We start from the raw sequence: 144,179 nt of genomic DNA on the forward strand, positions 1-144,179 counted from the left end.
TTGATAGACTCGAATTTATTTAAATGATTAAGCATGAAAACACATTTCATTTCAGTCTTTCTTTTTTAACACCAATGATATACCAATCTCATTTTTAGTACATTTTTTGCTTTTTAGGTATATCTCAAGATTTTAATGGTGCTCACAATTTGCAATGAACTCATGAGATACAAGTTTGAGTGACTTTAGATTTTCTCACTCAAATTCTACAGTGATCTATCTTAAGAATACTCAAATGATGCTATCCATAGATCACATATATAGGCATAGTGATATATATCATTTTGGATCTCATGCCTCTCATTAAGTGGATTTTTATAATCATATCATTTAAAGATTCCACTTAAGTTTGATGTTCACAAGTATTTTTATTTTTCAAGTTCAATAATTCTTGTGAACTACTCAAGGTCATATGAATGCTATATTGCACAAGCATCATACACGCTCCATAGTGACCATGTGCTTCAATGTGCACACTTTGAGATTGTACTTAGATTTTTATTTTTCTACTGCACCTAGGTTTGTTGTGAAGGGTGTCAAGATGATTAAAGGTTTTTATCACTTCACATATACCAATGACTTCATTCTCACTTGTTTGAGTGTTTTGAGTTTAATTTAGGATTTTTTTCAACAAGTGGTTCTCTCATATGATTTGCATGTCATGGATGAATTGCCAAGCTTATGGACATGCTACATATGACTTAGTTCAATCAAGATACATCATAATTTCTTCATTTGAACTAAGTTCCATTTGCAACTTCCCTTAACAATTGTGACACTCTAGGTTTAAGAGGAAGTTGTAATCCAAGGATGTTTAATAGCCTTTCCTCAATGAGAGACACCTTAGACTAATGAACTCATTCTTGTGAATTTCTTATGGTTTGAACTAAAAGTTTAGAAATTCATCAAGTTTCACGTTTAGAACCATTTTTATTTATTTTTCTCATTTTAAGTTCGAGTTTCAAAGATGTCTAAGCCTAGAATCCTATCTTGAACTAATAGGGTAAATCCTATGGGTCAATGGTGGTACTAAGTGCATGAATAAGTTTCCAGGGGATACCTAACACTTAGACCATACTATATGATCATACCATTATGAGAGTGTGTACTCTATTAGCATCATAACATGAGTCTATAGATATCAATGTAATCTATCATGTTATTAATGGTATGAAGACTACTTTATAGATACATGATATATCAAGATAGGTGTAGGTGTAACAATAATACTCTTTCAAAAGAGATATGATCTTTAAGCACAATTACATATATAGATACAAGGGAATCAACCAAGAGTAGGCACATGGTATCTATACAAACAAATTTTCAAATGATTTTCAATTTTAGTACAAGAATAATCTAGAATAATTGTAATCTTGGTTTCTTTATAGACTATAGCTAGTAAATGATGTGATCATTAAGTTCAAGAATGTAGATATATTCTATTGAAAGCATATAATCATGAGTATCTACATTTTAAGGATGAGAATATATGCCAATTAAGCTCATGATATCTAGATACAAGAATTAATGCAATGAGATGTGATATCTAGATGAAAAGCATATGATATAACAATTAAGACAACCCATTCTATTAACATATTCAATGAATAGTTTGAGTAGGGGACTTTGGAACCTAAATTACTTTGGTTTCATTCAAGTTTATTTTAGGGAGTGTGTCTTTTCTTTTCCAGACAAACTTGTTTGACCTTACAAACCTAAACTTGCATTTAGATTTGTAGTGTCCAACTCTACCACAATAGTAGCATGCATGGTCATAGGTAGAGGAATGACATGAACTACAAGAGTGATTGTGATTATATATAGTCTTGTTTTCTTCTTGTAGCTTGATATTTTATAGCCTAATCTTTTCTTTTTCCGACTTCATCTCTTTTAGTTTATCTTCTAGATATTCAATTTCTTGTGATGAGTTAGTTCTTAGTTCTTCTTCATTTTCTTTCAAATATTTATATTTTTCATTAAGCTCATGGTTTGTACTTAATAGACCTTTGTTTATCTCAAGCAATTCAAACTCTTTTGCCTTGAGTTCTTCTAAATTTTCTTCTAAGGTCTTGATTTTGCATATCATGGAATTAACAGACTTTTTAATCAACAAGTTCTTTTTGTTTCTTTCCATCAACCCCTTGTTAAGCTCTAAATATTTAGTTTTGAGTTGCTCACTTTCTTGTTCATCAATTCTAGTTATTAGTGACACAACTTTGCAAGTGTTGTGGTTGTTATAATGTTCTTTAAGTTTATTCCAAACTTCCTTAGCACTTTTGCATGATGATACAACATTATATACACTAGTGCTTAAGGCACAACACAATGTAATTAGAGCATTTGCATGCAAAATAAATTGTTTGGTGTCTTTTTCAGTAAATTTTCTAGTGTTAAGGAAAATGACTCCCTTTTCTATGGTTTGCCACACACCAAACTCTAGACTTTTAATATAGGTCATCATACGGATCGACCATGATCCATAATCTGAACCATCAAACATGGGAAGTCTAGAACCCATTAGTTGCCTTGGATCTTTTCTCTTGAAGGTTTTCAATGAAAACCTATGTAAGAGCCTTTAGCTTTGATACCAATTGAAATCTCAATAGGCAACACAAGAGGGGGTGAATTGGGTTATTAAAACTTTTGTCCTAATTAAGTGTAATGTTAAAACCAATTTTAACAATTAGCAATTATGAGTTTGATTAGGATTTTGAAAAGCATTACAAGTTTAAATCGAACCCCTGTTCAAATAATTATAAACATAAAGAAAGGTTAGATATTACCAATTACCACAAGAAGAAGAATGAAGAAGATAGGAGACGACGAGATCATGTATAGTGGTTCGGTCATAAACGGACCTACTCCACTGCCTATGTACTTGGTCTTTCCTTGGGATTTTCTTTCACTATTTGAGATTCTGCACGCCGAATCTACTAGCTTTTACAATCAACTCCTTCAAGGGAACAAACCCCATTTTTACAAACCGCCTCCAAGAAGCAATCCCCTCTTCGCAATACCTTCTCTAAGGAAATCACACCTTCTCGCAAACTGCCTCCAAGAAAATCATACATCTTCGCAAACCGCCTCCAAGATAATGATTCATCTTCGCAAAACGCGTCCAGGGTAGTAATCCTTCTTCGCAAACCTCCTCAAAGGAAAAAGCTCTTCTTCACGAGTACAACGAATAATGGAAGAAGTTTAAGCTCTCTCAAGCCTCTAAATAGGCAAATAATACAATGAATAGCTCACCAATCACTCCAAATGGTAACAAATAAAAGTCCTAAGGAGTGCCTCTTGTTGAAAGTAAAAACACAAATCAAAGCATAGAAGAGGATTTTTGAAACAACCTTGGATTTTCAAGTTTAAGCTCTAAAGGATGTGAAATGATCTTGCAAAAGGTTGCCTAGTTGGTCTAGGATAGGGTTTAAATAGCCTATTTGAAAATATGACCGTTTGGGGGTAAAATCGTAATAATTTGGTTGAAAAAGTCAACATGTGCAAGCCCTAACGGCTCTTTTGCCAGACCGGCGCGGTCAACTGGGCTACGGCGGTCAGCCACTCCTATCGGGCAAACCTTTTTAAATTTCAAATTTTTATCATCGCGTTCAACCGGCCCATGGCGGTCGCCCGGCGAGAGCTACCTGGACCATTTTATTTTTGGCCAGGTTCCTATCCGCGGTCGCCCGGCCCTATGGCGGTCGGCCGACCCGACTATGTTTGACTGTTTCTGAATTTTCAAAAACACAGCGCGGTCACCTGGGAAGACCCGGTCGACTGGCCCGCTATGTTTCAGCAAGTGCTGGATTTTCAGCCACCTTGTCGCGGTCGCCCGGGGAACCCCGGTCGACCGGTCCTGTTTGAAAATCATTTTTAACTTATAAAAATCCAAGGTCTTGGGCCATGGTGTTTAGGCTTTTGTCCAAGGTTTTCAAACACCTTTTGGGGAGTGTGGATGGTTTCTAAAGATATCAAATTTGTTTTACGAAACCATTTTTGAAAACCTTTTGAAAGCGCAAATACATTTTACAAGAGGACTCCAAATACAATCTAAAAAGATAAAACCTTGAGTTTTCTTGGATTGCTTAGCTCCTCTGCACTTTCTTGGACATCTCTGACTTGAGAGTGAACTCTTGAACATTCTTCGGTGCTTGTGACTTCCTCCATTCCTTGAGCATGTTGAGTGGTCCATGAGGTGTCACCAATGCTTGTTCAACTCCAAGCTTCTACTGGCACATTGCTAGGCATGCTTGTAGGATCTTCAACTTGATCTCTTTGACTTGAACATCTTCTAATGATGATGTCTCCCATGTGTGTACAAGCTCTTTGGTTCCTTTGTGCATGTTGATCCGCAAGCCATGTGTTGAGTTGTGTTGTATAATGGTGATATGACATGTCAAGTTCCTGTCTAAAACACAACACTCAAAGACAACACATTAGTCCATAAAGACTAATCAATTTAGGTTTGCTAGCATCAAAACAAGAAGGTAAGGATGGGAAGCCGGAAAAGATGACGGATGCCGAGTAGGAAGATGTTGAGTCAAAGGCGGTCAGCACGATTCTGCTATGTCTGGCAGACAGCGTTATGTTTAACATTATAAAAGAAGAAGATGCGCTTAAATTATGGGAGAAGTTGGAAAAGCTTTACATGTCAAAAAGCTTGGCCCGTCACCCAACAGATAAAGTATATTACATAGTCCGTTTTAGGGATTGGCGCCTCCCTCGTACGGACATTGGCCCAACAACGGTTGAGTCGTTACGTTCGTTCAGGGATTCACTCTTCACTTCACTTCACTCGCCAACTGAAGGAACACAACAACCGATCAGCGGATGGGTTCAGTGTACTGTTCTAAATAAAGAATAGAAAATCATTCCTTTCATCATGCCATGCAACTAATTGATAGGCAGACTGTAGCGAAGGAGAGGAAAGAACTGAGTTCTATAGGCACTCAGGATCTGAAAGAGTAGATTCAAGAGAGGAAGCAACTAGAGCTCGTTTAGCTGAAGGTGCAGGAAAGGAAGCTACTTTACCTAGTTTACTAGGTGCAGGATATCAATCGATATCTAATATCTAAAATCACATATACATATGTTTCTTCCATAGCATAAACCATTCGTATCTTATATTGAATTGGATTATAGAATCATTCTTCGAAACATACACAGGGATTGAATTATAGCCATTACATATACCCAGCTCAACCTTCCTAACCAACTTTTTTTCTGAATCTTATTTGTTTGTAAACTCTTCTCTTCCTTTTCTTTATCATTATTGCGCATTCATATAAACGGACGGTTGAAGCGTAATGATCATATGTCTGTAATGCATTGTATGTCCCATAATAGGTCCCATTCTTCTACCCGTTCCCGGGAGTCGATGACTATTCATAGCTATTACCTTGACACCAAAGAAGAGTTCCCGGTTGTATCTGAAGCGGCAATTGCACTGGCTAAAGATGCAGAAAGGCAGGGATCTTCTTAAACACATTACGGTGTTCAACGGGCTTGTAGATCAGCTCCATAAGGTTGATAAAAAGTTGAAGGAAGAAGACAATGCCCTATTACTTCTTACTTCACTTCCTGATTCATATGACAACTTAGAGACGACTTTATTGTATGGTAAGGATACAATAAAGTTGGACGAAGTCACTGTGTCGCTCTTATCGAATGAGATGCGGAAGAAACCTATTCTTGGTGGAAGTGAAGAGCATGGGTTGGTTGTTCATGGTGGGAATCAAAGAGAAAGGTCGTCTGACAGGGGATTGGGAAAAGGCAGGTCAAATTCTAAGGTCTGTGAAAAGGATTTGCAACGTTACCATTGCAAGGAATATGGCCACATTAAGTGGGATTGTCCAAAGCGAGCTGACCATGCGGACAATGGTGCTACAAATACGGCAGTGGCTATAACGAATGAGTAGGTGAAGAGTTTGGAGACGTTCTCACAGTCTCAACAGGTAATCACAGTTCTCCTCATTTTGAGTATATTTTAGATTTAGGACTCTATATTCATATATGCTCCAGAAGAGAATATTGTGATACGTTCCAGAAGACAAGGGCGGGTGTAGTGTCCTTGGGTGACGGGTCTACTTGTGACGTCACAAGAGTTTGAACGGTGAAGATAAAAAATGTTTGGAGTGGTCCGTACTTTGGGTGGTATGGCATATGTCCCAAAGATACGGAAGAATCTAGTATCTCTTGGCCAGTTGGACTCCAAGGGTTGCAGGTTTTCAGCTGCAGGTGGAGCCATGAAAATCACACGTGGTTGTATGGTTCTGATGAAAGGAGATGAGTGTGGCGGATTATATCGTCTGGTCGGGGACACGGTGACTAGTGTTCCTAAGATCTCGATGGCTAGTTGGAAACAAGGTAACTGTGTGTGCACGCGTATGGTTGCTTTTGCAATTGGTGCAGAGACAAGTTTCCAGGTTGTAGACGATTATGAGAAGATGATAGTACATGCATTGGGGAGGATGGATCAAGATCCCTCTCCAAGGTTGACTAGGTGAGTCAACAGGTTGGCAGCTACACATGTGCATTGGCCGTGTTGATCGAATAGGGAGGTGTCAAAACCAAGGTGATTCGAGGGTGTGTAGCTGGTATTTTAGAAGGCCAATGGTGGTTTGCGGCAATAGCGGACCGGTAGCGACATCAACAGAAAATCTTCAGGTGGCAGAGAAATAAGTCAAGGTGGAGATTGTTGGGAAAGTTGCCTTATTTCCCACCACCGTTGCTTGGGTGGGAAGGCAAGGCAAAATAGAAAGTGTATTCTTTTAGGTTCTCTAAAAACCTATAGGATATATAGAAAGAAAATAAAAATGAGTGGCTCTCGTGGGAGTGTGTGTGGCTACAAAATTAAGAGAGGGAAAGAAGAGAGAGAGAGAGAGAGAGAGAGAGAGAGAGAGAGAGGGTTTTTCTCTTTGGGTTTCTTCTTGGGTTCCTCTTGGGGTTTCTTCTTGAGCTTTCTTTTGGGTTTTTCTCAAGTTATCTCTTTGGTACGATTTTGGGTTTGAGAAGCAAGGAAACTGTTGTGGGTTTTGGGTTAAATCCATTGTAATCCTTGTATATTGTTTTCCTTGTAGTGGAAGATTGTGTTTCTCGCCCGTGGAGTAGGCTTGGCCGAACCACGTAAAATCTTGGTGTTCATCTTGTAACTTGTTTGTTACTTTTACTTTTCCGTTTAAATCTGTGCACGATTGAATTGTTTTGCCCGGCAGATTTTCTCAACACAAAGATTGAGAAACCTTGCCAAACATGCCCTCAATAGACTAAGAAGAAAAGGGAATAATAACAGTATTTTACGTCAAGGTCCTATGTGGGGCCTGCCTAGGTATGGAACTAAGTGGGACCCAACCTGGTATGGGACAAATTTCAAGGGCTTAGCCTGTGTATGGGACAAGTTTAAAGGGCCTAACCTAACACACTATCAGCTTTGGAGCTTTTGGCATATTGGTTTAGTAACTAACATTTGGTAACCATCATAAATCAGTTTCTAGCTGTTTTTGTAGGTATGGAGACAAGAAAAAGCTAGAAAAGCTCATTCGAGCGCCATGGCCTGGAAAGCCCGTTTGTGTGTGTGTGTGTGTGTGTGTGTGTGTGTGTGAGAGAGAGAGAGAGAGAGAGAGAGAGTGGATGATGGGATTCCACAGAGCGACTCAGAGTCACTCCACAGATTCTCATCAATCCGTTTAGACCCGGATATTTTGCCGAGAATGAGAAGTGTTGCCGAACGCACACAAGCTGCCACCATGTCACATGTTAGAGTAACAGAAGGGGCGGCTTGTGGAGAGAACTACCTAGAAAGGGCTACCTATAGCCATTGTGAAAGCCCTAAGACTGAAGTCACCATAGAGCGGGCAGCCACAGAAGGGACATGTGGAAAAGGCTGAAAAAATTAAAAAGCTTAAGCCATCACAGAGTGGGCCATCAAAGACGGCGGATGCAGAAGCATGGTGGTGATAGTGTCCTAAGTGAGGGCCTGCCTAGGTATAAGACTAGGTGCGACCCAACCTGGCATGGAACGGGTTTAAAGAGCCTAGCAAAATGCATTCCATCAGAGCTTTTGGCGTATTGGTAGGTACCTAGCATTTTAAGAAAAAGTAAACGAGCTCAACAAGCGAGATAATCTCATCTTGATGAATGAAAATGATCACGAAAGTGCACACGTGGGACATGTGCTTGGTGATTGGGACTGTTGATCTGATTGTCTAATCACATGGCCACCCAATGAACTCAGGTCGTACATCGAACCGAGATCTCACATGCAAGATCAAGCGACAATGGCTCGATCGAAGATGTTTTTCACATGTCCATACATATATTAAGAAGACAGATTTCATGAAATTGGGAATTTTATCTACTATCCCAGCTTTCTCTTCACTGAGAATGCTAGAAAATAGTACAAATTGGCTGTTTAAATAGCATCCCTGTGTTCATACACACATATCCATTTCCTCTGCATTTTTGTTATCTAGGCTTTCACAAGAAAGAGAAGTTTGTTACTCTATATAAGACTACAGAACCGATGCTCACTTGACTGCTCCAGACCAGCAAAAGGGGGCATGGTGTCTCAGGATTACAATGGAAGAGAAAATTCACGTAGGTATTTTGAATCCACTCCAGACTCGCGCACGAGTGCAATCCGCCCTGTTCGTGCCACCTGTAGGGAGAGGAGCATTCATTCAAGAGAACACAAATCAGAAAGAAAAAAAAAACTATAATAGAAACATCAAGGTAATTCAAAGCTCAGAGAAAAATGCTAAAAAGAAAGTCACTTTTAAGCTCCTTCCTAGAAGACAGTTATTGGTCCTCACTTCGGAATCGTATGCATGATCAGATTGGCAAACATAAGTCACACAAAATGTCGTTGAGAACACCTTGATCGGATGTTCCTAGGCCCTTGATCCATTAAGCCCCATTTAGGGTTCTACCAGAAATGTTAAACTTCTGGTTTTTTTTTTTTTTGTAGTCCTATATGTTTGAGAGACTCAGACAGAGACAGAATGACACTGTTTGAAGCTTCTTGATATCAGTAGAACTCGACTGAGTCAACTGGTTTTGCCAGGCATTGATACCGAGTTCATACTACAATGTTTTAGAAAATTGGTGAGTTGGTGATTAACCCAGACTACTCAAATCAGAAAGTAAAAAAAAACCAAGTTTAATTCAGGCCCAAATCTGAAGTTTTGAACACTTAAAAAGGGACAACTCGTTTGCTCAAAGCCCCATTGGAAATAAGAAGTTTTGAGTTTCAAGATATACCTCGCAGATACCATAGGGCTCTAATAACCTCTGCAGGGCAACCATCTTGTCCAAATCCCCCGTTAGCTGAAATGAGTTAGAGCAGCCCAAAAGTCAGCACCAATAGTAGAAACGAAACATGGGGCCAAATAACTTAGCTACCAAAAGCAGCACGAAGCAAGAGTTGCTGGTGGAGTAGAAAACTCCACAACAAACAGTAGATTTTTTTAGCGAAGAATTCATTTAAAAGATCAATTATATAAAGCCACAAAACAAACAGAAGATTTTATTTTAGCGAAGAATCCATTCAATAAAATCAATTATTAGAGAGCTTAATAATAGGGCACGAAGAACTTGCTAATAGCCAAAACAAACCTGGAAACTTGCACTATATCTGTTAGACAACCCAACTGGTTGTCTTAAAACATGAGAAAAAATGAACATCTAATTCAAGGATTCCATTAGTAACATGATGAATCTCCATATGTCCGGACTATGCTTTATGACCGAAATTAACCGCGTTTAATGAATTAATCTCCATCCAGCAAAAGATTCACTCCACGGTCGCTACAGAATATGCAAAAGACGCATACACAGTGCCTGAGCCTCGGCCTCATTTGAGTCTTTGATACAAATCATCTTCATATAATATGAATAATATAAGTTATTCAATGTGTGTTGGAATCACAAAGTAGAGCTAACACCCTAACTAGAATATGCATGCAATCATAGGTAAGAATATAATAAGATGCCAGAGGGAGAATCAATCAAACTGATTTTCAATAAATTAGCATTCACAATGAGGATCATTCTAGCTATATTAGAAGGTGATTAACTTCGGGTACTTCATAGATTGGTTCAAAGTCAAACAGTCACTATTCTAGAATATCACAACAGAGTACACTATTCCAAAAATAGTTAACAAATTCCACAGAATAAACCGCCCTTCCCCTTTTGAAGACCAAAGATGTGTGGACTTTCAGTAAATGAGAGAGAGAGAGAGAGAGAGAGAGAGAGATTTTATTTGGGGGATTGGGGAGTGAAAGTGTTAGTCAGTCAACCCGTTCCACCTCAAACTTAGGAAATTAATTTTAATTAGCCCCCTAAAACTGGTGATGGTTGTTCTAGAGAAAACAGTATTTATGCCATTTTTTTAATGGTGGCCATTTATTTTATTTACTGTACATAAAATATAGACCCAGACCCAAAACTTGGAGAAGTTATAAACGTACTGATTGTGATCTGTGCACCAACATCCAAAATCTCGGGTACCAATTTGTATTCGAGAAAAAAATCAGAGACATCAATGATTTACTTTGGGGAGCCCATCACTGGTCCAACAATTTATCCATGGATTCAGAGCATAAGAAGAAAAAAAGAGAACCCGAACATTTATTTTACCGTTTCAACTTTCAACTCAAATTTCTCTTTTGACTTCCATTTGATTAGTGAGATAAGGGTGTTTTCGTGCTTTAAAAACCTCTTCCCTGCTAATAACCCATCTACAAGGCCACAACCTTTATCATCCATCCAACCCCCACACCTACCCCCTTACAAGTCTATTCTTCCTCGTCTCTTCTCATTCTTGGTTCCTACGAACCTTCATCCTAATCCTAACCCACCTATACTTAACGTTCATTCATTTTAATAGGTGTACATCGAATCAGTCATCATTTTGGCCTATATCAAACGCATCCAAAACCAATTAGCAGGAAAGTTTCTGTTTACTACTCCATAGCTGTACACCATATAAAGACACTAGTGTTAGGCTGTTAGCTCATTTTTCTCGAACTATTCATATGTAATGATATTTCAATATACATTGCATATAAAAAATGGAAAATCTCTTTTGTGAAATGCCCATAGTAACATCTCAATATGGGCGAATATTTTGATCATCTAATCGAAGACGGATGGTAAAGGAAAGTAGGCCCGCTTGCTGACTCTTTAGGGAATTAAGATCTAGCATGTGACCTTCCCATGACCAACATTCTTTGATCAGAGCTTTTTATTGATACTGGAAAGTCAAACTCAGAAATTAGAAGGCTATATTCTGAGTTGAGCAGTGAGTTTTTGAAAATTACTACGGATTGAGCAATTGTAACCTAAATCTCCAAATTAAGAGACTTAGTTACAGGCTAGTATTCCTTATTATTTTGCAAACTTAGGTGTTTAGTATAAAATTTCTAAAACACATTCACCTCAAGCGTGATCGTATGATCAGACACATCAACGGCTTTAGCACGAAAAATGCTGGCGATGTCGAGCACATCCCTTCGAGCAGTAGTATTGACGGCAACCTTTATCATCATCAGTTCGCGCTCTGCAAATGGCAAATGTGTGAAATCTTGAACCTGACAAAGCCCCCACTCTCTTTTGTTAGCTCTTTGAGAACTATGGAATGCATGATACAATCACTTGAATGATTGAATCCCCTACTATTTACCTCGTGAAGATCAATGAGCTTATACAGTTGCTGAACCAACTTGCCAATAGATTCATCAGTCCCAGGAACGACAGTTGTAATGCGAGAGATCCCGTCCTTTTCAGATGGACCCACAGCTAGACTCTGATGGGAAGAAATGAATGTAACCATCACATGAGAAAGACAAGAAATGAGAAATAAAAAGAACAGAAAACAGTGATTTGAGACAAACATATCACCTGAATGTTATAACCTCTACAAGAAAAAACACCCGTAACTATATTGAGAACTCCCGGAGAGTCACTTACGAGAATAGACAATGTGTGAGATCGAAAACCACTGGGCTGAAGCAACATGGATCAGGTATTAGAGTTGGTTCAATATGACGAAAACAAATGAAAGTTAAAACTTAAAACCCATGATAACACATCAAAGAAGACTTGAACCCAGACCTTGGCGCCAACCACCACGACTGGTCTTCACCACTAAGTTATAATTTTGTTGGGTAATAGTAACAGTTTTGAGACCTTTGGAATATACGACCCAATCAATCAAGATTGTCATTAACAGATGAATTCAGTTTTTGAACACCATATTCGAGAACTTGAAAATTTTGATCAAGTGCTCAAAATACTCACAAGTACTGTGCTCAAAATACTCACAAGTACTTGCATATACTCAATTGAGTCCTCAAAACTCAAAAGATCAGGCTAAAGTATAAAGCATTTCAAACTTCAAAAACTAAAATTTCAACTGAAAATCTCAATGAATGCTCAAATCACTCAACTGAGCACTCAAAAAGTCACTAAAAATGGCTATCACTAGGTATTTTATACTGAAAAGACTCAACAAGTACCAAAAAAGAACTCAACTTTGGTGATAGGTGGAATATGTCCTTACATTTTCATCATCCAGGACTCCCCAATGAGCATCAAGCACTTGATTCGCCCAAAAGCCAATGTCAGGCTCCACAGGATAAACATCACCCTTCATGTAACAATCAAATTGTAAGGAAACTCTATGAAGTACGTCATATAAGCAGAAATGAAAATAATTGAGAAACATAAAACAAAATAAAAAACAGTAAATCTCTCTCTCTCTCTCTCTCTCTCTCTCTCTCTCTCTCTCTCTCTCTCTCAATATATATATATATATATATATATGAGGAAATGGTTTGTGAGCAGCTACTCAGATAAGCTTATCTGAGCAGAGCTCGCAAACCATAGTGGGGCCACATTTTGAGGGGATCCAAAGCATTCATTTGGAAGGCCCTTCCATGGAAAGGGTGTGTACCAAAAATCAGATCAATAGGATCATCCTAACCCAATCAAAGGTGGAGGGAAAAATGACAGACACTCTGTGTCCATGTTTCTGCCCACTTTTCCCTCCACAAATGGCAGGGTTAGGATGGTCCTATAGGGCTGATTTTTGGTACACACCCTATCCATGGAAGGGCCTTCCAAATGAATGCTTTGGATCCCTCCCCCCTCTGAGCAGCTGCTCACAAACCATTTCCTCTCTCTCTCTCTCTCTCTCTCTCTCTCTCTCTCTCTCTCTCTCTCTATATATATATATATATATATATATATATATATATATATATAGAGAGAGAGAGAGAGAGAGAATAGAGTTCCTAAGGTGTCACCTCATATAGCTTATATGAGGTGGCGCTCACAAAACATAAAGGGCCCACATTTTTGGAGTGATCCAAACCACTCATTTGAAAGGCCATTCGATGGATATGATGCCTACAAAAAATCAGGTCTATAAGGAAATCCTAACCCTTTCATTTATGGAGGTTAAAAATGGGCAGATTTATGGAGGTTTATACAGTTCTTTGTCGGCCTGTGCATCGCACGGGTTTTTTTACTAGTATATTTCCTTATAGACCTGATTTTTTGTAGGCATCATATCCATCGAATGGCCTTTCAAATGAGTGGTTTGGATCACCCCAAAAATGTGGGCCCTTTATGTTTTGTGAGCGCCACCTCATATAAGCTATATGAGGTGACACCTTAGGAACTCTATTCTCATATATATATATATATATACTAGTAAAAAAACCCGTGCGATGCACAGGCCGACAAAGAACTGTACGAACCACATCATAGGTTGATCCAAACCGTCCATGTGATGGAACACAACAGAAATAGGTTGTGCCTGTAAAATCATTTCCATAGGCTCATCCTAGCCCTCCAATCTATAGAGGTTTCCATAATATGTTGTTCCTCTTAAGGTGCCCGGAATTCGTCAATATTTTGAAAGGCGTCCTGAATCCGTAGGATTATGTAATATGTTCACAAAAATTCATAGTATTATGTAACATATGTACCCAATCCGTAATTTTGCAAAGAAAAAACGTCACTATGTTGACTTTGTCCACTTTTTTTATTACAAAAGCATAAAGGAGCGGCGTAGGATTGAAAATATGTGGGTTGAATGGGTGCCTTTGTTAAAAAAGTCAAAAAAAGTGATGTATAATTCTATTAGAATTTTGCGAGAAATTCAAATAATTCTCTCCTTTTCTCTTCTGCTATATATATATATATATATATATATATATATATATATATATAGAGAGAGAGAGAGAGAGAGAGAGAAAAGAGTAGGTACTCCCTGGAGTAGATAACTTATCTACTCCCTAGCTTAAAATAATAGGTGGGGCCACATTGTTTGGATGATCCAAAGCATTCATTTGATGGGCCCTCACATAGATAAGGTGTGCCCAAACAATCAGCTCGATATGATTATCCTAACCCTATGAACTGTGGAGGCAAAAAATGGACAGATTTGTGCAGGTTTATACACGTCCATTTTTGCCTCCACAATTCATAGGGTTAGGATGATCCTATCGAGCTTATTTTTTGGGCACAGCCTATCTATGTGAGGGCCCATCAAATGAATGCTTTCGATCACCCAAACAATGTGGACCCAACTGTTATTTTAAGCTAGGGAGTAGATAAGTTATCTACTCTAGGGAGTACCTACTCTTTTCTCATATATATATATATATATATATATATATATATATATATATATATATATATATATATATAGAGAGAGAGAGAGAACACTTCCTGCACTCGAGCGCAGATAGCTTATCTTTGCTCGAGTGCAGAAAATAAGGGTGGGCCCACATTTTTTTGGGTGATCCTAAGCATTCATTTGAAAGGCCCCATCATGGATGGGGGTGTGTACCAAAAATTAGCTCCATTGGATCATCTTAGGGTGTCCATTTGGGGTTGGGAGGGGAGGGGGATGGATAGATACTGTTTGTTCACAAATCTGCCCATTTTTTCATCCAACAAATGGAAGGGCTAGGATGATCCAATGGAGCTGATTTTTGGTACACACCCCATCCATTATGGGGCCTTTCAAATGAATGCTTAGGATCACCCAAAAAAATGTGGGCCCACCGTGTTTCCTGCACTCGAGCGCAGGAAATGTTCTCTCTCATATATATATATATATATATATATATATATATATATATATATATATATAGAGAGAGAGAGAGAGAGAGGAAAATGATTGTGAGCTTGAAGCTCATATAGCTTATATGAGCTTGAGGGCCCAAACACATGGAAGGGTTATGATGATCCAATGGAGCTGATTTTTGGTACACAAAAAATGTGGGACCCATGTGTTTAGGCCCTCAAGCTCATATAAGCTATATGAGCTTCAAGCTCACAATCATTTTCCTCATATATATATATATATATATATATATATATATATATAGAGAGAGAGAGAGAGAGAGAAAGAGATCAGAAGCAGCTAACTCTCACACCCAAGGAGTGACTTTTGCCTCTCAACTTTTTGACAAAATGCCCTCATTAATCCCTCACCTGCCTCTCATGTAAAGTCTTACATTATTCCTGAAATCTGAAGTACTATTAACAGAGTTAAAGAACAGACAAAACAAAAAAGTTATTGGAAACTTGAACTAGCTTGTGTCATGGGGAAATTGATTGGTTTCTCCTTCTGTTTGCCTTAGGCAGGGACAAAGCTCCAGGACTAAATGGATTTTGTATGGCATCTGTTAGTGTTGATGGGACTGTGAAATGAGATATCCTAAACTTCTTTCAAGAATTTTATGAAGTCTTACAACTAGACAAAGGTACAGGGGCAACTTTTATAGCACTCATCCCTAAGGTGAAGGGGGCAGTAAGTATAAGAGACTTTAGACCAATTACGCAATTAGCCTAGTAGGGTGCTTATATAAAGTATTAGCCTAAGTCTTGGTGGAACGGCTAAAGAAGGTGTTACCAAAGCTCATCTCAAGTAATCAGTTAGCTTTTGTACTGAAGAATTAAATTCTCGATAGCGCACTGATAGCAAATGACGTAGTAGATTATTATTTCAAACAAGGCCAGAAAAGTATCTTAAGTAAGCTAGATATAGAGAATGCTTACGATCATGTAGAGTGGGACTGTCTTGAGTAGCTATTGAAGAGAAAGGGTTTTGTTTACCGGTTGTGCAAGTGGAGGATGAGGTGTGTCTCGTCAGCTTGGTTCTCAATATTCATAAATGGGTCACCAAAAGGTTTTTTCAAGTCTTCCAAGTGCTAGGCATGGTGATCCCCTCTCACCCTTTCTATTTGTGATAGCAGCAAAAACACTAAGTGGATTAATGGAAAAAAGGAAAAAGTAAGGGGCTAATTGAAGGCTTTAGTGTGGGAAGTGTTCCTAAAGAAGACAAAATACTTAATCTAGAGGCAATTCTTAGAAGATACGAGATTAATGCAATCCCCTCTCACCCCTTCTATTTGTGATAGCAGTGGAAACACTAAGTAGATTAATGGAAAAAAGGAAAAAGTAAGGGGCTAATTGAAGGCTTTGTGTGGGAAGTGTTCCTAAAGAAGACAAAATACTTAATCCAAAGGCAATTCTTAGAAGATCCGAGATGGTTATTGAGCTAACTTCAGCAAATCCAAAGTCTACGAGATCCATGTTCCTGAGGAGATAGTAGAGGGTTTCACAGGTCTTCTTGGTTGTTCACTGGAGGCATTTCCATCGACTTATCTAGTGCTACCACTGTGTATGGGAAGGCCGTGATACAAAGAGTGGGACCAAATAGTGAAAAGGATGGAAAGAAGATTGGATATGTGGAAACGGAACATGGTTTCTATGGGCACAATGGAGTGACATAATGGAGGATGTCCGAGGGTAAGTTTAGGCATAATGGAGTGACAGTTTGGAGGGACATCTTGAAACAAAGTTCAGGGTCTAATGAGGAGATTAGGTAGAGAGTTTACTCAGGTGACAATGTCAGATTTTGGCATGATAAGCAGTGCCAAGATAGTCCTCTTTCACTCCGTATTTGGTTCCCAGTCTGGTGCAGGTACATTTTCTTGATCCTGATAGTCTATGAGGATGATATTGTCATTACAGTAAATGGCACTGCAGGCATACATACAGAAGCTGAAGACCTTCCTTCAGAAAGAGTTTTTGTTAGGTACCTTACCGATACGCCAAAAGCTCCAGAGCTGATGGAACGCGTTAGGCAAGGCAGGGCCCACTCAGTCCCATACCTAGGCTGGGTCCCACCCAGTGCCATACCTAGGCGGGCCCCCACTTAGGACAGTAACATACCACCATACTTCCGCACCCGCCGTCCTCGGCGGCCCACTCTGTGACGGCTTTCACTCTGGCCTTTTTTCAAGGTAGCCCTTTTCACAGGTCGCCCCTTCCGTGACTCGAACACGGGACGTGGTGGCTGCTCTGATACCAAATGTTAGGTACCTTACCGATACGCCAAAAGCTCCAGAGCTGATGGAACGCGTTAGGCAAGGCCCTTTAAACCTATCCCATACCAGGCTGGGCCCCACCAAGTCCCATACCTAGGCGGGCCCCCACTTAGGACCGTAACAGTTTTGCACCAAAGACTTAGGTCGTCTCAGGTACTTTCTTTGTATTGAGGTGATATATTAGAGCAAAGAGGTTGCTTGGAAGTAAAACCTGATGACATGCCCATGAACCCTAATGTAAAGCAATATCCAGATCAGGGAGACTTATTACAAGACAATAGCAAATACAGGAGACTAATCAGAAAATTAATCTACTTGGCAATCACCCGTCCTGATATTTTCTTTGCAGTGTCAATTCATGAGTTTGCCACACACTTCTCACTGGATTGCAGTTATTCACATAATTAGGTACTTGAAGAGTGCTCGTGGGAAAGGCTATTTTTAGGAAACATAACCATGTGAAGCTGGAGGGATTCACTAATGCAGATTGGGCAGGATCTCCAACAGATAGGAGATCAACTACAGAATATCGCACCTTTGTTGGGCAGAATTTGGTGCCACAGCGAAGTAAGAAACAAGACGTGGTAGCCAGATCAAGTGAAGAAGCGGAGTATCGATCCATGGCGCACACATGGGGAGCTGACGTGGTTATGATCCCTCTTATCTGAGATGGGTATTTTCTCCTCATCTCAAGCATCCTTGTATTCTAATAATAAAGAAGTTGTCCATATTGCCTCAAATCCAGTGTTTCATGAGACGACTAATCACATTGAAGTGTACTGCCACTTCATTCTTGAGAAGATTCAAAAGGGTAAATTATGCATTGTATTTACTCATATTTACTCAATCAGAAGATCAGTTGGCCGATATGTTTACCAAACCATTAAGAAGGGCAAAGTTGAGTGATATTTGTAACAAGCTGGGAATGCATTATATATACACTCCAACTGGAGGGGGAGTGTTGAATGAGTAATACGGTTTATATATCAGGTCATTTCTATGTATAACCCTAGCAAACTGTACACCTATATAAATCATATTGGTGAGAGGGCCTGATTAACTATCTCATTTTTCTCCTCCTCCGTTCTCTCTACTCTCTTCTCTTTCTCTTCATCAAATCTTTCATCCAACAATAAGAAATCTATATAATTCTCGCCCCATTTCCTTGCTTAAAACTTTAAAGTTCTTAATCATAAACCACAACTCAGAAGAAAAATTACTGACAATGAAGAGAGGAAAGCAAAACCAGCAACAGTGTTTTAACAAAGAACAAGGGATTCAGATTCCAAACATAAGCACTAGGTTTTTGATAAGGTAGCATGGGAATTCTGAAAATGTGATAAGACAAATTATAAAAAACTGGAGTGCGCTTTTGTTAGATTGTCTGAATATAAGAAAATGCACATCTTAAGCGCATAAAAATAAAATGCTGAGCTTCATTGGTAATAGAACAGAGAAATGAATACCCCGAAAGATAGATCTGACCCACCAGTAAATGTTCTATCTGTGACCCCAACAATTGGTTCTAAAGGAATGGTGCTTTCAAGATCGGGATAAGAAGCTGCAGAAAACCTCCAAAACGGTGCTGTTGCACCCATCTTTTCGCGTCTCAAAGCAACCTGTTACCCAACAAATTCAGGAAATACAGCGCAGGGAAGAAACAATTAAACAGGTTGTCAAGGATTTAAAAGATAGGCACATGACCTTCCCAGTTCTTGCAATTTCTGTAATCCCAAACTTTCTTAGATTTCTCTGCACAGCAACAATCTTCCCAGGATCGCCAGTTACCTAAATTGGTGGCATAACAATAGACCCACTGTTTTAGGGTGGAAAAAGGGTCAAAAAAACAGAGAATTATCCCAAGATTACCCAACCCACATATTGTACAGATGAGAGTATCGGGAAAGAGAGTAACGTTCATACAAGTCACCTCAATCGTAAGTGAATGTTCTGAAATATCTACAACTCGAGCCCTGAAAATATCCACCAGTCCCATGACCTGAAATCAAAACCAAGTATCGGGTCAGTCCCTAAAACTTGGAACAAATAAGTAAAATGGCAATAAAGAGACATGGTGACAATTAGATTAGTTTTAGAGAGAAAGTGATGCCCATTTTTATGGAACAACTTAGACGCATGGCGTAGTGGCATACGAGTCAAGTTCGGAGATTCCAAACTGTGATAAAACCTACATAACTTGACGTGGACTCTTGTGCCTCTGTCCAACAAGGACAAAGTGTCGAACATAGTGATTCTTGAAAAGCTGCGTGTGTGTAAATTATTTGTTAACAGTAACAGTAAAATACATAATAATAAAAAGGGAAGTGATAAATCCTCCCCTTTTGATTACTTGGGACACCCAGGGCCAGTGTACGTGGCAATCCGCCCCATTGAATCCTTCTGATGTGAAGTACATCAGCCCCTCTGCAGTCATTGATACACTGCTGCTGGGTGTCCCAAGTAATCAAAAGGGGCATATTTATGACTTCTTTAATAAAAATAGTTTTATTACTTATTGTTAAAACTATTGGCCAAAATTCCAAATAAAGATATTGGTGGAAACAACCAGAACGAGCAGGTAGCATTAACATTTCCATTAATATTAGGCAGATTATTGCCACCCTGTCTTTTCGTCATCCCACCCATGCTCTAGTATAAGTTCTGCCTCTATAAGATGTTTCGTGAAAATGACAAAAATATCCTATGGTTGGTTTGCCTGCAAGACGAGAGAGAGAGAGAGAGAGAGGAGCATAGCAAGGTTTTAAATTTTGGTTTCGGTCACCACCGAAACCGAAACGATTCGGTTTCGGGCCAAAATTTCTGCCGAAATCATGTAAAAATATTATTATGATTTCGTTTTTTATTTTTTTTTCGACCGAAATGTCTAAAATTTCGGTGTAAATTTTGGCAATTTCAATAGAAATTTTGGCTATTTCGGTGAATATTTCATAAATTTCGGAGGGAATTATAACATTTCGGTGGACTTTTTAAAATTTCGGTGGATCTATTTAAAATTTCAGTGAAAATTTTGTAAAAAAAGCTAAAAATGAAATTTCAACCGAAATTTCGGTGACATTCCGGCGAAATTTGGGTGAAATTTCGCCGAAATCTTGTAACGAAACGACTTCATGTAAATTTCGTTTCGGTCGCGGCCGAAACGAAATGTTTCGGCCGAAATTTAAAGCCATGGAGTATAGTAGTAGTAAGAAAAAGATGAAGATTCAGGTTTTTTTTATTGCAAGTCAGGGTATTTCTGACTGCAAAGGGAGTCAAGGGGAAGGCAGCAACTCTACCATCAACAAACAATGGCGACATGGACACAGGGAAACGACTCTGGTAGGGTATGGGCCAGCCGCCACCATCCCACTTTCCCCTCCCCACTTTTGAAATCCCTTCCATAAAAGAAACCAATCCTTGTCCAGCCCAGACCGCACCCCTAACTTCTACCGGAATTTTTTAGGTTAAAATGATGACGAAACTCCAAAAGAAGAATCTGCCAAGAATTTAAAGACGCGATTGTAAGCAATGACAACATGTGAGGATTCACCTCTGTATCAAAAAATCCTTTAGAGAGGATTAGTCTCCTACGTGAAAACCACGCAGAGTTCTAAGTTATTGCAAATGAAGTCTTCTACTTTGCTTTATTTGCAAAAAGAGTCTTTTAGTTCCACAATTTGCAAATAGAGTCATCACTTTTGGGTTGATTTTGCAAATCAGGTCATACCATCAAGTTATGACCAAAATCCCAATTGTAGATTATTTTTACTCTTAAGAATACCAAAATGTTGTTGCATCTGAAAAGATGAAATTTATCTTCAAAATACCCATGATGCTCACGGATATGCTTTGATAAGGCAGGTCACACCGAGTCAACTCAAACCCATGCATCTGGTCGGGCCCACCAATTTGCCTTATGTTTTTATCGGGTGGAGCCCATGTATAGGGTAGGGTTCATAATTTTACAGCTTATGTTGTGATAGGTTGGGCTCATTTTTTATGCATAGGCCAAGAATGCTATGATTGGGTAGGTCCCACGATCTCCACCCGAGCCCATGTATAGAGTAGGGCCCGTAATTTTTGTCTTTTCATTTATAAGAATGCTAGTATATACAGAAGGAATTTTGGGCTTTTTATAAGGTAGTTTGTCTTTTAAATACAAGGACATTTTGGTCTTTTATGAGTAAAGAAATCTACCATGGGCATTTTGGTCACAAACAAATGACATGACCTGATTTGCAAAATTCATTCAAACGTTACGACTCTATTTGCAAATTGTCGAACAAGAAGACTATTTTTGCAAATAAAACAAAGTAGAAGACTTCTTTTGCAAAAACCCCTAATTTCTATTGCTTGACTTTCAAAAGTACTACAACGAGGATAAATTAACGATGCTCATTGGCATCCCTACAAACAAGGAAAAGATAACACTCCTACTGCTACATGGCATCTCTACTAACTAGGATAAGATAACATAGTTTATCCCTTATTCAAATATCTTAACCGTAACTAAGACTCCAAGAGAAATAAAACACCCAAACAAGCCATGGCCATTGAGGCCGTTACATCCCTCCCTGCTTCAAAAAAGCCTTGTCCTCAAGGCTGAAAAGCCCACGGTTGACAACTTTCTCCGGATCTTCTTTGAATATATCATAATCTGCATCTCCTTGCAGTATATAGATTTGAATGGACTTGCACTTGTGACCGGGAACAAACTTTTCATCACAATTGTGGCAAAGCCCATGGTCGCGACGTTCTTTCAACTGTGTATAACTAAGCCGCTTTATAGGTGGATTTGATATGGTTGTCGTTGGACCAGATATTTTGGGGCTAGGAGTTGCTGAACTAGGTGGTGGCTTGTCAGGTTGGAAACGAAGATAGTGTTGTGCCTTATCTTCTCGAGCTCGGGAAAGGGCAATGGCGTTAACGAGCGTCTTGGGATTGTGAACCAATACATCCGGTGCGATGTCTTCCCAAAGTCCTTGTACAAACAGCCAACTAAGGCCTCTTCTGACCATCCAACTACCATGTTGGCTAACTGCTCAAACTCACACTGGTACTCAAGGACAGTCCCTATTTGGCGAAGTTTGGCAAGAGATATGTGGAAGTTTTGGTATGTATTAGGTCTGAAACGTACACATAGAGCATCGATGATGTCCTTCCATGTAAGGTTTGGCTTTGAATGTTGGTACCATTGAAACCATTGGGAAGCTTCTCCATCAATATGAAAGGAAGAGAGGAGAACTCGTTGTTCCTACGGCGATTTTTGATATTGAAAAAATTGGTCCGTCTTATAAATCCATTCTAATGGTGCACCTCCATCATAACATGGAAAATCGATTCTGGCGATCCGAGCTTGAATCCTTCCTTCTCCCGTGCTTCCTCGGCTATAATCACCTTGAAGGGATAGAGGTTGTGAAGAACGAGCCGATGACGCACCATCAAGAACACCTGATTTCTGTTCCAAGCGTTCGACGGACTGGGATAGGGCATCTTGGCGTGTGATCACGGTGCGTAGAAGTTCCTTGATCTCCTTGATGTCCGAATCCAAACGTTCGACCTTTTCTTCCATCTTCTTCAACCCTGTAGGCTGTTTTGGCATGCCAATAGGTTGGCTCTGTTATCAGATGTGAGGATTCACCTCTGTATCAGAAAATCCTTTAGAGAGGATTAGTCTCCTAAGTGAAAACCACGTAGAGTTCTGAATTAATTTCTATTGCTTGACTTTCTAAAGAACTACAACGAGGATAAATTAAAGATGCTCATTGGGATCCCTCAAACAAGGAAAAGATAACACTCCTACTGCTACATGGCATCTCTACTAACTAGGATAAGATAACATAGCTTATCCCTTATTCAAATATCTTAACCGTAACTAAGACTCCAAGAGAAATAAAACACCCAAACAAGTCATGGCCCATTGAGGCCGTTACACAACCTAACCTCCTTCATGATTGAATTCAACTAGTCCTTGGAACTTTGCTTCAGATGACATGAGGAACCTTCACAGCACATCGAACCAAGCTTCGAGACATAATCTAAGATCAATCAGTATCTTGATTGTCTGACTATGAGGATCCAAGATTTCTCTTCGCCATCCAGCAAAGAACAGAAGAAGATTTTTCTGGTTTTGGAAAATTTTTAGGGCTTACGTAAAACCTAGGGCAGGACAGGGGGGTTTGTTTCTTCTTCTCCAAGATTTCAGGATTTTGAGAGACTTCCAAGAAACTTGACTTTACAGTCGAGCTGATCTCATCCCCTCTACTTCAGGCCTATCTGCATTTGTTGCTTAGTGGCAATCCCCATCTTTTGTTTGTTCCCCTTATTACCGATTGATAGGCGAACCTGAGTGCGATAATGCTCTATTGGATGAGTGCAATAATGCTCCGCTAGATCAAACTCGTAGTGGGCAATCCCCACTTTGGCTATCTTATCTATCCTACCTAGTAGTTCTTGCACAAAAAAAAGATCTTTCTATTATTCCTTATCAGAGAGTGGACCCTTTCCGAAAGGGGCAACTATGAAGACGAAAGCCCCATTGGCCGAGAGATTTGATTGTCACGTCGTAAGAAGAAAAAAAGAATGAATGGGAAGAAAAAATCTTTTTTTCTATTGAAAAGTGTTTGTTCATTTCTACTATTTATCATATTCATTTCTACTCTACCTTCCCGGAGTTCATTCTCTGGGGAACTCCGTTTAAATCATTTCGGTGAGGACGATTTTTAGAGCTTAGATAATACCTAGGGCAAGGCAGGGGTTTGTTTTTTCTTCTCCACTAATGCCATGGAAAAAGCAAAGTGTACTAGAAATGAGGTTACATAAATGTCATTGCATAGACAAGCGAGAGGAGGGTCCAGAAAAAATCTTTGAAACTGAATCTCTCTTTCCATCCCTTGGAAAAGCCAACTTTAAGGAAAACATAGGTAAAGTGGGTTAGAATGGGAAAAAATAAAGCAATGATATTAGCCACCTTATTATTCTTAATATTATTATTTTTAGCCTACACTTTGAATTTATTGCTGGCACATGTGTCATGCCTTACCCGACACAACACGTGCCGATACTCCTTCAACACTTTTAAGTGTCTTGCTAGGAGTATTAGAGTTAATGTGAGCGTGTGGACACGTATTTGTGTAAAAAAGGGCGGCCTAGTGCACAAGGCTCCCACCATTGCGGGGTCTGAGGAGGGCTAGATGTACATGTGGACACATATTTGTGTAATAATCAATAATTTTATGTGTATATACATGTCACCATTTCTAGATTTTTAGATGTTGCCATGTCAGACAACTCATATCCGTCTCGAAAGTCGGCACACAAATCTATATCAACAAATTATGATTATATATACTTTCTATTTTAGTCGTGTCCCTAGTTTACAAACTTTTGGGGTATGTCGTTTCCTACATTCCGTGTCATTGTCAACACACGACACTCGTGTCCATGTCCACAAATTATAGAACTATTCTATAAAATCATAGGATGTTAAAAAGCATATCTAAATGAAACAAGAAAGGCATTAAAACTGCGATTAATGTAAAGAAAGAAGAAAAAAAAAGGTAAAGTAAGGATTTCTCTTACTAGCCTTGTTTGTTCTTTACAATTAACAAATGGCCATCACACACACATCTAAAATAGCAATTTTTTAAAAGATGATGTGCTCTAGATACTGTGTAAAATATATTTTTATACATAATGTAAAAGCTGTAAGTATCAGTTGCTGACTCATAGAAGGATATAAAATATGAAATATAATCGAACTGCCAAGATTCAGCCAACAATGTTGCAGATAGTGGCAAACAGGTGTTGCTTAAGGCTAAGCTGTTTTTTTTTTTTGAATGATGAAAGATTTATTAATACAAGGGAAAGCCCCAAGGACCGAGGTGGTAGATACAAAAGAAAACCAAATTTAAGAACCTGAACAATGCAACTATAGCTAAACAATAGAGACATCAAGGTGGAAGGAAATCAAACAATTCCAATTGGGTTCTCTCCACTCCAGAACAACGCAACAGATCAGTGTCGGTGGCGCTATTGGCCGACCTCCTTACATGCTAAAAAGATGGGTCGTGACCCTCCAGACAATCTTGTATTAGCATCCGTGAACCAGCCCCCACAAATGGGGATTCCTATTATCCAATCAGCTAATCACATTCAAGGAGTCTCCTTCCACAATTAAGTGATCCAATTCATTATTTGTGAATCTAATACCCTTGCCCATCACCTCCGCCTCATTAGAATCTTTTATATCAATTGCGCGCGAGAAAGCCCACTTGGCATGGCCTAGCCCATCTCATAAGATCCCACCCACACCAGCCAGACTCGGATCAAAATTTAGCTTCAGCTTTCCAAGTTTAGGAGTAGCAGGAATCTCCTTCCTCTCCATACTCATACAAACCTCTCTCCAAAAGTGGTTCAGGGAATAGCTGAATTGATAATCTTCATGTACTTCTCAATGGAAATAAGATTCCTACAAGGTTTTCTATAATCAATAAGATCAACAAGCACACATTCAAGAAATTTCTTGTTTCTTTCCTTCAAATATTGTTCGGAGTTTCTAAACCAAAAGCGTAGAGGATTATCTCTTTTACATTTTCATTTGCTTCCATTATGATGTTTGAAATTCAAAACGTTGCAGGCAGAATGGGTTTGCACAACTTGGTCCAGAAGTGAACGAAAGCTTAATTGAGTAAGCTATGACAACGACCTGAAAATACAACCGGAATCTCTCTTTAGATCTACTTGACTTATTTTTCTAGTTAATTTCCAGAGCTACTCACTACAATTGTAATCAGAAACAGCATCCATTATGCCAAACAACGATAAGGAATTTCATCAACTCCTCTTTACATCATGCAAAGAACTTTGATTTTGCATTTAGTTACCTAAGTTTTCCAAGAGTATTAGGTTCAGCTAGGCATCTAGGTATGGAATATAAGGGGGTCAGACAAATGACTTCACCACTTTGCATGGCTAAAGCATAAACATGCAGACGTAAATCACAGAACTTTAGTTGCCAGAAACAACAGGAAGAGTGTGTCACAGAAGCAACAGAAATTTATTTATTTATTTTGAAAAGCGACATATTTTCATTGATACTATAAAGATTACAATGGGGACCAGGGGTCCCCCTAGCAATACACAGCATCAAAGAAGAACAGGCCAGGGCATACCCTGGGCCAGAAAGGTGAAAGAGAAGATATACTGCTTTCAATCCTCTCTAAAAAAGGCTTGGCCCCAACTGTACCCAAAAACCTGTCTTGCGAACTTGCTTCTTTTTTATCCATCATTTTCCTCCATAAACATTCCTCAAAAAATATGAGTTCATCCACACCCACCAAAACCATTTAATAAGAACATTTCCGGAGTTCATCCAAGAAGCTTTGGAGGAGGGAAATCGGCAAACCCATGCCATTTGCTTTCGGGTTTCTTTCCAAGAAGCCAGGGGAAGATCATGTCTCAATTTCTCCCTCCAGGAAGAAGATGGCCACCTCCCTCGTGGCTTCCCATAATCTACTCCGCCAACTCCTATCATCTGGCGAATCTCCATAGATATCATGAAAGGCGTTGGTGGATGCTAACTCTTCATCATAAACCATTCTGCTTATCTTGTCAAGAATTGATTTCAGCACCATGATTTCCATGAAGAGATTCCTCTTTCGGCCCCCTGGACAGGAAGATGATCCCTGATTCAAAGGTTCTTGATTGTCCATTTTTACTTTCCTGATGGTAAAGGAAACCCTTAAAATATGTCCTCGCCATGAGGATCCTATCCTTAACCCTCAAGACCCAAATAACTTTGGCAGATATATCTAATTATTACTATTAAGTAAGCCATCCCATCCAGGAGAGCCTGCGCATCTTCCCAAGGTGGAATATTAAGGCAAATACATCGAGAGGAGATATGACGTTTCCTTGCCCTCTCCGCCTCTAACCAGAGAAAGAAAAGAAGAAATATATTTACTCCTCGGCCCTGAATCCCTATCTTACTCCTCGGCTCTGAATCCCTATCCTACTCCAGGCCCCAGGGAAGAGGTCCAACTCGGGAATACGCAATTAATCAATCCTTCCCATTTTGGAGAAGGATTTTAGGATCTTGAGTAATCTATTCTTCTTTGATCCTGGATTCGAGGCCAAGGTGTTCTCCAAAGATTTCATCATTTCACTGTGATGAGAATGAGGTCACTTGGTCGCCGACTTTGAACCATTATAAACGCCAGAAGAAACTCGATAGTCAAACATTTTCCTAACTTTTGAGCGCTTACAAGCTGACTTGGTAATCGTGTCCAAGCAGTCTACTTTCTGCCTAGGGATAGATCTAGGCTTAGGTATCACAGGACAGTCCATCGGATTTTCGGGGCGAGCGAAATGGCCTTTCTCAAGGGCGCAACCCTGAAGATTTGAAGATTTGAAATTTGAAATTCCTGTTGGGTTCAACAGCTCGCCGGACAAAGGACCCCCGATCACCAGAGGATGTTCCCCCCGCTGACCAGAGTCCAAACCAGGGAGAGCAAAATCAGGGATTGCCTTCGAAAGCTCAATCCCAATTGTGTAGATCTGATCAGAGACTTTGAGTTTAACATAGGAGTGAAAGAAATGCCAATGGGGAGCTATGATTTTGGCCGAAACAGAACTCATGCAATTCTGATGATGACCTTCCATTTTGATTTCTACAACCTTACCAAAAAGACCTCCTAGCGCCTCCACCGTTGAAACAGCCCATGAGTGTAGAGGGATGCCGAAAAAGTGAACCCAAAAAATCTCCTCTCCCTGAATGAATTCCATTTTCCATTGTGAGAGGGAGAGCAAATGATTGTCCAGGGCCTCAGATCCCTTAGCAAGAATCTTTAAGGCTTGAGATTCAGACTCAAACATAAAGAGGACAACATCTGACACCAAAATAGAGGGGCATTGTAAGGATGGGATACCCCAGAACACTTGAGCCCAATTCCAGAGCTCCTGCAAGGATTCGTTAGGGTTCTTCTTTTTCCCTAACAAGCAAGCTCTTAATGAACCCATACGATTCTCCACTTCCTTGCCCGAGATAGATAGAGATGGAAACCCTGAATTCTTGTGACGGGATAATTTACCCGAATCGGGCCAAGTGTCATTCTCACCACTATTAGAAGCCTCCATAGAGGAACTAGAACGAGGAACCCACTGTAGGGAGGTTCTGGCTGATGACACCAGCGGCATTTCTTCCGCCACCTGAGATTAAGGTATTGACAGGAAGAGCAGAACCAGTTTTGTCTGTTGTCTAAGACAAGCCCAAGATTCCCATAGGATCTCCTCCCCCAAAACGGGCTGCCCCCCCCCCCCCCCCCCGGGTTGGAGAGGGAGACAGATTCGCTCTAGTTGTCGGACATCTTCTACAAAATTTCCTCCATCCAAAGTTATTGTAATGACAATGCAAGCATTTCCAATCTTCCAATGATCCACCGCCTACCTGTAGCCCCCTCTCATTTCGTTCTAAATTTTATATACTTTACTATATTATTTCATATTTTCAACCACCTTATTCTTTCTATGGAAATGTTGTGGACATCTCCCAAGAGAAATGGACAAAAAATTCTCAATTTTTATATGGAGTCCAGCCAGAATTTAGAAGCAACAGAAATTTAAAATAAGCTAATTTCGGACCAGAGCATTTAGGAATCATGAGATTGCAAAGAGCAGAACCAAAAGTACAATAGTTGTGCAATTATATACCACATGCCTTTCTCCAAAGAAGTGCACTAATGTGTCAGCAGCGATAATCACTTGCTGCTGAAACAACTAAGGCCCTGTTCGTTTGGGATTCTGATAACCGACGGTGATCCACCAAACCGATTATTGAACTCAAAAATAATGTAACTTCATTAATTTTGAGTCCAATAATCAGTTTAGGGGCTCACCATCGGTTGTCATAATCCAAATCGAACAGGGACTAAATCAGGTTTCCCTACTAGACATTCAGAGATAAGATTAGGTCATTACCTCCATGCGGTTGCTTGGATCCACATTGAGTTTTATAAGCATCAGTTCACGTTCTACCTGTGGTTCCTTAGAGAGATCTTCCACCTGATACATCATAGTTTTTTATGTGCCGGGCCATAAAAGAATGAGCCTAGTAAGCACCAACATTTAATGAATGTTAATGAATGTTTATGCATCAGATGTGCTGAACCGTACCTATATCCATAACACCGGGCTGCTCAGAACTTTAGATACAATCATACAAATATTATAAAAAATTGTCACTACACTATTAAATAGGCATGCAATGTCATATAGTGGGAAAAGCTAAATGCTTTTTGTGGTATATTAAAGAAACATTTTTCTGAACAGAGTAATATCAACTATCACATATACAATAGAACTCAAAGGAAAAGAAATGGTGTTGTTTTGTATTCTCCACATAAACCAGATGAAGGGTGGTTGGATACTTGGGTATCTAATTATCTTTAACTTCTTCTAAATGGTTGTTAGTTGTTACTGTTACTCATAACCATCATGCAGCATGTGTTCTCAGATTGAATGGGTAGCAATACCAAGCCAAGTACAACAAGTTGGGGGGTTATGAGCAATGGGTAGCAATACCAAGCCAAATACGACGAGTTGGGGGGTTATGAGCTAAGCCTTGGTTATGAGTTAAGCCAAATACAACGAATTATGCTTACCGTTCCTCATAATCATAATGCCATAATGCCTTTCAGGTCCTCCTAGCTATTATTCTACTGCAATAATTCCTGCTAAAACAAATGCCCATATTGTGGCAATTCCACCCATAAGGTAATGGGTTACTCCTACAGCATATCTTTGTACAATGCTCAAGGCTCTAGGCTAAGTAGCAGTGATGTGATTCAACCATGAGATACTTGATTAGTTTAGGCTTGTTTCTACTTTTGGACTTGTTTTGATTTTTGAACTTGTTTCTATTTTTGGACTTGTTGCTATTTTAAACATGAGGGCGAGCCTTGGCGCAACGGTAAGGTTGCTCCATTGTGACCTGGTGGTCACAGGTTCGAGTCACAAAGACAGCTCTCTGCAAAGCAGGGGTAAGACTGCGTACATCTAGCCCTCCCCAAACCCCACAATGGCGGGAGCCTCGTGCACTGGGCTGCCCTTTTTTGCTATTTTAAACTTGTTTACTATAATACTATCCTAGATGAGGGGCTGTCCACATCAACTAGGACCCACACCTCACTCCCCTTTTGTTCTCCATTTCCGCATGGCCCACTTGCTTGGTGAATTTACTCTTTATTGGACCATAGAAGAGGGCCCACAACTTAAACCCTTAACCCACCTAAAGCCCATCACTTAAGCCCACTTAAATGACCCTTTCATAAATTTAGTGGGGCCTACCACTTAAAACTCCCGACGAGCTCTGAAGAGGACTTTTGCAAAAATTGAGGAGCAGCCCTCTTCTCACACAATAGTAAGGTACTACCACAGTACCCCCCACCCACCCCTCTCTCTCTCTCTCTCTCTCTCTCTCTCTCTCTCTCTCTCTCTCTCTCTCTCTCTCTCTCTCTCTCATATCTTCTCTTATCCTCCTATTTCTCCCTTCTCTTTTCCTTTTCCTCCCTCTTTCTTTCTGCTCTCTTTTCTTCCTTCTTCTCTCTCTCCCTACAATGTTTCAACCTCCCTTGCAATCAGCCAGCACTTCCAGCCCTAGGCTACAAGCAACAACCTACCTTTTCCCATTTTTCCCACCACCTTCTCTCTCTCTCTCTCTCTCTCTCTCTCTCTCTCTCTCTCTCTCTCTCTCTCTCTCTCTCTCTCTCATTCATATCTTCTCTTATCCTCCTGTTTCTCCCTTCTCTTTTCCTTTTCCTCTCTCTTTCTTTCTGCTCTCTTTTCTTCCTTCTTCTCTCTCTCCCTACAATGTTTCAATCTCCCTTGCAATCAGCTAGCACTTCCAGCCTTAGGCTACAAGCAACAACCTACCTTTCCCATTTTTCCCACCTCCTTCTCCGTCCTCTCCCCCTCCCCACTTTACACCCCTTACCTGTCCCCTTGAGTTCTCCTACAACTCCGGCCAGCACAACCCTTGGCTACAGCTGATAGCCCTCTTTACTCTCCCTTGCACTCCACGGCCTTTGCAGCCCTCTTGTCTCCCACTATTTTCTCCTTCCAACTTTTTTTATTATTTCCCCTCCCATCATTGACAGCATCCAATGTTGTTGCTGTTGTCCTGGGATTTTTCCTTCTACCTTTTTTCTCTTATCGCAATTTTCACCTTGTGGCTTTCCCTGCAGCCTTCTTGCATTACCATCCACTTTCCCTACGTTTTACTCACCACCATGGTGTTAAATTTCCCCGAAATTTCCCCGAAAAGACCGAAATGTTTCCATTTGCATCCCCACCAAAACGAAATCTGCATGCTTTCCTTTTACGTCATTATTTCCCCCAAAAGTTTGACAGAGAAATGGTCAGAACAACAACAAAAAATGAAAAGATGCTATTATTTGCATTTCATTTCATTTCAATTCATTAATGTAGAGAATGATATTTGCCAGGCAACATCATTGAATTGCACGGTAGAGTAACTTCAAAAAAAATGTACGAGATGTCAGATCATAGTTACCAGGTCGGTAAACAGATACAGGAAGCGAAACGTGAAACGCATGAAAAAAATTAAAAGGGAAACGAGAAACTGGATACGGCAGAGAAACGTCTTGGGAAACACATTGAGAAACGCAAGGGAAACATTTGTGAAACGCGGGGGGAATGTTTGGAAATACGAGACGGAAACGCGAGTGAAAGATTCATGCATTTGATTGTAACAAGGAAGGTGGAAAACACCAAGAATGTGGGAAAACGCAAGGGAAACAGGAGTGAAACGTTTCCTACATGTTTCCCGAATGTTTCACGTGTGTTCTCCACGCGTTTCTTGAACGTTTTCCGCACGTTTCCCACACATTTCCGAAACGTCTCCCACGCGTTTCCAAAACATTCCTCATATTTGTAATAGGCTCTTCGCTTCCATTTCAATCATGTGTTGCCCACCTTCCTATGATGTTTTTAACATCTATGGTCAGGTCAGCATGGGACCAATAATACCTCATAACTCTATGTGGTATTGATATAGAGTTGGTTCTTTAGAGAGGAGATTGTACCTCATAACTCTATGTGGTATTAATATAGAGTTGGGGTTTTTAGAGATGAGATTGGTCATTGTACTTTCATATACTTCATTACATTGTACTTCTTTATTGACTTTACTATTCCAGACATATGCAACAACTCATGTCACTAGGTGTTCGACTTGATTAAGCAATTATGGATGGTTTTCTTGCTTGTGTGATGGTGTCTAAGTATGTATTTGTGCTTATTCTAACATTTTCTAAAGTTTAATCTTAAAATTTCATCATTTGCATATGTTTTCTTAAAAGATTAAAAAAATTCATCATTTGCATATGTTTCCTTACGTTTCCGTGACTTTACAAGATTTCGCCGGAAATTTCCATCGAAACCAAAATGCTTCCGTTCCCGTGCCAACTGAAACCGAAATTTAAAACCTTCCACCCAAATGCCTTCCCAATATGACAGGTCTACCTCAGGTAATCAGTTATATGTCATTCTTTTAATTTTGTTGTTGTTCCTTCTCAAATTGCTTCTCGGGCTCGTTCATGCACTGCCGCACATCCTATTTCTCACGTTGTTTCCTATGATTATATTTATCCTTCCTATCAAACCTTTCTCTCTACTTAGACTTCTGTTGTTGTGCCTAAATCTGTTGCAGAAGCATTAGCTCACCCAAGTTGGCGTGCCACCATGGATGCTGAGAATGATGCTCTTCAATCCAATGGCACGTGGCAATTGGTTCCACATTCGTCCGATGCTAAGACCGTTAGCTGTCAATGGATGTTCTTAGTTAAGTATTTTCCAGATGGTACAGTTGAGTGTTTGAAAGCATGCTTGGCTGTGAAGGGCTACACTTAGACATTTGGAGTGGAATATACTAAGACGTTTTCTCTATTGCGAAAATTCCATCTGCCCAGGTTCTTATCTCATTAGCTGTAAATTGGGGTTGGCCATTGTATCAATTGGATGTGAAGAATATCTTTATGCATGGTAACCTGACTTAGGAAGTCTATATGGAGCAACCTCCTGGGTATGTTGCTCAAGGGGGAGATGGGATCAATATGTTGTCTTCGTAAGGCTCTTTATGGACTGAAGTAGTCTCCTCGAGCATGGTTTGGGAGATTTAGTGAGCATGTCATACACTTTGGTATAAAGCTTTGTGTTGTTGATCACTCAGTGTTAAGTTCTAAGTCCGATGCTGGATATATTTTCTTGATAGTCTATGTGAACTATATTATTATTACTGGAAATGTACTGATAAGACAGGCATACAAAAGCTGAAAGAATTTCTTCAGACAGAGTTCTAGACCAAGAATCTAGGTCGTCTCAGGTATTTTCTAGGAGTTAAGATGGTGTATTCTCGTGATGGTCTTTTCTTGTCTCAGAGGAAGTATGTGCTGAATATATTAGAAGAGACATGATCCTTGGGAGAGAAACCAGCTGAGGTACCCATGGAACCTAATGTGAAGCTCTATCCAGATCAAGGACAGTTGTTGAAAGATCCAGGAAGGTATAGGAGATTGGTTGGAAAATTTATCTACTTTACTGTGACTTGTCCTAATATCTCCTTTGTAGTGGGAGTGGTTTGACAGTTTATGATAGGGTCACAACTCGGGTCGGGCGGGTTGGGTTTCCCATAACCCTACCCTACCCGAGAAGCTATCTCGGGTCGAGTTGGTTTTTTTTTTAAATACCAAAGAGGCAAAGATTCCTAAAGTCGACCTACCCGACATAGTTTCTAGGGTCGGGTCCGGGTTTTTCAACATTCTCATGTACGGATCATAAGTATTGTTTGATTATTGTTCTCTTTAATTTCTTTTATGTCGTATTGGCCTTCCATGTGTCTACCCTTACAAATTGTAATTTTGGGTAATAATTCTCTTTCATCACTTTTTTATTCTTCCTACACTTCCACTAGCTTGAAAATTGTAACTGTGGTTTTAGTTTAGGAGGAAAAAAAACAGTATATGGTGCATTGGATAATGGTAATAATGGTAAAACATTTTAGTTGGAAGAAGTACGATGTGTTTGATAGATTCAACTGCACAATGAAACACATCTCAATCTCTAAGATCTTCATGGCTAAAGCACATCAGCTCTCTTTTCTTTGATTATTTCATCATCGTCTGTGAAAGGCACAAAAGTTGTAGTTGCAACTCAGGTCGGGCGGGTCAGATATCTTGGATCAAGTCGGGTCGGGTTTTCTATAAAAAAAATGAGATTCAGAAACCAAGCCCATGATATTTTTTGAGTCGGCTTGTGGATTCGGGTTTTGGGTATAACCCGACCCAAGTTGCAACCCCAGTTTATGAGTTCTCCGCGTACCTCCCATTGGAGAGCAGTTCTTCAAATAGTTAAGTACTTGAAGAGTGTTCCTGGGAAAGGATTGTTCTTCAGAAAACATAACCACGTGAAGTTGAAAGGATCATTGATGTAGCCTGGGCAAATCTCCAGCTTAGAGGAGGTCAACTGCATGATATTGTACCTTTGTTGGAGGAAATTTGGTATCGTCGCGGAGTAAAAAACAAGATGTGGTGGCTAGATCTAGACTGTGCAAATATCCAGCTGAGAGGAGGTCAACTACAGGATATTGTACCTTTGTTGGAGAAATTTTGGTATCATCGCGGAGTAATAAAACAAGATGTGGTGGCTAGATCTAGTGCAGAGGCAGAGTATCGAGCAATGGCTCACACTTGTGGGGACTTGACTTGGTTGAGGTTCCTTTTGTCTAAGATTGGTATTCCTTCTTTATCTCCAGCATCCTTGTACTGTGATAATAGAGCAGCTATTCATATCGTCTCTAATCCAGTGTTTCATGAGAGGACTAAGCATATTGAATTGGATTGCCATTTCATACCTAAGAAGTTCCAAATGGGATAAACATGCATTGTCTTTACTCGATCCGGAGATCAATTGGCTGATATGTTTACCAAACCACTGAGAAAGTCCAAGTTGATTGATATTTGTAACAAGATAAGGTTGTATGACATATACACTAGCTTGAGGGGAAGGGTTAGAAGGGTTAAGTAATTATGCGCCCGTATAAGGGTATTTTAGTCTATCTCACTGTACAACCCTAGTAATATATATATATATATATATATATATATATATATATATATATATATATATATATATATTATATCATATTTTGTGAAAATTCTAATTTTGGAATCTCTCTCTCTCTCTCTCTCTCTCTCTCTCTCTCTCTCTCTCTCTCTCTCTCTCTCTCTCTCTCTCTCTCAACTTTTCTCCTTCTCCATCATCAACAAAGCTGCTGCTGGAAATTTCTGTTGAAGTGTGCTGAAATCTCAAGTTTCTTGCTGGATGTTTTGAAAATAAAGCTGAGTGTTTTCGAAGAGGAGCCTTGGGGATCAAGGAGAATAGATCTCTCCTTCCTGTAATGGATATGTGCAGCTTCTTTTCCAAGAGAATTCCACTTCCCATCCTTGCCTAATTTGATCTAATCATACCTCAATTCCTGAATTCGTGTGACATGTTCTGTATCAAGTTTAAATTTTCATGAGTTCTTTGAAGATCTGCTATTGTTCCTTCCCTGCTATAAGAGATCACCAAATCCAACAGATCCGAACAGAATTGCAACTGGAATACACAATTCCAGTTCAGATCGATGCTGACTCAAGAAGAAGCTATGTTGAATCAGATCAGATCCTTTGACCAAAACTTCAAAATTCTGTTGCAAAGACAGATCCCATCCTTTGAGCAAAGTTCAGAATCTGAACTTACTGTCGAGAGCACCTACTTGCCTTGCAGGATCGACCTGTTCCTCTAATTTCTGTTTACAAGATCTCAATTTCTAATTTCTAGTTTGACTCCAGGACAGAACTGAAAGCACCTAGCTCACGGTATCACATCTACCTATTGATCTTCCAGAAGTTCTTGAAACAAAGTATCATAAAACTCGGCGCTTTATGCGCAATTCTGCAGTCATTGTACTCTCCAGTTCCAAACTTTCAAATTAGTTATTTTTTTACTGGACTGCAATTTGAGACTACATCATTCTAGATCCTCCCTGAGAGATTTGATTCAGAATTGCCTTTGGTTATATTTGCTGCTATTCCCACTGGTGCTACATCAATTGTTGAACAACCCATCCATAAACATTACGGAATAACTTATGCATCCGACATTGGCCATCCAGGAAAAACTTATTGTTGAACAACCCACCCAACTTTCTTGGCCATCCAGGATCAACTTCTGTCACAACTAGTCTGGACTTTGGAACCTATCTGACATTGTCAAGTTGGCAAATAGGGTTGAGACTCACTTGAAAAGGCCCAATGTAAGGGTCGTCAAATATCTGGCATTCAGAGGAGTTTGTCTAGAATCCAGGGAAGAGTCCTATGATCATTTCGACCCATGACATCCATAAAATCAAGATTCAGGGAGTCCGTAAAGTTTTTTTTTTTTTGGCAATGGTCTATGACCATCAGGTTTAACACATAGCAGAGCTCATCGAGATGATTCTGACGATATATTATAAGTCCAGATCCAACGGTCCAATCAAAAGTTATGCTTGATAAAAGTTTTGACTCTTTGAAGTTTGAACTTTGAACTGCCTTCTTTTGATATTGCACATTTAGAAACTTTTCAGTGGTGTGTTCCACTTCAACTTAGGACCTGTTTGATACGATGTGTACATGAAGCCATTTTACCTTTAGTTTTACTCGATGTGTTTGTAATTTTGTATGGCCCACAAATAGAAATGGTTGAAGATGTGACCCTGTATTCAAAACCCCTCTTTTTAGAAATGGTTGAGGATGTGACCCTGTGTTCAAAACCCCTCTTTTTAGAAATAGTTGAAGATGACTCTCTGTTCAAGACCCTTCTTTGTCATTATATCGTTCCACCCATTTGCATTTGGCTTCTCAAAAAAGGTGGAGATTCGATGATATCATGCACACTTGGCATGTTGAGCTGAAACAGTAAGAGGTAGTCAACTGACATTTCCTTTGCATATGGAAACTTTTTGAACAATCATATTGCTTCCCACACATTATCACAAATTTCATATTCTTCTTCATCCAAGCATAACATGTAAAACTTACTCCATTCACAAATGTATTAATCAGGAAACTGAAACAAGAATAAAATTGTGCAAATTAAAGTAACCCAGATAAATTTTATATCATAAAATTCTAGTAAAATAAGCGAAATGTGAGATTCTGAGATGAGATCATGACCTTCAAGACATTCACAAGCTTATTGAGCTGCTCTACAACTTGTTGCAACACCCTTTCCGTCCCAGAGACAACTATGGTGAACAGAGCCTTGTCTTTGTTCAAACCAACTGCAAGAGACTCAATGTTATATCCCCTTCTGGCGAAAACACCCGCAATCCGATTTATCATACCACTTTCATCCCCAACAAACACCGAAATCGTATGGCGCCTCACCCTGGATAATAAAGTTAAATTTAAAAAAAAAAAATGGTGTGGCAAATGAAATGGCCATTACGCAAGAAATGAAGCTGAAATTAAACAGTTGTTGAACAATGAAGATGTATAACAATCTCATAAAATGATTATTTAATCAAGGAACCAAAACCCATTATAAATTAATAAAACCCAAGCTAAAAACAAAAAAAGGACAGATAGAACCAGCCATTTTAATGCTGACCCAGAAAAAGAAACCCATAACAAACGAAAAAATAAAGTATGAAAAGCTAACATAGAGAGAGAAAGGAAAATCAAAAGGAACCTAAAGCTTACGAATTCCTTGTTCTAGAGGATGCAGCCTCGTTTATAGAAAATGCATTCTCATTGCTTGCAGAAACCACCATTTTCTTAAGCTCAATAGTCCTAGATTTCAACCTCGAAGCAAAGCTCATTTTCAAAAAAAATTGGGTTCTCGAGAACCCATGTTTGAAACCCACTTCGAAGAAAGAATGAGAGATAGAATTCATGGTATTGAGTGGTATAGGGGGAGCTGAAACTGCAGCCATGGTAGAGAGAAGGGTGAGAGAAGACGTGTGTTACTGTTAGGGTTTTAAGTGGATTAAATGACTGGATTTGCCCATGACAGTTATAATTCTCTAGTAGAGCATGAAATTTTGTGGGGGTAAAATAGTCAACTAGACTCCGGGGTGGGACCTTTTTTAGCATGAAATTTTGGGGGGGCAAAATAGTTTAGTTTGGTATGCAGCCGGCAGTTCAAAAGAATTTCCAAACGTTTTACCGTTTTAGACTTAGACTGCACATGCGTTGGCTAAATGACTATTTTACGCTCGTCATCTGTATCTCATGACATTTAACAATATTCTTATAAGCAATTTGCTAGGGACCATTGCAGAAGGCATTTCGCGGATGGGCTATTGCATATGGGAGCAGCCACCCAGGCTCAGATTTTGTTATTTGAGCCTGGGTGGCTGCTCCCATTTGCAATAGCCCATCCGTGAAATACCTTTTACGGTGTTCACTAGCAAATCCCCCCTGAATTATTTTTCCTCGAATACTAGCTTGCTCAATAGTGAGGGAGGATGCGAGAAGGATAGACGCTAGAAGGACTGAGTGAGGAGAAGGTAAGAAAAGTCTGAAAAACGAGGAAACAAAAACTCCAATTGATTTTTTCTTTGCCTCCTCTCACTCTCAATACTCATTATTTAAACCCTCAAATTAAGTAGTGTAAAAATTTTAAAAATTTTGCACCAACACTCATTGGTGCGGCAGGGGCGGAGGCACATATGGCGTACCACCCCCCCCCCCCCCCCCCCCCCCCCCAATGACCAATGCAGGCAAAGTTTAAATTAGTCCAGCCCCCCAAGTGTAAATTCCTGTCTCCGCCCCTGCTGGTGCCTCTCAAGTCGCTCCTCCTCCCAACCGCTCTACGTCTCATCTCGTCTCCTCTTATCACATTGGGAACTAATTTATCATGAAAAAGATTCATGGTTGCTAAACATGGCCCAAGCTAAGTGTTGAGAGAGCTGTTTAGAGAGAGGGGGTGGGGGTGTTGACTAAAAAATAAGGAAAACAAAACTCTATTTTTCTATTTTGAGTAGAGCTTTTCTTCCCCCATGTTGTTTTTCAGCCTTTTCTTACCCTGTCTTCACTTGTGCCTTCTCCCCTTTCAACCTTGTCCCTCTCCCACCACTTGATAAAATAATATTCCACGGAAAAAACTTTCATGGAAACCAAACATGGCCTAAAATGTTTGAATAGTACGTGTTTTATGACTATTTTTTTTATGAGGTAAATAGAGAAGCTTTAAAAATGGCCTCTAATATTGGCACTACAAGGTTTTGATAATGACCTAACTCATATTACCACTTCAATGTGATTTGATAATGACCTAACTCATCTTGGCTTTAATTATTTATTAATCGGTGGAAATGATACCCCACCCTTCTTTAACGGTTTCTATGATAATGGCTCGCTGCTTGAGGAAAAATTCACCCCCTTTAACATTTTTCTTTGCCTTTAAAACTTAACGGATAACGTTGGTGTGGGGGCGGAAAATATCATTCCCCTTAATCAGCTGTCAAAATCTATTACAATTCCCAACAAGCTCTCGGCAACCAATCCAAAAAGAAACGACAAGGTGAGTTTGGCCACTTAACAAAACATTCCATGCCAACATAAGTAGCCTTAAATAGAGAAGGTATTCAATAACTTTACAGAAACCTAAATCCACTGGGTACTAGACACTTAGACAGCTATAAAGAAATTGACATGTATAAGATATTCATAGCAACAGCTAAGGAGAAATTGACATGCGTGAGCTACAAAGAAATTTTTAATTGTAAGGTATTTATGAATCTTTTTATTTAGAAACATTCAATTCATGATGGTGTCACTCTAAATCAACCATAATAGAAAAAAAAAAAATATATATATATATATATATATATATATATATATATATATATATATTATTATTATTATTATTATTTATTATTTTTTATTTTTTCCCTTGCAATCCAAACAGGGCCTAAAGGAAACTTCCCTCAAAGCACAGACGAGGGCAAAGTAGTGCAAGATTATGACAGTGTTGTCTTATCCTTGTGCTAACTGGCAGCATCGCTACTGATGAGACAAAGAATAAAGCTTGTAATGTTTGTCATATGATTGGGCATGTACGACAACAATAATACGAATACCATTTTTATTTTACCAAGGAGTTGTAAAATAGGCATTTTTTATGCAAAAATGTTGAACGCGTTTTAGAGAGCATTTTCTGCTCTATTTGGTGTTTAATGTTTTTCTTTACACTGCCTGGCAAGATATTTGTGGGCGAAATCTGACATAATCTTGCAAAAACAAAAAAAATAGGGTAGAATTAAAAGCGGGAAATGATATTTGCGCTCTAGTGTTTTGATAAACATTCGCTCACTTGTTTGTCGTGTAGTATTTAAAGGGCTTTAAGAGCTTTTTTAGAACCGTAATATCCTCTGACATCCGTTTAAATACTACACGACAAACAAGTGGAGCGCATGTTTATCAAAACACTAGAGAGCATAAATCATTTCTCTTAAAAGCAAACCACATGATGAAAAAAATTACAAGGTGATAGGACACAAATACGGCGCTACTCTCAGATCTCGCCAGGTGTCGTCCATGCACCAATAAAGCCTAACATCATGAAGAAAGGCGTTGGGAAACGGCAAGACCATACGATCACGACACGTGACGCTCTCTCGCCGTCCAGACCTCATCTTCACAAGTTATGTAAAGAATTATCCGGCAAAGCCACGCGCGCCGGCAGAGCAGGAGAACAGCCCAATCCTACAAAGGAAGGTTTTCTCTCCATAATGATGAAAAGGTCCGCGCGCCTTCCTTTAAAAAGGAGGGAAGGGAAGAAGAGAGGGATGGATGCTTTGAAAAGACATCATTTTCTCAAGCTCCCGCATAACAACCAGAAAAAGAGGCGAGGCAACAACAGAGGAGGCTAGGAACTTAATCCTACTCTCCCTGCTAGTCCCCTCAGACCCACTCATCCGCACACTCAGAAAAGAGCCCGCGCTTTGGTCCTGGTAACCCTGATCAAACCCCTTCCTCCTCTCGCTGTCCTTTATATTGATTGGTCGAAGGATCTGACTTGGGTGTCGAAGTGGTCGTCCGGGATCCACCCCGGACCCCCTGACCCCCTTTGTTTGTGATTGCAGACCCCGCGGAGGCCCTCTACCGACCGCGCGATCGCAGACCCGGATTCAGATGCCATCACAAGGATTACAACAGGATTAATCTGCAAACCCATGAATGCACAAACCTCAACCATTTTCTCTTGTCCTCTCAACCAAGGCTGTACACAAGAGCAACCAGAGAAACAACCCAAGAGAGGAAATTAAAACAAGAAACTCTCTCTCTCTCTCTCTCTCTCTCTCTCTCTCTCTCTCTCTCTCATATATATATATTCTATTGCTCAAGCCTCTTCCCTAACTGCACGCCACAAGAGAAACCCCCCCTTTTTGTTTCCACCATATTTTCCCACCACAACTGTGAAATCTAGTTGAATTAGGAAAGCTCGAGGGGTCGGAAACAAGGCAATTTCCCCATCAATCTTCTCTTTAGCTTGTTTCGTGGGTAGTTGAAGATTTTTCGTTGATGTCGCTACCGGTTCATTGTCGTCATAAACCACCATTGACATTTCAAAGTACCATCTATACAACATCGAATCATCTTGGTTCTAACTTTACCTAGCTCGATCAACACGCAAATGAACACATGTAGTTGTCAACCAGTTGACTTACACAATCAACCCTAGAGGGTAATCTTGATCCGTGCACCCGTCGTAGGAATTGTCACCTCCTCACAATCGTCCGTAACCTAGAAACTCGTCTTTGTACCAACAATGAAAGAGACCATATGCAAGGACATTACATCTGCATGTCGTTTTCCAACGTCCATTGAGGCATCAGGAACACTAGTTACCATGTCCCCAACCAGATGATATAATTCACCACACGTCTCTTCTTTCGGCAGAACCATACATGTAATTTTTATGGCTCCTTCTACTGCAGTATGCATGCAACCCCTAGAGTCCAATCCTCTAAGAGGCACTGAATTTTTTTTATCTTTGGGACATATATCACACTACTTGAAGTACGAATCACTCCATTGAACATCTTGATCTTCACCGCCTCAATATCCATGACATCACAAATAGATCCATCACCCAAGGACACTACATTTGCCCTCATCTCCTAGAACATATTAAAATAGTTTCTCCTGGAGCATACAAGAATAGAGTATTGTGAATTTAAAATCCACTCATCATGAGAAAAAGTGTCATTATTTGTGAAGATTGTGAGAACATCTCCAACCGTTTCCCTCTACTTATCCATTTCTGCAACCTCGATATTTGTAGAACCATTGTCGAACTTGTCAGCTCGCTTTGGACAATCCCATTTGATTGATGTGGTCATATTACTTGCAATGATAATATTGCACATCCTTTCCGCTAACGTTGCATCTTTGACCTGTCTTAACCTGATCACCTAATAGATGACTCTTCCTCTTTGATTTCCAGCATAAACAACTAGCTCATGCTCTTGACCCTTACCCATAAAAAGTTTATTCCACATCTTAATCTATAAGAGAGGAGTCGTGACCTCATCTAACTTCATTGTATCTTTACAATACAATAGACTTGTAACTAGGTTGTCATACGAATCCAAAAGCAAGGTAAAAAGTATAAGGGTCTTATCATCGCCCTTCACCTTTTCATAAACCTTGTGAACTTGATCCAAAAGCCTGTTGAACACAACCATGTGTTCTAGAAGATTTTCATCTTCCCGCATCTTCAGCCCATACAATTATTGCTTCGGATACAATCAGTTCACCAAGCTTTTTGACATGTAAAGCTTTTCCAAACTTATCTCATAACTTCGGCACCGATTCTTCTTCCACAATGTCATTTGCCAAACATAGTCAAATTGTACTGACCGTCTTCGACTCAATGTCGTCCCACTTGGTATCTATCGTCTTATCAGTCTTTCCATCATTTTCTTTCAACATCATTACCAGGCCATTTGGACAAGAATGTCCTTTATCCTCATTTATCATAGGGTGAAACCTGCCTTTCGGTCAAACCTATTAATATTTAACTTAATAGAACTCGACTTCACCGTCATTTCATATCTCTCCGCACTTCTCATTGTAGGGCCTCACCTCGAATGAGAATATCTCAAACAATAATTCTACCTCTGATGATCACTATAATTGTGATCAAACAACAACACCCATAATCATTGCAACCGCAACTCAATGAACGATCGCTTGAACCACATCTCTGATACCGCTTGTTAAGAAATCTGCCTGGCAAAATCTAATCTGATCATGCACAAACAAACGGAAATGTGGAAATAAAAGCATGCCACAAGATAAATATAGAGATATGGTTCAGCAAAGATGCCTACATCCCTAGGTGAGAACACGATCTTCCACTACGAGAAAATGAAATTATAATAATTACGACAGGATTAACTTGCAGAAACAATCCAAGAGAAAAACACAAAAATACAAGAGTAATCCAAGAGGAAAAAAAAGGGGGTGGAAATTCGGTTCGGTTCGGTTCTAGGTTTGGAATCCCGGAACCGAAAACCGAACCGAGAACCGACCCTCACCTTAAAACCCAATGCCTCATCGCTTGATAAAATCACTCCACCCCCTTTTAATTCACCCCTCTTTAACGTGTTGCTTTGCCTTTAAAATTTTAATTCAACCCCCAAATTTGTGCTTGATTATTCCAATTTGTGCATGTTTGTAGGTCATATATAATTTTTGCATTGCCCAAATTTGTGCAAATTTGTGCCTGATTATTCCAAATTCGTGCATGTTAGTCTTTGTAGTTCATATATAAACAGGACCGAACCGATTATAAATACGATTAGGAAAAATATCTACATTTGGTGAAGGTTGGGTAAACCCAGAACCGAACCGATTATATATGGTTTTGGTTCGGTTCGGTTCCAATCATATATGGTTCGGTTCTAGTTCCAATTTCAGGGAACCGATTATATATGGTTCGGTTCTGGGTATACCCCAAAACCGAACCGAACCATACCATGTCCACCCCTACCTAGCGGTTCACCACAAGACCTCCTCTTCATTTCTAACTTGGTTTCCCACCACAACTAAGAAACCTAGTTGAATTCAGAAAAGTGGGTGTGGTAAACAAGGCAACTTTCGCAACACTTACACATAAAATAAGGAGTTAAAGTGGTGGATTAAATAAGGAAATGGTAAATGCACCCATTTTCATTACTTGGGACCAAGGTTTTAAATTTTGGTTTCAGGGCTAATTTCGGACCTAACCGAAACTGAAATTTCAGCCAAAATCCCAAAATTTTGGCCGAAATTCAGTAAAGACAAACAAAATTTAGATTTTTTGAGATGCTAGGAAAGCTGTTACAAACCTAGATTGGTTCACAACGGATTGATCTTCTTTGAGGGAAAATCGGCCTCTTGACCCACTTCGAGGGAGGAGTCGTCCTCCTTTGTGCACAAGACACTACTGGAATAAATTTCTACATTGCCTTTTTATCATGATAATGGATGCTCTTATTGAATGAGAGCCCAGCGATTACAATGCTTGAAAATAGCTAGGGCTGCAACTCAGGTCGGGCGGGTCGGGTTTTGGAGAACCCAACCCTACCCGAGAAATATCTCGGGTCGGGTCGGGTTGGGTTTTTTTTTCGGAAAACCCACGATTCCCAAACCCGGCCCTACCCATGATAAATCTCGGGTCGGGTCGGGTCGGGTTTTTTCACGTTAACGCAATTTTTTAAGGAAAATTCTTGTTTGGCAAGGCAACTCAACTCATAGAAGTAGAAATTACACTCACATTACACTTGAATCAAACAATGATGTAATTACACTCACATTACACTTGAATCAAACAATGTTGTAATCAAACAATGTTGTAATTACAATCAAACAATGTTGTCTTTTGAATGCTCAACCCGGATCGACCCGAAGCCCATGAAACCTGAACCCAACCCAGGCTATTTTCAGGCCGGGTCGATGCGGGTCGGGTAAAACCCGGCTCGAGTTGCAGCCCTAAAAATAGGAGAATAGATAAAACTAGTAACTAACCTAGAGACATGGACTAATGAAACTCAGCCACCTAAACACAAACCCAACTGGACCTTAACGTGCCAAAGAAACACATCAGCATACGTTTTTATTAAGAGAAAATAAAGGAGGGAAATATGGTAAAGCTAACTGCCCATATCTCCCATATCTCGCTCCAAGTGGGACCAACTCAAAGCACGTAACAAAAGCCAAACCCCTTTTTTGCAAATAAAGACTGTTCCTATACTCACAACACGTGCCCAAAAGACAAGAAAGGGAAACGTATTCATGGGGCCAACTCTGTGTCCGCTACAATGACAAAAATACCCCTACTCAAGGCAAATCTTCCAAGTAATATTTAATGATCTCCAGAATCTCTCTTCCCAGCCAATAGGCGTTGGTCTGTTGAAGGAAAGTTTTGATGGTTTAAAATTTAACTCGGAGCAAAGGGTATTTTGGTAATCATCCAAAGTCTTTTTCATTTCCCATCCCGAAAGTGCTTTCCATTTAGAAATATACTTGTGATTCCTCCCCTTGACAACTAACGCAATGCCTGTCCAATTTAATGTTGACATGTGCTTTTTGGTGGTCCAATTCATTGAGATAACATTGGGTCCACCATTGCATATGAAAAACTTTTTCTGGAGATCACTAGAGTAACTTTTCCTACAACTATCCACTTCCACACTTCCAAGTGGAAGTGGACCCTATCTCCACTCGCCTGTCATAACTCACATGATTTTCGTCCCCTTCAGGCTGGGGAAGACTTGTCCTAGCCACTCATATCCCATCCATACACAGTGGAATGCAATTTTAGTAGGTAAAAAAGAATTATAAAAATGGATGCAAATTTATTTGAACTAGACATGTATGTAAATTTTCGAAAAAATACTCATGCTTTGCAATCCCATGGGCAAGTGCGAAGGGTGTAGGGAGCCGGGTCGAACTCACCCTGTAAAAGCTAGCCGTTAAGGGGAGGGTGCCCAAGTCCTTTTAAGCCCATCCACATTCATTCACATTTCCGATGTGGGATCTTTGTTTTCACATAGAACCCCCCAACAATCTTCCCCTCCACGTGAAAGCACTGCCCCGGGGGATTTTTCCATCCTCAAAGGCACATTGGGATTACCACAAACTCGGCTCTGATACCACTTGTAGGGACCGGCGTAGAACTCACCCTTAAAAGCTAGCTGTTAAGGGGAGGGTGTCCAAGTCCTTTTAAGCCCATCCACATCCATTCACATTTCCCATGTGGAATCTTTGCTTTCAAGTGGAACCCCCCAACAACGGGCCCCTTGTGAAATCGTGAGGGCTCCACTGCTTGTGAGTATGCAATGAAAGATGAGGCCTCCCCAACAACGAATTAAAACGAGTGTGTCTTGTTTTCAAGTGATCCCAAACTAGTAATGACGTTACATTAGACCCTCATTGGTTAGCAGGAAAAATATTTCTCTTGGAAAAAGTTTTCCAATTAAAATTTTTTAGCCTAAGATTTTGCGGAAATGATACAGTTTTGGCTTATTTATAGGTATATCATTATAATTTGAAGCTCCCACTAAATACATCTTCAGGTGTTGTGGTTGAAGTTACTTTTTTCATTTGTAATCAAACACTGAAAAAACAAATTTTTTTGGAAAATTTCTTCTTTTCCATAAAATTCTTGCAATACGCGGAGCACACAATTGTACACATGCTTTGATAGGGCGGGTCCCACCATCTCCACCCAAGCCCACGCATAGGTGGGTCCCACCATCTACACTGAAACCCATGAATAGTGCAGGCCCACCATTTTACCTCTCATGTTTAGATGGAGTGGGGCCCACCTTTTTAATCTGTGCGCATCATGGGTCAAGAATGCTTGTCACAATATAATCACATACATAATCCCATGAAGTGATGAAGATGATTCCACACTACCTTGCTTTGGTATTGTCACTCATCTCTTTAAACTTCTCCAGCCTGTTTTTTGACAGATTGCTATGGAAGGTTAAAGAGAGGAGTGCCAATAATTAAACAAGGTAGTGCAAATATCGTCTCCCATTTCATTCGTGGAACGTAATAGTGTCTGCCAAAGCAAGCTTATCCAGTACGTAATCTCAACGCTAAGATGTATAATCTTCTTAATAAAATTGTCCAAACATAGTTTTAAAATAATCTACCATATAATAATGAAGCCATTTTTTAATCTCAATCTCTTTCAATTTCTTTGTCATATATGTTTTTAACGGGAAATGATATACTCACCCCTTCTTTCTTCTTTTTTTACTTGGGAAAGTCCCTCGAGCGTAAAAGGGGAGTCATAACTCATAAATACACTAGAAGGGGCTATCCCAAGTGAAAAACGGGATGAATTTATGGCTTCCCTTTTAATATAGTTTATTCATTAGTAATGCTATCGAAGCACAACCTAATGAGAGCAAATTCTGATCCCATATCTTAGACATTATAATCGATTTTAGATATATAAAGAACTCAGTTATGCAGTGTCAACATTAAGCATTAGATTTTATTTTTGAATGGCGACATTAATCATTATTAAGCTCAAGTTGTCTATTTAAAAACTAATATTACAGTAATGGTGACAATTAAAATATATTTTCACTAATAAACTTTTTCACACTTATTGTGAGATCTCAATTACACTAATAAATTTATTATTAAATAATATTTAAATCAATTCTAGAAATACTTAAATAAATAAAACAAAAAGGGACTTCATATTTGCTCTATCATTTGGAAGCAAACACTCTCTTTTGATAAAAAAAAGTATTTCTTGATATTTAATAATTAAAATACCTAAGATGCCCATATGACTGTCATCTTCTTCTTCTTCCAAGCACAAAGGAGATCTTAAAGAAATAAAAGCAAAAAAAAAAAAGGCAAAAGAAGATCTGAGGAAGAAAAAAGACCATCATATTTTGTTTTTTAGACGTAAAATGGGTGTAAAATTTCTTACATCCATTTTCCACATAAATATGAGCAGACATTTTATTCTACATCGAAAGATAATAGAATCTAGAATTAGTGAGCACTATTAATGATTCGTGGAGTAAGAAATCAAAGTATAGAAAAGATGAGGTGAAGCTTTATCTAGAGAAAACATAAGGTTTGGATAGGATTAGATGTATGATAGAGACTCAAGGGTCTGTCATGTAGTCATAGCTTGAATTTGAGGCTACTATGATGTGGATGAAAATGCAAAAGAATGTTTGGTGATTTTCGTCGACGTGGAACAAGTCTCTTATTCGTTAACTTTTATTTTCGTCATTTTTTTGCATCATATTTTTGAGGCATCAAATCTTGACCCATTGGCTTGATTTTGGTCTCATTAGAAGGGTTTTTTATTACCTATCTAAAGAGCCCAAGATCATGTGATTTGGACTTGAATTGGGAAACTTATGTGCACTTTACCAATACGATATATGTCAATTTACGGAATTTCTATTTTAAGAATATTTTGTTCATGCGTTTATACATATGTTGAGGAGGAGGAGTATCTATTAACTTATTTATATAATCCTCACAAGAGCTTCCTCCTACCTGTCTAATCAATTTGGTCTGTCATCATAAAAAAGAGGGAGATTGTTAGCTCAAGGGTTCCCCATGGGTTCATTCAATCACCTTGTTTTGATAACTAACAAACGCAAATTGATCAGTCGTTTATGGACTAATTGTTTGCCTTGAGTGTTGTACTATGGACAGAAAATTCACAGGTTAATTCATGATAGCACCAACACATAATTGATGGCTTATGCTTGAAGATGGACCAAACAAAATGCAAAAGAGCTAAAGCATACTTGGATCAATCATACCTTGGAGGATCAACCAAGGAGAAGCTCAACATTAGTCATCTCAAAGCATTGAACAAACAAAGAAAGATCAATGAAGGCCAAAGCTTGTGGATCAACAACTTGCAAAGGAGCTTGAACCAAATGGTGGCATCATCCTTGGAAGGTGTCAAGCAAAGAAGCTCAACTTTGAAGATCACAAGCAAGCAAAGCACCATATTAAAGATGAATATTGGCTCAAGAGAAGTTCAAGAGAGTACTTAGAATGGTAGTATGTATCACATTTCTCTCTTGTGTTTTCTCTTGATCAAGGCACATCTTAAAACCCCTAAAAATATATTTTTCAAAGATACTAACACTCCCTTTAAGGAGTTAAATGGATAAATGAATGGCCATGGTGGTGTACCAACATGTTGAGACCCATATGGCATTCAACACAATATTGAACAAAACAGTGTTCCGAATAAACAACCTGGACCAGCAACTAAATCCTATCAAAACTTATTTAAAAAAAATTTCAAATATTTTTGAAAATATTTTTAACAAATAGCTCTCATTTTTCTCATATATATGGAGTATAAAAACGTCGAAATCCGATAAGAAACGAAGGAGATATGAATTTTTCAAGTAGGAAGCAGATTGCTAGAAATCCATTCTCGGAGCTCCGAGACATTTCTTGGAGCTCTGAGAAAACAACCAGGAACAAAAAATATATATAACAGTTGTGGCCCAACGGCTAGTTGACTTTTTTATCCAGTTTTGACTGTTTTGCCCCCCAAACGGTCATATTGAGTTGGGACTTCAAATATACCCATTCAAATAGTCTAAAACACATTATGAACATACTCCAACTCTAATAAACCCTAGAAAACACCTTTGCATCAAATTTGGGTTTTTCTCTCCTACTTCTTTTTGTGCCTTGAGTTTGAGAAATCATTTGAGAGTGAATTAGGCTATACTTTGTACATCTATTTGAGAGATTTGTAGTGAGCTCAAGTGTTGTAATCAAGCCCACAAAAGGCTATCCAAGTGTACTTCAAAGTCTCCACAACTATCACGGGTCTCCGATTCGACCCAACAAAGAAAGGTGAATCATTGTATTGAGGGTCTACTCTTCGGCCCATTAAGAAAGGTGAAAAATTGTGAGGGTCTTCGCTTCAACCCGATAAGAAAGGTGAAGCCGTTGTAAGAGGGTTCCCGATCCGACCCGTTAAGAAATGAGGATCACTTTTAGTGGATTTCCCCAAGGAGACCAAACTTGGGAAGAGTGGACATAGGGTGTCTCCCGAACCACTATAAATCTTGTGTGCACTCCCATCTTCTCTCTCCTTCTCTTATGTGGTAAGATCTTTACTTAACTTTACATTTTCATTCCGTATTAATCTTGCAAAGTAACAAGAGCATTGTTGTGTGTGGTGAATTAATTGTTAAATTGGATCAATTTGTTTTTAACTTGGAATTAAATCTTTAAATTCATATAAAGCCGATTCACCCCCCTCTTGGGTTGCTTAGTGGGATTTCACTTGGTATTAGAGATAAAGGTTCTTCTATAGATCTTTGATTATTTCAAATTTCTACAAGAGAAAAGATCTAAAATGGCAACCCCTATGAATTTTGAGAAAGGACGATCATATCTTGTTCCTCCCATCTTTGATGGAACGAATTATGGATCGTGGAAAGTCAAAATGAGGTTCTTTCTAAAATCTATAGATTATGATATAATTGACATAATTGATAAAGGCTTCACCTTACCTAAAAAATACAACAAGCTTGCTTTGAATATGTTTTCTTTAAACTCAAAAGCTATGATTGCATTGTGTTTTGGAATATCTAGTGATATTTTTGTGAAAATATCTTCATGTAAAAATGCAAAAGAAATATGAATCACTGTTGAAAATTTATATGAGAAAAATATTTGTCTTAGTGCTTCTATTGATGAAAATACTACCTTTGGACAAAACAAGATTTCTCAGAAGTCTTTTGCAAACGAGAACAATTTCAAAACTTCAATTTTCGAGTTGCAAAATCAAATTGAAAACTTGAAAATGGAAGTTGATGATTGTTTGGGCAAAAATGAAAAATTAGGTCAACTTTACCAAATTTTGATAAAAAAAAATGTTGACTTTGTTCAAAAATGTAAAATTTTGGAAAATGAAAACTTCGAGCTTATTGAATTTTTTTTTTTTTTTAAAGAAGTGGGAGAGAAAAACCCAATTTTGATGCAAAGGTGTTTTCTAGGGTTTATTAGAGTTGGAGTATGTTCATCATGTGTTTTAGACCCTTTGAATGAGTATATATGAAGTTCCAACTCAATATGACCATCTGGTGGGCAAAACAGTCAAAACTGGGTTAAAAAGTCAACTAGCCGTTGGGCCACAACAGCTATATTTTTTTTCTGGTTGTTTTCTCAGAGCTCGGAGCTTCGAGAAATGTCTCGGAGCTCCGAGACTGGATTTCCAGCAATCTGCTTCCCACTTGAAAAATTTGTATCTCCTTTGTTTCTTGTCGAATTTCGACATTTTTATACTCTACGGATATGAGAAAAATGAGAGCAATCTGTTAAAAATATTTTAAACAATTTTTGATAGGATTTAGTTGCTGGTCCAGGTTGTTTCTTCAGAACTCTGTTTTGTTCAATGTTGTGTTGAATGTCATATGGGTCTCAATATTTTGGTACACCACCATGGCCATTCACTTATCTATTTAAGTTCTTAAAGGGAGTGTTAGTCTCTTTGAAAAATATATTTTTAGGAGTTTTATGATGTGCCTTGATCAAGAGAAAATACAAGAGAGAAATGTGATACATACTACCATTCTAAGTACTCTCTTGAACTTCTCTTGAGCCAATCTTCATTTGATCTTCAATGTGGTGCTTGGCTTGCTTTGGGATCTTCAAAGTTGAGCTTCTTTGCTTGACACCTTCCAAGGATGATGCCACCATTTAAATCAAGCTCCTTTGCAAGTTGTTGATCCACAAGCTTTGGCCTTCATTGATTTTCCTTTGTTTGTTCAATGATTTGAGATGACTAATGTTGAGCTTCTCCTTGGTTGATCCTACAAGGTATGATTGATTCAAGTATGCTTTAGCTCATTTGCATTGCGTTTGGTCCATCTTCAAGCATAGGCCATCAATGATGTGTTGGTGCTATCATGGATTAACCTGTGAATTTTTTGTCCATAGCACAACACTCAAGGCAAACAATTAGTCCATAAACAACTAATCAATTTGCGTTTGTTAATCATCAAAACAAGGTGATTGAATGAACCCATGGGGAACCCTTGGGCTAACAGTTTATATTTTATAATTAGGTTACTTTAGATAGATAGACAGTTAAGATTAGTTACTTAGGTCTTAAGTTAGCTTTTAAGATTTCTTTTCTTATAAATAGATATTCTGAAAGCATTGTTATGGACTTTCTTGAATTATTGAATAAAAATTGGCCTTTAGCTTTTGAGTTCTTTGAAAACTTTTGATTATTTTCGAGTTTCGCTCTAAAAAACTCGGCTTCAATGGGAAAGAAGTAAATCTCATCTCCTTCGACATAAATCTGGTGAAAAGTGAGCCTTTGTGGCTGCTCTCTCATGCTTGCCAGCTGTGAAATGCCTTTTTGCAAAGTCCCTAGCAAATCTCATTATAATAAGGACGGCTAAAGATATTGGCACTACTATGTTATAATAATTGCACAAACTCAATTTGTCTTTTCTATTTTTAGATTGACTTTGGGAACTGTAATAACCATTGACATTTGTTTAAACAGTGAAGGGCAAGATGACTTAATGCAATTATCAAAACATGGCAGTGCCAATATCAGTAATAAAAAAGAAGGGAAATGACATTTCCAGTCTTTAATTGAATTTTCTTAAAATGAGTGCATTACCAACAAGGTTTGAAATTTCGGTCCTCACCGAAACCAAAATTTCAACGAAATCAATCGAAATCAAATTAAGTAATATTTTAGCCCGTAAAAAATTTCAGCGAAATCCCCAAAATTTCGATAAATTTGGCTAAAATTTGGGATATTATTAAATAATGAATAAATACCAGATTTTTTGGAGATATTTCTTAAATTTCGGCCCGCAATTTCAGGGAAAATGAAATTTTGGACGAAATTTCGTTACATTTTGTCTTTACCCAATTTCGGTTTCGGTCTCGAACGAAACCTGAAATTTCGGATTTCGATCGAAATTTAAAACCTTGATTACCATCCACTTCTGTTTGTTATTTAATTTTTGAGGGAAAACAAGAAGGGGGTGTCAATATGAGTGCCCATTTTTGAATGCAAGCCAAGGGCCTGAATCAGTTCGATCGGAATAAAAGGCCGATTTTGATTCCTAATTCTGGCAATCCAAACGTGGGGAAAAGCTAACTTCATCAAGAAAGGAGTGGCATTATCAAAATATGGGAATGCAGGTGTCATTTTCTTGAACTCTTTTGGCAACAACCAAGATTGTGGTGCCTTTCATTGCCAGAGTCTACCGAGTTTCTTCTGGGTGCTAATGCTTGTTTTTGTGTTGCCGATGTTAGTTTTCTTTTTTTATCTTGTTTGCTTTGTCTCCCCTATCCTTTTTGTCATAGGGTTTGCTTTCAATCCTCATGTATATATTTTTATTCTATTTATTGAATTCTGGTCGGAGTCTTGCCTAACCCCAGCTTACCCATAAAAAAAAGACATACTTACCAGTTCTTTATCGCCAACTGTCTAACATAACTAGAAGTTTGGCGTATGAAGTAGTAAATCCGCCTTTCGCCTGTTGCCGAACATTGGTCAACGAGTATAGCGTATGCAGTAGTAAATCCTCATAGGAATGGGGTGTCAATGGATCTAGACAGTCCAATGGACTGTTCGAATCCGAAGTTTAATGGACAGGAGCTAGAGACACTGCTAGGATCTATGGACATATTTGGATTCCGATCATAGGATCTGAGAAAAGGGAGATGATTTTTTCACCCCCTGTAGGATTATGCACCCCCTTTTAACAGAATTGTGGGAAGACTTTAACGCTTTTTGACGTCAAATCACGTTAAAAGGGGCGTATAATCCTAGAGGAGGTGAAAAAAAATGATCTCCTGGGAAAAAAATTACCGTTCAGATCCAGACAACTAATAAAAGCCAGCGGGACGATCCGAAATCCGATATTATTATGTTATTTTATGAAAATTCCCTTTAATTTTATAACATTCAGTATTATTTCAAGGGTTTTTTTTTTTTTTTTTTTTTTTTGTAAAATAAGCTATAACTATTTTTTGAGCAAATTCCATTTTCAATATTTTGTTATTTATCTGTCTTAAGTCTTGAGTTAATTAGCCTCTTCTTTTCCTTCTCTAACCGGACATTAAGTCTCTAATCAACTGTGTTGTCGCCGTTGCGACTCACCCTCGCCCTCTTTTCAGAATTTTAATTATGTACAACGTAAATAGGACCTAATAGGACACTCCGATGGACGGTCTGATTTGAAATGGATCGTGGCTGAGACATGGGAAGTAGGATCCGAAGAACACTCCAACTCTGATCTGACGGATAAGTGATTTGAATGGATTGTGGCTAAGACCGATCCGAAGTGGATCCGTTGACACCCCTACATAGGAATCCGCTCATAAGCGGCATGCAAGAGTTGTGTGCGGGTCCCTCTGTTATGTGCATTTCTTATGATATATGTGGGGTGGATTATGATGTAGTTTTTATTTAGTTATAACTATAATTTTTATTTAGTTATGGTTTATGGGTTTTAGGGTAGTGGGTGTTACTTGTTGCTTATGTGTCTTTTAAGTGGGAAAATGGGTAATTCATGTGTACTACCTTTGTGTTTGTATTTAATTAGTTGTATTTCAATGAAATGGGGAAAGAAAAAGAAATTTAAAGCACAAAAGAAACTTTGTTCTAGGAGAGTCATGGTTCCTCTCAATTTGAGCAATTAGGAGGTCCAGTTGCCTCGAATCAACCTCTCTCCCCCTCTTTTCTATTTTCTCATTTGTTTATTTGTGTTACGTCCGATAAGCAAGTAACAAGTGGTATCAGAGCCGTCGATCTTGCGCCATGACTGCGCCTTCGGAGTCCTGGGAATCAATACGTGAAGATTTGGAGGAAATTAAGGCATTGGTTTTGAAAATGATGGAAGGACAAAAACGATTTGCCTCCTTGAAAGAAATCAGCAAAGAGATTAAGGAAATGCGAAAAGAAGATCAAAAGTTGAATCTTGAGCAAGCTATTGTTCGTGTAGAGAAAAGTTTGAGATTTGATGGTGACGAAGATAGCTTCGTCGAATGTTTTGCCAAGAATCTTAATGATTTTTTCCGGCCTTTCAATCATTTCATTATTTCAATGCAGTGTCACGAAAGATCATATTTCTGTTTGAGTTTGATGCAGCAAACTTTGAAGGCGAGGTTAAATTGATCGTGACCATTAAGATTTGGGATTCCGATGGAATAAAGATTTTCTCCAACAAATTCAACCTTGAGGACAAGGTTGTTTTAAAGGGAAAGAAATGTTATGTGCATTTCTTATGATATATGTGGGGTGGATTATGATGTAGTTTTTATTTAGTTATAGCTGTAATTTTTATTTAGTTATGGCTTATGGGTTTTCGGGTAGTGGGTGTTGGTTATTGCTTATGTGTCTTTTAAGTGAAAAAATGGATAGTTCATGTGTAACTTACCTTTGTGTTTGTATTTAATTAGTTGTATTTTAATGAAATGGGGAAAGAAGAAGAAATTTACAGCACAAAAGAAACTTTGTTCTAGGAGAGTCATGTTTCCTATCAATTTGAGCCGCCTCGAATCAACCTCTCTCTCCCTCTTTTCTATTTTCTCTTTTGTTTATTTGCGTTACGTCTGATTAGGCACGTAACACCCTCCAACCTAGGGGATTCCATGTGCTCCTTTTTTTCTTTGATTTAAATTTCTCTTCATTTACACATAAGAAAGCTAAATGCAAGTGCGCTTGTCACACCTTTTTTAGCAGCGACCATGGATGGCTATATCTCCTCGCACGCTATAAAAAGATGCACTTTTGAATAAAGAGGTTGTTTCAACGTCAAGGGTATTTTGGTAAAATAACGAGTAGCGTGACAATGAACCGAGACAGGTCCAATGAATCTAAAGAGATTTGAACTTAATTAAACAGGAATTTGGCAGGTCGGCAGGATTCGTCGGATCTGATCCATATCCGATAAGTGTCAAAATCGTGTGGGACCTCCTTGGCTTACCTACAAACTTAATTGTAGGTAAAGCTTAATTAAGGGTTTAGGACCCACTATCATTATACTTGTAACCCGTCACGTGACTTAGATCATAGATGTTCAGAGATCTATTTTTATTTCAAGTTTTCAACTGCTGCGTTGTATTTCCCCATTATCTTCTTGGTCTTAACTCTTGACCCACTTCTTTTTTATTTAATACAATCTTGCTATTTTAAAAAATGAAAAGAATGTGTCACGTCAACTATGGACCCACATGTGGGCCGACAAATGAAATGGCCCACCAGACTATAAAACTCTTCAAGTTTAAAAAAAGAAACAAAATGCTTACAAGAAAGTCACTTTTAGGCTGCTTCCTAAAAGACATTTACTGGGCTGTAAGTCATGCCCTGCTTGATCATATCTCTTGATCTGAACCACAATCAAGCTGAGGACACCAAAAGCAATGTTCTTCATCTTCATTCCTATGCTGAGAAATTACATGGTGCACTCTAGTGCATGCACTTGCAACCCAAAAATACAGTGGGGCTCACATTATTTTGGTGACCAAACTGTTCATTTGTTGGGCCCTGGGATTGATAGGATGTGCCTATCCTTATCTTTTCCAAGGTTTAAAATGGACGGCACACTATAGAAACTTTCACAGATCGGAGGGTTAGGATGGTATTACGGAGAAGATATTTAGGGCACCCCCAATCTACATCAGGGCCCAACAGATGAATGCTTTCGATAACCCAAACAATGTGGGCCACACCACATTTTGGGCTGCAATTGCATGCGGGGCCCTCCACGCTATCAATCTTATCCCATTGCTCCCAAAAAAAATAAAATGCCTTTTACCGTTGATCCTAAAAGTCACTTTCTGCATATTCGTTATTTGGCTATTTGCCCCGTGCCAAATGTAGCAAAAATCCATGCAAAACGACCACACCTTTATCCGAAATCATTCAACCGTCATCTACAATTCTACATAACAAAAAAAAAAACAAAAAAAATTACCCCCAAATTTTCCGGACTGTTTTACTCTCCTCCGTCCGAATCGCGGGTTGAATTATTCTCCCTCCCAAACTCACCACCATTCTCTTCATTCTCATTTTCCCCCCGATATGTCGGATTTTCCACATTCAATCTCTCTCTCTCTCTCTCTACCCGGTCTCGATCGGAATGAGGGTTTCAGGAGTCTCTTTTGATCTCTCCTTACCCTAATTTCGCTCGATTCCAGGGTTTCTTAGGGTTTTTTTTCCCTTCATATCTGTATAATCGCCTCCAATTTTACTCTTAAAATGGATTCTCATTGATTTTTAATTTCACTTGAGATCTGATTTTCTTCAATGTCTATAAAAATCTGTTTTTTCTCAAAGAAAATGGCGTTCTTATAGCGATGTAGAGTTGAATGCTATTCCTTCAAAGAATTTGGCGTTGTTTAAGGTAAATTTTTGAGTTTTTCAACCTAATTTTTCGATTGTGGTAGAAAATTATATGTAAAATTAGGTTGGAATCGGAGATCGACGATGATTTATTAGAATCGAAGAAAATTTGGCGTTGTTTAAGGTAATTATTGGTGTTTTATAACTTAATTTTTCACCTGTGGAAGAATTACTTGTTTCGGCGATGAATTATGTGTGAAATTAGGTTAGAATTGGGGATTGGAGATGATTTATTTGTAAAATTAGGTTAGTTTCGGGGTTTGGTAAGAGATCCCGGTAGGAAAAATGGATATAGCTGCTCAGCTGAAGCGAGGGATCTCGCGACAGTTCTCGATGGGATCTATGAGGAGGAGTGGGAGGTTTAGTTTTGGTAGGCAGACGTCATTTGATCCGAGGCGGAATGCGTTTCGTTTCAGCTTTGGGAGGCAGTCTTCGCTTGATCCGAATCGACGGAGTCCGATCAAGGAGGAACTAACAGTGCCAGGGAATCTTGATTCGACGATGCAGCTTTTGTTTATGGCATCTAGAGGGGATGTGAAGGGGGTTGAGGATTTGCTTAAAGGGGGTATTGATGTTAATAGTATTGATTTGGATGGAAGGACTGCTTTGCATATTGCAGGTTGTGAGGGGCATGTGGATGTTGTGAAGTTGTTGCTGAGTCGGAAGGCGAATATTGATGCTCGAGATCGGTGGGGAAGCACGGTAAATTTGCTTTCATGGGTGTTTTATTTTTCAATTTGAGATTTGGTTTGGTGCTATGCATGCGATTTCATGTTCATGAAATAGCCCAGCTAGTTAAAGACTTAAAGTGAATGAATGAGTTCAAATTTTACTCATGTCCATGGAAATTCTCTTTCATTTTTTCTTTATTGTTATTGTTGTCATTGATATTACTACTACTACTACTATTATTTTCTTGAGTGAGCATTGATGAATTTATCAAAAAAAAAAAAGTTTTTATAAGCAAAAGGTAAAAGGTCTCTCAAAGGCTCTGCCCTGGTCAAAATTCATGGCTTTCATGTAGTGCAAAATCTTTAATGAATTGCAATCCATTCCAGTGTTGGCCAGTTTATCAAATCTAATCCTTGCCCAGGCACGGGAGTGTTAAATATGGCCCGCTTGATTAGAAGGAAAGATGTTTTCTGCTTCCTGAAATCTTGGAAGCATTTGCGAATTTGGGGCACTTCCAGTTCTGGGGAATGCCTTTTAATCGAAAATGATGCAATAGCATGGTTTGATTCTAGTCCATAATGCAAAACCATTGTCTTTTTGTCACCATTATCACGCCACCAGCCAGGTCCTTCATAAGTTAATGCTGCAATGCGTTCATTATTTGAGAAAATATTTCTTACCTCAGGACCTGAAGGTTCCTTTGTTACAACTTGGCCGAGGTATACATTTGCAGGTAGCACCTGGGCATGTTTTTTCTCCATTACTTGAGACTCACCTAGCTATCCAAGTATGCTATTGGGACATCAAACACGGTTGTTTCTGCCTGAAAATGTCGGAAAATGTGTAACGCACCCATTTTGAAGTGTTTAGGTCAATGAGGGATGGTTTTTAATTCGTTTTCTTTATTCCCTCCTCTGGAACAGGGTGGTCTAGTGGATGGTTTTTGTTGGATCATTTATTTGTGCTTTAATCGTTCCTTTTAGTTGGACACATTTTCCATTCCTGGGCAGGGCAAACTTGTCTTGACTACAAACAAAAAGTTCAGGTGTATTACACCATACCGTTATGATGGGCCTATGGTTAAAACATCGATAATCAGACAATGGAATGTATGCGGAATAATGCTGACCTATTTTTTTTATGTATCTTCAGCATGCTAAATATATTTGGTCCTTAGATATCGGAAACAGATTTTCCATTATATCGAATCGCTAAATTATTTGCTTCCGAACTCCGTACTGTGAATTGTAAACTTCTAGACAAATCAATGGGTTTTTTGCTTTACTTTTTCCTCCCTTCCTGATTCATGAGGTTTTGATCGAAAAATAAGAGTTCATTTTTGTTCAGAGCCTGAAATCAACACCACAGTAAAAATGTACTTTTAATCCACCACATACATGGGTTTTTTTGGCAGTCAGTACAAGTTGATGCTTCTCTAGCATCGACAAAGAGATGTAATCACTATTGTACACATGATTATATGGTTCCTTTTTTAACCTAAAGTTCTATTGGTCAATATGCTTGTCCCATGACAGGCCGCTGCTGATGCTAAATACTATGGAAATGTTGAAGTTTACAACATCTTGAAAGCTCGAGGGGCCAAAGTTCCGGTATGATTGCATCCATTTCTGATATTATAATGGAAACTTTACATAATTTTTGAAGGAAAAAACAGTTTATTGGAGTTAAGAAATCTATCCAACATATATTTTCAGAAAACGAGGAAGACTCCTATGGTTGTCTCAAATCCTCGAGAAGTTCCAGAGTACGAGCTTAATCCACTAGAACTTCAGCTACGCCGGGGTGATGGGATCTCAAAGGCATGCTCTTGTTTCCTTCTTTAAGAGTAATTTACTGTTTTTCTAAAACTTTCTTGTCACCCATTTATGTTTGTTTTATGGATGAGAGTTTTTCTTTCGATGGTAGGCTTGCGGTGGTAAATAAGATTCACGTCATGAAAGTAATGAAGTTATGTCAATGAAATTTGTATAGATTCAGCTAATGTTTTTTGATAGGCAAGCTGGGATCGAACCCCTGACCTCAGGGTGAAAGAACTAGTCTTTACCAACTGAGCTAGAGGCTCAACCCCGATTAGCTAATTATTTTCTCGCATGCATATTCATATTATTGACAAATCTCATTTAGCAAATGCACATTTAATGTATAACTTGTTAATAATAAAGGCAATTTGTAAGCACGGTTTTAAATTTCAGTTTCAGTTTCGGTTTCGGTCGTCACTGAAATGTCACATTTCAGTTTCAGTGGAAATCTTGTAAAATAACAGAAACACATGGAAACATATGCAAACAATGAACGTTTTTAATCTTGTAAAAACCATGTGCAAATGATGAAATTTGAAGGCGAAACTTTGGGAAATGCTAGAATAAGCACAAATACATACTTAGAAACCATCACATAAGTAACTAAACCATCAATAATGGCTTAATCGCATCATACACCTAGTGAAATGCGTTGTTGTGCATGTCTAGAATAGTAAAGTCAATAAAGAAGCACAATGTAAAGAAGTATAAGAAAGTACAATGACCAGTCTCCCTTCTAAGCTATGTCACAGATATCTCTGAGAAAATCAATTTCGCGAGAAATTCACGATGATTTGATTAAATGATAAAATACATTTTATCGCGAGAAGTTGAATTTCTTGTGATTTTATGGCTATTTTATTGCAAATTATCACAATAAATTGGGGAGTTGACTTTAAAAAATATCTTGAACTTCTCATTCACTCTAAAAATCTCTCAAAACATCCTAAAACTTTTGACCTAACCCTAATTCTGAATTAAAAATTGTATATATTTGATATTTGATATTTGTATATTATTTATTTTTACCGTTTTTCCAGGTATAAACCCGAAAAAAATAAAAAAAATTAAAATATACCGAGATTTCCCCTTGCTTAGAAATTCCCGAGAACGATATTTGTGACATAGCCTCTAAGGACCCCAACTCTATGTTAATACCGCATAGAGTTACGATGTATTATTAGTACCATGCCGATATGACATCACATGCATAAGATACAATTACTTTGCTATGAAGTTCAATGATGTTGCCTACCAAATATCATTCTCTACATTAATGAAATGAAATGCAAATAATAACATCTTTCCATTTTTTTGTCGTTCCGACCATTTCGGTTGAATTTTGGGAATTCGGTCAAAATTTCGGGGAAAAAATGACATAAAAGTAAATCATGTAAATTTCGTTTTGGTGGGGATGGAAATGGAAACATTTCTGTCATTTCAGGGAATTTCGGGGAAAGCCATACAATCTTTTCGACAATGAAGGAAAATAATTGACACTTCTAATGGTTGTAGAATATAGTTGGATGCGTTGCATGTTGGGCATATTGCCATACAATCTTTTCGACAATGAAGGAAACTAATTGACACTTCTAATGGTTGTAGGAAATATTTGAATGCGTTGCATGTTGGGCATCTTTTCGACAATGAAGGAAAATAATTGACACTTCTTGGGCATATTGCCATACAATCTTTTCGACAATGAAGGAAAATAATTGACACTTCTAATGGTTGTAGGAAATATTTGGATGCGTTGCATGTTGGGCATATTTCCTGTTAAATTTCTACTTTTTGATGGTGTTGCAATTTATTATCGAAACTCAAGTAATTGAAGCTCTAATAATAGATTGTGAAAGTAATGAATGGATTGTTCTTGACTCTTGACACTATCCTCCAGAATCTCTTGGTTATGTCCTTTAACTTTGGTGTTGAGAACAAGCTGTGGCATGTTGCTCCAACTGTAAAACCCAATTACTTGGGTTTTCATTTTTGTTAGTTCTTTCCTCTGTCAAACCGAGGAAGCATTATTCCTTTTAACCGTAGTGGTTTTCATTTTTGTTAGTGGTTACTCTTCTTTCGTCTGTCAAACTGAGGAAGCATTATTCCTTTTAACCATAGTGACAAATATCATCATCGGGAATTTCTTGTGAGATTTTCAAATTTTGTGGTTTTTCTCTGTATAAAATGTGAGAGATCTCTCAAAGAAAGAAAAAAGCTCAAGTAAAATAAAATAAAAATAGTGATAAATTAAAATTAAACATATTAATGTATATAATATGGAGGTATCTTGAACATATCAAGAATCATGGATGGTCCTAAAAAGTCTCTGTTTTTGTAATCTTGGACGGTCATAAAATATTTTTTGATCCAATCACCTTGTATCCTCTTTGCTTCGACCCTCTGGGTCTTGCTTTTTCTTCTTTTTTGAATAAATTCTCACCAGTTAAAAAAAGTCATTTTTATTTTTGAAAATATTTCCTTTTTCTGTAAATATCAGGAAATGATTTCATTGTTTTCTAAAATCTTGTGATTTTTTTGAATGATCTAAAATGTGTCAAATTATCAGCATTTAAAATCTCAGAACTATGCAACTAGACTTTTAACTTGCCAGCTATCACGTGAATCTTGAAATGTTGTAGGCAATCTTTTTATTTTTGTAAATGAAATATTGCTTTTAGTTTTGCAACTGTCCCCCTCCCCCCTCCCCTTTTTGTAATAACCAGAAAATTATTTATTTTTTATGAAATTTCGGGAAATTATTCGGTTATTTTTAAGATATCAGAGCAATGTCACTACGCTTTCAACTTTCCAGTAATTCGAATTTAGAACGAAATGGCAATTGATTCCATTGCTAGTTAATTAATTGCACAGGAGATGTACCATAACATTTAAATAATCATTCTACAGCTGTTATGATTATTGTTTTTCCTCTCTTTGGACGAAGAAAACTCAAAATTTTCATTCAGTGTCTTTAATGCATATTGATACCTTTAAGTTCTGAGCCGCTAAAAAACAATGCACAAAGTTTTGAAGGCTTTAGAATTGCTTCCACATTTTTTCACGTTCTTTACATTCAAAATTAACTTCTAACTGAAGTAATGACTATCTACAGATTTATAGTTCTTAATCTTGTATCTTTTTTGCAACTCAAGCTATGACAAATCCCGAAGAGATGGAATTATGTACTTAAATTTTGAAAGACATGATGAAAATATTCCATTAACGTTCCCAACGACTCTTCTAGACCCCCCCCGCACCCGCTTTGTGCTACCTATGATCTATACACACGCGCACTGTGCTCTTGTATTTGGGTGTTGCTTCGGTGACAATACTAGTACAATCTGATAATATTTGAGATTTTTCTTGGGATATTGTTAAGAACATTTAATGAATACATAAAGGGAATTTTAGGCAAACTTAAAATATTAGTATAAATAAAATTAAATAATTATGAAATATTGGGACTGTATCACAATTATCGTGAAAATATCAGGAAATATATGGGAAAAACCCTTTCTTTGGAAATACTGGAAAAACTCCCCCCCCCCCTCTCTCTCTCTCTAGCTGTGTCTGTCTGTCTGTCTCCCTCTTTTGAAAATATAATTAGAATATCGCTATATTTTCAAAATCTTTGAGGTCTTTGTCACCATGCTATGTGGCGTATGTTCTTCTTCTTATTTGTTGGTTGGTAATGGACGAATCCTTCTCTCCTTGGCAGGGCACATATCAAGTGGCTAAGTGGAATGGAACAAAAGTTGCTGTCAAAATACTTGACAAGGACAGCTATACAGATCCAGATAGCATGTATTACCTCATCTCATTCCTTCTTTCTCACAATTTGTTTCTTGAATAAAGGAAATATTGTGCATGCATCTAAGCTGTTTAATAGTCTTGGTTGTCAATTTTAGGTTACAGATGTTTTTAGCCCATGGTCTCAAGCTAAACTATTGTGTGATACATAATTTATTTTTTTGCTTAAGCATCTGAGCTGTTTTGGCTGTCAATATTAGGTTATTTATGTTTTTAAGTCCTTGGTGTCAAACCAAACTAATATGTGATGTATACCTTAATTTTTTGATTGCTGGTAGTGGATAGATATCTGTTCTAGGTGCTAAATATTTTTCTGCAACAAACACAGCGAAGGAAGTGAAACTGGGGTGTGTTTCATGTGTAGACCCTAATTTATAAGCTTATAATGACATGCTCAACGGGACTTAAAAATTTTGTGGCTTATTTTTTGCTATGCCTTAACTTTTTATTCTGTTTTGAAGGATGATGTTAAGTTTCCTTAGTTTAATCATATATATTTGAGCTGAATGATCTTCTTTTATTGAAAGAGGGTTATGGTACATAATATTCAAAGAGTAGGTACAGAATGGGGATTAAACCATTACATGTTTTGAAGCATTTTGAATTAAGACCCACTCTCTCGTAAGCTCACTATGCTTATTGTGAATTGGGAGTGGCATAATGAACTCTTCACCTATTATTTTTAGCTTTCCAAAGTTTTAAGAAATAAGATACATAAGAATAGCTAATTGGGTGAAACATGTTCTGCTCTGCATATGATTTGAAAAGAGCAGAACTGAAAACATTATTAACAGAAAAACACAAAATGACATTAATAATTTTTTATGGAGTGTTTTTCATCATGTAAATTAGACCAACAAATATAGTAGCATTTTACTTTGCTTGTCAAGGCTGTAATTTTAATATGACACAAATTGGTTACGACTTACGAGACTCCAATAGCGTAGCTGTAACATCACATATAATATTTGTTAAGATAGTTTGGTTTGATTTACATTATGTTTTTGGTGTAATCATTGCATTAAACACTTTTGTTATTTAAATTTGTACGATATGCACCATCATTGATGGCCCTAGTGGGAATAATTGTAATTAAGTGATCTATATATAAAGCTTATAGGTCATGGGGTTGGAGCTCAACCTCCACGAATTCTTCCTCTCTCTCTCTCTCTCTCTCTCTCTCTCTCTCATTTTTCTTCCTTTTAGTTCCTGTTATTCTTCTATACAATTTGAGTGACGATGTTTTATTACTAGATCAACAATATCAAAGCACCACATCACATGCATACTGAGGGTTGAAATGATTTAAAAAGGACTTTACTCAAAAGTTTTAGAATAAAAAGATAAAAGATATGTTGGAGTCAGAAATCACGACCTTCATACTAAACCATTCAAATTTTGGAGGTTTGATTTGAAAATCAAGTAGAGAAATTAGAGAAATGACAAAAGTTGTGATCATGTTCGCAAATATGGAGAAAGAGTTTTTGATTCTTTTCTCAAAATATATTAATAGAATAGCTAAAATACGCTCAAAATATATCTATATAACTATATAACTATGAGAAAACAGTTATTGCGCTTGAGCGCAGATAAGTTTATCTGCGCTTGAGTGCAGAAAACATGGTGGGCCCACATTTTTTGGGTGATTCTAAGCATTCATTTGAAAGGCCCCATCATGGATGGGGTGTGTACCAAAAATCAGGTCCATTGGATCATCCTAACCCTTCCATTTGTGGGGTGAAAAAATGGGCAGATTTGTGGACAAAGTATCTGTCCATCCCCCCGCCCAACAAATGGACCCCCTAAGATGATCCAATGGAGCTGATATTTGGTACACACCCCATCCATGATGGGGCCTTTCAAATGAATGCTTAGGATCACCCAAAAAATCTGGGCCACCCCTGTTTCCTGCACTCGAGCGCAGATAAGCTATCTGCGCTCGAGCGCAGGAACTGTTTTCTCTATAACTATATATATATATACGTGCGTATGTATTTATTTATGTATGTATGTATATGTGGGATTTGCTAGGGAATTTCACAGAAGGGCATTTCGTGGCTGGATGTTGCACGAGAGAGCAGCCACACAGGCTTACTTTTCAGCATATTTTTTATTATTCATTTAATTCATCTGAGGTGGTTGCTATCTCATGCAACAGCCACCCACAAAATGGCTTTCTGCGAAATTGCGTAGCAAATCCCATATATATATATATATATATATATATATATGTATGGGATATTTATGGTGGAGGTACACACACACACACACACACACACACACACACACACACACACATATATATATATATATATATATATATATATGTATGTATGTATAAACATTTTCAGCTTCTTTTCATCGAATTTAGATCCTTGAAATAGAACCAATTTTAAGATATTTTGCCCGCCAAATTGTTTTTAAGATACTTCAGACAAGATCTTTACCTCTTGCTCATAAATTCATATCATGGAAGCATCACATTCTCAATGCTGTTGAAATCTTCATAAAAAATTAGATTCCAAAGATATTCTTTAACTCCCTGTCAAAATTTGGTCTTCCTTGAAAATAAAAAAGGGCATATGTAGTACTTATCAATTTTGCAGACATATCTACGGGCAGAGATAAAATGGCTTCCTTTATCTTCACCATCAATGATGATTTCTGTTGTACTTATTCATATTCATTGAGGATTGGTCAGCTATCTCCAACCTTTATTACTGATTAATATTTTCAACCTTCATAAATTTCACTGATGAAAATAGCCATTTTATTACTGTTTCATGGCCTTGTATATGAAAATCATCTCTATGTAGTTTGTAGCTCAAAGTTGCTTCTAGCTGCTCATCATGTGGTGCTCTGGAATAGAAGGGGATTTTTTGATCATGTCAATCCTCATAGCGCTCTTAACATTCCACACGCTCCAGCCAACCAGTAATCCACTTAATTTTACGTTGGCACATCGGCTAGCATCGTGGGTTTGCTCCCCATAGACGCGAGTTCGAGTCGCCTCGAAGTTACCCGATGCACGTGGTTTATGGGTGATTGCGTGCATCCATAGGGATCAGTCCCGCCCTAAATGGGGTGGGCTTACCATATGTCATCAAAAAAAAAAAAAGTAATCCACTTAATTTTACGTTGGAAGTTGTGCACCTCTTCTTCCACTTGAGCTTTGCAATCCTCTAATTCCCTTGCAATTGATCTTTCCTTTTAGAGTCCATGGTAATCCAATATTGCATTTTTGAGGCTAGATTTAAAAACCAAGCAAAGAATTTAGAGAAAGCAAAAAAAGTAGTGACCACGACCACAAATATGGAGCAAGAGCTCCTCGTTCTTTAAAGTCCAAAACATAGAAAAGCTAAAATTCCCTCAAAAGATAATATACATAATCTGTACATAGACCATAAGCGCACTTATAATCTTAACCTCTTATTATCAGCTAATCCTTACCCGTTTTTATAAATCTAATGAACCCTTTTCTAAAGTCATAAATACTTCTTAGAAGCTAGAACAATTAAAAACCTAGCTGTTGCAATTTTTTTTGTCATTAATCACGTCATTGAATTTTCTAAAGTCATAAGTTATGCCTTTTGAAGGTCTGAATGTCCCTTCTTCATTCAACCTGATCTTCCAATGCACCATTAATGCATCGACCTTCTGAAATGAGAATTTCTTAATGCTTCACGGTATGCTATTCTGATGGCAGGACTTTGGGTTTTTTTCCCCTGATATTTTCATAAATAGTGGGCTTTGAGGAGTGAAGGATAAATATTTTTCAAACTAGGGATATGGATATTGTTAGACAAAGTAGGTATATAGTTTTTTTTGTTCCGATCTTTCTAGTTGAAATTGGTTTCCTTCCATAAGAACTATTTTCTCAGCTATGATATACACTGCTGGGAAGGTTTTCACGAGTGCTTCCTTTAGTACTCAGATTTTATGCATTCGTTATTTAGTGAACATTTCAAAGTTCTATAGCTCTCATTTCTCTAAATCCAAATCTTTATTTAATTATTTTTTCGGCTGTTTTTTCTGGAACAGAAATGCTTTCAAACATGAGCTGACTTTGTTAGAAAAGGTTCGGCATCCTAATGTGGTTCAATTTGTGGGAGCTGTTACCCAAAATATACCCATGATGATTGTGTCAGAGTACCATCTGAAAGTAAGCTTTTTTCATCTTTAAAATCTGGATATTGTGATAATGTACTGTCCCAAAAACCTGCTGGGAGAAGTCCACTTTTCTACCTTTCTCTTTGTATCAGTCAATATATTGTCAACAGAAATTTTGTTCCTTATAAAATCTTTATCAATGATTAGTGTCCTGTGCAATATCCTTATGTATGATTTATTTTTCAATTTTTGATAGAAATAGTGCATCAACTGGATATGATTTTAATTAGACCTTTTAACTGTAACCCGAAAACTTTAAATTAAATATTCACATACTTTTCATGAATTTCAGGGTGATCTGAGAAGCTACCTTCAAAAGAAAGGACGTCTTCAACCCTCTAAAGCCCTAAGGTTCTCCCTTGATATTGCCAGGCATGTTCTCCCTTGCTTCAAGGAACTAAACCGCAAATTCTGTCGGCTTTCAACTCTTTTTGGTTCTGGAACACTCTTTTGTGTTGTTTATTATATGAGTTTGTTTTCTATTAGCCTATCTGTTCCCATTTACCTTTTCTAGGTTGAAAGTTGATAGTTTATTGGAGTGCTTTCTATGTCTCTCCCTTGTTTGCCTCTACTAAATCCATATTTCTGAGTGGTCCTCATCAGGAATGATTATTGACATTCCTTCATGTCAAACTGTTTCCATGACAATTGGCCCATGGACAAGGATCAGCTATATTATGTGTCACTTGTAGGATTTGTGCACGTTCATGGATTTAGAATACTGATATAATTATTCTGTTGAATAATTGTGTTTTAATATAATTATTTAATGGCAAGTAATATGGTGCTATCCTAAGCCGATCTAGAAGAGGACAGTTAATTGTACCTCTTTCCAAACAAATTATGTATATGATTTTTGAGATTGTAGAGATTATTCAAAATTGTATAATTATATTTTTACGTAGTGATAAACTGGTGCCACTTACTGGGATAGGTAGAGGCCTTAGTTGCTCAGATATGCTTCCTGGCTAACTGGTTGTTTATTTATGCTTGATACAAGTCAGATGCTAACAATCGGCGGAACAAATTAGAAAATTGTCCCTTTCTTCCACTTAGTCGTTTTCTTTTGGCATTAGATGATTTCTGTGGAAATTCATCTACCCCCATAAATATTTTTGGAGTTATAGGTTTCTTGCATTATATTTTGTAACTTTGTTGTTCCATGTGTAATGTTTTGTAACTCCACATTGAGTCAGTTTTTGTCACTGAACAGAAAATGCATTATAATTTTCATTTTTGTACAATATTTCTTCCTCTTAAATTTTTTCTTGATATTCTTAGAACTTCTGAACGCACCCTTGGCACTAATTTGTCTTGATATTCTGATTCTGATTAGAATTGTTACTGAATACTGATCATGATTTACCCTTTTATGTGGCTGTGCTTATGCTGAGTTATTGTATTGAGATTATGTGTGTGTGTGTGTGTTTATATTGACTTTTTTTTGAGTCAGTGTATGTCATCATAATTGGTTTCATTATATCTATCCTCTATCTAGGTGGCTTGCATGGTTTTAAATTTCGGCTGAAACGAAACGAAATGACCGAAATATTTCGATTTCGGCTGCCACCGAAATGAAATCCACTTGGATTCAGAAAATTACAAGATTTAGCCTGAAATTTTGGTCGAAATATCCGAAACATGTAAATTTTCATATATATAAAAAAAGTAAAGTTTCTGACATTTCGACAGAACCGTGACAAAAATCAACTCCACTTGCAGAAAAGATAAGAACAGTATTGAGATTACTTTGAGATATTTCTAAAAAAAAACCAGCAAAAAATAAAAATAAAAACCAGTGGGGAAGAATCTTACTTGGATTTTGGCCGTGATTTCTTACTGAAATGTTTACATGATTTTACCAGATTTCAGCTGAAATTTCGTAACAAACCGAAATGTTCCCGTTTCGCTTATGACCAAAACCGAAATTTAAAACATTGCTGGTTTGTTACATGAAGTTGCACATGACTTCTGTATTGTTGGGGTACTTGTCGTATCCGGATTAGAGGTAAAACCTGCTGGAGAATTCATTAGTCATCATTAATAATATTTAATTCCTTGTGTCATTAATATATAACTGATGTGACTCCCATACTTTTGGTTAATCCATACTTTTGGTTAATGTGAAGAGAATTCTCCCTGAAATATTGCCACTCCGGTTCTTCAATAGTTTTTCATGTTATCATAGCAACTCTCTTTTAGGGTTTCAAATGTCGGTTTCGGTATATATGGACTTCCTCACAGAAGTGCAAGTACTTCTTTGAAGTTTATGGAAGTTGATGGAAATCTTGTAAAAATCATGGAAGTTTATAGAAGTGTATGGAAACAATGAAAATTTAAGATAGAACCTCAAGAAATGCTAGAATATGTACAGATACATACATAGAAACTATCACATACGCAAGACAACCATCCATAATGGTTTAACAAGATAAAAAACCTAGCATCATGAGTGTCAACAAGATTAAACACCTAGTATCATGAGTTGTCGCTTATGTCTGGTGCATCAAGGTTCATTTTAAACATAGATATTTCACATATTTTGAAAGTTGATGATCATGCAATTTTTTTAGTTTTTTAACTTATCTTGTTAAGGAAATGACATTAATATTTCCTGAATACAAGGGCTTTTTTTGGTTATTTGGGTGCACCGCAAGGAATCAAACTTCGAACTTCAGCCCGGACTTAGACTTTGGTTTGGACTTCGGTCCCATCGGAAGTCGACACATGTCGATAGTACTTCAAACTATGTTTTCTTCAAAATCTTAATCTCTTCTTCTCCACTCAAATGGTAGGTCGCGGAGCCTCCCCTTCGTAGTCTAGTCTCTCTCTCTCTCTCTCTCTCCATTGAAAGCTCTAAACCTTTCCCTATTCCATTTGAAACTCTCAAAACCAAATTTTCTACTTATTTCCACTTGAAAACTCTTCTCTCTCTTGCTCTCTTTATTTCTTTTATTCCTTTTCAATCTAAAAAGACCAAAAATCTCCCAGGAATGCTGAGTTCTTGGATGCTGTGCTAGAAAAAAGTCATGTAGCAGAATGCATTGATGACGATGACCATGATATTGCATTTCCATCTGATGTAGCAACAAACAGGGGATGGAGCATGGAATGGACATGGGAGTCCATGGCTTCTGAGCATGACAGGATATAGATGGGGACGCTTAACTTCTCCGTATCAAAATTTGGCCCGTCCATACACAAGGCGGGTGAGGGTAGTTTGTGGGGAGGTAGCGGTAGTTCGAGGCTAGGTTGGGGGAGGATGTGAGGAAATACGAGGCAGCCACAAGCCACAGGCAGAGCCGGCATTGACATGTGGGGGAAGTCTAAGAGAGCCCACTCTTCCAATGTTCCTGACGGTATACATAGGGGGAAAACAGAAGAAACTTATAGGTATGAGAGAATGTGAGGGAGATGTTGGGTAGGCATTTACGAAGTACCTCTTCTTCAACGACATTGCAGCCCTTCTTTCCACAAAACATTCCATCTGTCTTTATCCAGGGAGATTGTAAATTGCGCAAGCTCTGCCCCTTTCTGCTGTTGTTCTTATATCGGCGCTGCTTGTATATACCCTATTCTTCTTTCCACAAAATATTCCATTTTATTAAAAAAAGAAGAAAATTTGTCAGAATTATCATTGTGTGCTTGCATCCTAGTCTCACCCTATCATAGAAACTCTCCATATATTATAGATTGTGATGTCTTAAAATGGCTAATAGTTTGGCTGTTTTTTATACAGGGGCATGAATTATCTTCATGAGTGCAAACCGGACCCAATTATTCATTGTGATTTAAAGCCAAAGTAAGATGACCAAATGCAGGAGTACTTTTTTTAATGATGAAATTGTATTAAAAGAGAAGTGCAAGAGTACTTTTGATAGATTAAGCAGTTACTAGTTGCATTTAATTTTTACTCATTGGGGTGGTGTACGGGTCTTTACTATTTGAAGTTTTGGTAAGGTGCCAGAAATATTTTGCTGGACAGTGGAGACCAGTTGAAGATAGCAGGGTTTGGTTTGATAAGTCTGTCCAAAATATCACCAGACAAGGCCAAAGTTGCACAAGGAGGAAATATTGATCGTTCAAGTAAGTTAACTTATTTTATTGTGTACTTGTTACCTTGGAAAATTTTCTTCTCAACTTAAAAAGAATTTTTCTGTTTATGCTGAAACCTTAATTCAGCATCTGGTTGATATTATACACACCAACTTTGATCATGTTGTTGAAGGTTCATAATTTAGGTTTTCTGGATTGTTAGTTTCCCATTTGTTTTTTTTTTTTTTTTGGTTTTATGAAATTGTGTTTTATGATTGTAAAAATAAAATGTTGCGGGATTAAATTAGATGAAGAAAAGGTCAGTTATCACCCAACAAAATGGTATTTGTTCAGCCAAGAAAGTAAACATGCACATACATATCTTTATGCACGTAAGGAGAAATGTAGTTTGAGGGAATTTTATTATAGATTTCATTTCTATTGTTAATTCTGTCCACACCATTATTATTATTATTCTTTTGAATAGCAGCAGATATCATTGATCAGCACAGCGATTACAAGAGAAAGAGCATTATCGAGATGGTAAGGTCAAATAATATATAAACCGGACACTACACAAACATAAGCAGCTAATGCTAAAACAGAAAAAGCTGTTAAACCGATGTGGCCTTCCTACGCAAGCATATGATCTCTAATGATTAGATTATGACAGGACACTCCTATATTTGCTAACCTATCAGCCTTTGCATTGGTATCTTTTTTCAAATGAAAAAAGTGAATACAAAGACCCTTTAATCTTTTTAATACCTTTTCAAATACTTCCACTACCTTCCATGGGTGTCCCACTCGCTCCCTACACCATCTAATTACATTTAGAGAATCACCTTCTACATATAAATTCTCACTCAAGAAGAGAATCAGAAATATAACTCCTGCTTAATAACCAAAAATTCCATCTTGATGGAATCTCTTTCTCCCACTGGACCGACACAGTGAGTCTGACCTCACCATTTCCACTCCCTCCCACCGGAACTGAAAAGAAACTCATCCACATGAGTGGAAAAATGTTACCGAAACATGTTATCCTGCAGGCCAATACTATTTATGTGCTAAAGAAGATTCAATCACGTACGAATATGAACTCCAAAGTATCTTTTTAAGTGAATGATAAGAATGCTCGAACTTCCCAAGTGACCAAAGAAAAGTTTTTTAACCACAATAACCAATACCCGAATAAAGGGGCATCTTGTGCTTTCAGGTTGCTGAGCATTTGAGTTTGAACCATCAGCAAATAAATCTACTATGAATCCTGACTTGGATGCTTATCTATGCATCTATTTAGGACTTTAGGTTGACTGTGGATCCCTGTCTTAGGTCTTATTGAATTCTTTACATTTACATTTTGAAAATTTTGAGTGAGTGATAATGCTGGAATCAAATTAAATCTACTATGAATCCTGAAATTCAGTAAAAGTTATTAATTGTTTTTGCCTGTTACCATTGATAAACTTCTTTCAGGTATAGACTTGCCATTGATATTTGTAATTCTATCCATTATTTAAGGTTTTGATACAATCATTGTACCTGGAAATGATCGTTTCTTATTCATGCTAGGTCTATACTTGGCACCGGAGGTCTACAAAGATGAAATATTTGACCGAAGTGTTGATGCATTCTCCTTTGGTCTCATTGTTTATGAGGTATTGTTTCATTTTCTCTTCTTTAGCGTGTTCAGTTCCTGTATTTCGTTGCTTGATAATGATATAGTTCTTGCCTTAAAATCAAATATTTGACCATACATTTCTACCTACCAAAAATATTTGGAAAAAACCAAAAATAAGTAAATGGATGTGGGCCATGTGGCTTTACCTTGTTTAGCTAAAATTAACATGGAACTAGATCAGCTTGGTAGTTATCTTAGTACTCAAATATTTAACTACCAAAAATAAATTAAGTATTTGATGAACTATCCATCTTCCTCGGCTTACTTGATAGAGTTTACATCCCCTATTAACAGTCCTTGGATTATGCAAATTAATTAATTTTTATATTGTATAAGCATTTTTGTGTTTTTTTAAATATAATGACAAATATTCAGGCTTTTTCTTGTGATATGGTTTGGCTTAAAAGGGTGTCATTAAAAAGAGATTTATTTTTAGCTGCTATCCTCAAAGATGATAATGCCGTTATGAATCTCAGTAGTCCTATCGATGAAATTAGCTCATGCAATTTTGCAGCTTATGATTCTAAATAAAAGTAATAAAGTTCTGCCCAATTTTCTTCAGGGTTTGGAATTTCTTATAATTTTTGGATAGGAAATTAAGGGGTCAATTAACCTAATGGTAAAATCCTTCCTTTAGGGTTGTTTGGATGCATGGAAAGTTCTTTCCATGGAGAATGAATTTTCCAGCATTTATTAAACCCATTTTCAATGGAAAATCTATTGCAAAATAAAAAAAATGTTTACGTTTTAAAGGAAAATTGCAAAGCTACTAGACCTCGGGAATTTTTTTCCATCAAATATTATTTTACATGAATTTTTCCCCATACTATATCCAAACAACATTTCCTATAGTAAAGCCTGGATAGGGCTCTGTGGAACCCTAGTTCCCAATCACCACAAAAAAATGGTGGCGAGTGTTATAAGAGCATATGATGTAATGTCTATGCCCGTAAGTGCAATCCCAGTTAAGCTAGAGTTGTACTCATGCCTATTTTTTGGGATGAGAGAGAAAATGGGTCAAAAGCAACCCGCATATGGATTTAAGGGGATGTTTCCACCTAGAATCTGATGCTATCTCCACGCCAATTTTTTTTTCTTTGAAATGATTCTCCACCCAAAATTCGAAAATCTATTTTAATTAGGCCCTAAGAAGTAGAATGGGCTTTACTGATTTGAGTTTAATTTTGTACGGTGCACATGCGGCTCAAAAAATATTTCAAGATCCACATGAATGGATGATACAAGTCATTCAATTTTTTGACACCTGACAGTAGATAGGCCCTGTCCCAATAAGGGGCAATAGGATAACCAAGACCGGTTGATTATGTCTGAAGAATAGTGAAGTTACACATATGTTTCTGTTGTATCTTTGGTATGAGGAGCTTGATTCAACTAGTCAAACCGAGCTTTTGGGGCTTTTGCTTCATCCCATAAATGGATTTCTTCAGCCTGCATGCTTATGCGACACAGTTCACATACTTTTCCTCCTTTTTGTATCCATGCAAAATACTTTTTTCATAGGGGTGCAAGTGCAACTCAAGGCGAATTTTGGGAATTTGGGTTGAGCTTTTACCTTTGATCGGGTCGGGTTCAGGTTGATTCCAATTCATTTTTTAGCAAAAGCTCAACCCAACCTGACCCAAGTTACACCCCTAATTTTTCAGGTCCATCTGGTTAAGCATCCATCCAAATATATTAGCTATGGCCAAAATCATTCTCAGTGTAGTTTACTTGACTACGGGACATACTGTTTCCCCTTAGTCATGACCAGATTTCTGGGTATACCCCTTTGCCACTAGTCTAGCCTTGTCTCTATGCATAGTTTCATCATGCTAGTGCTTTATATTATATACCCATTATTACTCAACAAGATTCTTGTCATGGGGACCAGCCACAATGTCCCAAGTGGAATTTTATGTAGTGCAATTACCTTTTCCTGCATTGCATCAACCCACTTCTCATTTTTTCACAACCTACAAAGGAAGATGCTGCAACTGGTGGCATACCAACCTGAATGTTCAAATCTTGCTTTGTGTTTAGGCTAATGTGTGTAGTTCTTTTCATAGGGTTGCATGATACTCGTGGTTCGAAACACTACATAATGAGAGGAAGTGAGAATGGGACATACGATTGATGTCATGGTAGCTGTACAACCCCACACCCCCCCCTCCCTCTCTCAAAAAATAAAATAAAATAAAGAAAAATCTCATGGCCTATGTTAGAGGGATCATAAAAATTAAGCTAATGAAATTAACATGATTTAGGATTATAATATTACTAGTGGATAATAAGTAACATCTTTTACCTGTTGCTCATCATTGCTATAAGATGCACGTGATAGCCTTGGGAGAGAACTTTTGTCGACTCATGGTAGAGACATGCACCTAGCATAAACAACTCCATGATCTGTGAGCATTAGTTGACAAAAGAGTACTTGGATCTGTAGCTACAACACTGGGGAACTTAGTTATTGTTAACTTACCAAGTTCTCCAAAAGCTTAAGCTGTTGGAGAAAGGCGTTATTTATCTTTTATACTTTTAACACTCCCCCGCACGTGTGGCCCACTTGGCAAACACGTGGCACATGTGGTCCCACTTTGGGTTTGACCATTCCATGTGGAATTTTGCTATCTGGGAGGTTTGAACTCAGGACCTTTGCTCTGATACCATGTTAACTTACCAAGTTCTCCAAAAGCTTAAGCTGTTGGAGAAAGGCGTTATTTATCTTTTATACTTTTAACAGTTATCAATTCCGTTCCGGATTCCGGAACGGAATGCCTATATTTTCCGTTCCGGTCCGTTCCTGTCATTCCGGCCGGAATGGGCGAAACCCCCTATTCCGGCCGGAATGGGCGAAACCCCCTATTCCGGCCGGAATGGGGTTGGAAAGTTGGAAAAAATTTAAAAAATTAAAAAAAAATCCAAAAAATTACAGAAATGCCCTTATGGCTATTGGGGAGTGTATTTTACATATTTACCCTTGTTTTATGACCGTGGGGGTGCTATTTGGAGGGCTATTTTCGTCTTTTTGCAAAAAATTCAAAAAAATTTCATAAAATTCCAAAAAATTCCCCTCGCCGGAGTGGAACAAAAATTCCAAAAAATTCACCATACCCACTGGATTTTTTTTTCATATTTTTAACTATTTTTTTTAAAAAAAATTCCCCTCACCGGAGCGGAACGATAAGTTTCGAACGGAACGAAAAGTTTCGAACGAAACGCCGAACGAAACGGCCGAAACACCGAAACGTTCCGTTCCAGTAGCGAAAACGGAGCGGCGACCGGAACGGAATTTATAACTAAGCTGGGGAACGTAGAATGTTACAACATGAGTAGCGGTGTGCAACACCTCTGTCCATAGATGTGGTGGAGCTCTCAAGTGGAACACCATAGATACACCACCCTGAATAATATGTAGACGCTTTCTCTTTGCAACTTCATTAGTTGATAGCGTGAGGGTAGAAGAACTACAGGCATATGTGGGGTTTGGCCTGTAGCTCAACGGTTGAGGCTTTGTTTCTCAACCTTGAGGTCTCAGGTTCAATCCCAGCTTACAGATTAAAAAAAAAAAAAAAAAAACTACTGGCATATGTCATGGGATTGATGCAACTCTCTGATTCCTTGGAGGTGTATTATACATCATATTCATGGAATACTATTCACGTTGCCACCCCCATCGCTTCTTATTCATGTTGCATGGATTTTTCTGAAAGGGCGAATTAATCGTATCGGACACATGTTGGATTCCAATACTTCAATATTCGGTGCGGTACTTCTTGATCTCTTTTATTTACTTTTTTTCGACATACCATTACGAAAACTTCACTTACCACATGTTTTGAGTTTTATCAGTAAGTTATTTATGTAGAAGTATGACATTATATTTTGTAGAACTATGACATTATATTTTGATGTTTGCCAAATCCAACATTCAATATCCGTGTTAGATTCTGATACGGATATTGATGCTACATAGCTTCTAAGGTGTTTTTTATGACATAGGGTATCCCCACCTCAATTTTTAGGGTGGGACTATTCCCTATGGATACGCGCAATAACCTATAAACCATGCGCATCGGGTAAGCATTGGGGATTCGAACTCTTGCACTGGGGAGCATACCCATGACTTTAAGCCAAAGAGCCACACCCTGCTTAATGTGAGTGCTTAAGTGTTTAGTGACTAAGGTATGAAAACAAGAGAAGGGAGGACATTAGAATTATATTTGAGAAAAAAGATACATGTGAATCGAGTATCTTCAAAAGTAACATGGAATTGCGGGCTGGATAAAGAAGCAGTGCCCCACACATTGGAATGAATTAACTCAAAAGGAAAAGCACTCATTTGTTTGAATGATGGAAAAGACAATTCATGACGCTTCCCGCATCGACAACCATGTAGACGTTTCTTCTTTGGAGCTTTATTACATATAGAAATAGAACACTGTAAAACTAAAGACTGTAGGACGTGATCATTCGTCTGTGCTATGTGATTGTGCCAAATTGAAGAGGATAGAGATGCTAATGAGGAGCGGACTTTGACGCTTGACTTGGAAGTAGACCTCGAAACCTGGGGTTAAGACAATAAATAAAGTTTGCCTCAACGAAGTCCTTTACCGAGGATATTCACCGAACGCAAATCTTTCATAAATAAAGACGGAGTAATGAAAAAATAGCATTGAAATTGTGAAGCAAAGAAAGCTTAATCTAAATGCTAGGAACCACATAAACTTAGGGAAAATAAATTAACCAAAAGAAAATGAAATGGAGGCAGAACATACATGTGCGGTGGGTAAAGATGACCCATCACAACCTGGAACGCGGTTCGTTTCGGTACGCAGTACGGGAATGGGTACGGGGGATGATGGTAGCCCGGTACGCGGTACGATGAGCGTAGGCTAAGTTGGTTCACTATTTGGGGTCACGGGTCGGTTTGGAGCGCTAATCCATCGCTCTGGTACCCTCTCTCTCTCTATATAATTTCATATATTTTTACAAGAATATCATGCCATAGTCTATACCATAGCAAAACGTGATTTGCCAAAAAAAGGGATTCCAAAGATTCGAGTTTAATACCGTACTGGTTCAAAAAAACGTAGTAAAAAAAACGGAAACACAAGAAAATGAGTTTAGAATTTTGTCATTTACAAAGTATGGTGGGGGTAAAATTGGAAAGTTGGCCCAAAAAAACGTGTTTAAAATGTTTAAAACGCATTTTAAACATGTTTAAAACGTTGTGTGTAAAAAAACAGAGTTTTATTCGTTGTGAAAATTTTAAACGGCACACCAATAAAACGTGTTTTTTTTTTTTTTTTTCAAAAAAACAGAGTTTAAAACGGAGTTTTGCTAACTAGGTCCATACTACATTTATTTAATATACAAAATTTAAAATCTCATTTATGCCATTCATATCTACTCAAAATGAAAATTCCAGTTCCAATCCAATCCATAATATATAAAATTTGAAGATCTTCAAATATCACTAAATTAAGTACCAACATATATTGCTTTCTCAATCTTAAATGAAAGCAAACAAAAAAATAACTACCCAGTTCTGAAATAAAAATATAAAAATATGATCAAACTAATAAACTTTTGTGCAGCTGTCTTTTCCTAGTCCACCGAAGTGTTCCCTCTTGCAAAGCTGGATATGCGAGTTTGTTGTAGTCCCGGTCAACGAATTGGTGGCCTGCTTGAACTCAGAGGAGCGGGCATTGTGCTAGAAGCCGGCATTGAAGCACGCAGGGATGGTGTTTCGTCATATTTTTCTCTAAAATCGTCTGAAGCTTCTATGTAGTCGGTCTCTTTACCTCTTCTCTGTTTTTTTTCTTTTTTTTTTTTGCCTCCAATGAGGTATGATTAGATTAAAGCTGGTAGGGAGACTTGTTTTTTTGTTCTCTTTCTTCTTTGTCCCTCTCTCTATGCATCTCTCTCTTTCCCACGGGTCGCCATTTTTTGCGATCCGGGTAAAAAACGACACACGTTTGGGGTCATGGACCCCGGATCGCGGGTTGGAGGGTGCGAGGGCGATCCGGTAACATTGATTCGGGAATTGCCAAAGCAAGGAACTAATATGGACAAGATACCTGAATAATCTAACATATGGTGTGCAGAACCCATATCTAGCACCCAAGAGGCCTTAGAGGGCGTAGAAAGGGAGAGACCCCCTCATATGGTGGGTGAGAGTCATCGGTGATTTCCATTTGGTAATGGGTATACAAACCATGGTAGCAGTCTGTGGCTGTGTGGGTCGTGTGTCCCACAAGTTTGGCATCTTGAAGCGTATTGCGGTGTACGATAAGATGAAGTGGAGGATAAAACATGAAGATATGACAAACTATGTTGCTGATACGTGTTCGTGGGAGGGTGACCTTGGACCTGTCCAGGTCATGGGAAAGTGTTGTAAGACGCTTGGCCATGTGGCTAATTTGGGCAGTACCCTTGTTGTGTCTGATTGAAGACATACGCTTGCTGTTGATTGGCGAAGTAGCCTCGACCATGTCCATGTTGACAGCCCTTACCATGTCCATGTCCACAAGGATCAATGACGTAGATTGTATCAAGCGGATCTTATGATGAAGAAGTAGTGTGGGAGCCTTCATGGAGCCCTTTGTGGCAGATATATGACCTTCATGTTGGAGAAGAAGCACACACGATTCAACAGTCGAGTAATTCTGATCTTGTAAGGATCTAGGTGTTAGACGTGAAATAATCATCTCTCAACGTAGTGAGTGTGTAGTAGACTTTATCTTGGTCATCCAAGGGGAATGGTTGCAAATTTGTCAAGTAGACCTTTGGTTTTTTTATTTTTCGAGAAACGGGGAGATGAAGAGACTGCCCTTACAATATGAAGTGCTGGCCAAAGTTCTTGAGATGAGGACATGTCTAGTACTTGAGCAAGGACTTCAACCACACATTGATGAGCTGATCCCTGGTCAACCATCTTCATATTCTGGATTCTAGGGGTGCAAGTTTAGCCTTGAGCCGCCCTGAGCCCGAACAGGGTCAGGGCTGGATTTTCCAACCCTGAGGGCGGGTCAGGGTTCATTTTTTTAGACCCTGACTCAGGTCTGGTCGGGTTCTGGGTTAATGCCTCGGGTACCCTGACCCGGCCCGACCCTAAGTTTTCTATTATAGAATTGAACCATATGTGCATGTTTCTTTTGCTAATGTTTTCTATTATCTTGGATTGATGTTTCTTTAGATTATTATTATTAATTGTCTCTGTTGCCCGTCATGTTGTTGAATTCATATTGTCTTATTTTGTTCCCTTTCTCTGTTTATTGATCATTTTGTTCTATATGATAAGTGGTTGCTTTATTTTTGGCACTCTTAACAGGTATTTGCACTAGGGTCAATTAGGGCCGGCCCGGCCCTGCCCAATCAGGGCCAACTAGGGCGGGCCAGAGCCAGCATTGAGCCCTGTAGGGCGGGCAATGGGTTGAGGTTTTTCGGCCCTGACTCAGGGTCAGGGCGGGTCAGGGCCGAGATAATGGGATCCAGGGTTGGGCTAGGGTTTTGGAAAACCCGACCCAACCCGACCCTGTTGCAGCCCTACTGGATTCTTTTCCCATAAATTAGCCTTTTCTTTTCCCATTGTAGAGTCACCTCCCTCTCTTTTAACGTCGTCAACAGGAGCAGAAAGATACCATTCACGTGATCAAGTATTCCTTGGGTACGTGCAATAGGTTTTAATCAGCCTCCTCCATTAAATAACTTTATAGTTACTAATTGAGCAAGGGATGAGAAAGGCGGGAGGGCGCTGGAAGATGAAGCCATAAGGATCGAGATGAACTAAAAACAAGGGTGAATGAATACTGAGCAAGGTTTTAAATTTCGGTTTTGGTCATCAGCAAAACAAAAACCTTTTGGTTTCGGTACGAAATTTCAGCCGAAATCCTATAAAATCATGGAAACATTTCGGTGCGAAATCATGGCTGAATCTAGGTAAGATTCTTCGCCATTGTTTTGTCTTTTTATTTTTATCGTATTTTAAGAAATATCTTTGAGGATTTTCATTGTTCTTCTCTCTTTTGCGAGTGGAGTTGATTTTTGTTAGTGTTTCTGTCGAAATGTTGACATTTTGACACGAATTTTTCTTATATAAAATTTCACGTTTCTCATATTTCGACTAAAACATTAATGAATTATCGAAATTTCGGTTGAATTCTCAAAATTTCACGTTTCTCATATTTCGATTAAAACATTAATGAATTATCGAAATTTCGGTTGAATTTTCAAAATTTTCGGTGAAATCTTGTGATTTTCTGAGTCCAAGTAAATTTTGTTTCGTAGGCAGCTGAAATCGAAATATTTTGGCCGAAATGAAATGTTTTGGCCTGTTGAAGTATAAAAGAATAAATAAAGCCTTCTCCAACAGCTTATACTTTTGAGTAATTGGTAGTTTCACATGGTATTAGAGTCAAAGGTCCTAAGTTCAAACCTCCTTGATAGGAAAAATCCACATGCAATGGCCAAACCTAAAAGAGGGGCCACATGTGCCTCTTGTAGGCCAACCCTAGAAAGAGGGGCCACATGTGAGGGGGAGAGTCAAAGTTTAAAAGAATAAATAATGCCTTCCCCAATAGCTTAAGGTTTTGGAGTAATTGGTAGCCGAAATTTAAAACCATGATAAGGAGTGGAGAGGTGGATTGGTTCGTGTAAGCCCAAGGGTTCCCATGGGTTCAATTATTCACCTTACCTTCTTGTTTTGATGCTAGCAAACACAAATTGATTAGCATTGTCAGACTAATGTGTTGCTTTGAGATGTTGTGCTCTACACATGAATTTGATATGTTATATCGCCATTACACAACTCAACACAACACATGGCTTGTGGATCCACACTCACATTGATCAAGAGCTTGCACCTACAATTGAGACATCCTCATTTGAAGATGTTCAAGTCATGAAGCTCATCATGAAGATCCTACAAGTTCCCAACAAGTGTCAAGAAGAAGCTTGGAGATGAACATGCCTTGATAACTCCTCATGCACCTCTCAACATGATTTGAAGATTGGAGGAAGTCACGAGAGCCAAGACAAAGTTCAAGATGTTCACTCTCAAGATGAAGAAGTCTGAGGATGTGCAAAGGAGCCAAGACCTTCCAAGAAGACTCAATGGTATACACTATTAGAATGTATTTGGAGTCCTCTTGATTTTATGTTTAAATGCACTCTCAAAAGGTTTTTCAAAATTGTTTTCATACTTAACATTTTACATCTTTGAAAACCATCAACACACACCTAGAAATGTGTTTGAAAACCGTGGACTTCCCAAAGACCATAGCCCAAAAACCTCTGATTTTTAAAGTTAAAAATGAAATTTTACTCAGGGCCGGTCGACCGGGCTATTCCGGGCAACCGCGGGATGCTAATTGGAATTCCAGGGCATCTCGAAATTTATCGGGCCGGTCGACCGGGGTAATCCGAGCGACCGCGGATACGTTTCTGTTTCAGACAGAAACAATCCAGTATGGTTTGGGCGGTCGACCTCCATGGGTCCGGTCGACCGCGATAGTGTTTTTGAGCCGAATTTTTATTCAAACAGATTGCCCTCTTTGGGCGACCGCCATAGGGCCGGTCGATCGCGCCGGTATGAAATTTGAATTTCAAAATAAGAGCCCGATAAGAGCGGGCGACCGCCGTGCCTCGGTCGACCGGCACGGCTTGGAAATAGATCCGTTGGGTCTTTTGCAGGTTGACTTTTTCAACCCTGTAATTTACAGTTTTACCCCCAAACAGTCATATTTCCTTGTGGGCTATATATACACTATCTAAACCTTTATAAACAACCTTTTGCAAGATCAAATCCTATCTTCTTGAACCTAAACTTTTATATGAAAGGTTAAACTTCTTTGAACTTGTATTTTTACATTCTATCAAGAGGAACTCCATAAGCTTTACATTTTATCTTCCTTGGAGTGTTTGTGAGCTATTAAAGTTGTAATCAGCCTATCAAGAGGCATTGAGAGTTCTTTCATTTTATTCTTCATTTGTGATTGAGGGTCTCCGATTTGGCCCGGTAAGAAAGGTAAATCATTTGTAAGATGAAGGCGTCCTCGACAAGGCTTCGAGCGAAAGGGTGTGATCCCTTTGAAGTTGAAGGAGTTGGTGTAAGGCTTTGAGATTCGTCCTTTGAAGAATCTTATTGGTTAGTGGAGAATCCGAAGGAAGAAAACTTGGAAGAGTGGAGTAGGTCAAGTCGTGACTGAACCACTATAAATCTTGTGCCTTGTGGATGCTTTCTCTTCTCCTTCTCTTTGCACTTGGGTGTTTGGTAATCTTTCCCTTTACTTATGTTTATGTTTGATTGAACAAGGGTCAGAGTATATATGCATAAAGTAAAATCTAATCTCTAGCATACATTATTTTTATTGATTGATTAAGGGTTAGACTTGTTTAGGCTTAATTGGTAAATTGATTTTAATAATCCACTTAATTAAGCTCCAAAATATTAATTAGCCAATTCACTCCGCCCCCTCTCTCTCTGGTTGTCACCTTGTATTTCAGTTTGAATCGAAGAGTTGAGTATAACTTGGGTTTGAGTTTCAAATTGAAGAAGAGAAGATATGAATGTGTTGAAGGTTTAGCAGGAATGAGATTAGGGTTTTGAATGGATAAAGGGCTACGGCTGGGTTACGAATAGAGTGGGTGGCAGAGATACGGTTTGCGAATAGATTGGATGGTATATTTAGGGTTATAAATGGATTAGATCGTAGGGTTAGTTTTTTGAATAGTTTGGATGCTTAGGGTATCAAGCAGCTTGAATTCTAGGATTACGGTTTCAAAGTAATTGGATACTGGAAGGGAAATGATATATTCACCCTTTTTTTAATCGGGGAGCCCTCTCTGTGTAAAAGATAGTCATAAATACACTAGAGGGGCTGTCCCAAGTAAAAAGGGGGCAAATATATCACTTCCCTGAAAGGGTATGTTTGGTTGCACGGCATAGACTCAGAGAGTAGCGGAATAAGTAGTCAACAGGGTGGAGACAAGCTTTGAATTTGCCTAGAACTAACCTTGGAGAATAGTGGAAACTGGAAAGTAGTGTTTGGTTGTGAACCTCATAGACTAGTGGTAGGGATGTCATTACCATTATAGAGAGAGAAGAGAGTGGGAAGAGAGAGAAAGGGAAAAAGAGAAAAAGCATCAATATAGGGAGGGGACAATGGTGGCACATCAGCAGGCATGAAATGATTAACCGGGAGACATCCTTGGAAGTCTCCAAGGATTTCAATGCTAAACAACCAAACGAGGAGTTTTGCTGACGTGACACCCAAATGCCAAGCAAAACCTGTAAGCCATCCTAACTTTTGTGCAACCAAACACACCCTAAGAGAAAATACAGATGAAAGAAGAGGATACTACTGGAGCTTCGAAGAGAAAGGGTAGAGTTTCTAAGGAATAAGATGGAGAATAGAGAGGAGGTTGAGATCTGTCAGTGTATCTACTTTTGATTGAGATACAATCTCCTTTTGAATCTCGATCACCTATGCTTTGATACTATATCGAAACTGCATGAGTTTGTTATGTAGAGTGAGGAAGAAGAAAAAAAGAAGGGGAGAGATCAACAGGTCGTGATTCTATTATGTTAACAATTACAACCCTAAACTAATAATAATAAAAAAAAAACAGTTGTTGAGAGATGAAGAAGAGGAGAAAAGAATGAGAGAAAGAGTGTGAGTTAGAGAGTTGTGGCTCTCCTTCACTTATGTATTTATATAAAGGGGTAAAGTACAAAGACCAAAGTGCTCTAGGCACATATACACTTCTAACACTCCTCTCAAGCTAGAATGTAGATATCATACATTCCTAGCTTGTTACAAATATCTTTTATCTTGTCTTTACTCAAGGGTTTGGTGAATACATATAGCTAATCTAGTGAAGGAGGTGCATATGTCCCCCTTTTTGGACCCTTTGGCGTATGAAATGATAGTCCACCTCTATGTGCTTGTTTCACTCATGAAATTCTGGATTGGTGGCAATGTGAATAGCGGCCCTATTATCACAGTAAAGCTGAGTAGGAGATGATGAAGGGAAGCCGATCCCAGATAGAAGAGAGCGCAATCAGATAAGTTCTCCGCTTGTGTGTGACATGACGCGATATTCTACCTTTGCACTCGACTTGGCTACCACGTCTTGTTTCTTACTTTTCCACGACACTAAGTTACATCCAACAAAGGTACAATATCCAGTAGTAGATCGTCTATTTGCTAGAGACCCTGCCCAGTTTGCATCACAACATCCTTCTAACTTCTCGTGCCCGTGCTTCTTGAATAGCAAGCTTCTGCCTGGCAAGCTTTTCAAGTCGCGAATAATCTGAATCACGATAGCCCAGTGGGAGGTGCATGGTGCACCCATGAACTGTTTAACCACCCCCCACTCCATATGAGATATCTGGGCGAGTAACTGTGAGGAACCCACATTTGAAAGATATTCCCTAGCATTATCAGTGCACAAACACTTAAGAGGACAACAATATTGGGTAGTAATCTCAACATGAAACGTGAAAGACCTCAGAGCAGTCTTTAAGGAGAAATAAGCAAATCATGCGGGAGAAATCATCCACAAAAACGATAAAATATCGATAACCGGAGAGAGACGTGGTCCTGGAGGGACCCCGTGCATCAGAATGCACAAGCTCATAAGGAGTAGAGACTCGATTGACGACTCGGGATGGAGTTGACACACGACGGTGCTTCCTGAGTTCACATGATTCGCACTGGAAAGAGGTAATAGGACTAGGAAGAAATGAAGACTGTTGAAGTTTTTGGAGGGAGGGATGACCAAGACGACAGTGCCACTGATAAGGATCGACTGAAGTATGTAAAACAATAGGAGGAGGGGCGCAATCAAGGCGATAGAGACCGTCAATGACACGACCCGAACCAATCTTCTTCCCAGTCGATAGATCCTGAAAAACATAGTAAGAAGGGAAGAAAGAGACAGAACAATTAAGACTTGGTAAGTTGGCTAACATAAAGTAAATTAAATGGTGATTTGAGAGCACAAAGCACTGAGGATAAGGTATGGCCAGAGTGAGGGGAAACAGTACAAATAGTAGAAATGGGTGCAGCAGACCCATCGGCCAAAGTAACAGTAGAGGCTGTATGAAGGGGCCTAAACGAACTAAGGAAGCCAGAGTTGCCCGTCATATGGTTGAAGGCCCCGAATCAATAATCCAATAGTTGGAGGTAGTAAGAAGAGAAGCCTGTGAACGATCGTTCTGGACAAAGGGCTCAACAGGTGCTTGGCGGTGTGCACACAGTCGTAAAAAACTCACCATAGTCGCCCTGAAGATAAGGAAACAATCACCATGTATTACAAGGCCAGCGGAGGACGATGTGGAAGTGATGGGAACAAAGCATGGGGACGGAGCCCCTGATGTAAGGTAGAACACGTAGCCACAGGATGTCTGCTACCTGACAATGAGTATAGTAAGGGTGTCCACGCCCACCAGCGACACCACCACGATCATGGCCTCGACGGCCCAGACCTCGAGCAAAGCGACCATCGCCACGGCCAGAATGGTCACAACCAACATACGTGCCAAGGATAGAAGTACCAATAGAAGGGGCACTAGACCCATGAGGCCGCACATATTGTGGCACGTGAGGGAGAACCCCGGCGAGGTATGGAGTGGACTCGTCGGGTGGGACGGAAGTCATCTGTGGGAAAGCAGCTTCCACAGAAGAGGGATAACTAGAAGCCATGGTGACAAAAAGAAAGAAAACTCTCAACCACGACAGTGGTTGAGGAAAATAAAAGATAGGTGATGAATCACAGGATGGGCCCGGCCATAATACCGCGGTTCCTATGACGAGACATAGTAGAACAGGACATATGATCACTAGCAAGGAGAAGAATAGAGGCTAGGAGATGAAATCGGACGCACAACACCTCACTCGGACATTTCAGCAAACATGTGGCGTGTAATGAGGAGGAGAAATAATTAACATAGATCGGAGCAACATAAATGGAGAAGAAAATGACCTAAGATGATGTAGGCCATTGAAGAGAAGGGGGGTAGAACCCGAGTGAGGGAGAGGACCCGAGGAATTAGGAGGTCTTAAGACCGAGAGAGGTGGGTGTAGATTATGGTTTCAAAGGGAGGAGGGTTGCAAAGGAATGGGAGGGGTGATGGAGAGAGAGGCATAGTTGTAGGATTTAGCGTTTGGGCGAGGGAAAGGTATCTGATGGGGGGTGGTGAGGGATCTGATGTGGCGAAGTCAGATGGTGTGTGAGGATTGGGTGTGAGATCTCACGGGGGGTGGGGAGGTGAGAGATGGGGGTTCTGTCAGGTTAGGATAGGTTAGGTTTAGGGGTCTATTATGTGAGGGTTTAGGGACGGAGGAGAAGGGGGAGGGGTGGAGGTCTAGGAGGCGAGGAATACAAGGGAGGTGAGCCAGTGAGGGGTGGGTGCGAGGAATGTAAGGGAGGCAAGAGTGGGAGGAGCTGCGAGAATGCAGGGGAGGCGAGAGTGGGTGGTGCTGAGGGATCTTATGGGGCGAGAGATAGAGGAGAGGAGAGGTGGATGGAAGCGAGGGGTTAGCCGGTTAGGGTTAGAATGGTGGAGAGGAGAAGAGAAAGGAGGAGGAGAAGAGGGGAAACAATGGTGGTCCCTAGGGATCCAAACCCTAGCCTCTGATACCATGTTGAGAGATGAAGAAGAGGAGAAAAGAATGAGATAAAGAGAAGAATGAGAGAAAGAGTGTTAGAGAGGAAAAGTACAAATACTAAAGTTCCCTTCTAACAACAATTACAACCCTAATGCACTCACTTGTATATGGAAGCAAACAAATAAATTACAGATCTGCCATTAATGACATTTATACTATAACCCTACGTATATCTCTGTGTTATTTCTTACAAGCTGTTCAATATTTCCTGCATAATATTACTTGAATGCATCAGCTTCTTGTAATGCGTATCCAGACTTTTAGCAGAGAAAAATAAATGATTGCTATTTAACTTTTTGGTTGACCTATATGAAGCACTGTTATTTGTGTCCCTCAATTTTAACCAGAAGTGCCTCGAAAATGTTTCCGAGAAGTTAAACATGGTGTGGATCAGATCTTGAATAGGTGAAAAAAATGGAACTGTATATGTGGTTGTTGCGAACTATGAAATTTGTAGATGGTCAAAATCCTGCATAGATTCCTTTCACTGAACTTATTTGTCTCGAAGCAAGAGAGGTATACAAGCATTAAGTGTTGTGCATTCTTTCAATTTGGAGTAATATAGTGGCCTGTCACGTGGTGTTTATTCTTTTGTGTAATTTCACATAGTTTTACTACATCTTCACTATGCTTTCTCGATCAATATAAAAATTACGCAATTGTAGACAGATGATGTGGGCAACATTGTGTGATTAGATGCTTCTGCCGTGAGCAGTAAAAAAGTGAAACCCGAATGTCATATTTCTCACTTTCTTTCAACCGTTACATTTGGCAGTATTTAATAATTTATGTGCTTTCTATATTTTTCCTTTGTTCCATTGGATCCAGATGATTGAAGGAGTCCCAGCTTTCCACCCGAAATCCCCAGAGGAGGCTTCTCAACTTATTTGTTTAGAAGGAATGAGACCAACTTTCAAGCTCAAATCAAAAAGTTATCCTCCAGATCTCAAAGCGTAAGTTCTACCAATTTGCTGAATATCATTTGCGACAGCCAAAAAAAGAATGTATTAAACTGAAATTGAATAGTTATATGTCACCAGCGTTTAACTACTTCTTGGAAACATTAGATACAAATGGTACATTGATGCTTATGAAGGTAAACAAGTAGAATATAAAGGTTACATGTATAGGATATCGTACTGGAAGTTTTTTAATCATTTAATTATCTTATCTCGGAGAAGATATCCAATTATTTCACTTACTACATGAAATGAATTACTTAAAGTCAGCCCCATTCTCTCAAGACACTGCATGCGTCCTCTTAAGTTTATATGTTATTAGGAATTGAGGATGTAATATGCTTCTTTGAGAGTGTCTTACTACATTGGGAAGTGTTTTAAATGCATGATGGTAATTATTTTCTTAAGCAATCTTTGTATGTTTGGGAATGTGGTGTTGAAAGCTCTGTCATGTGTACACGTGGCAATGATAGCAGCCACTCTCGAAACTTGATTGAACATTTTGTCATGGTCAAAATCATAGTCCTGATTGTACTCATTTGCACCTAATTTCACTTTATTAACATCTTTAGAGTTTTAACAGATTTAAGCACTGCTTGGAAACGATAGATACAAAAGTTTTATTGATTCTTATGAAGTAAACAATTAGAATAGACAGGTGTTACTCACATGTGTAGCATACCATACTGACAATTTTTTATATCAGGTGTTTGCTGTTGATTTCCAATCATTTAATTATCTTCTTCACGCATTTTATAATATAGTACTGACAATTTTTTAATCAAGTGTTTGCTGTTGAGTTACATTCGTTTAATTATCTTATCTAGGAAAAGATATCCAATTATTTCACTAAATACATGAAAATGAAGTACTTGAAGTCAAACCCATACTCCAGTCTCAGTATGCATCTTCTTAAAGGTACATGTAATGAGAAATTGAGGATGGAACATGCTTCTTTGACTGTGTCTTACTGGATTGAGAAGTGTCTCAACTGCATGGTGAGAATTACTTAAGGAAGCTCTAAATATTTGGGAATGTGGTGTTGAAAGCTTTGTCATGTGTACAAGTGGCCAGTGAAAGAATTGCTGTAATAGCAACCACTCTCATAACTGGATTGAATAGTTTGTTATGGTCAAATCATAATCTTTCATTTTGTAGTGGTGACCAACACTATCAGCTATTTATTTGACCATGGTTAAAAAATACAAAATGCCACTCTTAGAAAATAGTGGTGACCAACACCATCAGCTATTTATAGATTCAAAATACACAATGGCGGAAGATTGGCAATGCCCCTTTTGTCTCTATCACAATTTCGGCTGGCGAGTTAGATGTCAAAGATGCTCGAAAGCTAGAGTGAAATTGACCTCTTTAGCTAGTTCGTCTCCGGATGGTGGGAGTTGGCCTTTAGGGAGTTCTAAGCCTAACCAAGGTTCTGGGGTTTGGCTCTGCTCTCCTTGTCAATATCTAAATTTCAGATGGCTGAATGAATGTTGCTGGTGTCATCGGGTCAGATCCCCCTCAAAGTGGGTTCCCCGTGCTAGTCCCCCTCCTAGGGTAGATCCTTATGGTGATGAAGGTGATTCTTGGCCCGATTCGGGTAAAATCTATCGCCATAGAAGCTCAAGAAGTCCCTCCTATTAGTCTCGGGCAAGGAGGTGGATACTCGAATGAGCTTACTAAGTGCTTGCCTAATAGGGAAATTGAAAAATCATAATGAGACATTGCCGGAGATTTGGAAATGGGCACAAAAGTATTGGGATATTCCATCTCTTCATTGCCCCTCTATATTGGCAAAGAATGAAATCCTCTTTATGTTTAAATCAGAATCTCAGGCATTAAGGTTACTTGCCAAGGGTCCTAAGGCTTTGGGTAATCGTCTAATCTCCATTTCACCTTGGAATAAGGATTTTGTCCTAGGTAAGGAACCTCATTGGGCTCATTTTTATGGTATCCCTTTATATGCCTGGGCTATTTCAACAGTGGAGGCTATGGGGGTCTTTTTTGGTAAGTTATAGAGACCAGGACGGAAGGCAACAACCAGGATTGCATGAGCTTTGTCTATGCCAAAATTCTAGCCCCTCGTTGGCACCTTCCTAGATCCTGTTTTCGAATCAAAGTTCTCGATCAGACCTATACTATTGGGATTGAACTACCTAATAAAATAGGGGCAATGAAGACAAGATTATAATCTGTTGGTATTCCTCATCAAAAGGTTAGTAAAATTTTGCCTGCATTTAGGAAAATGGCCTCTCCTTCTTCCTTGGACATTCGTACATTTAAGAGATAGTGAAGGGAGATCCCCGACTGTTCGCAATGGTTTCAACACCGTCGATGGGCTAGAAGCTTGAGATATAATGAAGCAAAGGCTCGATCCCACTTTAGCTGAATTGGTTAAAAGAATTATTAAATTTCAGTGGAAGCAATTCCAGGAGGACTACATGACCCATGTAGAAGAACTCTATCCTTTAACAGGCACTTAAAATGTCAAGGATATTTGTATTCCGGTTTATAAGCTTCCTTACTTCAGAGGGCGTCTGGAATATGAAAACAATCTACGATGTTTTGAATGGGAGGCCAAGCAGATTCTTTGCATCAAGAAGTTAACGGAATTGAAAGCAATCTACTTGAATCCGGTGGAAGAGGTTCCGTTACCGCAATTCGCCTCAGACTACTGGCCTAAAGAATTGGACTTGGAGTTACAAATTGGGATCCTAATGACGGATTTGAGGAAATGTGCTTAACAATTCAGACCAGCGATAACTTATTTTGATGTGTGGTTGGTTCAATTTTCTCTTCGACAATTTCCCTTTTGGAATTATGGAAATAGACACAGAGGGATGGAGTTAATTAATATTTGATACTTTAATGTACAGTTAGTCTGTATCTTAGGGTTGGGCAGCGTCGCCTGTTGCTCAGGGGTTGGTATAGGAACTATACTTCTTTTGATGTTCTCCGAACCATGGAATGGTAATGTTTAGAAACGGTTATAGTATGGTGAAGGTTCACCTCTTAACTTGGTTGAAGATGGACTCGAAATGGGAGGGCATCAACTGAGCAGGACTCAGGTGCTATAACAGAAAGTAGATCCTCCATACCTTGAGAGACCATGGCTCCCCGCTCGTTGAGACATTGCTTCCCGGCGACGTTTCTAATCAATTAAGTAATGGATCACGAAGACTCTGATTTTAGAAAGGTGCTGGGATTTTTGGAAGATGGATAGTTGTACTTGTTGAATATATGGTGGAATCATGGTAGCGCAGGACAAATGTTTGGTCAGGGTCATGGGAGTAGGAAGTAATGGTCTAGTTTACTACTGTTTTTTATTGGTCAGGGTATGCCCTGGCCAGTTTTTTAATTGATACTTTGTAATGTCAGGTGGGACTTCTGGTCCCTACTGTAACTTTCTTGGTATCAATAAATATGTCAAATTTCAGAAAAAAAAACACCATCAGCTATTTATTTGACCTTGGTTAAAAAATACAAAATGCCACTCTTAGAAAATATCCTTTTCTTTATCCATGGTTTTCATTTTTTCATAGCATTTTGCTCTGTTATCTTCCTGCTTGATCTGTAGAGACGCTCTTACATGAAATGAATCTTTCTACAGTATTAAAATGGCAAATTGCAACTGATGTGTCTGATGAAGCAACATCATAGTCTGAGCTTTTTTTTAGCACATGTAAAGTGCTCTAACATGTAATTTGAGGACTGAATTTTTATTAGTATGACTCCTCAGACTCCGAGCATCCCATTCCCTGGGGCCCATCATATGCCACTCTAAATTCATGCTATTTCCATGCCATCTCTCCCATTGATTTCACAAACACATGACATGGTATGGTCCTCTCCTTAATTTCTCTGCATCTTTCTGTACTCGTATATGTGCATAGCTAAGGTCATGCCTTGCTGGGTTTGCACTGCTAGCACAGATAAATAATAGTAGCACACAGCATGAGGTTGTTGGCCATATTTTTTTAGCCAGGGAAAGATGTCCAATGGAAACATAACCAGTTGCATGAAATGCTAAAGCTACTTGTGATGAATTTTTAGTGATCGACAATGCATATATTTTAATGGACATTGAGTTGGAGTACAAATTGGAATGAAAGATAGTAGTTAAAAAGGAAGAACAAAACACACTAAATTTGTTATGCTTCACTACAAGTGTATTTATGACACTCCCTTTACCATTAAAAAAAGTAAAAAAATAATAATTTAAGAAACTTTGGTTGATCTATGCAAATCTCTACCGTCTTAGTATAGTAATTTGCTCTAATTTTTAATGCCTTTCATTCTTATTTCTTATTGTTAAATTAGTAAATAATCAACTAACCTGCCTTCTTTTTCCCTTATGCTTAAGACCTTTCCTCCCATAAGAATGGCTAGTCTAGTTTCCTAATTACTCCTATATCCTACTTCTGCAGGTTGATAGAAGAGTGTTGGGATCCAGAACCTGTGATGAGACCGATATTCTCCGAGATTATTGTGCGACTGGATAAGATAGTTGCCAATGGCACCAAACAAGGGTGGTGGAAAGACACATTCAAGTTTCCTTGGTATGCGTTCTTTAACCAAATCACCTATAAAATTAAAGTTCAAAATTTTAAGACAGGATCCCATATTCTTGACCAAGACCTTTCTGTTTTTGACATATCATAATGTCTATAGTAAAAAAAAAATGTTTAATTTCAGTGCATCTAATATGCATGCCATACATGGATTCTCATTTCCTCGTGACCTGTACAAGTAACTTGAAAGTTCCATGAAGTACTTCCTCTTCTTATACAGTAATAGAATTGTGCCTTTCGAGAAAAATAAAAAACAAAACTCCTAGAATTTAAACATGACCTAAGCTGTATGAATTCAAAATCATGTACTATAATGTCAAGATCTTAGTAGTAGGAATCCTCTATCCAAGGCACTGTTCCCACTTTGAAACCTCTTCCTCCTCTCATTATCTGCTACCCCTACTATTGCTCCTTCAAATCTTCTTTTAACACCAACACATTTTATTCTCTGATTTTTCTTTTTTGTTGTTTTTGGGCTCTAGATTAGTGCAGAAGAAAAGAAGAAATGGATGCTGACCAAACAGAAAACAGCAGAGAAAAAAGAATAAAACTCCTTACATAAACTTCAATTTTCGTAATTAATCAAAGTTTACTCCCCAAAGAAAGTACTTTACTTCCTAATCCTTTCATGCACCTTGTTTAGGAGTGTTTTAGAAATATTTTGAAGTTTCTGAAACACTCAAATCTCCTCTAAAAATATCACTTTCAATCTTAAGTTGTTTCTACTCCTAATTTATCCTTCCTACTTCAACTTGAACATTTTCAATTCCATTTTTTTAAAAAGATAACCCTCACTCCAGAAGCTTCAAATAACCCAATTTCTCTTAAAACACTTTCTTTCTTCAAAAGTCATCCTTCTTGATTTTTTGGTTTGAAGAACCAATGGATTTTCGCTGCTTCATAGATATTTACAGAACCATTTTCCTCTACACGTTAAAAGGGGGGCGCATCATCCTTCAGGGGGCTGCAAAAATCATCGCCCTACTTTTTTTAGTGAACTGTTCATCTGGCTAGCCCCATAGTGGATGAGTCATGGCCAAAATCCAGTCTTCAGACAATTTTAACCTCTTTTCCTTTTCTTTTTTTTTTCTGAATAGAAGACTTACACTTTGAATATGACCATTGGTTAACATTTTAACCAGTAGTTCCTTTATAGTCCTCAGAAGCCCCCTAATTAGATGGTTAGGATAAATTCTAATTGTCTGTTTCTTTGGCTATGAGCCTATGACCCTCCATGGAGTTAAAAACTGTTTAACACCAAATGCTTGCCCTCATATACTTTCCCTTTTACTTATATATTTATTTATTATTCTTTTGTTACACTCATTGCATTTCTTTGCAGGAAATGAGGAGATAAGATATTGGGTTCCATTGGGAGAGCATGTTGTTGTATTATTATATCTCAAACAAAATGTTGGATATTAAAAGCTTAAATCAAATAAATGAGGATATTGAGTTCCATTGCATGTATATGCTGAAAAAACAGAGAAGAAAAAGAAATGAAAACAGAAATGTTTCCGGAGAGTCTCCATAAACATATACAGGTTTGGGAGATCATGTCCTTGTATTATTATGTACTAAATAAAAGCTTAAATAAAATAAACCCTTCTTGTTAAGGAACTGGAACAGTTCCTCAAACGTTTCAGAAAGCCTTTGCTTTGTAGTTTCCTTTTCTTACAATTTTTTATTTTTTTCATATTTTCCACTGTGTACATTGTAAGATGTTCTGTTGATGAGCATACCTTTTGGTTTGATGGCTGCCACAATACAGCTTAAGAATAGTTTTAAATCATACAAGGCCCTGTTAGGATTGCTGGAAAAATATTTCTTGAGGGAAATTTTTACAGCTCCTCAATTTTTCAGAAAGCCTTTGCCTTTTAGTTTCTTTTTCTTCTGATTTTTTTTTTGTCTTTTCCGTTCTTTGTATGCATTTTTTTTTTCATCTTTTCCATTATGTACATTGTAAGATGTTCCTTTGAAAAGACCATTCCTTTTTGTTTGATGGCTGGAAGCCTGAAACAATACAGTTTAGAATAATTTTAGGGAGATGATAAATTCGCAACCCCTCTAGGATAATTCACACCCGTTTTACGTGAATTGACGTCAAAAAGCATTAAAGTCTACCCCACTTCACGTTACAAGGGGTGCGAATCATCCTACAGGGGAGCGAATTTATCATCGCTCTAATTGTAAATCATATAAGGCCCTGTTTGATTTTTTTGAAGTCCCTGTAAATAAAACATGAACGTCCGTTGTTCAAATTACTTTTTACATGAGTAATCAAACAATTGAAAAACATGAAATTTTTGAAAAGTTTTCTCCTCCGAAACTTTCCAGAAAATTCCTGCAATCCAAACAGGGCTATATTAGGGCCTGACTGGATCCCAAAAAATATTTCATGAACGAATTTGTTGTCAAATATATCTTGTAAAAGAGGAAAGTGTCTCTTGCAATTCTTTGTGCTTGCGGTCAAAGTTTAGGGTACTGATAATCGCACTACCTTGTTTTGATAATATGACCAACTCACCTTGTCTTGTATAATTTAGGAAGCTGTAAAAAGCTATTCTAATCCCAAAAAGCAAGTAGCAGCCAATTAAAAAAAAAACAAAAGACAAGGTGGGTTCCTCCCATTATCAAAATATGGTAGTGTGAATATTAATGGCCAAGAGTTATCTTAGTACCGTTTAGTATTTAATTGGCTTGTTAGTGCCTTTTGGGATTCGTAATAATCTTTTTACCCCTCTTCAACCCTTAAGATAATCCGCACCCCTTTTAAACGTCAAAAGGGGGTTAAAGCCTGCTACAATTTATGTTAAAAGGCGTGCGAATCATCCTATAACGGGTGTGAATTTATCATCACCCCTCTTTACATACTAAACGCTAGCTGTGTGCATGTATCGAAACATGTTTGTGCTGAAATCATTTCTTGTAATATTACTCCCTCTCCATCTCCAACAGCTTAAGCTTTTGGACTAAATGGTCATTTGATATGGTACCAGAGCTCTTGGTAAAATCCATATCTTAAGTAGCCCAAATATTACGATTCTTAAGACTGTTGGAAAAATTCATATCTTAAGAATCCCAAATATTATGATTCTTAAGATTGTTGGATAAAATGGACAGATCAGATTTCTACATATCTTATAAACAAATAATGAAGAAATGATATATGGCTTAATCGAACAAAAAAACAGAAAGTTGAAGTCAAAACAATTTTTTCGAACCTAAAACAGGTTACTTAAACAGAAAACATGTTACTCGACCTCAAAATAGTGCAACTCGAAGCCAAACATTTATGTACTGTAAATCAAACCATAATTGAAATAAAACATGTAAAACAAATTGCACTTATCTCTTTTGATGAAAACCATTTTGAAAAATCAGATGTGAAGAGAGAAAGAGGCCGAGTCGTGCCACTGGTCACTCTCCTTAAGAATCGTATCCGCCCTCTACCGGTGCAACCGGGATCCGCGAATCGACGCTCCAAGATAAAACAGCCAAATATGGCTCTAGTCCACGTGCACTCGCTGGCTGGTCCACCCAGAACCACCTTAGAGCTGTGCTCAGACATCGAAGGAAACGGATGGAAGTAGATGAAGCAAAACCAGAAAAACAGAACTTTTTTTCTGTGTAAATCTCTTTCTTTTTCTGTTGGCAAAAGCCACCCCAAACGTAGACCCCAAAATCTCTTAGCCTTACCCAAACCGTATTCCCCTCTCCTTTTTTATAGACACCAAAGTGTCTGTTGGAAAGAGCAACAATTTATGGGTATTAATGTTAAGAAAAGCCACCATTAAGAGCCTTGAACGTTTATCTTCCAACGGTCACAAATGTGACCGTTGGAGATGAAACGGTTTTGCTACTTTAAGGTGTGTTATTATCACAACCGTTTAACAATTAATGGGGTAAGATGGAAACCGTTTTGGGCATTAAAAAGAATCTTTTCATTTAACAAAAAAAAAAACACTCAAAAGTCACTAGCTTTTGAAATAAGAGGGAAACCAAATTTTGAATCTTTCCCTCTAAATTTTAAAGACAAGGTAAAAAGCAATTTTGACTTTTTCAAACCTTTAAAATTTCCAACAATCCCTCATAAGATTCAAAATAGAGTTATAATTTGAAAACGGAAGCATCTGAGCACATTAGAAAAATAGAGTGGATTTATACCGGTGTCTTTTGGACTTTAACCGATATTTAGGATAAACAGATTACGTTACCGAGTACGGGTAGAGTTAGACTCCTTCAACCTTTCCTCGTTGGTGTAACTGGCTAACCTGCTACCCACACCCTACCTTCAATTCCTTAGTGATTCATTCACAGTATTGAAACATTTTGGCCTTGTTCCCCTCTTGGTTCTCATGAATGTCCTAGAGAATTACCCGTTAAATTCTCATAGGAAGGGGCCTCACCTCCACATTCACTTAGGTCAGTCATCAAGTGTGCACTGCAAGTAACACACCACCCAATTCAAGTTATGAACTGATTAAGAGTCTCAAACTCATCCTACTGCATTTGTAGTGAACACTATCCTTCAACATTTTGCATCTAGGAGTAGGGGATGATAGTGTTAACAAACCATCCGGTGACTTGTTAGTACCTATTGAACCTAATTCTAGGGATCTCCTTTCACATAGGTTGGGTTTCCATTACTAATGGTTAATGCCTCGGGCTTTAACCCCATTCATTTCTGATGCCTTATACACGACTTTATGTGACTTTATCAGAGGATTTGCAGACTCCACTCCGACTTTGAAAAGTCGAGTGTTATTTTTTCTCATCTGCTTTACCAACTTATGCCTCAGGCAAACATGCCCTTTTGCCATTTAAGGTCTTACATTTGGCGTTGGCTAAAGCATTTTTCACAGTCACTATATAAAATTACCGTGGGAACCACCAGTCTTGGCCATAACAGTCCATCTGCCACAAAAACATAACTTGAGCCATTTAGCTCCACCTCCTGCTAGGGATAAGGCTATTATAATCTTGCTATCATATAATGAGACTTTTACAACACATTTGTGTAACCGATTTTCATGAAATCGCTCCACCACTTAAGATGGATAAGTACCCACTGGTATACATGGATTCTCTCAATTAGAGATCCAATTAGCACAACCTAGCCTTCTTGAACAGCAGGACCCCCACAATTTGAACAATTACCTCTCAATTCTGAGTTACCAGGTACTATCCATCCCAATCTGATGTACACATGTACCTATCGAGCAACAAACCATAAGTGAGTACATGGCATTTACATTTTAAGCCTCCATACTTCAAAAACTATGGTCAGCCTGCCAACCAAGAGTTTAGAGTCATGTCCATACAATACACGCATAATAATTGCATTCAATAGTCCAATCTTTATATAAATTTTTTTATGGACTTACTTTCTGCAACCTGTAGAATATGTATCTAATAGGCATATAATGCATATAATGTTTAAATTGTTCTAATATGCCAATTCTACTTATTTTCCAAAAATTACAAAAAAATAGAATGACAATTTATCATGTATTACATGTGAATGAAATTCATCAATTCCTCTTTACATGGAATGAAATAGTTTGGGTAATGCCAAACCCAACTTGCCTATTAAAGTTTTCATGCCATGGTAAACATCATTTCCAATACAAGATGGCAGTACACCATGTTCCTTAACAAGAACAAGATCTTTAAATTTTTATTGCGAATGAACTATATAGCATTCCCATTCAAGTAATGAGGATTTTTTTTCTTGGAAATAAATAATTACTCATATTGCCATTAGATTCATTTGCAAGTATTCAACAAGAGATGCTTATCTCTTATAGGCATTTTAGCAAACACTTGACAAGCATCATTTTTTACCCATGTACCATTATCAAACAAATAAGTGTCAAAATATTTAACTAGATAAATGGGTGTTGATATCAAAACATAGGCTACTGATTTTATGAGCCACCTACCGTCCAAATATCAAGCCCCTATGATGATCAACCATGAATTCTCTTTTCTTTCATCAACAAACCATTAAAATTTCTTAAAACAGAAATTTAATATGTTGAGGCAATTGTATAAAGATAATAAGGAAATCCATCATCCAAGCCAAACAAGTATAATCTACTAGTTTGAGTGTCAATAACAATATTGGGTCCTAAGGTACTCAACCTTTTAATTTGCTCAACCAAATAAGAGATGGGTTTTTACACTACTTTAAAATAAAGTGTTTCACAAACCCCATCAATGTGATCCATTAATTTCACTTCCAAACATCAAAAGAGTTTTAACCAAAGGATGAAGACAGCATCATATAAATTTCAACCAAGCATGCGAAATTCTAAAACTGTAATTGAAATAAATTATGGAATTTTTCATGTTTCTAAGAGCAAACATAAATGGATCAACAATCAAAATCAGAACATGAGGCTAAAAATCATTAAAATGTTCTATTTTCTTTTGAGAAATCTGAACATATCTTTTGATTTCATTTGCACTAAAATTGGATTTTTTTAGAAAGTCATAGATCATAGATCAGTAACAACTCTAATTCTTATAAGAGAAGTAGTAAATCTGATATAATACGATTCTTAAGATTGTTGGTAAAATTCATATCTTAAGTAACCAAAATATTACGATTCTTAAGACTGTTGGAAAAATCCATATCTTAAGAATCCCAAATATTATGATTCTTAAGATTGTTGGATAAAATGGACAGATCAGATTTCTATGCATCGTATAAACAAATGATGAAGAAATGATATATGGCTTAATCGAACAAAAAAGCAGAAAGACGAAGTCAAAACAATTTTTTCGAACCTAAAACAGGTTACATAAACCGAAAACATGTTACTCGACCTCAAAATAGTGTGTAGACACCCCATTTTGAGCGAACCCTAATAACCCCGGTTAGGATAGAAACCCTATCAAACTAGTGTTTTAGCATCCCCAATTTGTTCCTAAGCTAGGTTAGGGTCTCATTTAGGTCCCCATAAAATTTCATCTGAATCCGTCGCAGTTTGCCTAGTAAACGAACGAAGTTTGTAGTGTAGTGTAGTGTAGGAATAAGGGCGACGATTTAGCAAAAAAATGTGGTGCGCTTGAACTTGGAAAGCCAGTTCAAATTCACTGCAATGGGCTGTTCGGGAGGATATGCAGGTGTGCAGGTTAATGTGTAACATAATTAGCGGGTGCATTATCCGAGAGCAGGGCAGTTTGGTAATTAGGGAAGATTCTTTTCTTCCTTTTCAAGTTTTGTTTAAGGCCTAATCTAGACTAATGAAGGTTTCGGGCTAAGATTATTTAGAGGGAATCCTAGGAAGCTTCCTTGGAAGCTTCTTAGGTGGTTAGAATCCCTTTGATCCCAACCCTTGAACAAAAAGATGATTTGAAGGGTTGGGATCAAAAGGAGAGAAAGATATTTTGCAAAGTTTTTTCCCTTTGTTTTCTACTTGGGCCGCACCTCCTACTAGTATAAAGAGTAGTCACAATTACACTACAGGGGGCTATCCGAAGAAGAAAAAAGGAGGAGAATATATCATTCCTTATAAGAGAAGTAGTAAATCTGATATAATACGATTCTTAAGATTGTTGATAAAATCCATATCTTAAGTAACCCAAATATTACGATTCTTAAGACTGTTGGAAAAATCCATATCTTAAGAATCCCAAATATTATGATTCTTAAGATTGTTGGATAAAATGGACGGATCAGATTTCTATGCATCGTATAAACAAATGATGAAGAAATGATATATGGCTTAATCGAACCAAAAAACAGAAAGTCGAAGTCAAAACAATTTTTTCGAACCTAAAACAGGTTACATAAACCGAAAACATGTTACTCGACCTCAAAATAGTGTGTAGACACCCCATTTTGAACGAACCCTAATAACCCCGGTTAGGATAGAAACCTTATCAAACTAGTGTTTTAGCGTCCCCAATTTGTTCCTAAGCTAGGTTAGGGTCTCATCTAGGTCCCCATAAAATTTCATCCGAATCCGTCGCAGTTTGCCTAGTAAACGAACGAAGTTTGTAGTGTAGTGTAGTGTAGGAATAAGGGCGACGATTTAGCAAGAAAATGTGGTGCGCTTGAACTTGGAAAGCCAGTTCAAATTCACTGCAATGGGCTGTCCGGGAGGATATGCAGGTGTGCAGGTTAATGTGTAACATAATTAGGGGGTGCATTATCCGAGAGCAGGGCAGTTTGGTAATTAGGGAAGATTCTTTCTTCCTTTTCAAGTTTTGTTTAAGGCATAATCTAGACTAATGAAGGTTTAGGGCTAAGATTAGTTAGAGGGAATCCTAGGAAGCTTCCTTGGAAGCTTCTTAGGTGGTTAGAATCCCTTTGATCCCAACCCTTGAATAAAAAGATGATTTGAAGGGTTGGGATTAAAAGGAGAGAAAGATATTTTGCAAAGTTTTTTCTCCCTTGTTTTCTACTTGGGCCGCACCTCCTACTAGTATAAAGACTAGTCACAATTACACTACAGGGGGCTATCCGAAGAAGAAAAAAGGAGGAGAATATATCATTCCTTATAAGAGAAGTAGTAAATCTGATATAATACGATTCTTAAGATTGTTGGTAAAATCCATATCTTAAGTAACCCAAATATTACGATTCTTAAGACTGTTGGAAAAATCCATATCTTAAGAATCCCAAATATTATGATTCTTAAGATTGTTGGATAAAATGGACGGACCAGATTTCTATGCATCTTATAAACAAATGATGAAGAAATGATATATGGCTTAATCGAACCAAAAAATAGAAAGTCGAAGTCAAAACAAATTTTTCGAACCTAAAACAGGTTACATAAACCGAAAACATGTTACTCGACCTCAAAATAGTGTGTAGGCACCCCATTTTGAACGAACCCTAATAACCCCGGTTATGATAGAAACCCTATCAAACTAGTGTTTTAGCGTCCCCAATTTGTTCCTAAGCTAGGTTAGGGTCTCATCTATGTCCCCATAAAATTTCATCCGAATCCGTCGCAGTTTGCCTAGTAAACGAACGAAGTTTGTAGTGTAGTGTAGGAATAAGGGTGACGATTTAGCAAGAAAATGTGGTGCGCTTGAACTTGGAAAGCCAGTTCAAATTCACTGCAATGGGCTGTCCGGAAGGATATGCAGGTGCGCAGGTTAATGTGTAACATAATTAGGGGGTGCATTATCCGAGAGCAGGGCAGTTTGGTAATTAGGGAAGATTCTTTTTTTCCTTTTCAAGTTTTGTTTAAGGCCTAATCTAGACTAATGAAGGTTTAGGGCTAAGATTAGTTAGAGGAATCCTAGGAAGTTTCTTTGGAAGCTTCTTAGGTGGTTAGAATCCCTTTGATCCCAACCCTTGAATAAAAAGATGATTTGAAGGGTTGGAATAAAAAAGAGAGAAAGATATGTTGCAAAGTTTTTCTCCCTTGTTTTCTACTTGGGCCGCACCTCCTACTAGTATAAAGAGTAGTCACAATTACACTACCGGGCTATCCGAAGAAGAAAAATGAGGAGAATATATCATTCCTTTTGCCTAAAGCCACCCTGTGTCTTAAAAAGGAGGTATTTGCAATACACTAGAGGTCGTTGTCGAAGCGAGGTTGGGGGGGGGGGGGGGGCGTGGTTGCGTGGTCGGGGTTTAAATATACCATCTCCCTTAAAAAAACGAGGAGAGGGTTTTCCATTTTGGGGGAGAAAATTGCAGAGAGGAGAAAGGGAAGAGAGACTTACAGGGGGAGAGATGGAGAGAGAGAGAGACCACGACCATTTTCTTCTTCGCACCTTCTCCGGCCGGATTGCCGGAATCCGGCCAAGCCACCACCTCGATTTTCATCTCTTTTGTAACCTCAAACCCTCATCTGTTTTACCATTTCATTAACCTCCCATTCCCTCCTTCTCCGGCAAGATCTCATCGAAATCCGGCCACCCTAGCCTACTCTCCGGTCATCCCCTCCACCACCATCACCTTCTTCCACCTCCATCCACACTTCAAATCCTTACCCATTTTTATCATCTTTCTCTCCGACCAGCAACCTCCATCTTTCCGGCCACTCCTCTATTCATCTAAAACCCATCTCGAAACCCCATTTCCACACCATCATCTCCACCACCATTCGGCCCTCTCTCAACCACCGTTACCTCCTCCACCTTCAACCTCCATCAAGTCCACCTCCATCTCACCGCCATCACCATCTCTGTTCATCTTCACCATCTCTACCAGGATCAGACCCTATCACCTCCTTCAAGACCCAACACAACTTCTAGATCTACCCTCTTCCATTTTCTCCGGTAGCTCCCACCGGAGCTCCGATCAAGCCGTCACCACTCCCATCTCATCTTCACCCCATCCACTCCTTTCACCATTTCCAGATCTGAAACCCTTTTCCCCTCTCTCCAAAATTCGCCCATTTGTTCAACACTCAGAGAACTGCAAAGGAGTTTTCGTCGGCTCGAGGAACTAGACGAGAGGAGTACATTGACAGAAGGTATCATCCCCATTCCCCCTGTGTTATTTCAACCCGTGAGTGATTTCCTTCTTTCTAGTTTCTTCTCTAATAGCATGGTAGTTGATATAGGCGTATGTCTTTTGATTTCATTTTTCTAATAGCTTTGATCCTGGAATCATGTAATGGTAATCAATTTCTGTGAATTTTGATTTTGGTTTTGCTTCATGTTTCATTGCTCGAATGGTGTTTGATACAGGGGTATGTTTTTCATTTTTCTAGTAGCTTTGACCCTCGAATCTTGTTATGATAATCATTTTCTCTGAGTTTTGATTTTGGCCTTGCTTCCTGTTTCATTGCTCTACCTGGAAAGAATCCATGAAGAACCTATTTTTCACAAAAGAGTTCTCATGGCAAATTTAGTCTTATTTCGATTCCTTAGCCTTGAATTCGGATGTATTGAGCCTTAACCTTTGAACTTAGACAACCCTTTGATGATGTCTCCTTTCTTTACAACTAAAGCAGGTTAGAGGATGTGCTACTGTTGAAATCTAGTACCTATATGGATACGATTATTAAGATATTATAGTAGGGTTATTAATTGAGCATGCTTTCCTTCTACTGTTATGTTATTCATAAATCATGCCTATGATTGTTGATATGCTTCATACTCCGTTTTCTTGGTGGGTTCTTTTGATTTGGGATTTTCTGAGCTTCATTTCGTCACTATTTTTGCATCTGTTCTACTTCAATTGAGCTCACTTTTTGCTTGCTTCATTTTATTCATTGCATTAAAGATGAAGAATAAGAAGACTGTTTGATGGTTAGTAACAAAGAAATCATGTTGTCATTGTTGGATGATTTCTAAAGGATTTTCATTTTTCATTAGATCGGTCAAGAGCAATATTGACCCAGCTGGTTTGGCTCATAAACAGTTTTCTTGCAAATTACAAAAGCTCTTTGACAGTCCTTGTGCAAAATTTTTCTTTAAAAGCTGTGATGCTCTAAGATAATAAAAATAGCAAGGCAAATAGTGCGAACATGAATACTTGAGAATGCATCTCTAGTGATGTATTTTCATTTTGCCGAGTGTTTAGCTTCCTATCTTTCGGGGTTTTAGCTTGGATATTCAGTTATTTTACTTGGAGTGCGAAATTCGTCACTTATTTCATTTACGGCCTAATTGGCTTCATTTCTCATGGAACAAGTCGATCAATATGACCGATCTTTTATTTGTGATCCAATTGGCTTTGTTTCTCATGGAACAAGTCAATTGGCAATATAGAATTCTTTGTTTTAGCCGAATCGAAGTCATTTTATGTCAAACAAGTCAGTCCAGGCGACAAGCCCCTCAACTTCTCCTCTTTGATTCTCCTTCAGAATTTGCCTCAACATTCTGGATCTACGCACAGTTTTAATGATGTTCTCGGATTCTTGATTCCTTAGAGTTTTTGGGACCAGCTCCACCTTTCACAACCAATTTCAGTTCTTCGGGATTACTCTTTGCGTTCCTCGGGATCCTCTTCGAGTTTCAAGATTCCATCAATTTTGGGGACATTTATCCTGGTTCAGGCGACGACGGACGAAAGCCTCCTGAGCTGAAACCCCTTTTCAAACAAAAGGGGTAAAAAAAATAAAATAAAAAAACAAAAAAACCGCAAAAATAAAAAAGGGCCAAGGATGGTGATCGCCAGGTCATCCGGAGCCCGCTTTTGCATCCTCCTTCGATTTCGATCAGGTTTTACCACGGTTCGCCAGTTTTGCCGTAGTTTCCCGTGCTTTCTTGTGGTTTCTCGCGTTTTCCCATAGTTTTCCACGTTGAACATCAGATCTTTATTGGTTTAGTTATTACACGGGGCTTGCTTGAAAGATTATATGTTGATAAAAACCTAAAATTGGTGTATACGCCAAAGTCACACCATTTTAGGAGACAAGCTATGTCTCATATAATAAAGCCCATCTCTTTAGAGAGACAAGTTATGTCTCAGCAGAAAAGTCAACCCTTTAGGAGACTATCTTGGTCTTATTAGAGGAATCCGCCCATAGGAGACAAGCTTTGTCTCATTTATATAGTTCACCCTTTTAGGAGGCTTGCCTAGCCTCATTTGTGGAACACTCTCATAAGTAGAAGACTAATTAGTCTTTTAGTTGCCCTGACCTTACTTATCATTACAAGAGCGATGATGGGATACTTGGAGCCCACCTTTATGTCTAGGAGGCATGCCTTGCCTCATTTGTAGAGCCTTATTTGGAGGCGAGCCTTGTCTCATTTAGAGAGTTTTCCCTTTAGGAGGCTTACCCAGCCTCATGTTAGAATAACTCCTTCTTCTAGCGAGTCTTTGACTTATTTTTACTCATTTCTTGATAGCATTACTAGCAAGTCTTTGACTTATTTACTCCTCTCATTTTGGTAGTGTTATTAGAGAGTCTCTGACTCATTTGTACTCCCTCTCTAGTGTTATTAGTTAGGAGTTTTTCCATTAGAGACTAACTCAGTCTTATTAGAGCTTACCTGCTTGGGATCTTAGATCATTTTCATTGTTCTTGGGACACTCTTTTTTTACTTGTTCGTGGATTGTTACATCTTGTTTTGGGATACTAGTTTGTTGGTCTGGGGTTCCCCCTTTACCCTAAGGGATTTACCATAGGGTGTTGCTTTGTTACTTTCTTGTCCCTTTATAAGGCTCAAGGAAGTAGTTAAATTTTCAAGTGGTGCGCCGGTGTCGACCTTCTAGAGGTGATGGAGTTGAAGCGTCTTTCTAGGGAACCAGCGGGCGGATTCAATGTCGTGTCATTTAATAGGCGCGTTATCTATCCTTAAGGTTTTTGGGAAACGGCGAAAATACTTAATTCTCGCCTGAGATTTCGAAAATCGGCGGGACATTGAATCCCACTCGATTTTTTCTCCTGATGGCACTTATAAAAGGGCAGTGAAGGAGAGAGATATCCGTCGTCTTTTTCCTTTTCTTTATCCCCTTTTGTCACTTTTCTGTTAAAAAATGTTTCAAGAGGCTGCCGGTGATGATCAACTAGGGGCGATAGTCCCGGTAGTGGAAGTGGAGTCGCTTTCGGACGGAGATGGAGAAAACCCTCCCGTCGCTGGGGAACCGGTGGCCCGCAGAACTAGGAGGTCACAGAGGTTGAAGGGGTCGCCGGCGGTGGAGCCTAGTCCGTCGGAAATGGTAACTCCGGTGGCGGTGGCTTCTTCATCGGCTGGAGCTGAGGGGGTGAGTTGCGGCCCCCAAAGCAAGAAGAAGCGGAAGGTGGAGACCCCATAACACTCGGGTTCCCCCACTCCTATTGATTTCCTTGCTCTTGGCAACGTTCCCCACTTCGTCGCCAATTATAAGCTGTCTCTGAAGCATACCATGGAGAGGGGACACGGGGTGGCGGATCAACTTCTCCAGCAAGGCTTGGAGGTTCTCCGGCTGAGGGCCAAAGTCGAAAAGTTGGAGATGGAGAACGAGGCCCTGAGGGTGATGCTGCAAGGAGCGACCGAAGGTGGCACAAAGGCCGGCTCCGCATCGCCCGGTCTCGAGCCTCATCTGGAGGCGAATTCGCCGAAGGAGGACTCTGAAGAAGATCCGGAAGAAGATCCGGAGGAAGATCTGGGCGAATGATGAGACCTTCGGTTACGACCTTGGCACGGTCTGTTTTGAAGCCTCCTTCCGGGGCAAAGAAGATCATGCCAAGTGGGTGCCGTGGCGATGCTGAGGTCCAACGTCCGGTAGCGCTTGGCGGTTCACTAGACGTAGGATACTGAAGCTCCGGGCGTCGACTCTTCTCAATTCCTTCCTGTTTTTTTAGCTAGCCGTAGTTTAGTACGGTCCCGAATGCATTTTCGTTTTCTTGTATCTGGCCTAGAAGCCCACCTTTTGTAAAGGTTCCTTCACTTGTGAATGAAAGGATTTTTGTCATTTTCTATGTCTTCGCATCATCATGCGAAGGAACGTCATTTTAGTTGGAGTTACGCTCATGACTCAAGTGAGAACGTTCGGCCCCGGGTATATTCTAACTTTGTGGTAGACGTAATGTAGTTTGAGTGTATTGTATGACTTTATCAGGAGATACTCGGTACCGGAGGAGTGTTTGTCGATTCGTTCTGAGGGGTATTTCGAGGAGACACGTGTAACGGTAGTGGCTTATTGGGAAACAGTGGTTTGGCGCTTTGAACAATGATAACGAAACGACGCATTAATGACTTTGGTAATTGTGCGAGTGTCACGGGGCGCCATGTGTCGCTTAACGTCGGAGTGACGTGACTTTTGGGTTTTCCCGCGCGTGGACCTATAAAAGCCCGCCCATTTTTCTTTTTTCTACCATTTTCTCTTTTCTCTCTTTTCATCCATTGCCCCGGCGAGATCCTTTCTCCGGTGGTTCGCTTCCCTTTTTTCGTTAGAATCTCTCATTTAGCTTCGTTCTTTTGCTTTAACCGGAGATTTGGAGGGCGCTAAGTTCCTTCTCGGCTTGATTTCTCTTTTCTTTCAAGGTGCTGGCTCGTCTTCTCCGGCGAGTTTCACGGTTTCCTCCCTCCAATCTCATCGGTGCGTTTCTCAACCCAAACTTTTCATTTTGTTTCTTTAGAGTAATAATGTCGGAGAACACGGATTCTCAAAATCAGTTGATTGAGCCCGTGGGGATGGAGGAAACATCCCCTTCTCCCCAAGTCTCGTCGGAGACGGAATTGGAGAGCATATTGGGGCAATCGTCGGAGATAGAGGCGAGGAGCGCTTTGGGGCGGCCGTCGGAGGTGAGGCCTACAACTAAGACAAAAAAGGTTGGTGGTGGCACAACGGTTGCAAGGAGCGGAGGATCATTGAAGAGGATAGCGCCACGGCCAAGAAAGGAGGTGGGTCCGATTCTTCCCATCGAACCTCCAGGTGTGGCGGAGCCGATACCGAGTGACACACCAGTAATTGCCGCTTTAAGAGAGGATAGGAGCAATTCACGGTCGGCACCGAAGGACGTCCAGGCTAGAGCTGTGGTTCTGGAATCTGTGGAATTTCATAAGCCTCGGATGCCCCATGGCGTAGCATATTGTCCTGAAGTAGCCATGGGTTCGATAGGTATCCTTCAACCTTCGGACCTTGATCATCTGCAGGAGAAGTATCACATTCCGGACGATTATGAGGTCCGGCTTCCCAGCCCTGATGAACGGGCGTGTAGTAGTAGTGCGAAAGGGAGAGACGGCCTTCTATAAGGAGGTTATTGAAGCGGGAGTCCGCTTCCCTCTCAACCGAATTCCGATAGACTTTTTTGATTTTTTCGGTCTGGCACCGTCCCAGATTTTTCCAAATGGGTGGATGGGTCTTCTGGCGTACATAGTGAAAAGTAAAATGGTGAGGGCCCCACTATCATTGGATGTTATCAGGAAGTGTTTCCTTATAAAGATGAAAGAGGACTGGGTAGATGTGTCCCAGAGGCGGACGCTGATGATCATGGGCGGAGCTCCCTCTTCCATTAAATGGTGGAAGAATGAGTTCTTTTTATAAAACCACCTCAAACAGCCGGATGGCGATACCCCTTTGATTGGATAAAGCTCAATGGGGAGAAAATGGGGTTGCAGTTTTCTCTGGGGACTTTGAGTCAGTTAATTTTCAACGATGTCGTGGGTAGGGGTGTGGATGTAGGGAAGGAGAGGTTCAACGTTCGGGATTTCAAATCCGAATACGTATTGGTGAAGTTTGGTTTGAGCAACGTCGTGTTAGACTCGGAGGACGAGGCTCGGAGCGAGGGGGAGGAATACGAAACAAGTGCTGACGAGAGTCAGTCTGATGATTCTCTTCTCCGATCTTCCTTTTCGTATTTCTGCTCGCTTTCCTTCTATTGTGTTGTGACTGGTTTCCTGGTTTTATCACAGAAATGGCGGCACAAGGTTCGGGCGCTAATATTTCTGCCTCGGCAATGGACGAGGCGAGGAGATTGAAGGCCGAGGAAGTGGCTCGGCAAAAACAGGACAGAGCCGTGAAGCGCCAGGCAGCTAAGGCCGGCAAAGGGTCGGCCCTGGTTGTGGGGACTACGGGTGCCGCATCTCCGGAGAAATCCATGCACAGCAAGCAGCAGGCAGAAATGTTGGAGAAGAGCCCCAGTAAAAAGGGTAAGCCGACCGAAGAGGGGGGTAAGGGTAAAGGCCAAGTTGTGAGCCAGGAGTTTTTGCCCGTCGAGGGTTGCGAGGGAACCCATGCTTATTTCAAGCCGGGGACTCTTCCGAAAGATCAGGCGACCCAACAGGGGTCTTATTTCTACCCTAGCTGGAAAGTGGGTATTGAAGATTCCGCCTTTCGCAACCCAAGGGTGGCTGTAGAAATGGCGATGACGAGTGTTCTACCGAGAGACTTGGAGGATTTGGAGAGAAGTTAGCACTCCGTCGTAGGCCGGGACATGGTCGCTATAGCAAAGAAGGTGCGTATTTTATTTTTACTTTTCCGGATATCCTTTGGTTCCTGCAACCATTTTCCTTTTCTCTTTTTGCCTGTAGTTGTCAAATATTTGCTCCCATGCCTCGCGGCGCATGGAAAAGTACCACTCTCTTTATGCTCACGCCTCCAAGGAGATGAAGAATCAAGTGGAGGCTCGTGCGAATGACCAGAAGGTGTTCGAGGATTCCCTGGCGAACGTTCGGGCGAATGCCGAGGCTGAGCTCCAAAAGGTCAAAAACGAACTTGTCCGTGAAAAGGAGATTCGTGCTGAACTGGAGAAGGCGCGGGACAAGGCCGCTGAGCGAGAGGAGGAGGTTCGATCCCTGGCGATCTCCGAATTCCGCCAATCTCAGGAGTATCAAACGGATATGGCGCTCCACGTTTTGGAGTTTGAGGCGAAAGGTTTCGTTGAATGTCGAAGCCAGATTAAGGCCATAGATTCTACTTTTCCCATCGAAAGACTGGAGGGACCGCCAGGGACTGAGCTTTCCGAGGGAGAGGATTCCGAGGCGACCGAAGTCAATGAGGCAAATCTGGCGGTTGCGTCTCCTGGAATAGAATCATCGGTCCCTGGCATTGTGGCACCTTCTTCCGAGGAAGTTTTGGAGAAGGAAACTCAGGGACACGTCCCTTGAAATTTTATCTTTGCCTTTTATAATCTGGTTCTGTAAAAACTTAACTTTATTTTGTGGTGGATGGAAGGGGTTTGTCCTTCGAAGTGACTTTAGTGATGTACTTTAAGATACTCTTACTTTTCTTGGAGATGCACTTAAAACACTTTTACCTTTCATTGGCGGTGATGACTTTTTTATCGATCCTCGTAGAATGCTTAACTTTCCCTTGGAGTAGATAGACTCTTTACCGAGCCTCTTGGGGCATCGGTTTATGGGTCATATCTTTTAAGTAGATGGACGCTCTACCGAGCCTCTTGGGGCATCGGTTTATGGGTCACACATTTTAAGTAGATGGACGCTCTACCGAGCCTCTTGGGGCGTCGGTTTATGGGTCACATCTTTTAAGTAGATGGACGCTCTACCGAGCCTCTTGGGGCGTCGGTTTATGGGTCACACCTTTTAAGTAGATGGACGCTCTACCGAGCCCCTTGGGGCGTCAGTTTATGGGTCACACCTTTTAAGTAGATGGATGCTCTACCGAGCCTCTTGGGGCGTCGGTTTATGGGTCACATCTTTTAAGTAGATGGACGCTCTACCGAGCCTCTTGGGGTGTCGGTTTATGGGTCACACCTTTTAAGTAGATGGACGCTCTACCGAGCCTCTTCGGGCGTCGGTTTATGGGTCACGTCTTTGAAGTAGATGGACGCTCTACCGAGCCTCTTGGGGCGTCGGTTTATGGGTCACTTCTTTTATCCTTCGTTCGTAGCTCGCTTGATGTGGAGATTCGTTAAATGCTTAGGGAGTAATCGTTTTCGGAGATAGATAATCACAAAGGAGACTTCATTACTTGTGGGAGATGTTTACATGTCTGTAATATCACAAAGACAAAGAACAAACATGCAGACTTATTGAAAATAAATGGAAAGATGAAAATGAATTACATTCTTGCCTAGAATTTCTTTAAATTCGAAAGGTGCCAAGTGCGGGGAATGGGGTTGCCCCCTAAGTCTTCCAATTAGTATGACCCTGGCTGGAGGGTGCGTGAAACACGGTAGGGTCCTTCCCAAGTGGGAGCCAACTTTCCGGAATTGCGAGGTCGGAGACTTCGGACCACCATAGTACCAAGTCGCCCGTCCTCACCGCTCTTTCCTTTATTCTGGAATTGTAGTATCGGGCGACCCTGTGCTGGTACGCGGCCATCCTGACTCGAGCCTTTTCTCTAGTTTCTTCAATGAGGTCGATGCTGCTCCTTTGGTGGTTGGGATTGGTCCTTTCATTGTATGCTTCGAGCCTTGGGGAATGGGCTCCAATCTCTACGGGTATCACCGCATCTACTCCAAAGGCGAGGCTGAACGGGGACTCTCCTGCGCGGTTCTAGGAGTAGTTAGACAGGCCCAAAGGAGATTTGGTAGTTCTTCCGCCCACGAGCCTCGGGTGTTCTCAACACGTTTCTTTAACCCTTGCAGAAGAGTTCGATTTGTTACTTCTACCTGTCCATTAGCTTGCGGATGACCGACTGAGGTGAACCGTTGGTCGATATCGATTTTGCCGCAAAAGTCTTTGAACCTTCGACTCGCAAACTGGGTCCCGTTGTCGGTCACGAGGATCCGTGGAACGCCGAATCTGCATATGATATCGTGATAGAAGTTCTCCGTTTCTCTGGAAGTAATCTTCTTAACTGTCTTAGCCTCAACCCATTTGCTGAAGTAATAGATAGCGACGTACATCATTCGATGTCCCCTGGTCGAGTTAGGAAAAGGTCCTAACAAATCCATTCCCCACATTGCAAACGGGATTGGATTGGAGATGGGCTTGTAGGGAACCGCTGGCAGACGAGGCACGGTGGCGAACTTCTGGCATTGCTCGCACCTTCTAACAAAGTCAGCAGCGTCTTGCTGGAGGGTTGGCCAGAAAAAACCTCGGCGGAGGATCTTGTAGGCCAATACCTTTCCGCCCGAGTGATCGCCGTAGATTCCTTCATGGAATTCTCTCATGACGAGCTCCGCGGCGGAGGGTTGGAGGCATTTTAGCAAGGGCCATGAAAAGGAACGTTTATATAGTTTCTGTCCATCGAGAATATAATGGGCGACCCTTGCTACTAGGCGTCGAGCTTCTTTTCTATCCGAGGGCATGATTCCGTCTTTCAAGTATTGTATTATGGGGTCCATCCAGCTAGGTTCCTCGTTGAGCTGCAGGACTGCTTCTCTTTCAATGCTAGGCCGAGGGAGGATCTCAGTGTAGACGTTTCCCTGTTCGAATATTTCGGAAGAGGCCATCTTGGAGAAAGCATTGGCGTGGGCATTCAAGGTTCGGGGGACTTGTACTATTTGGAATTCTTCAAAGACGAAGATCTCTCTTCTCACCTTTTCTAGGTATTTGATCATCCGTTCTTCTTTAGCCTCGCTAAAGCCGTTTACTTGGTTGACTACCAACTGTGAGTCACTGTAGACTCTGATTCGGCTGACTTGTAAATCGGCAGCGAGAGCTATTCCAGCGATCAAGGCTTCATATTCCGCCTCGTTATTGGATGCTTTGAAATCTAGGCGCAAGGCGTATTCAACAATAAAATTATCTGGTCCTGTTATAACTAGTCCGGCACCGTTGCCTCCAGCATTAGAGGATCCATCTACATATAACATCCACAGTGGATCTTGGCGTTGCTGGTTCAGGATCGGTTCTTCGATCAGGAGGTTCGGCTCTTCTAGCTCTTCCATCGACACCGTGCGTTCCACGATAAAATCTGCTAGCGACTGGGACTTGATCGCTGGACGGGGCTTTATTTGGATGTCGAATTCACCTAATTCGACTGCCCAATTAACATATGCCCAGACGTGTCAGGCTTCTGTAATATTTTTAGGAGGGGTTGATCGGTGAGCACGATGATAGGATGAGCTTGGAAATATGGGCGGAGTTTCCTTGCTGATATGACGACAGCGAAGGCGAACTTTTCAATTTCTTGGTATCGAATTTCGGCATCATGGAGTACCCTACTGACATAGTACATAGGTGAAGCTTCGTTTTTTCTATTTCTTCTCTGATGTGCTTTTGTATTTCGGCGGTGAAGCTTCGTTTTTTCTGTTTGACTGGCTTGGAGTTTGGGACCACATTTAGTTTATGGACCGCAACGTCCGAGGGGATCCCCTGCATGTCGGAGGCGGACCAGGCGAAGACATCTGAGTTAGCTTTTAAGAAATGGACAAGTTCGGTTCTAAGCTTACCTGACAGGAGAGAACCTATTTGGACGGTTTGATCCTCGGTACCGGGGAACAGAGGAATCTTCGTGAGTTCTTCGACCGGTTCTCCTTGCTTTACTTCAACTCGAGGGTCAGTACTGCCTATGGAGAAGGTCTCTTTGGCGGCCTTTTTCTTTTTTAACAGGGCGGCGTAGCACTCGCGGGCTTTCTCTTGGTCGCCGATAACCTCTCCGACACCGAGCTTGGTAGGAAACTTTATTTTCAAGTGGGCAGTGGAGACCACTGCCCCCAGTTCATTTAGAGCTGGCCTCCCGATGATCCCATTGTAGGGGGAAGGGACATGAACTACCACAAAGGTCTGCATGATGGTCCGCTGGTTCGGATGGGTACTGAATGTTACAGGGAGTTTGATTTTGCCTCGTACCTTGACTTCCCCTCCGGAGAATCCGAAGATGGACCAATTAACAGGCTCCAGCCTATCATTGTTGATGCCCATTTCGGCGAAGGCGTTCTGATGGAGGACATTGACTGAGCTCCCCGTGTCTACCAAGATTCGCCCCATGCTACAGTTGGCGATGATAAGCCGAACTACCACGGCATCATCATGATGTTGATCTATGGTCCCGTAATCCGCTTCGGTGAAGGTGATAGGTGCATTGGTACTTGGTCCAGTCTTTGACTTCTTTGCTGGATTTTCCATGGAGTTGACTTGTCCTGCATAAAGGGCGCGTCCTTCGTCAGTTGGTCCTCCGGACGCCGGGCCTCCATAAATGGTGTCGATATTTCTGATGACCTTTGGTGCCTCCTCCTGATCCCGGGCTCCATGTCGACTGCTTTCTGCTTGGTGGTTCGGCGAGCGATGACGTTCGTCAGGCCGATGAACTTCGGATCGGGGTCGCTGATGGCTCCTTGGGGGATTCTGGAGATGACGGTCGATCTTTCCTAGTTCGGCGAGTCTTTCAATTTCATTCTTCAGATGGTAACAATTGTCGGTGGTGTGTCCATGGTCTTGGTGAAAACGACAGTACTTGTTGGAAGTCTTACCTTTTCCCGTGTTTCTCATTTTCTCAGGCCAGTTTATGGGTTCTTTGTCACAGATTTCGTACAGGATATTCGAGATAGTGTTGTTCAGGGGGGTGTAATCGACCCTATTAAACTGGGGATTTGGTGAGCGACGGTTTTGGCGGTCGTTGTGTCTTGCTTGCTTATGACTTGATGGTGTCCTAGAGTCGTCCTTTTGCTTTTCGGCACCCCGAGTGGTTTCCAATTCCCTTTCCATGGCAAATGATTCCTCCTTATTGATGTACTTGTCCGCCGTAGCCATGAGGTCTTGGATATCGCGGGGAGGATTCACATTTAACGCGACTTTCATGTCTCTATCTCGGATGGCATGGCGGAGCGTTGCACGAACCATATCGAAGTTTGGTTCACTAATTTGGGGGAGTTCCATTCGGAACCGACCAATAAATCTCCGCAGAGTTTCGTCCTTTCCCTGTCACAGAGCTAGGAGAGCGTCGGCTGGTTTCTTTCGGGGCCGGCTGTTGATGAAATAAGCGACGAACTCCTTTCCCAGTTCGTGAAACGATTCGATGGAGTTGGGCCGCAATCGACTAAACCAATTGCTAGCGTCTTTCTTCAGGCAGGCGGAAAAGGCTTTGCACATTGTCGCATCAGAAGCATTTCTGATTACCATCGTGCGGCGATAGGTGCGGAGAAACTCAAGAGGGTCTGATCACCCATCATAGAGATCCAACCGAGGCATGTCCGAGTTTGTGGTGACGAAGACATTGGCGACTCTCAGAGTGAACGGAGAAGCAATCTCGCTATCCCATTCTGCCAGGAGGTCCGGATCACACGGTGTCTTCATTTGCTGTTGAAGTTCTCTTATCTGATGCTGGAGTTCGGCCATAATGGCGGGGTTCCCTTCTGCTTGGATATTTCTCGTTGTGCTTCTTATTTGCGGAGGTATCTGATTCTCATTTCGATGAGCAAGGTTCGTCGGTTCCATCCTTGAGTTGTCACCCCTTCGATGCCGAACATCACGGCGATGGTCGGGTGGTGGGCTGGTGATGGAAGCAGACCCCTGTTGACGATAAGGGGGTCTCTGACTCCGAGGGTTTCGCCCTTCTGAGGATCCTTGCTCTTCTGGAATCTCGACGGGGCGAAGTCTTTCGTCCGGCGCATTCACGGGCGGAGGTGGTGCCGCCGGTTGGAGAGGGATCCTTTGGAGCACTTGCTGTAGGGCGATCGCAACACTTCCAATTTGCTGTGTGAATTGATTGAAGGCGGTCATTGTCACTGGAGTGTCGCCGGAGGTGACCATCTCCTCCATCTCCTCTAGCGGTTCGTGGTCTCGTTGGCTGGCTTGGCTTCTCGTAACCATTCCATCGTTGAGTTGGGAGGTAGCTTTCGATTTTGGCATGTCGGCGTCCCACGGATGGCGCCAATCTGATGACGCCCAAAATCTGACTGCATGAACTAACTTCGCAGAACCTATAATCCTGCGCTCACAGAAAAAGCGTGAGTGGCCCCGGAGTTGTGGCTCCAGACGGTTACTTCGACACTCAAGTCAGAGACGGGCAATCACAGACAATAGACGGGGAATGGGAGAGAGCTAAGTCAAGTTACCAGACCCGAGAAGAAGAGAGGGTGAGTTCGATCCCCTTGCTTAAGTGCGTAGTCCCCTTTTTATAGGGGTGGAGATCCACGATCTTGGAGATATCAATCGTGCCTTTGGTTTCGCCCACGTGGAGCGTGATGGCGGGAGAATAAGATCGTGGAGACATCAATCATACCCTAGATTCGATCCACTTGGAGCTTGATAGCTGGCGAATAAACACGTGGAGATACGATTTCCGATGATTATGGGCTAAGATCAGGGATGGTGATTTAGGCGGGATGTTTTGAATTCGAAAGCCGCGCCTTACGCGTACCGGCCGTCCGGATTTCCCGTTTGGGGGCGAGATCTCCGCGATTGTGTTCGGTTCCCTTGGTAGCTAGGTACCGTTCAAGGGAGGAGTATCAAGGAGGTCCAATCAAGGTTCATTACCGAGTGTTGCTGCGGGGACTGTGTCGATCCAGTTGAGTAATGGAGAAGGGGTTTGAGGTTCGGTGCCGAATATACTGATTTTACCCCCAACAGGTGGTAACAGGCCGACCTTCCTCCATTAAGAGATGGAAGAACGAATTCTTCTTCATCAAGTCTTTAGATAGAAAACCCTGGCCATTCCTGACCTCTTGGAAAATTCAGAATGTTAGCCATCGCAGCTCAATATCGAGGTTGAATCCTTACGATATGAGAACCTTTAAAGACATCAAGAACACTACTCCTATTAATATCAATGAGTTCAAGACTGAGGAAGACTTGATAAGATTCAAACTTAGTTCCATGGCTCTTGGATCTGAGAAAAGAAAGATTGTTGAGGAAGTTGCGGAGCTCGGTAACAAGACATGACCTAGTGGTAACTTCTTCAAGCTCATTCTTGCCTCGATCATGTTGTCTTTTTTGTAATTATTCTAACATTGTAGTCCTCCTCTTGCAGATATGGCTCCGAAAAAGGCCCCTGAGCTTCCAAACGATAAACTAAACATTGTCGCAGAAAGGTCAGTGGCAACTTGAAAGAGAAGCCATGGACTAAGGGCAAGGAGAAGGTCGGGGATAAAAAAAAGGACCCCCCTGAAGAAATCCAAGGTCAGCATGGCCGATGAGCAAGGGGTCGTGGCCGACCTTGTTGCCACTGCTAGCCCCACCAAGGCACCGCCCTGAAGGTCCGGGGTGTGGAGGAATGAAGATGATCTATAGAAGGATGAAGCTCCGAGAGGAGGAGAAGCAGAAGATCGGCCCCAAGTTTTATCCGGGCTGGGATGTTGGGACCGGAGACCCTGGTCTAAAGAATCCATGCGTGGCGGTGGAAATGGGACTGCTGGGAGTGCTCCTGGTAGATCGAGCAAAAATGAGTGAGCTGACCGTCTATTCCATAGCATAGATGCACTTCTCTTTCTCGAACGGGGTGAGTATGTCTCTTCTTTGATTTCTTTAGTCCTATTTATTCCTATATTGTTCACTCTAAAGTCATCTTGCTACATGCTCGAGCTTTCGGGGGCACAGTAGTGGCCGAGATGCTTGAAATGGCCTTGGAAAATGTGAACCTGAGGGTCAAGGACGATCGAGAAGGAAGCCCAGTCAGAGCTAAGGGCAGACCTGGACAGAGTGAAGTCAAAGATCGGGGACCTGGAGAAGGAGGTTAGAGAGCTCAAGAGGCCCGTGAGAGTGCAGAGGCTGCTCTGAAGGACGCTACAGAGGAAAAGGCATTAGCTGAGGAAAATCTGGTAGATGCTGTCTTCAAAGCGGTCCAGGAATATAAGGAGTCGGTCCAGGAATATAAGGAGTCGAGGGACTTCTTGATCGATGCTTCTGTCTATGCCTTCTCCTTCGAGTCCAAGGGTTTCCGCCATTGTCGGGATCAAGTGTTACCGATTCGATCTGACTTCCCGGTAGCCCATATCGTCCCTCCGTCCCCCTGGATATGAGGAAGAACAACACGATGAGGATGAAGAGGAGGAGGAACCGGAGAACCCCGACCTTCTCGAGGATATTGTACAGCAGGATGATCCTTAAGAGGATCCTCGGAGAGATGCCTTCTTGTTCGGCAATCATTCTTCAACAATGAGCCTCAGAAATGTGCCGAACAAGAAAGTTTCCTGGTCATATTTTTTTCTTTTTTCTTTTTTCTTTCTCGCCACTGATACTTCCTCCAAAGAGGAGGCCATAATAATTGCGAAGCTATGCCGTGGGCAAGAGTTGAAGCCTAGAGAATAGCTAGATTGGAGCCGACCTTGCTACTTTACATTACCGGACATTCATATACATAGTCCATCATTGTCTGACTTATCATGTATCTATCTTGTATTTTGGCGCCGAGCCTCTCTTTTGTATATGGCCTCGAAGTCCTCCATTGTATACTTTATTGACTTTAATGAAGGATGCTTCTCTTACTTGCACGTCTATGGCTTCCTATTTTTATGCTAAGCATAGGGAGATTTCTCGAGCTTCATTCTTTAGCTAATTGAAGAGTAAGTAGAGTGATGCTGGTTGGAGAATTCTGCAGATGGATTGTAATCTGGCTCTTCTACTTTAAAAGGTTGAGGCCGAGCTCATCCTTTCGCTTTGGCTTAACAGCCAGGAGGATGGCCTCTACTGACTTTAGTCGGTGTATGGGCGCTTTCCTTCGGGCTTTATGCGCGTCAACTTGTTGTTCTCCGAGTGATTAGCTAGGAGTGGGCCAGCCCCTGTCCTTAAGAGGATCGAGTCTTACATCCGAAGTGTATAGTGAAGGTTTCCGGGTGATCAATTCCGGTCTCAACACATACTTCTTGGTGTAGATTCGCAGATCTGTTGTACTGTAATATAGTCAGGTTGGCTTAAAAGCTTGGACCAGACTATCTTACTAGCACATACCCTACCACTCCGGCTTCAAAGCTCGATTAGGCAGGTGCTGACTGGAAGAAGTCAGCTAGGGTTGGTGACCTTGTACCTCTTTGGCGTATGGTGAATCCGCCCTCCTCGGTTGTTTATGAGGGTTGGCAAGTATACTTATGGTATTGATAATTCATATTTGTTTCCATGAAATTATCACGTTTGTTTGGAGCCATCATTGAGCTGATGAAAATGTAATATTGGAGGTAGTTCATCAATAGTTTCAATACTCTCCCGTGTTATTATCAGCTCGCCTGATTTGGCTGGCTCTCTTTTACCTTATTGACGTTCTTGTTAGAGTTCGAATTTTGCCCAGTAATGTTAATTAAAACTCCTTAGACTCTCCCAAGATATGAGTATCAGCCAACTACCATGTTACTTCAACCAAGTACTATGTTCCAACCATGCCGAATCAATTAGGATTTGCTTTGTTTGCCTTTGGCCTGCATCCATGTTCTGAAACATTATGACGGATTTTCTTTACCGGTTTCTTCTGCACCACATGTCCACCAACACAAAAAAATCACTGGTTTTCAACCACAAATACCCCACTTTACACAAAAAAAAGGGAAATGATTTTAGCACTCCAGTGTTTGATAGGTAGAGAAAGTAGGATTTTTTGTTTGTTTTTAAATAGCAGTGTCAGAGCTATTTTAGGGAACTGTAAATAACCTTTTGACAGCCCATTAAACGCTTTGGTTGCCGGAATTTTTTTGGTTCTTGGGACTTCTGTGGAATTTTCGCATGAAACCCACGTTTGGTTGCTGGGCCCAAAATAATTCCAGGAACCAAAATAACCCCATATGAAACCCCAGGAAGGAAAAAAAAATACTCCCAGGAACCAAAATAATCCCAGGAATAAAAAATAAGCTTGCAAAAGAATTTTTTTCTTCCCAACAGTTCAAGCAACCAAACAAAGAGTCAACCAAACATGGGATTTTTATTTTACCGGGATACTTCCAGGGAGTTTTTTTCCTCACCAATCTACCAGGAAGTTTTTTGTTCCAAAAAAATCCCAAGAACCAAAAAAATTCTGGTAAAAAAAGTGTAGTTTGAAAATTATTTGCCAAAAAATAAGGGAAATGATATCAGCACTCCAATGTTTTGGTATCCACGCTCTCCTTGCTTGTCTTTTAGTATTTAATGGGCTTGTGAGAGTTTTTTAGGAACTGTAATCTAAAAGACAAGCTAGTGGAGCGTGATATCAAAACATCAGTGTTGATATCATTTCCCAAAAATAATTGTCAAAAAAGTTAAAAACTTTAGGGCCTGTTTGGATGCCGAGAAGATTTTGATTTGGATTTCTCACATTCCCTTTTTGCATTGAAATTTGAATCGTATCAAATTCTTTGATTTATAATTCAGTAGATGACACTGAAAAAAATCAGATTTCTAAATTTATTGTGGAAATAAGAATTTTGAAATCCACAATCTGGCAGTTTCCTTCACCTTCTTTGCTCCTCAACCTCTCCCCTTCACTAGGAAGTACCCCCTTCCCTCTTCGTCTCCCTCTAAATGATCTGCCGGATCTATTCATTTTGTATTCGGAACTCAATTCCAAATCCAAATACAAAATGGGAGGTATCCAAACGGGCCCTTTTTGTATTTGGATTTGGAATTGAGTTCCGAATACAAAATTCATCCATCATCTTCATGAACATGTTTTAAGAGAGAGAAAAAGAGAGAAAGAGGGAGGAAGGGATGTCTCGCTGCTGCCGGAGCAACGTCGAGGAGCAGCGACGGTGAAGGATGTTTCACAAATATTGATTTCCAAATAATGTCTCGCAGAATAGATTTGAAAATTGGAATTTTTTGCACTGTTGGTAGCTGATTTGGAAATTTTTAGGATATGATCCAGTTCAAAATGTCAACTAAATTCAAATCTAATTCTTGTGGGTATCGAAACGGCCCTTACTGTTTTCTTGATATCCTTAGCTTTCCCAATTCCTCATAAATTTGTGGCATCTAAAAGAGATTCTCATCAATGCTTTCATTTTCATTTATTTATTATCGAGCCGACATTTTGTAACGATTTGCTGTTAGAATCGAACTTTCCAATTTAAAACGACACACGTGAAAAAGTGGATGATAGTAAATGCGTCCTTTAATCATGGTAACGTCTCTTATAATTGATTTCATATGAAAATTGCACTTTTCCTGTCATCACTCATGCAACACTAAATTGGGGCATTCAAAGCAACTAAAAGGGGTGCATTTATATGCTTCGCTTCCTCACATTGTGACATGTAAAACTATGTTTAGTTGGGTATTTTACACCAGCATTTCCTCACATTTGAGGAGACTGGAAGAAGAGTAGATATAATGGAAGAAAGAGTGATTAATCACAGGAAATGGTTCACGACCGGATTTGCTTCCGGTAGGGTACTTGTGATGATTTTTTCAGCGACTCGAGTCTCTCGCATGAGGGGCAGATGGTAAGGGCAGTAGTAGGAACTTGCATGTAGAAATGTGGTGACCGTTTCATTGCCCTCAGTTCTAACAACTCTCTTTGGAGCCTTCGGTTTTCTTTCGTTAGATTTTCGCAGCATCGTTTCAGAAATTCGCGGTCCACCTCTGTTTGTTTCAACTTCGTTCTAAAAATATCAAAAGGAAGAAAAAAAAATCATGAGAGGATTATCTCAATCTTATGCCCTGTTCATTTGGGATTATGACAAATGATTGTCACCCCCAATCTGATTGTTGGACTCAAAACTACATTAATTTTGGGTCCAATAATCGGACTGGGGTAACAATCGGTTGCCACAATCTCAAACAAACAGGTATCAAATTCTTTGGAATTTCGCAATAAGTATATGTAAAATTTATATGAGGAAGTTTAAAGTGAAGAGGTGAAAGGGCTCCTGCATTGGCTGCACATCACCATCATGTTTGACTTTTCAGCCGTTATTAATGCATGATGGTGATGTGTAGCTAATATGAGAGCCCTTTCACTTTCACCTCTTTTTTGCAAGGGCTCCCTTCAGTCTAGAATTCCTCAATTTGTATTAGACTATAAACAATGGAATACAAATTTTTTTGAGATAAAATGGGTTTTAAAGAAGGATTAAGTATTGAGAAATGATTAATTAATGTTTTTATTTTTATTTTTTTTATTTCTTCTTATTTTTCACCTGGCTCTCCTGTTCTGGAACCAGACTTCGACCTGCCGTGGCCGGAGATTCAATTTTTTTGCCAATGCAAGCTTCTGATTCTGATTCACATTAAAAAAAGAAAAAGAAAAAAACATTATTTGAGCTTAAAAGTAAGGGGGTTCTATTTTACTTTAACACACAGTGAAGATCCTCATATTTCCTACTCATTTTAGTGCTTCAATGGGGGATTTCGTAGCTCTTCCCTGATATTTATTATATGCTTTGAGTGAACAAGAATCGGATGATCTTAACCATTGATCAAATGAATATGAAGTTTGGGGTAGTTTTGAGGGCTAGAAAGGTGGCCCACCCCCATCCCCAAATCTCAAAGTGTGCATGTAGTCATGTGCAGTGATCACAACCATAGATCAAATGAATATGAAAGTCACATAAATATCATCAATTTTATACACAATTTCACTAAGGCCGGTGATAAATTCACCCCTTCTAGGAAGAATTCACTCAGTATTTTTCAAAATAGATTGTACAGCCTACACTGTAGGATGAAAATGGACTGTACAGCCCACACCATAGGATGATCCAAACCATCCATTTGATGGGTCACAATGTAAATAGGTTGTGCCCTAAAACTCATTTCCATAGGATGATTCGAGCACTCCGATCTACCGAGGTTTGATTATGGGGAGTTTCTCTATAGATTAGAGGGCTATTATCATCCTATGGAAAGGATGTTGGGGCATAACCTATTTACATTGTGGCCCATCAAATGGATGGTTTGGATCATCCTATGGTGTGGGCTGTACAGTCCATTTTGAAAAATAAGGGGTGAATTCATCCTAGAAGGGGGTGAATTTATCATGCTCTTTCACTAAGGGTGCTTTCATCATTTAGCCTCCCATTTTCTTCTCCTAAAGCAGAATCACTATTCATAGAGCTGCATGTGGGCCCCTGGTTGTTGGGACAAATTGGTATGATGAATGATCAAAGGGTGGAGAAGTAAACAATTGAAATAATAAACAAAAAATGAGAAAATAGAACTAGTTATATAGATAAATGATAGATAGGCAAGGCAAGCCAATTAAGACTTTCTCTAATTTAATTTCTCGAAATTCACAAAAGATTATTTGAAATAAGACCCTGCCTTTCTTTATAGCAAATACAAAGTCACAAAGGAACGCCTGCAGGCGTCTTTTGAATAAAAAAGATATACCCTTTCACAACAATATAAATATATATATATATATATATATATATATATAAATATATATATATATATATATATATATATATATATATATATATATATATATATATATATATGAGAAAACGGTTCCTACACATATGTGTAGAGAGTTCTCTACACACTAACTTAAAATACAGTGGGGGCCCACATTGTTTGGGTGATCCAAGCCATCCATTTTAAAGACCCTCACATAGATAGGGTGTCTACAAAAAATCAGATCCATAGGATCATTCCAACCCTACGATTTGTGGAGGTAAAATGGATGTCTTTAAACCTTCACAAATTAGTCCATTTTTTGCCTCCACAGTTCGAATGGTTAGGATGATCCTATGGATCTGATTTTTTGTGGACACCCTATCTATGTGAGGGCCTTAAAAATGAATGGTTTGAATCACCCAAATAATGTGGCCCCCACTGTATTTTAACCTAGTGTGTAGATAACTTATCTACACATGTGTAGGAACCATTCTCTCTCTCTCTCTCTCTCTCTCTCTCTCTCTCTCTATATATATATATATATATATATATATATATATAGAGGAAAAGGAGTGTGCGGTCGAGCGCACCTAAGCTTAGGTGTGGTCGAGAGCCCAAACACATGGGTCCCACATTTTTTGTGCTAATCAAAACCATTCATTTGCAAGGCCCCATCATAGATAGGGTGTGTACAAAAAATCAGGTCCATTGGATCATCCTAACCCCTCCAAAAGTGGAGGGCAAAAATGGCCAGATTTGTGGCAAACGGTGTCGGTCCATTTTGACCTCCACAAATGGATGGGTTAGGATGATCCTATGGAGCTGATTTTTTTGTACATACCCCATCTATGTAAGGGCCTTTCAAATAAATGCTTTGGACCATCCTAACAAAGTGGGCCCACATGAGTTTGGGGCCCTCGACCGCACCTAAGCTTGGTGCGGTCGACCACACAATCTTATTCCTCATATATATATATATATATATATATATATATATATATATAAGGAAAGTGTCTCTAGTCGGTCGACTAGAGAACCTTCTCTAATCCGCCGACCAAAAACACAATGGGCCCACATTGTTTGGATGATCCAAATCATTCATTTGATGGGCCCTGACATGGTTAGGGTGTGCCTGATCCAAAGCATTCATTTGATGGGCCCTGACATAGATAGGGTGTGCCTAAAAATTAGCTCCATTGCATCATCGTAACCCTTCGATTTGTGGAGGTTAAAATGGACAGATTTTATATGGCGTACGGTTCCATCACCCAATATTTTTTTAAAATGTAATGTATAGCCCACCCACTCCATAGGAGGATCCAAACCATTCATTTGTTGGGCCACATGTCGTGCCCCAAAAATCATTTCCATAGGATGATCATAACCCTCCTTTCCACAGAGGATTTAGTCGGTACATGGGTCAGAGGGTTACATCATACGCAAATGAATTTTTCAGCACTAGATATTTACATGGGAAGTGATATTTAAGCCCCTTTTGATCATCAAGGACACCTAGCGCCAGCGTATCAATGACTAAAAGGGGGCTATTGAACTTGACGTCTGATGAATCAAGTGGCTTACATCGAGGCCCAACAAATGAATGGTTTGGATTATCCCTTGGAGTGGGCAGTACAACACTTTAAAAAAAAATAAAAATACTGCCCCCTGCCATATAAAAACTCTAGAAATGCCATTTCACAAAATTAAGTATCTCTTTGAAAAATCGAAAATATAAATACTTTGTGTTTGAACAATGAACTGAAGTGCTTACTGGATTAAGAGAGGTGTGCTCTTTGAAACTCTCTTCAAGAACAGCCGATTGCTCTTTAGATAATCTGAGCTTCTTCCTCGTATTCTCCCCCTCCTCCTCCTCCTCCTCCTCGCTTTCTGAGCTCTGCCTCTTTCCACTCTGCCGTGATGACACATCATCATGATATGTATTCCACGTGGGAATCCGATTCACGTCGATTCTTGTCACCGACTCTATAAAAATGAACAAAATAAAAAGAAAAAGAAAGGTAAATAAGAGATCTTAGGCCCTGCTTGGATTGCAGGAAATTATTTCAAAAGTTTGGAAAGGAAAAACATATGTAAAAAACATCTACTTTTTTAACACATGAAAAAGACAATTTGAACCAATTTTATTTCATAATTTTTATGTAGATTGATCTTCAATTTACGATTACATCCTTCTATGTTTTGTAAAGAAGTGTTTAAAAACTCCTTAACTCGACAAGGACTCGCCCGAGTTGACTCCTTTTTGCCTTGGCCGCATTCCCCGTTGCACCATCCGCGTTTTGCCTTATAGAATCGATAAACTCCTCTAACTCTCCCGAGTTATGACCGCGTCAACCGTGTTCTTGTCCGCGTCCGCGTCCGCCCTGAGTCGGCAAAGATTTTTCTTGACAGGGTTCCGCGTCACATCCTCGTTTTTAAACACTGGTGTAAAGAAATTTTTTTTCCAAGAAAACATTTTCCTTCAGAAATGTTTAACCTTCAGTTTTTTTGTGGGGAAAAAAAAAAATTGAGGTTTAAGAATATCATACCAGCAGAAGGAGGATCCCTTCGGTACTGCTGAAACGCCAATGGATTCATTGATGTTCCTAAGCTTAAGCTTAACCAACGATCCTCTCCCTCCATCTTTCTCGGAAAATAGACTCAAAGGATTGTAAATTCCCGGAAAATAGACTCAGGGAACAAAGCCGAGATAGACTGAAATCTTATTTGCTTTGTAACGAAATTTTTCCGCCGGAAAAATACTTCCCTTGGAAAAAGTGCAGCATGCACAATGCTCGGTCCTACTCCTAACTAAACGGACTCTGCGGGACTTCTCTATAAATAGAAATGAAAAACTCTAACCAGAGGTTCCTCAATGTTCTAACCATGGTTAAGGACTGGGTGAGTTAGTGGCAAATGATTGAGTTAGAAGAGAGAGAGAGAGAGACACGTACGGTCTTCTTCTTATCTCTCTCCTTTATGATTAATAGGGTATCCCACGTGTGCATCACGTGAGATCATCCTCCTCTGCACGTGATTCCCTCGTGGAGTGTAGGGCTTTGAGGGGGCAAGAGGACGACCTAACCAAATGAAATTTGCCACGTCGGATTTTGGGCTGTCTTATTGATGACGTGGATTAAACACGTCATCGTGCTGGAAGCATGCTCAGACAAGAGGGTCCCCTAAATCATTGGGCACTGGGAGCTCCATCATTTCGTGGATGTCCTGCTTTTTGGAACTGAGATGTTTATCTTTTTGTAGCTTTCCCTAGTACATCTCATTCTTCCCAAAATAGCCCTCGGAGTGGATATTATTAGGATCAATTATCAATGGGGGACAAAAATCAGGTGAAATTATCAACAGACCCATGCTTTTCAGAAATTATCAACGGGGGATAAAATATGTCTTGTCATTAAAAGCTGGACGAAAATGCCCTTTTCTTAAGCAACACGTTTTGCTTTTTCACTTTTCCCTCTTTTCCTTTCTTTCCCTCTTTTTTTTTCACTTTTTCATTTTCAACTTTATTTTTTTCTACATTACCAGTCATCTTCTTCATCATTTTAGCCACCATTGGAGGAGGGAAAGCTCGAAAACTTGAAACGTGAGTTCATTCCCATCTCTCTCTATATCTAGGTTTTGTTTTTCATTTGTTGTAGGGTTTTGTATTTCTCCTTCTCCCTTTCAATGGAGGATGAGGAAGATGAATCGTACGGTAGAAAGAAAAAAACGTGAAAATGAACGAGTGAAAAAAAAGGAAGTAAAAACGTGTTCATAAGGGACTTGATAAGCCCATTCGGAATTTGGTAACCCCATTTTGATACTGGATAACCCCAACCCCAGAGACTTGAAAACCCCCTTCCAAAACTCCGGTACCCTTGGGCAATTTTAAGGGACTTGATAAGCCCATTCGTAAATTGGTAACCCCATGTAGACACCCCATTTGACCGAACTCTTTCATGTCTTGTTTTAAATAATTGTCCTAATAAATTAGTGTTCTAAGGTCCCAAATTGTGCCCTAGGTTAGCTTAGGGTCCCACCAAGGTCCCTGTAAAATTTCATCGCGATCCGAGCCCTTTTGCCTAGCAAACGAACTAAGACAGTGTCGTGGGGCAAGTTCAGAAGAGTGGCGATTTAGCCAGAAAAGGGGTTGTGCTGGAATCTCAAAAACCAGTTCAAATTAGCCATGGCGGGCTGTCCGGGGAGATATAGGGGTATGCAGATTAGTGTACAACTTAATTGAGGGGTGTATTATCCTTAGCCAGGGCAATTTCATAATTTGCGAAGATGCTTTTCTTCTTCTCCAAGTCACCATTAAGCCCTAAGCTAGGTTAGTGAGTGATTAGGACTAGGATTAGTTAGAGGGAATCTTAGTTGGTTATGTTTCTTTTGATCTCAGCCATTGAATGAAAAGGTGATTTTAACGGTTGAGATCATTTTTTCAAAGAAGATATTTTTGCAAATTTTTTCCCCCTGTTTTCTGCTTGGGCCGCCTCTTATAGAATGATAGTTGTCCTAAATTTGCCAAGGGGGGTGTCCGGGAAGGTTTGGGGGTAGCAAATATATCATTTCTGTTTTTCTTCTTGGGCACCCCCCTGCTGGTTAAAGGGTATTAAAAATACACTAGAGGTAGCTGTCTAGGTAGAAAGGGGGCGGGTTTAAATGTATATTTTTCATCTGTATAAAAAAGAAAAGCCATCGAAGCAGTGGAAAGAAGGGGATTTTCGTAGAAAAATTACAGAGAAGCAGAGAGAGAGAGGCTCGGCCATTTCTCTCTTCTCCCTTCTCCGGCGAGCCTCATCCCCACCACCGGTTAGCACCACCACCCTTTTCTTCTTCTTTTTCTTCTTCTTCTTCTTCTTCTTCTTTTCTTCCAACCGCCACCCCATCTTCTCCGGTGGGTTTGTCGGAATCCGGCAAGGTCCTCACAGCAACCACCATCCCCTACCACAAAACCCATTTCGTTTCCCTCAAACCCTCTTCCATTTTCTTCTCTTCTTCAGCCACTTCTTTCTCTCTAGACCCACCACTGTGTTTTTGACGCAAACCCCCTTTTTCAGTTTCAATCCCCCATTGATTCCGGCTAGAATCTCGCCGGAATCCGACAGACCCACCTAAACCTTCTTCCCATCTATCATTATCAAACCCTCTCAAACTTCTTATCCACCATCTTCTCCAAACCCACCTCGTTCGACCAAATCCGCGCCACCATCTCCTCCTCCTCCTCCTTCTTCTTCTTCCCCACCTCCGACCGCCGGCCATCTCCTCCTTTTCTGCCTCCAACCACTATTCATCCCCTCTGCACCTCCCATCTTCACAGCCCCTCTTCTCATTTCTTATAACCCCATCTAATCCTTAGATTTTGCTCCTTTCCCTCTTATTCTCCGGTGGGATTTTCGTCGGAATCCAGCCATAACCATTAAATCCGGTCCTCCATCCTCCAAACACCCGAACCCATCTCAGCCACCTCCCATCTTCTCCTTCATTTTTCCCTTTTCTCCTCTGCAAAACCCTAACCCCTCTTCAAACCCATCTCATTTTCTACCCAAAATCCCCATTTGAAACCCACCACCACCTCCATTGAAGCCCCTTTAAAACCCACATAGAAACCTCATTTCCAGACCACCCGTAGCCATCAAAACCCACCTCTGCAATTTCCTTCTCCGGCAACTCTGCCGGAATCCGGCACCGGCACTTTTCTTCACCCAATCTAACCCCTTCTCCTAACAGCCACCTCCTCCCACCACCATTACCACCACTGCCATCATCAAACCCCCATTTTCACTTGCAGAGAAGAGATAGAACAGTTCAGATCCATCATCTGCTTGTAAATTGAGACAAAATTCTAACTCGGAATTTCACGTTGGAGGAAGCTTGGCGTAGAATCACAAAGGTCCGAACCAAAATTGTCATGTAAGCGAGACTCAGGTAACATCTCTAACTATTCTTTACATCATTGAATTGTATGTGACTGAGCTATAATTTTCTTTTTCTTCTTAAATGGCAAGTAGTTCCCTGATGAGATAAATGATTATTTTATAGGTTCGATCGAGATGACATATGTCATTAAAGTAATGGAGTTTTGATATTTACAGATTCATTAACTTGCTACTCTGTGATTAGCTCATGAGTGTTGAAGATAGTACCATATTTTGAGTTGAAAATATCTCTGGTACAGATTGTTTGGCATATATATATATTTTTAAGGTGTAGTCTGTTGAAGTCTAGCATAAGCTAGTAAGATGTTGAGATAATTTTTTTTTTTTTTATGAATCCCCTTTCTATCTGTGTTGATTGTGACTGATACAAATTGATTATATTTGAGGTGTTCACCTGCAATGTCCATAGAAATATAATCTCGTGATTTTTTTTTTTTTATGATGTCTGTTAGCTGTTGAGAGATTACGATTTTTGCTTTGGTGTAAAATAGAATGACGTGTTATATGTAGTTTTTCTTAAACGTAAGGAGCTAGGGGTTCTAGTTGTGTGGTTATTTGGATTGGTACGTGATTGTGTGACCTGGAATGAGTGTAGAACAGGAAGGTCATTTCGAATTATTAGGAGCATTGATCAAGCAGTGTTAGCATAAGGGTTTTCAAATCCATCAACTGTTGGAAAGGAGTTTAGATAAATGAATAATCTTTTTCATATTTCTAAAGTTGAAGGGAATCTGTTCCGTCCATTGGACCTTGATGTCCGAAAGGTTATTGTGTGCTGATGACAATTCTTCTATATTAGCTCTTACTATCTTGAGAAGCTACTCTTCTCATCGAAGAATCACTTCGAGCAAGAGTCCCTGCTTGATCAATGAAGCGCAGACAGTTTATATCTCTTTGTCATAAGTCAAAATGCTATTTGTTGGGGTTATAATGTGATCATTCTTTGGATAATTGCATGAGTTTATGTTCCCTACCAATGAGAATCTGTATAAAATTGATGCAATAATTCGAGTGGGATATCATCTGATGATAATAATCACGGTTGTCTCAATTGTTTAACTATTGTCTTAGTAGTTTGGAGGGTGAAGATGAATTTGTGGATGATAATCATATAGTTGCTGTTCTATAGTATGCAGCTGATGTTTTGCAGATTATATCCTTTGTAGTTGTGATTTTTTTTTTGTTGAGGTAAAAGTACATATCTGCTGTCCTATAGTATATAGTCACCATCTATTAGGTTTTTGCACTATACAATTTTGGTTTATATCTTCTAAGAAGTATGTAGTTGCTACCCCTTACAGGTGTTGACAATCTTCTTCAGTTATGATGCTTGTTTAGAAGCATATAGCAGCCCTCATACTCTCACGATATTGTCAGCCCTCATCTTGTTGGCTGAACTTGATGATCTGTAGAGTGCATGTGTTTGTGTATGTGTTGACAAGTGTGAGTGTGGTTGTGTTGTGAGTGTGTGGGTGTATGTCTTTTTGTGAGTGTCTATATGTGTGTGTGTGAGTGAGTGGATGTGTGTCTATCAGATCAGGTATTTGTTTAGTTTTGTTTCTATGTTTGTATGTATGGGCAGCTCATTCGTTTATAGTCAAGTCATCTAGCTTCTTTATTCATTGCCACGGGCGATGAAGGCGATAGCCCAAGCCCATCTTTATGGGACTCGCTCAATCCAAGTAGCGCTCCCCTCTTTTGTTTAGTAGGCCTACCCAACCTTTTGGATTTCTTTTAACCATTTTTTTTTAAGAAAATTTTTAAAGAACCCTTCTCTGGGCAATGATAAGATTACTTGGAGCCCCTCTTTATGTTTTGTGGCTCACCGCTTCGCACTTGGATCTGCACAAGTTGATGTCCCCTGTATGCACTGAAATTTTTACTAATTGGAATTATCATAATCTTTTGATATTTCTAATACTCTTCTTATCTTAAGCATTGAGTTAGGTTCTGAAGACAATAATGAATGGACTGTTCAGGTGAGATTATCTTGAAGCTTATCATATTTGTTTAATTTTATTTAAATAAATTGTTTTAGGAAAGAAGGAGATCAGATGACTACTCTATTCGATATTATCGACATGAGTACTGTCTGATTTCAAGGCGGGATTAGAAATATTATCATGTGTATTATGATATCAGATGATTACTTTAGCATCATCTGATTTCATCCCCATATTGGGGTGGTGTTTGTGGTTGGGCATAGAAGTGTTTGATATTGTTTTTGCTTTATTAGGCTATCCAGCGGCTGGCCTGGACTAATTAATGTTGTTTATCATTTTATGATTGCTATAGATTCTGTATTTTTTTTATTGAAAATTCTTCTTTGCTTAGCACTTGTTTTATTTTTATAAGAATAGAATTGGTTTGCGATTATCTGGTAGCCTTTTCTTCTCTCTTTGATAGACTAACACAGTCTTATAGATTTCTGTTAAATTTCTTTAGATACTAGAATCCCCTCTCATTGCGGGGGCGATGAAGGCGCTAGCCCAAGCCCATCCTTAGGGGACTTGCTCAGTCTGAGTAGCATACCCCTCCTTTGTATATAGGAGACTTGCTCAGTCTCATTCTCTTGCTAAACCTCCTCTTTGTGCGTCGTTTGGTTTTTGGAGAACACCCTACTCGGCTTGGCAGCATACCCCTACCCTTATGGGTATTGGGTTGCACATTTGTTGCACCCTAGGGCTAGGCAGCTGTCCAGCCCGGCTGGGTGTTCTACCTTTGCCAAATATGCACAGGGTCTCTATTTCCTTTTTACGTCATTTGTGTCTCGGAGACAAGCCTTGTCTCATGTAGAGAGTTTCCCCTTTAGGAGGCTTACCTAGCCTCATGTTATAGTGGCCTCCTCTTTTAGAGTGAGTCTTTGACTCGGTAGTGTTATTAGAGAGTCTCTGACTCATTTGTTCCCCTCTTTAGTGTTGTTAGTTCGAAGTTTCTCCTTTAGAGTTGTTGATTACTTCGCTTTGATTAGAGGCTAACTCAGTCTTATTAGAGCTTTGCTTGCTTGGGATCTTGGATCGTTTTCTCTCTTCTTGGGACGCTATCTTTCTTGTTGTGGTTCGTCTCTTTGAGGCGTTAGTTGCTTGTTTGAGGTTTCCCCTTTTCGCTCTAGGGCTTTGCCCTAGTTTATGGTTATGCTTGTTTGTTCTCCGTAAGAGTGAATTCATCTAAAGGTCCTGAGCATTGGAAAAGCTTTAAAATCCAAAAACATTAGAAATTTAAAACTCAAAAACATTTGAAAACTTTAAAAATATCAAAAACATTTGAAAATATAAAAAACCTTAAAAAATCTGAAGTGTGAGTGTTTCTTTTAGAAGCGTAGTTTGAGAGTTCGTTTCGAACTACGTTGGCTTGATCCTCTTCCACGAGGTACGTAGTGCAGCTTGGGATTCTTATCCCAGGTCCAGCCAAACTTTGTAAATAAATGCTTTAACCCTTTTTTCTTCAAAACCTTGTTTTCAACAAGATCTTCCTCTAGAGTTAGGAGTTTGTCCTAGATAGAGAGTTTTAGAGTTAGGAGTTTGTCTTTTATTTGTTGTGTGCTTGTTTGTGTTGTTTTAGAGTTAAGAGTTTGTCTTTTGTTGTGTGCTTGTTGTGTGTTTGTATTAGAGTTAGGAGTTTGTCCTAGCTAGGAGCGCCTCCGTCCGGTCAGTTGGCGATTCGCATCGCTGACTGATGACTAGGTCTTGGATACGTTAGCAACCCTTTGTTTTCCTTAAGAAATACAGCTTAGTTACACATAGGTTGTAGGAACCACCTGCATTAGCTTAGGGCTAATCTGCATTTAGTTAGGGCATATAGGGTGTCCTAAAATCCACAATTCACTGGAATTTAAATGATCGTACAAGAAACTTTAATAACTAGTCCGGCCTTTTAGATCGAGTCTAAGATAGAGGTATAGGTGTCTTAGGCATCATAGCTTAGAATAGGCGCGAAGAACTACGTTGCCTTGATTCTCGTGGAGGCGGGGATACGTAGGCTTCTTTGGATGAATATCAGACCATCTGAGGACTCGGGCTAAATCGTTTAGAGTCTTGGGATTTGTTGTGTTGTTATATTGTATATTTTGTTGTGTTTTCTTACTTTCTTGTGCAGACCTTATACCTGTAGTTGTAGCATGCATGTGTTCGTCCACCAGAACTTAGACACCAGTTAGGTATGTCACTCATAACCTAGCAATCATTAGGCGACACATCTTTCATTTTATTTTATGGGTGCTTATTATCTTTATCCTCAGGAAATGCATGCTTAGGTAGACAATTCCTGAGGATTGTTCCCATTTCACATGATTTTTGCCCAAAACTCTTCGAGGTTAATAATAAATGGCATAAGAGACCAAGTGTTCGCACTCGGGCGAATTGGGGGCGCTCTTCGGACCTTCTCCATTCGTCATCAGGCACGGACCTTTTGTATATCTGGTTATCCATTGCAAACAGAGCATTTGTTTTGGTTCCATGGCGCATCCATGGATGGCGACTCTGAGTTATTTTCAGATATATCTCGGTTTCGAACCTCGGTTCCGGATCAGGATGTATCTCTTTCTTTTTATATCGCCACTCGTGCTATGCTGTGAGGGTGGCACCAGTTTCGAGAGTTCCTTGGTAGAGCTCTCCTTCACGTTGTGGAGATCTTAGAGGATTGCAGGAGGGATCTCGCGTCCCTCGGCACCGTCCTCGGATCGGGGTCCACACCCCATTTTTGATACTAGATAACCCCAATCCCAAATACTTGAAAACCCCCTTCCAAAACTCTAGTACCCTCGACCAATTTTCAGGGACTTGATAAGCCCATTCTGAAATTGGTAACCCCATTTTGATACCTGATAACCCCAATCCTAGAGACTTGAAAATCCTCTTCCAAAACTCCAGTACCCTCGGCCAATTTTCAAGGACTTGATAAGCCCATTCAGAAATTGGTAACCCCATTTTTATGCTAGATAACCCCAATCCCAGAGACTTGAAAACCCCCTTCCAAAACTCTAGTACGCTTGGCCAATTTTTAGGAACTTGATCACCCCATTCGGAAATTGGTGATCCCATTTTTTATACTAGATAACTCCAATCCTAGAAACTTGAAAACCCTCTTCCAAAACTTTAGTACCCTCTGCCAATTTTCAAGCACTTGATAAGCCCATTTTGATACTAGATAACCCCAATCCCAAATACTTAAAAATCCCCTTCCAAAACTCTAGTACCCTCGGCCAATTTTCAGGAACTTGATAAGCCCATTCTTAAATTGGTAACCCCATTTTGATACCTGATAACCCCAATCGTAGAGACTTGAAAACCCCATTCCAAAGTCAAAACGTGTTGTATATGCCAAAGGGTATTTTCGTCCAGCTTATACTGACAATACCTCTTTTGTCCCCCGTTGATAATTTTTGAAAACCATGCGTCCTGTTGATAATTTTGCCTAATGTTTGTCCCCCATTGGTAATTGGTCCATATTATTAAGGCAAATCATTCACTTCTAATGAAATATCGTAAATGCCCTTTTGCACTGAAATGACAAAAATACCACAACGTCAACATGGTTATGTTCATGGTTTTAAATTTCGGTATCGGCTAAAATTTATGAGTTATCAGAAACCAAAATTTCAGCCGAAATCCTGAAATTTCGGGCAAAATTTGGTATTGGCCCACGAAATCCCTGATTTTTTGGACGAAATTTCGATCGAAATTACAGAATTTTCGGGTGAAATTTCCATCGAAATTCGTTAACAGAATAAAAAATTGTTATTTTATTATAAATTTCGACGAAATTCCCTAAATTTCCTAAATTCAAACGAAATTTGGTAAATTTCAGGAATTTCGGTTTCGGTACCATTTCTTTTCATTCCCCTTCGGATTTCGGTCAAAATTTAAAACTATTGTTACGTTTAAGTTCTTAGAGGGGCATTTAGTTATTTCATTTTCAAGTAGCGTAGGGGTGTCGATTGAACCAGATGGTCCAAGTTCGAACTTAAACGGACAAGATCTAGACACATTACCAGGATCCAGGCACATTTCGATTCCCTATCTTAGGATCTAATATTTTTTTCATTGGATCCAAATAACTAATAAACCCCAGTGGGATAATCCAAAATCCAATTTTATTATACTAGTTTACGAAAAGTTATCCTTAACCATTGATCTATGTTCCTAACCAACCGCACAGCCCTTGACCTCTTTTGAGAATTTTAACCTTAAGCCCTCAACCTACTAGAACTCTCTGATGGATTTACCAATTTGAAAGGGATCATGACCGAGACATGGGAATTAGGTCATCTGAGTTTTACCGTGCTTACATAGGGCTTAAGGTTAAGGAAGGGATGAGGGAAGACACTTAGGGGCCGTTTGGATATGCGGATTTTAGAATCAGGGGGTTTCTTCAAAATTGTAGCTAAGAGACAAGAGAAGAAGCGGACCAGCCTTCATTTTTTACTCGCTTTTGACTTCTCGCGCTTCTTTCCGTCAGCAAAAGGCAGATCCTCCCATATTTCCAGGTTTTTGAAATCCGACAATGCAGCACAGATTTTTAAAACCTAAATTTCTCAATTGAAATCCAAGAAACGATGTCAGGACAGCATACAACAGCTTGATCTTGAACCCTCATTTACACTGTTTTCAAGCTAAAAACCTGGATTCTAAAATCCGCGTATCCAAATGATTGAAGAGAATCGTCATCTAAACAAAAAGTGAAAAAAAATGAAAACTGGTTTGATCTACCAATTAGGGTTTTTAAATATTACAAAAATATCCCTCAATATAATAAATAAACAAAATATGAAGGGTATTATCATACATTGATACCTTTTATTCGGATCTAAGACACTCCATCTGATATTGTATCTACGTCTGAGGCACGATCCAAAATAATTTCGGATCTTAGGATATGGATCCAATGGACAGAATCAGACCCAACTACTGTACCCAAATCCTATCCATTAACTTTCGGACCCTTAATTTGAATCCGCCGGACCGTCTTGATCCATTAACACCCCTAGGCACGGGATTTATTTTGTCCGAGAGGTTTCTATCCAGGGGAGGATGTACGGTGAGAGATTTCTATCCAGGGAAAGTGCTATCCGCTGTGTTGAACATGCTCAATGGGGTGCACCCTATCTTAAAATCTTGGGATTGGGAGGATCTTAGTGTTGTAAAATGCGATGGACGGCTGAAAAAAAAAACACAAAAGAAAATAGTTAATGGAGATGTATATCCAACGGGCGAAATCAGATTGGGTAAGATGGTAATGTGATGGAATGGCCCACAAATTTTAGTGGTCTAAGAGATTGAAAACCCTAATAATCATGTGTAGGATACTGAGCTATTGTAGCACTCGTAATCAAATTAATAAACTCAGGTCTAGCTCTAATCAGCAAATGGACATGGCGCCATTTATGATGATCCAAGCAAAAGTAGAAACGGGGCCCACCCTGGATGGACCAATGGCAAAAAATCACATCATCCATACCTACCAGTTAATTATTCAATCAACTGGTAGGTATGGGGCAGCCGTCCTGATCAATTGCTACAAATGCTTGTGTAATCAAGACCGTTGATCTTGTAGGCGGTCTTAAGGCTGATAAAAATCAACGGTTTACCTTTTCTAAGTGGATCCCTCCACGATCTAGAATTCTTAATAGATCAAGAGAAAAATATGGGGCAGTTCTGTCCATTTAATTTAAAAAACATGGGCATTTTTGTCCATTTTAGGCTTTCCTTCTATTTTTTGGTTGATAATAGTAGTGGAATTTCCTCCACGGCTTAATGATATTACCAAAATCACCCTGTTATTTTAACAATTCTTTAGTCATTTTATTTGATAATGTGTAAGTGTGTGACTAATACAATTAGATTTATCCTCGAGGAATGCTAATTTTATTTGCCGTTTGGGCGAAGGCATGTCCTTTTCCAATAGCTTGCCCAATTAATCATTCAAATCATAGTGGGTTGCCTTGTCTTGATCCAATATAGAAGGTGTGAGACAAGGCCCCCACATTTCTAATAATATTAGTACGGATCACCTACTAGATCATTATTTTCATCAGCGAGATTTTATATGATGGGCCCCAAAAATCATTTTCATAGGATGATCCTAACCTCCTATCTAGAGGGACTGTATATTATGGAAACTTCTATAGATCGGAGGGTTAGGATCATCCTATGGAAATGATTTTTAGGGCACAACCTACTTACGTGTTGGCCCAAGAAATAGACGGTTTGGATCTTTATATTGGCTGTAACTTATTTGGGCCTAGGCTGCGTTTCGCATTGCGCTGGATTTGCATTCTGCATTTTGCACTACAGAGTCAATAAAAACTGCTTTGAATCTCTCAAATTACGATTGCATCTACCGAGTACTCAGCCGTGTCAACTGCATTTTTGGCTGCGTCCGCGTCGACTTGATGAGAATTTTTCTTCGGCCGCATTCTAGGCCGCATCTGGGTTTTTAAACACTAGTAAAAACATTGCATTTACGATGCACTTTTATCATGAACTTGCTTGACACAGAGTCAAATGTCTCAACAATCTTATTAAACGTACGTGCAATTGAGTAAAGCACACACACAAGTGCATCCCACTCACTCAAATAAATAATTAATCAAGATTTTCTTAATGCTTTAGTGTACATTTTTTATATATTAAAGTAATCTCTTCTTAGACAAAAGAAATCAATTTTATAGAGGTGTTATCAAATAAGAGAGCATGACATACTCATTTCAGTACTTGTAGCATGTGCGGTCCATTGAAGTTTCTATGAAAAATGTGACCATTCATAATTAATAAGCTAGGAGTCTAAGGCCCCGCTTGTTTCGGATTTTTAAGACTGATTGTGAATCCATAACTGAGTCAGTACCTTTACCTAACCAGAAAGATTATTTTTTAACCCACCGAAACCTCTCAACTATCACTAGAACATAGAAAGTTGAAACCCAAAGCAACTTGGGCTACCCTCTTACTGACTAAATAATGGTAATTTTCGGGAAAACAAATGTTAGGACATGAGTAGAACTCACCCTTAAAAGCTAGCTGTTAAGGGAAGGGTGTCCAAGTCCTTATAAGCCCTTCCACATATCTCTATTCAATTCTTCAATGTGGGATCTTTACTTACGCATGGAATCCCTACCAGAAAAGTATCCATAGATTTACCTTACCCGGTAGTAATGCAACTAACTCTATCAAGCTGATGGTCTATTTGTACTGAAGTCGTTGGAGTCATTAGAGATAGATAGTTACCATTAACTATCGTTTTTTGGGCTCGACAAGAGATTATATATGGGGAGATTTTATAAGATGTGTGTTATATATTTTTTAAAAAGTACGGCACTGCCCACTATAGGATGATCCAAGCCACGACATAATTAGGTTGTGCCCAAAAAGCATTTCCATAGGATGATCCTAACCCTCTATAGGATCATCCTATGGAAATGATTTTTGGGTTACAACCTATTTACTTTGTGGCTCAATAAGTGGACGGTTTGGATCTGTCGAACTGTACTTTTTGAAAAATATGGGTTTATATGGCCACAAATCATATAAAATCTCTATATATGGGTAGACCATAAAGATAATGGATATCCCATCACCAATAAACCTCAAATGACGCTTGATGAATAGAGGGCTAGCCGGCTAGGAATGATTGTTCCTATCACGTCCTCGTGTCACACTTTGGGCTCAAAAAGTGGTTGTTAAGAAAAAGCTCAAGGACCAGACAGAGAAAGAGAGAGAGAGAGAGAGAGAGAGAGAGAATTTATTTATTTGATAGATGCACATCATGTTGCCAAAAGGGCAAAAGGGTTTTGAAAGAGAGAGAGAGAGAGAGAGAGAGAATTTATTTATTTGATAGATGCACATAATATTGCCAAAAGGGCAAAAGGGTTTTGAAAGAGAGAGAGAGAGAGAGAGAGAGAGTATTTATTGTTATTTGATGGATGCATATCATGTTGCCAAAAGGGTTTTCTTATTGGAATCAAATCATGGAACTAAAATTCAGTATATTCTAAGGAGACACTACTTTTCTAATTATGTATGATTACTCTTATGGATCTAAAACACTTGGTAATGGTAACTTGAAAAGACATTAGCCTTCATGTGAGTGATGCAGAAACACATGAGTATCATTAGGCTTTTTTTTTTTTTTTTTTTGATTAGTGTCATTAGGCTTCTTGTACACGGGTGGAGAGTAAAATAATTGAGCATTAGGACACATGCTTACGTGCAGCATTCTCATTCCCCATGTGAAAAAACTGAAATTGTCCATTAGATTAAATCCCTCTCCCTTGAACAAAGACCAAGAGTAGAGATATCTGATCATTCAAAAGGCTGTTTGGATTATACAAGCTATTAAAATGAGACTTTTGCTTTCTTACTTGCAAACTGTTAAAGCAAGTACGGAGGCAAATACATGTGATCATCTGCATGTACTGCTTCATTAACATACGACGCCCTTGGCTGAAGTCCGTGTCTCGGACAAGTCTCAAAGCAAAGTTAGGGACCATCACACAAGGAGTGCAGCCACCTCAGATAAATGAATGAGACAATATCTTTTGAAAATTGAACCTATGTGGCTGCACTCTTGCAACGGCGGTTCCGCGAAATGCCTTGTGCGATGGTCCCTAGCAAATTCCTTTTCTCAAAAAGAAAGGTACTATACAAACGCGAGACCTTGTGATAGGATTTCAAAGTCCAAACATAGTGCTTTTGATTGGAAATTAGGTGGCAGTATGACCTTGGGGCAGTCGGGCGGCCAATACCGATGGAGAAAGACGAGAAGACACCAATTATTAGTTCTTATTCATAAAGGCGTACCTCTAGCCCTCTCCAGACCCCGCAATGGCGTGAGCATCGGGCACTGGGCCGCTCTTTATTCATAAAGGTGGACTGACATGGAAGTATGCTCCCATTTTTCGTCTATTGAATAATGTGTCACTAAGCCTCAGTTTGGATTCCAAGAAAATCATTTCTTACGGAATTCTATTTTAGGTAATAAAATTTCTTTCGTCAATTTAGAGGAAAATGATACGATCATGATTAATTTAGAGGGATATCATCACAAATTGAAGCTCTAAATAAAAATTGAATAGAGTTGGTTCATGCTATGGCTTTTCATGTTAAAAAAGTAAGAAATTTTAGAAATATTTTTCTTCTCAAAACTTTTCCAGTAAGTTCTTGTAATCCGATGATGTAACCCAAATCCTACGGGCTGATTTGTTTCTATTTTCTTGCATATCATTTAAGTTAAATTTATTTCTATTTTCTTTCATGCCAATTAGGATAGATTTATTTCTATTTCCATGAACGACCAAATAAGGAATTTGTCCATTCCATGCATAGCTAAATAAGGTCATTTATGATTGAGTTTACTTTTTATATTTAGGTTGCCTTTATTATGAAGGTAGTAATATTATATGTTTCTTTTGCTTCTATGAGATTCCATTTTTAGAATTCCTCCTAATCTCTAGAAGGAGGTGGATGAGACATGTAAGGAGACTTTGATTATTGAATGAAATTTACCTTTGGCTTGTGAGTTCTTTTGAGAACTTTTGATTGCTTGGATTAGCACCTGCATGAGTATTTTCTAGTTTTGCTCTGAGAAACTCGATTTCGACGGGATCGAAGTAAATCACATCCCCTTCAACGGTGATCGAAGTATTATATTCCCTACAATGGTGTTCGAAAGGGCCTTTTTCATTTATTTTATCATTCTTGCATCCGCTGCTGCGCCACGAAGAGCGTCCAGATTCTTGGACTGCATCAGTTGGTATCAGAGCTGACTCCTTCCTTAGGTTGAAGAAAAAGTTTGGTAGCGAAGTTTGCGTGGATTCGTGATGGCTACAGATTATCTTCGATCACTTCAAAGAAGAGTTGCCGAATGTCAAGATTGGGACGTAACATCACATTTGACATCATTTTATTATTATTTAGAGGAAGAAATCATAAATTGGGAATCACCACCAATTTATGATGAATATTCAGAGGATGGTTATTTAATTTTTCCTAAAAGTTCTAATGGTGATTTATTGACGTTTGATGGTGACAAAGTGACCAACAATTCACTGGAAGAGGTAATCGATAAGTCTTATGATATCCAAAATGAAGCTGTAATCGATGAGTCTTATGCTATCCAAAACGGCAACAAAAAAATTAGATTGGATATCTCATTTGGTGTACCTATGAAGATTGAAGAGATATGTGAATGGAAAAATTGTGCATTGATTTCTTTATCAGTTTATCTTGACTTACTTTTATTAGATCTTATATTGAAGCCTACAACGGTTACTCATGGCTTCAAGCTCGTTGAAGATCAAGAAAGAATATATTTTTATCTTGGGAATTATATAATGTGGTTGGTTAAATTTCAGTTAATGATATTTCTTCGTTATTTCAAAACTAGATGACGAGTATTTTTAAACCATGGAAGAATAATGGAGACAAAGACCAGCGAAAGCATGTGTTGTTTGAAATATTCAAATTCGAGGACGGATTTTCTCCAACACGAGGAGACTGATGCAACCCAAATCCTACGGGCTGATTTGTTTATATTTTCGTGCATATCATTAGGCTAGATTTATTTCCATTTTCTTTCATGCCAATTAGGATAGATTTATTTCTATTTCCATGCACGACCAAATAAGGAATTTGTCCATTCCATGCATAGCTAAATAAGGTCATTTATGATTGAGTTTACATTTTATATTTAAGTTGCCTTTATTATGGTGGCAATTTTAGATGTTTCTTTTGCTTGCATGAGATTTTATTTTTAAAATTCCTCCTAATCTATAGAATGAGGTGGATGAGACATGTAATGGGACTTTGATTATTGAATGAAATTTGCCTTTGGCTTTTGAGTTCTTTTGAGAACTTTTGGTTGCTTGGATTAGCACATGTAGGAGTATTTCTAATTTTGCTATGAGAAACTTGACTTCGACGAGATCGAAGTAAATCACATCCCCTTCGACGGTAATCGAAGTATTATATTCCATACGACAGTGTTCGAAGGGCCCCTTTTTTATTTATTTTATCAATCTTGCATCCGCTGCTGTGCTACGAAGGGTGTCCAGATTCTTGGACTGCATCATCCGAAAAGGGAATAAGGTCTCTCCCTGCTTAGAGGGAAAGAAGGAGGATTCCCCTCTATGGACCCCGATCCTGAGGAGGCGGCAATGAACGAGTCCTCCGTCGGTCCTTTGGATCTCCACATGAAAGAGATCTCTACCAAGGAACTCTTGAAACGAAATGCCTTATGGCGATATATGAGATACCTCTTGATCTGGAGACAAAAGCCTCGAAACCAAGACATACCTAAAACTATGAAAGAGTCACCATCCATGGATAGGCCATGTAACAAAAAATAAATGCTCTGTTTGCAACTGATAACCAGAGAAAAGAGGGTCCGTACCTGATTACTAGTTGGGAAGATGTTAGGCATCCAACTCGCCTGAGCGCACTTGGTCTTTTATGCCATATTTTATTAACTTTGAAGAGTTTTGGGAAAAAATCAT

General features: G+C 39.5%; 3 protein-coding genes across 6 annotated transcripts; 1 reads left to right on the forward strand and 2 right to left on the reverse strand.

The window, feature by feature from the left end:
• Nucleotides 1-8,277: 8,277 nt before the first annotated feature.
• Nucleotides 8,278-38,472, reverse strand: LOC143858501 (acetolactate synthase small subunit 1, chloroplastic-like). The gene is made up of 12 exons (XM_077369138.1): nucleotides 38,210-38,472; nucleotides 37,682-37,895; nucleotides 29,385-29,468; nucleotides 19,342-19,410; nucleotides 19,116-19,199; nucleotides 18,878-19,030; nucleotides 12,563-12,649; nucleotides 11,902-12,006; nucleotides 11,684-11,806; nucleotides 11,439-11,591; nucleotides 9,259-9,324; nucleotides 8,278-8,656 (listed from the first exon to the last, which is right to left on the reverse strand). Exons 1-12 carry the CDS (start codon nucleotides 38,440-38,442, stop codon nucleotides 8,573-8,575), a joined length of 1,455 nt encoding a protein of 484 aa, XP_077225253.1. The 5' UTR covers nucleotides 38,443-38,472; the 3' UTR covers nucleotides 8,278-8,572.
• An 18,928-nt stretch (nucleotides 38,473-57,400) lies between these two features.
• Nucleotides 57,401-96,068, forward strand: LOC143858848 (integrin-linked protein kinase 1-like). Of its 2 annotated transcripts, none has more exons than XM_077369559.1 (12): nucleotides 57,401-58,619; nucleotides 60,125-60,199; nucleotides 60,305-60,409; nucleotides 64,128-64,213; nucleotides 68,261-68,381; nucleotides 68,682-68,761; nucleotides 72,129-72,191; nucleotides 72,357-72,475; nucleotides 74,000-74,085; nucleotides 89,615-89,739; nucleotides 93,485-93,583; nucleotides 94,173-94,305. In XM_077369559.1, exons 1-11 carry the CDS (start codon nucleotides 58,203-58,205, stop codon nucleotides 93,561-93,563), a joined length of 1,356 nt encoding a protein of 451 aa, XP_077225674.1. In that variant the 5' UTR covers nucleotides 57,401-58,202; the 3' UTR covers nucleotides 93,564-93,583; nucleotides 94,173-94,305. The 2 variants fall into 2 exon arrangements, with proteins under 2 accessions (XP_077225674.1, XP_077225673.1); XM_077369558.1 differs by lacking the exon at nucleotides 93,485-93,583 and adding an exon at nucleotides 95,659-96,068 and having other exon boundaries at nucleotides 57,403-58,619; nucleotides 94,173-94,304.
• A 26,463-nt stretch (nucleotides 96,069-122,531) lies between these two features.
• LOC143858757 (homeobox-leucine zipper protein HAT4-like) lies at nucleotides 122,532-127,583 on the reverse strand. Of its 3 annotated transcripts, none has more exons than XR_013239029.1 (4): nucleotides 127,062-127,134; nucleotides 126,532-127,024; nucleotides 123,560-123,639; nucleotides 122,532-123,022 (listed from the first exon to the last, which is right to left on the reverse strand). XR_013239029.1 is itself a non-coding variant. In XM_077369470.1 (4 exons), the coding sequence occupies exons 1-4, from the start codon at nucleotides 127,398-127,400 to the stop codon at nucleotides 122,785-122,787; spliced, it is 624 nt and encodes a 207-aa protein (XP_077225585.1). In that variant the 5' UTR covers nucleotides 127,401-127,582; the 3' UTR covers nucleotides 122,619-122,784. The 3 variants fall into 3 exon arrangements, 2 of the variants coding, with proteins under 2 accessions (XP_077225586.1, XP_077225585.1); XM_077369470.1 differs by lacking the exon at nucleotides 127,062-127,134 and adding an exon at nucleotides 127,307-127,582 and having other exon boundaries at nucleotides 122,619-123,022; nucleotides 126,532-126,743; XM_077369471.1 differs by lacking the exons at nucleotides 123,560-123,639; nucleotides 127,062-127,134 and adding an exon at nucleotides 127,307-127,583 and having other exon boundaries at nucleotides 126,532-126,743.
• Between the last annotated feature and the right edge of the window lie 16,596 nt (nucleotides 127,584-144,179).

The sequence above is a fragment of the Tasmannia lanceolata genome, unplaced genomic scaffold (assembly GCF_043159265.1).
Source record: "Tasmannia lanceolata isolate RefF3 unplaced genomic scaffold, GAP_Taslan_0.1 ptg000026l, whole genome shotgun sequence".
NCBI classification, from domain to species: domain Eukaryota; kingdom Viridiplantae; phylum Streptophyta; class Magnoliopsida; order Canellales; family Winteraceae; genus Tasmannia; species Tasmannia lanceolata.

Bases quoted from the DNA above. Each gene is read 5' to 3' on its own strand.
- LOC143858501 (XM_077369138.1), bottom strand. From the start codon at position 38,442: ATGGCTGCAGTTTCAGCTCCCCCTATACCACTCAATACCATGAATTCT. The intron at 19,411-29,384 runs GTAATGACCTAA...TTTTGATTTCAG, and splicing joins ATCCAAGCAACCGCATGGAG to GTCATGGGACTGGTGGATAT. The intron at 11,807-11,901 runs GTGATATGTTTG...TCTTCCCATCAG, and splicing joins GTAGAGGTTATAACATTCAG to AGTCTAGCTGTGGGTCCATC.
- LOC143858848 (XM_077369558.1), top strand. From the start codon at position 58,203: ATGGATATAGCTGCTCAGCTGAAGCGAGGGATCTCGCGACAGTTCTCG. The intron at 60,410-64,127 runs GCATGCTCTTGT...TCTCCTTGGCAG, and splicing joins GGGGTGATGGGATCTCAAAG to GGCACATATCAAGTGGCTAA. The intron at 64,214-68,260 runs GTATTACCTCAT...TTTCTGGAACAG, and splicing joins TATACAGATCCAGATAGCAT to AAATGCTTTCAAACATGAGC.
- LOC143858757 (XM_077369470.1), bottom strand. From the start codon at position 127,400: ATGGAGGGAGAGGATCGTTGGTTAAGCTTAAGCTTAGGAACATCAATG. The intron at 126,744-127,306 runs GTATGATATTCT...TCATTTTTATAG, and splicing joins AAGGGATCCTCCTTCTGCTG to AGTCGGTGACAAGAATCGAC. The intron at 123,640-126,531 runs GTAAGCACTTCA...AATGTGAATCAG, and splicing joins AGCACACCTCTCTTAATCCA to AATCAGAAGCTTGCATTGGC.